Source organism: Oncorhynchus keta, chromosome 28, assembly GCF_023373465.1.
Source record: "Oncorhynchus keta strain PuntledgeMale-10-30-2019 chromosome 28, Oket_V2, whole genome shotgun sequence".
NCBI classification, from domain to species: domain Eukaryota; kingdom Metazoa; phylum Chordata; class Actinopteri; order Salmoniformes; family Salmonidae; genus Oncorhynchus; species Oncorhynchus keta.
Window position 1 is genome coordinate 46,828,153 of NC_068448.1, and position 130,021 is coordinate 46,958,173.

Genomic DNA, 130,021 nt, shown 5'->3' on the forward strand with positions numbered 1-130,021 from the left:
CATCCGGATTGGTGGAGTGTGCTAGGGCAGTGAATAAAACAAACTTAGGGAGGAAGCTTCTAATGTTAACATGCATGAAACCAAGGCTTTTACGGTTGCAGAAGTCAACAAATGAGAGAGCCTGGGGGATGGGAGTGGAGGTAGACACTGCGGGGCCTGGATTAACCTCTACATCACCAGAGGAACAGAGGAGGAGTAGGAGAAGGGTACGGCTAAGGGCTAATAGAACTGGACACCTAGTACGTCCAGAACAGAGAGTAAAAGGAGCAGATTTCTGGGCACGGTAGAATATATTCAAGGCATAATGTACAGACAAAAGTATAGTAGAATGTGAATAGAGTGGGGGTAAACCTGTGCATATAGTGATAATGAAAGAGATATTGTCTCTAGAAATAGCATTTAAACCAGGTGATGTCACTGCATGTGTGGAGGGTGGAACTAAATTGTTAGCCGAGGCGTGTTGAGCAGTGCTAGAGGCTCTACCGTGAAATAAAACAATAGTTACAAACCAGAACAGCAATCGACAAGGCATGGTGACGTTAGGGAAAGGCATGCGTAGCCGGGTGATCATACAAGTCCAGTGCGTGGCTTCAGGCAGCTAGCGGCAAGGGGCTAGCAGGCTAACAGAAAGGCCTTAGAGGGATGATGCGACGGAGGGAAGTCTGTTGTGGCCTTCTTGTGCAGTTACATCAGCGGACGGATCAGCAGGGCTCCGTGTGGTAAACCAGGCCAATTGGTAAAATATGTATAGTGGCCGAAGAAATATGTCCGAAGGGCCTCTTAAGCCAGCAGTCCAATGTGCTTTAGATAGCTAGCAGGCAGATAGTTAGTGGCTGTGCGTTCAGGGGTAGTTCGCTGCTATAATTCAAGATGGATTTTTTTTTAAATATCATAATAAAAATGTCCAAAATAAATAAATAATAGGTTCAGAGCTTGCGGTAGGAATCCGAAGATATCGAGAAGAATAAGTCCGACTAGCTCTGGTTTGAGTCAAGCTGTACAGACTGGAGAGAGTTGTCCGGGATAAAGGTAGCTGATGACCGCTAGCAAAGGATAGCTGAATGCTAGCTAGTGGCTTCGGAATGTATTCGATGGGCCTCGTAAGCCAACAGTCCGTTGTGCTCTAGACAGCTAGCATTCAGGGGACGTTAGCTGCAAAGGTCGGAAGGTGAGAAGTTTCAGAGCTTGTGATAGGAATCCGGGGATATGGAGAGAAAAATAGGTCCGGTATGCTCTGGTTGAGTCGCGTTGTACAAACTGGCGAGAGCTTTCTGAGCTAGAGGTTAGCTGATGACAGAGATGGTTACTCATATCTCAAGATACCGCTTTTGCAAACAGCCAATCACAAAAAAATATGTCTTGAAAATAATATGTTATGTGGTTGCTTAGGCTGTTCTACCATCAAGTAAAGTGAAAAATGCAAATTAGCATCATTTCATTCTTTGATACAGAGATTGTTACTATATCTCAGAAGGTGAATCAGGCTTAACCAGGACACTATTATGAAATGTGACATACATCTTGTACTCTGTGCAGACATGTCCATTCATTCTCTGGCTCTGGCAGGTGAATGAATTAGTACTCACTGACCCCTGAAAAACTGGAGCAAGGACAACACCAGGGGTCAGTCCACTCAGATAGCCAGCCAAGTCCTTTCCTCCCACTCTCTCAGCCTGGTAATGTGGCCTCCTGCCTGACCCATAGAAATATAATACATAGAATAGAATAGTTCTGTGGGTTGAACTCATAGGCTTTCAGTCCAGGAAGGCTAGACAAGGTGGAGGGATGCATGCTTCAAATCCATGCTGTGGTGACTTAGTCACCAGTGTAAAAGGATCAGATGGAGATTCAATACAAAAACAGGCTACGAGCGTAGATTCAGCACCATTGAAGGGGACAGTTTAGCACCACATAGCAATGGACAGCGACCTTCCCACATAATTTGCAACTGAAGCAAAATAGACCACTCCATTGTTTCTTTGAATTTGCACCACACAAGCCAATAGGATTTTGTTTGTGGATTTTGCTCTAAAATCCTCTTGCGATACTAGAGTGCCAAAACACAGCTCTCACATACAGTACCAATCAAACGTCTGCCTGACCTCCCACACCCGCTTGAATTCATTGTATAAAATCTCATTAGATTATAATTTCACCAGAGAATATATGGTTGGTCCCCTCACTCGGGATTTCATTCCCATGTATTTTATAGGACAAAGAAATAGTGAGGAATCAGGTCTGGATAATTAAAAAAGACACAATGACCCACACTCTGTTGTGGTCATATTTTCACAAATCTCATCTATCTCTCACGCATTTTCAGAGACAACCCAGAGAGTTCCCTGTGATGTCAGTCTAAAACTAATAATGAAGTATTGTACACCCTTACCTTGCCTCATCATCTCAGCAAACAAAATGAATCCTTTGCAAACAGCCATTCACAAAAAAAATACACAGCACCACCATAGGGTGGTTCTGCAGTGGTTCTATCTAGCCTAACAATTACTTTTCTTTCAGAGAGAGTGAGGTAATGTGTTCTGCAAAATGTTGAAAAAAAAGATGTTGAAAAAAAAGATGTCCTGCCCTGAGAATACCCACCTAAAGATGAAAGAGCTTCTCTCGCTCTTTAATTCTCTCTCAGAGTGAGGGAGGGGTGTGAAGACAGATAAATTGAAGGTGAGGTGTTAAAGCCCTAGTCTGCTCTAGCTGGCGGGCAACCGGCTGTTTCCCAAATGGCACCCTATTCCCTTTATAGTGCTCTACTTTCGTCTAAGGCCCATAGGGCCTTAGTCACAAGTAGTGCACTATACAGTATATGGAATAGAGTGCCATTTGGAAAGCATCTCAGATGACTGACACCAGATGAGATATCCTCGCAGTCGCCAGTGCCATTGTCGTGGCGACTCTCCTGTCCCCACGGAGACGAGGGGTTTAATTCACAGTGCCCTCCCTAGGGTAGGGGGTTATCAGATCTGATGACCATGAGGCACCTCAACTCAAATCTCTCTGTGCTCACAATGGGAGAGTGTCTTAAATGGAGATATACAGTGAGTGTACCAAACATTCGTTGTTTTTTTAAATTTTGAGTTGCGCCCCCTTTTCCCCTCAGAACAGCCTCAATTAGTCAGGGCATGGACTACAGGGTTTTGCAAGCATTCCACAGGAATGCTGGCCCATGTTGACAATGCTTCCCACAGTTGTGTCAAGTTGACTGGATGTCCTTTGTGTGGTGGGCCATTCTTGAGAACACGGGAAACTGTTGAGTGTGAAAAACCCAGCAGTGTTGCAGTTCTTGACACATTCAAACACCTACTACCATACCCCGTCCAAAGGCACAAATCTTTTTCATGTCCATGTCTCAATTGTCTCAAAGCTTAAAAATCCTTCTTTAACCTGTCTCCTATCCTTAATCTACACTGATTGAAGTGGATTTAACAGGTGACATCAATATCTATAAGGGATCATAGCCTTCACCTGGATTCACCTGGTCAGTCTATATGATGGAAAGAGCAGGTATTCCTAATGTGTTGTACACTCAGTGTATATGCCCTGGCACAGTTTCCATTGACTTAAACCAGTTACTGACTCACTATATAGTGTTTAACGTGATTTTTGAATGAATACCTCATCTCTGTACCCCACACATACAATTATCTGTAAGGGCCCTCAGTCTAGCAGTGAATTTCAAAACACAGATACAACCACAAAGACCAGGAAGGTTTTCCAATGGCTTGCAAAGAAGGACACCTATAGGAAGATGGGTAAAAATAAATAAATAAACAGCTCATTGAATATTGCTTTGAGCATGGTGAAATTATTCATTTAAATTTGGATAGTGTATCAATGCACCCAGTCAATACAAAGATACAGGCGTCTTTCCTAACTCAGTTGCCGGAGAGGAAACAGTTACAGAGTTTAATGGCTGTGATTGGAGGAAACTGAGGATTGATCAACAGTATTGTGGCTACTCCACAATATTAATTGATAGAGTGAAAAAAGGAAGCCTGTACAGAATAAAAACATTACAAAACATGCAGGTACTATATTTTCAAGCATTGTGGTGGCTGCATCATGTTATTGGTATGCTTGTAATTGTTAAGGACTGGGGAGTTTTTCAGGGTTAAAAAGAAACGGAATGGAGCTAAACACAGGCAAAATCCTAGAGGAAAAACCTGGTGCAGTCTGCTATTAATTCATCTTTCAGCAGGACAACAACCTACAACACAAATCAACACTGGAGTCGCTTACCTAGAAGACAGTGAATGGTCCTGAGTGGCCGAGGTACTGTTTTGACTAAATCTGCTTGAAAATCTATGGCAAGACTTGAAAATGGTGGTGTAGCAATGTGACAGAGCGTGAAGAATTATGAAAAGAATCATGGGAAAATATTGTACAATCCAGGTGTGCAAAGGTCTTAGAGACTTACCCAGAAAGACTCACAGCTGTAAATGCTGCCAAAGGTGATTCTATTATGTATTGGCTCATGGGTGTGAATACTTATGTAAATAAGATATTTCTGTATTTCATTTTCAATAAATTAGGCCCTCCGATTTAGCACACTGAACTCTGAGAAGTAGTTGGTGAACCAGGCGGGGCAGTCATTTGAGGATATGATATCGTTTAGGACATTGAGTGTGGCTGAGGTGCACCCATGACCAGATTACAAAGCGGAGAAGGTACGGTGGGATTCAAAATGGTCGGTGATCTGTTTGTTAACTTGGCTTTCGAAGACTTTAGAAAGGCAGGGCAGGATGGATATAGGTCTGTAACAGTTTGGTCTAGAGTGTCTCCCCTTTTGAAGAGGGGGTTGACTGCGGCAGCTTTCCAATCATAAGGGATCTCAGACGACACGAAGGAGAGGTTGAACAGGCTAGTAATAGGTTTTGCAACAATTGTGGCAGCTAATTTTTAGGTATACTTCAGAGATGAGAAATCACAGCATTTATGAATAATTGCTTTGGGGGGGAGAGAAGTATCTCACTCACATCACTCTCTGACACTGGTTTATAAAAGATGACTGAATTTTGCCAAGAGATTGAGAACTCTATTCCTCTGATTTATTTACACCTGATAGGTACTTCCCTTTAGAACAGATTGAGCAAAGACAGGTGTACCCACATCAATTGCATCTGTAACAAATGGTTGCTTTCTTGACTGGGGTTCCTATCAGTCAACTCCAAAACATCCTGGATTGATGTGATGGTAGACATGACCAATGACTAGACTATATTTTGTTGTTGTTGTTGTTGTTGATTGAATAAAGTCACACAGAGCTCTTGTTAAAAAAGCAAAGCTTCCTTCAACACAACTGTATAGCGGAAAGTGTTTTACTCTTTTTGCCATTTCCATATTTCAGTAGAAATATGTGTGTGTGTGTGTGTGTGCGTGCGTGCGTGTGTGCGTGTGTGCGTGCGTGTGTGCATGTGTATGTGTGTGTGCGTGTCCACATGTTTTGGTGTGTGCGTATGTCTGGAAAATACTTGGAGATAAGTGTGTGAATCATACAGTATGCTATTGCTAATGTGTGCGAGGATGTGACATGTGGGGGCAGCTGACAGCTGGGTAATGAGCACATAGTTCAGTCCCAAACCAGGAACAGAGTGAGAGAGGGAAAGCGGGATATTTGTTGGAGATGGATAGAGATATGAATGTGAAAGTGATAATTCAATAATTCAGAGGCAAGGCTCGTCATTGAACCCTTTTCACAGAGAACTTTTTGAAAATAATGCATACACCAACACCTCTCCTTCACCTCAAGCTTCACCATGCAGACCCCTGGCAAGACATCTCACCCACTTCTCACATAGAACAACTAACAAGGCCTACTGTGACTCTGGGAATGACTAGAATCTCAGCAGCCAATCAGAATCCAAGGACATACACATGCAAGGAAGCACACACGGAAACATGCACATATGCACACATGCACACCACACTCATACACGCATACACCCTCCCCACACACACAACACATACACACACACACACACAAACACCCTCCCTACACACACACAACCCCCACACATCACAAACACAAACCGTCAAAAAACAGAGGCTCTTAGTTCCCCAACAAGCTTCAATCCACGCTGCATTGTTGAGTAGTCAGACAGACAGGGCCCAGAGGGAGGTGCTGATGAAAGGGCTGCGGCATGTGGATTCCCCTCCAGAAAGCTGTCACTCAGCTGGCCCCTAGAGAGCCATGGGGTTCCTGGGGTGGGGCGGAGATCTGTGGAGCAGGAGGAGGGGGTTTGAGGGGCTATGCAGAATGTATGGTAGAGAGCAGGGAAAGAACTTTTGTTGATCTCAACCCCCCCCATCTCACTCGCTCTTATCTCAATCTCTAGCTCTGGCTGTGGTTTCTCCTTCTTACTTTCTATCTCTATCTGTGACGGGATTCAGTAATTGGAGGCAGGTTTTCTGGCCACGCCCATATATTGATTAGAGATCGATAAGCGAGTCGGATAAATATAGTTATTTATAGAGCTGGAAGTAGGAATATTGAATATGAAAGAGCAAGAGAGAGGGAGTGGTAGATAGGCAGATAGGAGGGAGACATGGAGGCTGGGAATAAGAGAGAAATACAGTGCATTCGGAAAGTTTTCAGACCCCTTGACTTTTTACACATTTTCTTACGTTACAGACTTATTCTAAAATTGATTTATTTTTATCATCAGCATATCTACACACAATACCCCATAATGACAAAGTGAAAGCAGATTTTTAGACATTTTTGCAAATGTATTCAAAAACAAAACAGTAATACCTTATTTACAGAAGTATTCAGACCATTTGCTATGAGACTCGAAATTGAGCTCAGGTGCATCCTGTTTCCATTGATCATCCTTGAGATGTTTTTACAACTTGATTGGAGTCCACCTGTGCTAAATTTTATTGATCGGACATGATTTGGAAAGGCATACACCTGTCTATATAAGGTCCCACAGTTGACAGTGCATGTCAGAGCAAAAACCAAGCCATGTGGTCGAAGGAATTGTCCATAGAGGTCCGAGACAGGATTGTTCTTGTTCTTGTGTCAAGGCAAAGATCTGGGGAAGGGTACCAAAACATTTCTGCAGCATTGAAGGTCCCCAAGAACACAGTGGCCTCCATCATTCTTAAATGGAAGAAGTTTGGAACCACCAATACTCTTCCTAGAGCTGGCCACCAGGCCAAACTGAGCAATCAGCAATCAGCAATCAACCTCAGGGAGGTGACCAAGAACCCGATGGTCACGCTGACAGAGCTCTAGATTTCCTCTGTGGCGATGGGAGAACCTTCCAGAAAAACAACCATCTCTGAAGCACTCTCCCAATCAGGCCTTTATGGTAGTCTGACCAGACGGAAGCAACTCCTCAGTAAAAGGCACATGACAGCCCACTTGGAGTTTGCCAAAAAGCATATAAAGACTCTCAAACCATGAGAAACAAGATTCTGTGTTTTGATGAAACCAAGATTAAACTCTTTGGCCTGAATGCCAAGCGTCACTTCTGGAGAAAACCTGGAACCATCCCTACTGTGAAGCATGGTGGTGGCAGCATCATGCTGTGGGGGTGTTTTTCAGCGGCAGGGATTGGGAGACTAGTCAGGATTGAGGCAAAGATGAACGGAGCAAAGTACAGAGAAATCCTTGATGACAACCTGCTCCAGAGTGCCCATGACCTCAGACTGGGGCGAAGGTTCACCTTCCAACAGGACAACGGCTCTAAGCACACAGCCAAGACAACACAGGAGTGGCTTTGGGACAAGTCTCTGAATGTCCTTGAGTGGCCCAGCCAGAGCCCCGACTTGAACCCGATCAAACATCTCTAGAGAGACCTGAAAATATCTGTGCAGCTACGCTCCCCATCCAACCTGACAGAGCTTGAGAGGAACTCCAGAGAAGAATGTTAGAAACTCCCCAAATACTGGTGTGCCAAGCTTGTAGCGTCATACCCAAGAAGACTCGAGGCTGTAATTGCTGCCAAATGTGCTTCAACAAAGTACTGAGTAAAGGGTCTGAATGCTTATGTAAATGTAATATTTCTGTTTTTAATTTTTTATATATTAGTAACAATTTATAAAAACTAATTTAGCTTTGTCATTATGGAGTATTGTGTGTAGATTGATGAGGGGGAAAAAAAACAAGTTAATCAATTTTAGAATAAGGCTGTAACATAACAAAATGTGGAAAAAGTCAAGGGGTCTGATCACTTCCCGAAGGCACTGTATGCCCTTAACCACATAAAAGACAGTGCCAGATGTCTTACAGTATGTGTACATTTGAAGCATCTATTTACAATTTATTCTCACCACCAAATATGGTGATGAGCGGAAGTCCAGTGGCAGGAAGTGGGAGAAGATGGAGCTCGATGAAACATTCTGCAAATGTTCTCATCAATGAAACATTCAATATCAACACAGTTTTCTGTTCCCAAAACTATAATCTGTTAAGAACAGAGTGCACTATGTTTTGGAGACTTAACCCTGTCTAAAAGAAGGAGTGCAAAGGCAGAGTGAGTTAATACACACTTTCACTTCACAGAGTGGGCGTTTCCTAACTGAAATATGCAAATACATGCTAGAATGCACCAATAGGACATTGCTAGCTTGCGCTTCGCTGTGCCCCCCTCCTTGCTTGTTCTGCCCTCTATGCTTAATTTGCTCCCATTGGAAACAATGCATCTTGAGTTAGTTATAAAAAATCTCTGATATAACTATTTAACCATTTAACCCTATTACTGTACAGTCTACCAGGTTGAAGAAAAGGTCTGTAAAATTGGGGCATATGTGAATACATTTAAACATTTTTCAAATTGAACAGCTGTTGTATTGTTATAAAAATATTCAAATGTCATAATAAAAGTCTGATCTCCACATTCTTATCATGGACTTTTCAGTAAACAACAAAGATAATATGAAACACTTTGGCTACACATCAGGCTGGCGGCAACTGTCTCTCTGAGCATGAGTGTGGTTTGATGCTATTGTCTCATCTTACAAAGCAGGGTGTGGCTCTAGTTGATTGTATACTCTGGTTGTGTGTGTGTGTGTGTGTGTGTGTGTGTGTGTGTGTGTGTGTGTGTGTGTGTGTGTGTGTGTGTGTGTGTGTGTGTGTGTGTGTGTGTGTGTGTGTGTGTGTGTGTGTGTGTGTGTGTGTGTGTGTGTGTGCGTGCATGCATGTGCTGTTAAGATATGAAACTGAGCTCTGTCTCTATTTCTCTCTCTGAGGACCCATTCATCATTAGTCCCTCCATGCTGCCATCAGAGCTTGTAAAGCAGAGCGCAGCCAGAGCCGAGTCCACCGACTAAAGCGAATTGTGTGAAATATACCCAGTAGGATCGTTGGGTGTCCAGGAAGGCCAACGCGGCCCCGCCCAGCTCCACTGCATCCCCAGCGCATCCTCCCAGGGCCCGTTGCCTGGCAACGTGGGCTGATTGGGTTAGCAGGGTTAAGAGGGGGTCTGACAGAGGGCTGGAGAAATCAGATCACTCCCATTGATCATCCTTTCACTGTGCTCTGCTGAGGCCCGGGGCTGCGGCCGCACAATCAAAGCCCCTGGCTTTGTGTCTATCTGGGAGGGACGAGGGAGGAAGAGACTGGGGGGGGGTTATTACGCATGTAGGGGAGGAGGAGGAAGACGAGCCTCCTCAGTGTCCCATTGACTTCCGATGAAATGTTTATTGAACCATAGTGGGGGAGAAATGGCAGGGGGAGCAGGGTTGGGTTGGTGGGTCGGAGGCAGAGTCTGTTATGTCTGTGAAAGGTCCCTGGCTGTCCCTGGCTGCCCCTGCGGTGGCCACATGAGATGTGGGGGGGGATCAGTTTGAGGTCATTAGCTCTAATCCGGCATGACAGGCATTAAAAGGTTCCGCTTGCGTCCCGCTGGGGGGTTTTGTGGTGGTATTCCAGGTGCCTCCGGGAGGCACAGCCAGGCTGGTGCGCCACCTCACACCTCCACCCCCTCTTGGCAGACCAGAGGGCACAGAGACAGACAGCGACCTAGCCAGGATCCACCTCTGATTAGTATCGCCACCCTTATGGAAAAAACACATGAATTTCACATGTGATTTTATGTGATAACATGAAACTACACGTGAAAACATTTGAAAACATGAGCTCGTGAAATAAATGTGACAAATTTCAAAATGTGATACCATGAAACTACACTTGACAACATTTGAATGTTTTTGACATAAGAAATCGCAAATTCAATTTTAACATATGACTGTTTTTGACATATGAAAATTAAATTCCGAATGTGAGTTATTTTTGTTGTTGTTGCTAATTTCATATCTAAATCTGCAATTCACATGAGGTGAAAACATGTTATTCTCCTCACATGTGAAAAGGTGGTGTTAACATACACTACCTTTCAAAAGTTTGGGGCCACTTGAAATGCCCATTAAAATAACATCAAATTGATCAGAAATACAGTTTAGATACAGTACAAATACAGTTTAAATGACTATTGTAGCTGGAAACAGCTGATTTTTAATGGAATATCTACATAGGCGTACGGAGGCCCATTATCAGCAACCATCACTCCTGTGTTCCAATGGCAGGTTGTGTTAGCTAATCCAAGTTTATCATTTTAAAAGACTAATTGATCATTAGAAAACCCTTTTGCAATTATGTCAGCGCAGCTGAAAACTGTTGTTCTGATTAAGAAGCAATTAAACAGGCCTTCTTTAGACTAGTTGAGTATCTGGAGCATCAGCATTTGCGGGTTCGATTACAGGCTCAAATGGCCAGAAACAAAGACCTTTCTTCTGAAACTCGTCAGTCTATTCTTGTTCTGAGAAATTAAGGCTATTCCATGCGAGAAATTGTCAAGAAACTGAAGATCTCGTACAACGCTGTGTACTACTCCCTTCACAGAACAGCACAAACTGTCTCTGACCAGAATATAAAGAGGAGTGGGAGGCCCTGGTGCACAACTGAGCAAGAGGACAAGTACATTAGAGTGTCTAGTTTGAGAAACAGACGCCTCACAAGTCCTCAACTGGCAGCTTCATTAAATAGTACCCACAAAACACCAGTCTCAACGTGTAATGGTTGTCTTCGGTGGAAGGAGAGGAGGACCAAAGCGCAGCGTGGTAAGTGTTCATATTTTTTATAAAACAACTGAACACTGAATAACAAAACAACAAAGTGAAAGAACAAAACGACAACAAAACAGTCCTGTCTGGTGAAGATACAAAACAGAAAACAATCACCCACAACTAAAATGGGGAAAACAGGCCACCTAAGTATGATTCTCAATCAGAGACTACGAACGACACCTGCCTTTGATTGAGAACCATACCAGGCCAAACACATAAACACAACATAGAAATAAGAACATAGACTACCCACCCCAACTCACGCCCTGACCAAACTAAAAACATAGACATAACAAAGGAACTAAGGTCAGAACGTGACACAACGTCAACAGCGAAGAGGTGACTCTAGGATGCTGACCTTCTAGGCACAGTTGAAAAGGAAAAGACATATCTCAGACTGGCCAATAAAAATAAAAGATTAAGATGGGCAAAAGGAACTCTGCCTAGAAGACCAGCATCCCGGAGAAGCTTCTTCACTGTTGACGTTGAGACTGGTGTTTTGTAGGTTTAATGAAGCTGCCAGTTGAGGACTTGTGAGGCCTCTGTTTCTCAAACTAGACACACTAATGTACTTGTCCTCTTGCTCAGTTGTGCACTGGGGCCTCCCACTCCTCTTCCTATTCTGGTTAGGGCCAGTTTGCTAAAACAACGTTCCATTGGACCACAGGAGTGATGGTTGTTGATTTTTTTATTTTTTTTTATTTCACCTTTATTTAACCAGGTAGGCTAGTTGAGAACAAGTTCTCATTTGCAACTGCGACCTGGCCAAGATAAAGCATAGCAGTGTGAACAGACAACACAGAGTTACACATGGAGTAAACAATTAGCAAGTCAATAGCACAGTAGAAAAAAATGGGCAGTCTATATACAATGTGTGCAAAAGGCATGAGGAGGTAGGCGAATAATACAATTTTGCAGATTAACACTGGAGTGATAAATGATCAGATGGGCATGTACAGGTATATTGGTGTGCAAAAGAGCAGAAAAGTAAATAAATAAAAACAGTATAAAAACAGTATGGGAATGAGGTAGGTGAAAAAGGGTGAGCTATTTACCTATAGACTATGTACAGCTGCAGCGATCGGTTAGCTGCTCGGATAGCTGATGTTTGAAATTGGTGAGGGAGATAAAAGTCTCCAACTTCAGCGATTTTTGCAATTCGTTCCAGTCACAGGCAGCAGAGTACTGGAACGAAAGGCGGCCAAATGAGGTGTTGGCTTTAGGGATGATCAGTGAGATACACCTGCTGGAGCGCGTGCTACGAATGGGTGTTGCCATCGTGACCAGTGAACTGAGATAAGGCGGAGCTTTACCTAGCATGGACTTGTAGATGACCTGGAGCCAGTGGGTCTGGCGACGAATATGTAGTGAGGGCCAGCCGACTAGAGCATACAAGTCGCAGTGGTGGGTGGTATAAGGTGCTTTAGTGACAAAACGGATGGCACTGTGATAGACTGCATCCAGTTTGCTGAGTAGAGTGTTGGAAGCCATTTTGTAGATGACATCGCCAAAGTCGAGGATCGGTAGGATAGTCAGTTTTACTAGGGTAAGCTTGGCAGCGTGAGTGAAGGAGGCTTTGTTGCAGAAAAGAAAGCCGACTCTTGATTTGATTTTGATTGGAGATGTTTGATGTGAGTCTGGAAGGAGAGTTTGCAGTCTAGCCAGACACCTAGGTACTTATAGATGTCCACATATTCAAGGTTGGAACCATCCAGGGTGGTGATGCTAGTCGGGCATGCGGGTGCAGGCAGCGATCGGTTGAAAAGCATGCATTTGGTTTTACTCGCGTTTAAGAGCAGTTGGAGGCCACGGAAGGAGTGCTGTATGGCATTGAAGCTCGTTTGGAGGTTTGATAGCACAGTGTCCAATGACGGGCCGAAAGTATATAGAATGGTGTCGTCTGCGTAGAGGTGGATCAGGGAATCGCCCGCAGCAAGAGCAACATCATTGATATATACAGAGAAAAGAGTCGGCCCGAGAATTGAACCCTGTGGCACCCCCATAGAGACTGCCAGAGGACCGGACAGCATGCCCTCTGATTTGACACACTGAACTCTGTCTGCAAAGTAATTGGTGAACCAGGCAAGGCAGTCATCCGAAAAACCGAGGCTGTTGAGTCTGCCGATAAGAATTTGGTGATTGACAGAGTCGAAAGCCTTGGCGAGGTCGATGAAGACGGCTGCACAGTACTGTCTTTTATCGATGGCGGTTATGATATCATTTAGTACCTTGAGTGTGGCTGAGGTGCACCCGTGACCGGCTCGGAAACCAGATTGCACAGCGGAGAAGGTACGGTGGGATTCGAGATGGTCAGTGACCTGTTTGTTGACTTGGCTTTCGAAGACCTTAGATAGGCAGGGCAGGATGGATATAGGTCTATAGCAGTTTGGGTCCAGGTGTCTCCCCCTTTGAAGAGGGGGATGACTGCGGCAGCTTTCCAATCCTTGGGGATCTCAGACGATATGAAAGAGAGGTTGAACAGGCTGGTAATAGGGGTTGCAACAATGGCGGCAGATAGTTTCAGAAATAGCGGGTCCAGATTGTCAAGCCCAGCTGATTTGTACGTGTCCAGGTTTTGCAGCTCTTTCAGAACATCTGCTATCTGGATTTGGGTAAAGGAGAACCTGGAGAGGCTTGGGTGAGGAACTACGGGGGGGCGGAGCTGTTGGCCGAGGTTGGAGTAGCCAGGCGGAAGGCATGGCCAGCCGTTGAGAAGTGCTTATTGAAGTTTTCGATAATCATGGATTTATCGGTGGAGACCGTGTTTCCTAGCCTCAGTGCAGTGGGCAGCTGGGAGGAGGTGCTCTTGTTCTCCATGGACTTCACAGTGTCCCAGAACTTTTTGGAGTTGGAGCTACAGGATGCAAACTTCTGCCTGAAGAAGCTGGCCTTAGCTTTCCTGACTGACTGCGTGTATTGGTTCCTGACTTCCTGAACAGTTGCATATCACGGGGCTATTCGATGCTATTGCAGTCCGCCACAGGATGTTTTTGTGCTGGTCGAGGGCAGTCAGGTCTGGAGTGAACCAAGGGCTGTATCTGTTCTTGGTTCTGCATTTTTGAACGGAGCATGCTTATCCAAAATGGTGAGGAAGTTACTTTTAAAGAATGACCAGGCATCCTCAACTGACGGGATGAGGTCAATGTCCTTCCAGGATACACGGGCCAGGTCGATTAGAAAGGCCTGCTCACAGAAGTGTTTTAGGGAGCGTTTGACAGTGATGAGGGGTGGTCGTTTGACTGCGGCTCCGTGGCGGATACAGGCGATGAGGCAGTGATCGCTGAGATCATGGTTGAAGACAGCGGAGGTATATTTGGAGGGCCAGTTGGTCAGGATGACGTCTATGAGGGTGCCCTTGTTTACAGAGTTAGGGTTGTACCTGGTGGGTTCCTTGATGATTTGCGTGAGATTGAGGGCATCTAGCTTAGATTGATGGAAGCTAGATGGGGGGCGATCAATTCACAAATGGTGTCCAGGGCACAGCTGGGAGCTGACGGGGGTCGGTAGCAGGCGGCAACAGTGAGAGACTTGTTTCTGGAGAGAGTAATTTTCAAAATTAGTAGTTCAAACTGTTTGGGTATGGACCTGGAAAGTATGACATTACTTTGCAGGCTATCTCTGCAGTAGACTGCGACTCCGCCCCCTTTGGCAGTTCTATCTTGACGGAAGATGTTATAGTTGGGTATGGAAATCTCTGAATTTTGGTGGCCTTCCTGAGCCAGGATTCAGACACTGCAAGGACATCAGGGTTAGCAGAGTGTGCTAAAGCAGTGAGTAAAACAAACTTAGGGAGGAGGCTTCTGATGTTGACATGCATAAAACCAAGACTTTTTCGATCACAGAAGTCAACAAATGAGGGTACCTGGGGACATGCAGGGCCTGGGTTTACCTCCACATCACCCGCGGAACAGAGAAGGAGTAGTATGAGGGTGCGGCTAAAGGCTATCAAAACTGGTCGCCTAGAGCGTTGGGGGCAGAGGATAAGAGGAGCAGGTTTCTGGGCATGGTAGAATATATTCAGGGCATAATGCGCAGACAGGGGTATGGTGGGGTGCGGGTACAGCGGAGGTAAGCCCAGGCACTGGGTGATGATGAGAGAGGTTGTATCTCTGGACATGCTGGTTGTAATGGGTGAGGTCACCGCATGTGTGGGGGGTGGGACAAAGGAGGTAACAGGGGTATGCAGAGTGGATCTAGGGGCTCCATTGTGAACTAAAACAATGATAACTAACCTGAACAACAGTATACAAGGCATATTGACATTTGGGAGAGACATACAGCGAGGCATACAGTAATCACAGGTGTTGAATTGGGAAAGCTAGCTAAAAACAGTAGGCGAGGCTAATAAGCTAGCACAACAAACAGCAGGTAAAATGGCGTTGACTAGGCAACTGGGCCGACAGATAAAACAAACAAGCAGAATGGAGTACCGTGATTAATGGACAGTCCAGCGTGCGTCAGCTATGTAGCCAAGAGATCAGTGTCCAGGGGGCAGCGGTGGATGGGCAGGGAAGCTGGGCTGGCGAGTGTTATCCAGGTTTTTTTTTTGATAATGTTGATAATGGGCCTCTGTACGCCTATGTAGATATTCCATAAAAAAATCTGCCGTTTCCAGCTACAATAGTCATTTACAATATTAACAATGTCTACACTGTATTTCTGATCAATTTTATGTTATTTTAATGGACTTTTCTTTCAAAAACAAGGACATTTCTTAATTGACCCCAAAGTTTTGAAGGTGGCATATGAACTCTAAATGGGGAACAATTGACCTCACATGTGGCTCTTATGTTTTCACATGTGAACCTCTCAGCTCAACATGTGAAAACAGCTATTTTACATGTAAAAATGTCATTTCACATGTGACATTTTTTGTAAAGGAAGTAATGGAATGGCATGAGGGTTTTAAGGTAAGTAGTATGCTGTTCATCCAAAATAGTGTAAAAATAATGAATCAGTGACAACATGATTACATTTAGTGTACTCTGAGCTTTCTGCTGCACCACAAACTCTGCAGCCTTCTCAGAAGTCCCCTACACACTCATTACCTATAATATATCTCTGCACTTAGCAAAAGAGTGCCATCTGCACTGTTATTTACTCAGTCTGACTATTCTTGCATCATTGATTTAATGTACTTATTTAAACAGTTTTGTGGGGTCTTCTATATAGTTGTCTAATGTTAGTGTGGCATATTATTCTGTGTTCATGTTACTCCTGAATCACCATGATAAATATAATATTTGTTCTTGAGTGTATTATACAAAGCTGAGATTTACTGTCAACTCCAAAGTGTATGAATACAGGTGAAATCAGTCATTGACACAGACGTGGTGGCGTAGCAGGAAGATTGGATTGCCGTGAATCAAGAGGTTGAGGTTGAATAATAATTACTGTATAAATAAATATACACAATGTAATCATGTATGTCAAAATGTGTTTAATACGTAAGTTGAAAACACTGTGTGCATCTTGTGACCTTCCGGGGACGTCGTAACAACTCATTTTTGTTTCCCAGGCGTCACCTGTGAAATCGCACGTGAGAATGATGCACATGTGATCATTTGAATACACGTGTGGAAGGTTACGTGGATCAAATGGGAAAATCCACATGTGAAATATCAGCACGTGGAGCTTTTCCAAAGACACGTTTTCACATGCCATCCCCATGTGAGATTTCTCATGTGAAATCAAATATGACACATGCAAAACATGTTGAAATTTTACACGTGAAATCGTGTCTTTTTTCAACAAGGGCACCACAGTGGAACACACTCGGGCACCGTGAAGCCACTCCGCTGAGCACTCAGTCAACCGTATACTGCAGATACATCTCACCAAGAACACACGTGTAGAAACAAAACTAAAAAAGTCACTCAGTGAAACCAAAACAAAGTCAGAGCGACATAGTATGTGCTTTATTACAGCACTCGATTCCTATGATATTTCTTACAAATTGTGTACCTTCCACACAAATGATGTGGTGTCCATTGCAGAGTAACTTGCACCTCTAATATGGGCATGATGGTCTATCTTCTGTTGTCTTTGTTACCATGGGGACTGAGGAGCTGGGTGTTCTTGTAGCTATTGTGGGACTGGACCCATGACAAAGCTCAAACCCACAAGCAGCCTGTTAAGAGCCTGCCGGCCTGGGTTTAATGTGTGTGTGGTGGGTCAAGTGTTTAAAATACAAATGTACAGATAAGTAAATATGTCTGACCCATCTGTAACCTTACACTAAGGCAACATAAGATTATTGATTAGTGTTGTGCACAGTAATACTGACTGCTTTTGGATGGAGAGCCACCTCGGTAGCTATAGACAACTTGTTGGATTGGCTATGTAGTATAACATGTGTTTGCATATACATGTGTGTGTATTGTATGCAACCTTTCGGTCTAGTGTTTTGCATGTTGAGTTTATTTATTTGATTTTCCGCATTTTCTCACTTCATTCCTCACTTCATTTTGCTCCTCAATTTATGCACCTTGGTTGGAGAGTTTGAAAGTTAGGTAGCGGCCTTGTTACTTTACCTTTCCTATCAGGGTAAAGAATGTGTCATTGAGAATTGACGGTCTGGTATATACTGTAGGCTTGTTCTAGACGCCATGGTGGCCCTAGTTCTTCATCTGTGATGTCCTAGTCGAATGTTGGGTGCAGCAGGAGCACAGGCGGTTGGAACTGGTCGGGAGATTCCTCCCACATCTGTCTCTCCACTGGTGCCGTCCCAAGAGGGTCTGGGGTTATCGACACCCGGGCCAAGCGAAGAATCAGGGATTCACCGTATTCACGCCAAAGAGCAATTTAGTGTTCTCGAATTCTTTGAAGGGCAGAGACAGCAGTCTGGGTTTTCACCCTCAGATCCATGATTCCTATGGGTAGTGTAATTCTTAGAATCTTGATGTTCATTCATTGTAGACTAATAAGACTATTTGCGGTATTTATCGAGGTTATTTGTTTAGTAAGACAGTTATGGACAGCAAGGACATTTGAGGTTTATACTGTGCTTTTAGCAGTTCAAAATTGACTGTATTTTTAGAAGACTGTAGTTTTGGACACTTGCTTCCTTTAATATCCATTTGTTGTTGTTTTTGTTTGTTGATTGCTTCAGATGATGATTTAGTGTACCCCTATTTAATTATGTGATACCCTTTAGGTGCCTAGATACCTGAAAAATTGTATTCTCTTGTCCTTTGTCCTCGTCTTCTCTCCAATCTGTCCTCCTTTCTGTGATTTCTCTTTAGGCATTTTGGTGTGATGGGCTAGTGAGAAAGTACACGTATTGGATGGATACACTATAATATGTGGAGCAGGACTAAAATGAGCTAACAATTATTGTGTATTGTTGTATAACAATGGTACTTTACAGTGGTACTGTTCTAGCATCCTTACCTATGAGCTGAGGATGAACTACTTATAATGTTATGGGTTTAAAAGATTAGACGAAATTGTGTTGTTTACAAAAATTTATTCATACAAATCTTACAACACCGTTTTTTTTAAACATTTATAGACTTAACCCTTGTGGATCGCCATTTTTTTCTCATTATAATAGTACTCTCTAATATCAATTTACTACACAATAAATATATATATTCTAAGTTTAATCTTCACGTTTAGTAAGGCTGTTGGCGCTTTCAAAATGATACATATTATGGAAAGAGGGTAATCATGATGCTTGCAACTATCTACCACAAATCTCTAAGTCTAAGTGCTCAAAAAAAATTAAATAATAATAATTGTCAAAAGAAATGATTGTGAGCAAGAGTGCTCGGAGACTACACCTAATGGCACTAAAGATCCAATCAAATGATTGCGCAACACAAAAACAACAACCAAATGGTGAAATGTAAGCTGATGATGTGCAGCATTGTAGGGCTACTAAATAGCCATCTGTGATTCGTGGCGATTTTAAAGTCGAAGCAAGGCACCACAGCCGCAAGCTGCATTCTGCGTCACAAAGCCTGGAGGGGAATGCAGAATTAAAGAAAGATTGATTTCATACACACAGGCACAGATCGAAGAACTTTGCCCTACTGCTAAGTGTCACAAAGCTCAAACCTAACCTACAGTGTCTGTAGAATCTGCCTGGTCCACTACTGGAGTTAGATCTCCTTGCAATTTAGGGAAGTGTGAATATGATGTCTTGGGGCCAGGAAATGGAAGTATACTGTACGGATTCAGAAGCTACATTTTTCATTATCTTATTAACTGTTTTTCATGGTGTCAAAAAATGGGATGGCTAATAACAGAAGTAGCGAACCCAATCATGCCTCTAGTGAGAAGAAGTGTGGCTTGTTCTGTCTATCTGTCACTGATGGGTACAAGTGAGATGATAGGCCAAGTTCTTCTAATGAGGTGTGGAAACCTTTGTCTGGTAAATTCCTTTCACTGCCAAAAAATCCCCGTTTTCTCTCGAATCGATTGGTCATGGACTCTCCTTCTTTCTCTGTGTCCCTCTTTCTCTTTGTTCTCCTCTCTCGCACCCACTATCCTCATTCCTCTCTTCCTCCCACTCCCCCTCTCATACTTGGGTCTATCTAGCACTGAACAGGTTTTCTCTGCTTCTCATCTTGTGATCACTTACATCAAGAAAAAAGAGGCAAGTAAACTGAGAAGCTAGTTTGGAATTGGTGGTGTTCAGAATAGTACAGGCACGGTGAAGTACGTTTAAGGCTTTGTCTAACTGTTGATTAGGTAGAAGTTTGACTGTGCTGTGCTTGGGCTGCCAGGATAGGTAAGGATTATTCAAAACAACAATCATTCAAGCATTGTTTTTGGCATATAATACATTGGAATGTAACAGAATCTTGTCTCAAGTCCCATTGAGAAGAGACTAAAAAGAAAACATGACCGCGACTCTTTCTGAAAGCTTCTCCCCTGCAGTACATTCATCTGAGCTTTCCTATACAGAAGACAGGGGTGAGACGTTCAATCAAACACTTTGTGCAGTAATGTTGGGGAGAGAACAAAAACAAAACAACATCCAGAAAAAAAACACATATGTATTTACGTCAATCAGTGAGCAAAGAAAACCATCCAATTGCAGTAGTTTGCACAGATTTGGTGGCTAGTGCAATTACTTTAATCATGCGATCTAGCTTTACATTGGTTCACATGACAAGATAGGGGAAAGCACAGTAGACCAGGAAGGTGCAACGCGTCTTCAAATTGCCTCTGAAATGTTCCTCATGAAAAATAACAAAAAACACATTGAAATTAAGTGAAGCCACATAAAAAGTATAATGTCAGTGGAAATGGTCTCCGTTTTCTTATTGGACTTTCTTTTTGAGTCCGATAACCATTCTACGTTCATGATGCTTCTTATGTGGCGAGAAGAGACAAATGGAAAACCTTTACCAGCATTCCAGGTTTTCAAGAGCTTTTCAAACACATGTATACCATTACAGAGGAACACGAGATAGATACTTTGCACAAAGTTCAAAAGTGTAAGCTCATTTTCTTTAACACTGAAGAAGAAAAAGAAGAAGAGGAAGGAAAGGAAAAAGCTCAAACGCACTCTGGTCCTCATCTTACGAGGGTCATTCTAACACTTTAGTACTTGAATTACTGCCATATATAAGGATTCTAGAGCCTGTTGGGTCATGTCTGTTTTGGCCTTAAATAAACAATTTATTTATAATACTGTTTAGCAGTAACAATATTATCCTACTGCCTCCCATAGGATATTTATGGGGAATTTTAAAGGATTTACAGTATATCCATACACATTCAATGTGTAAAAAATATCTATGCATCTATATTCACGTTCATACATGTACTGCATGCAGTATAGGTGTGAATATAGGTACAGTTGTACAGCATCTCAAGAGAGATAGGAGCCCAAATGAGAAAAGAAGAAGACTGGGTTGTATTTCGTATCTGGAGGGTAAGGTCACAGGGTAAGGTGAGAAAAAGTGGGAGGGACAATAGACATCCCTCAAGACAAGGCCTCGGGAAAGAGCCTGGAACTCACCGGAAATTCGGGAGAGAACTGTTTCAGCCAGTCTCCCAAAATAGCCTCAAACTCATCCCCATCCGGTAGGGCATCAAAGTCTATGTCTTGTAGAATATGGTGAAAACCTAAGTCTTCAGGGCTGTTGTAAATAAAGACACTGAGCTCTTAATTTCAGTTGCCACAAAGTAACATTCAATACATTGACTGTCTTTTAAACTATTTATTTCCGTCGCATTCATATCTAGATTTAAATCTTTAAAAGACAGGGTAAAGAGCATATTGATCATGTGCACATCATTTAATCTTCTTGTCTACGTAGGTCTAAAAATAAATAAATATAGGCTATATTTAGGTTGAACAAAAGGATTGGTCCACAAAGTAGATCTGCGCGTTCTCAAGTGCTTAAGTACAAAAGAAAAACAATATTATTATCAAAATATTAATTTTAATGGCTTTACTTCATACATAAATACATGTTTAAAGAACACAAGAGCGATCCACCGATTGTTCAGTTTTCTCAAAATGACTTGATCTGGGCTGTACACACATGGTAGTTTGGTTTAGCAACGCTACAAATACGCTAGCCGGCGTCCTTTGCTTCTATATCTCTGTCTATACCTTTTCCCAAGGACTGCCGCCAGGTATTTCTTGACTGCCATTTGCTTTCGGTAGCGGCTGTAGCTGTCTGTGAAGATCCCATCCGAGTGTCGCTTTGACAGAGGCTCTGAGTCGTCTTCCATGGTGCTCCCTCCACTAAGAAAGGGGGAGAGCAGGATAGTTTTCACTGTTAGGAGACGCCTACCCTGCCTCGGAATGTAGCCCAAAGACTGCACTGACAGCTCTTCATTTTTATATTTTCTCATCTCTTCAACTTTTAATCAATCATCCCAAATTGATTTTTATTTCGATATCATCATGGTTAGGCTGGCTGGTCGAGGATGTAGGGTAATTGAAGCCTACATTTATCTTCAACCCTTGGGACTAACCCCCTACCACCATCAAGTATTAATAATGAAAATGAAATGTATTCATCCACGTGGATCCTGGGCGTTGCTACTTAAAGAGACAATATCAGCACTGAGATCCACCGATTTGATCTAAATCATGCCGCACCCGGATTTGCGCTGTCGGAGATTTTATCAAGTCAACCCACTCTGTGCCTGAAGTCGTCAAATTCAAGTCGGAAGAACACACACATAGACACACCGGACAATTTGACGAAACATAGAATGAATAGTGAGTATTCGGAAAATCTGAGTTAGAAGAAAAACGAACACCAAAAATAACTAAGATCACAAAATAAGAGACGAGAACTAAGAAGATGTCCTTACCCTACACGCTTTGCCATCAGAGAATGGAGATATTTTCTTGCTGATAACTGACCCAGCGCTTTCCTGTAGGCTTTATTAAACATTCCGTCTGCATGCCTTTCCGTTCTGGGATGATAAAACGCCAAACAATAAATGATCACACGTAAGTGGTAACATAATGTATTTAGCCTACCAAATCCAACGCGTCATGTGGGCTGCTTTCCAAAATGTGAGCTGAAATAGTGGACAATGCTATTCTGGTGAATTTCATGACTTTGGAAATGGCCGGTTCATATTAAAAGTGTCTCGTTCTGTTTTAGTTCGCTTATAGGCTTCTAACTTGATTCTATAGCCCACAGAGCTTTCCGATTATCTTCGTTTGAATACCAGGCTACCAACCATAGTCTATCTTGCTGCAATGAAAATGTGGGAAGCTTGTTATTTTAAAGTCTCATTTTTCCCCCCTATGTATTTCCATCTAAAGATTAAATAACAAAATGGGATTATTGATGGTACAGTACATTTACTAACATAAAACATATAACATAGATGAACATAAATACGAGCCCGATAATGAAATGTTTAACATGAATGTCAACGACATTAAAAAATAATAGGTTGAGTATAGTGATAATGATAGTCACCTTTTCTCCGGTGGGTAGTATAAAGTGTACACGTCGTCCGCCACAGATGGGGGACTTCTTATAGCAATTTGATCACCGTCAAAAGCCAAGTCCGGTAACGAATTTCCATCCTCGTCATAAACCTCATTTTCAAGTCTGAAATCGGAAATGCATTTGAATATTATATGCTTTTTGATATAGGATTAATCATGTATAATCATGATAAAACCAATTCTGAATATAAACACCGAAATAAATTACTCGCATTTTTTAGATTGTATAGGCTATATTCCATGTTAAGAAATTAGAGTAATTAAAAAATATTTGATAGGCCTACAATAGCCATAATGTATCTGCTTAAATGTGTAATAATTGTAATTGCTATCGACCATTCCTAAGTAAGCTACAACACCTTACATAAAAACATTAGTGGAACCATAGGCTATATTTCCCAAAAGGCAAGCAAACTCATCCACATCGGAAATTAGGGGAAAAAACATGTTTAATTTCAAATCCTTTTAATTGTGAATTAAATAACACCATAACCAGATCTCAAAAACAAAATTAAAATGTATAGTTTTGATTAAAAAAATAAAAGAATGCAGATTGTGTCTGCTTAGTTAAGAGAATACAAAATAAATCGATCTTGTTATTCTATGAATTAGTGGCTCCCACATTTGCCTCACGCCTCAGCAAATTACCCCTCACTGTCATTCCCACGGGACGCGTCTAAACGCTGAGATAGAGTTCTGTATCAGACGCTTGATCTACCAGTAGCTGGTAATATGCTATATTCCACTGCTATGATTCCAGGCGTTCTAAAGCCCCTCATAGCAAAACATTGCAGCATATTCAAACTCAAAATAAAACACATACACCAGTATCTGTCAATGCATAGCATACATTTGTATACCCAAATTGACAAGATGCTCTGGAGGGGAAAACGGTGTATTAATTTAGGTATTATCTATTTCCTTTATTTCTCCACACATTGATTGAACGAAAAAAATGGTATAACAATTAATGGCATTAGGTCTAGACCTATGCGGTTGCAGTAGACTCGATCAAATACATAACTACTGTCCTCAGCAGCAGAAACAATGCGTTTTCCAATGTTCATTTTACATGCAGAGATGTTCAGTTGAATGAGAAGTGTTCAGGTACCTACCTAAGGTTAGGATAGTTTAGCCCGAGAGGTGAGCAGTGGATGCTGTAGTGCATTATGATTCCATAGATGAGTAAGGCTAAAGTCGCTTTACTAGACATTGTCCTGCTGAAAAAGAAATGATTACAAAGTTAGAGGTGCGAAAGTTATCTACCATTTCCAAAGTCAGAGCGAGGAAAAACGAAATGAATGCACGTTATTTTTTTTTAGAATGGATAGGGTTTTCTTATATTTTGGAGAGCAATACGCTTACAAAAATTATCCAAACTCCCCATCTATTCATCACTTAGTGCTTGCGAGTGCAACAGTGCCTCAATTCACCTTAAGTGTGTTGCCCCAAACATTCTAAAGTGCCAAATATGACCTCCAAACATTACATCCAAACCTTCTAAAGCACTATAGCCTGTTGCTGTATTCTCGTTTGTGTGTGTAAAAGTTCAGAAAGCATCACGTACCTATTACCGTGTGGAGAGACAAGCTGGATGTGATCCGGTTGCGACTGCGACTGGGAGAGTGAGATAATCTCTCTCTCTCCCTTTCTCTCTTTTCTTGCTTCGTCTGTAAAGCGTCTCTGCCGCCTCCTGATGCTCCTTTAATGTGTCCAACCCTCCGTGCGCTCACACATAAAACGCGATTATCGGATCTCTGTATGCACACAACCCCAGGAGAAAGAGCCCACACGTTTGTCTTCACAGAGGAAACTTTTTGTTCTGAAGACCTGCTTGCATCGGCTTTTTTAGAATTCCTGAATCCAACAGCATGCCTTTTCACTGGTCACACTAGGGGATACTATCTACGTCATCGCCCCCATCCTCTCGGAATGTAACACTGTAGTACTTTTCCTTCCCCGTCAATGAGATGACCCGAGTCATAAAGTGCATATGCATGTTTAGTTCAACCACGTAATCGTGGGACAATGCATGAACGCAAATATTTGTCAGCGTGACATATATAAGCCGTACGCTAAGTGAGGTCATTGTGCGTGGTTAATTTCAATACCTCAACCAAATGACTACAGTAAAATCGCCCCCGTCAAACTTAAAACCAACTTGACCAATCATTCAATTATGGCCATGTATTGTGAAAAGGATCAAGGTCAAGTGCTTGCTTTGTGCCCCATCGCCCTTAGCGCACGACAGGTAATAGAGCGGGAGTTGTCCAGTACTCAGGTGCTGAAACCCTGGACCTGGCAATGGTTGAATCGGCGTGTTTCAGCAAGACGACGTGAAAGGCATGTGGAGCTTGTTCCACAGAAACATTTGGTTTGAAACAGAAAAATTATAATTCAATTCTGACTACTGAATGTTTTCCTAAAATGTTTAAGGACTTCATAGCCTCCATGCATTCAATGCATTATGTACTCTATATGTACAAAGTATGTGGACACCACTTCAAATGAATGGCTTCGGCTATTTCAGCCACACCCGTTGCTGACAGGTGTATAACATCGAGCACACAGCCATGCAATCTCCACAGACAAACATTGTCAGTAGAATGGCCCATACTGAAGAGCTCATTGACTTTCAAGATGGCACTGTCATAGCATGCCATTTTTCCAACAAGTCGGTTGGTCAAACTTCTGCCCGTGCTAGAGCTGCCCTGGTTAACTCTAAGTGCTATTATTGTGAAGTGGAAGCATCTAGCAGCATCAACGACTAACAGGACCGCCGAGTGCTGAAGCAGGTAGCGAGTAAAAATCGTCTGTCCTCGGGTGCAACACTCACTACCAAGTTCCAAACTGCCTCTGGAAGAAATGTCAGCACAAGAACTGTTCCTCGGGAGCTTCATGATATGGGTTTCCATGGCCGAGCAGCAGCCCACAAGCTTAAGATCACCATGCGCAATATCAAGCGTCGGCTGGAATGGTGTAAAGCCTGCTGCCATTGGTCTCTGGAGCAGTGGAAACATGCTCTTTGTAGTGGTGAATCACGCTTCACCATCTGGCAGTCCGCTGGACAAATCTGGGTTTGGCAGATGCCAGGAAAACGCTACCTGCCCCAATGCATAGTTCCAACTGTAAAGTTTGGTGGAGGAGGAATAATGGTCTGGGGATGTTTTTCATGGTTCGGGCTAGTCCCCTTAGTTCTATTGAAGGGAAATCTTAATGCTACAGCATACAATGACATTCTAGATGATTCTGTGCTTCCAACGTTGTGGCAACTGTTTGAGGAAGGCCCTTTCCTGTTTCAGCATGACAATGCCCCCGTGCACAAAGCGAGGTGCATACAAAAATGGTTTGTCGACATCAGTGTCGAAGAACTTGACTGGCCTACACAGATCCCTGACCTCAACCCCATCAAACATCTTTGGGATGAATTGGGATGAATTGGAATGCCGACTGCGAGCCAGGCCTAATTGCCCAAAATCAGTGCCCGACCTCACTAATGATCTTGTGGCTGAATGGAAGCAAGTCCCTGCAGCAATGTTTCAACATCTAGTGGAAAGCCTTCCCAGAAGAGTGGAGGCTGTTATAGCAGCAAAAGGGGGGGACCAAACTCCATATAAATTCCCATGATTTTGGAATGAGATGTTGGACGAGAAGGTGTCCTCATACATTTTGCTATGTAGTGTACCATTGGTTATTATCTGTTATGCACACGATGGAACGATAGAGTTGCTCAATAAGCCATAGAAGCATATGACATGTCTTTAAAAATGTAGCCTGTACAACTGCCACAAATTATGTCTCAATGATACAAGGTTTACTTTCTTGTAATAGTGATCTTTTCCACAGATACACAAAAAAATGACATTCTATGACAAATGATCATGTTGTATGCAGTTTTTCCGATATTATAGAAAGGGGTTGAATGGAATTTTATAACGGGACATAGGAATCAGTGGAAATGATCATGGAGTAGCAACATACCTTGTTTTATACCCAATCCCAAATTAACCCCTGAAATGACAAATATATAAACTTAAATATATATATAAATTGTCGTTTGTCAACCTGTTAAACTACTCTTCCATTGGCACATGTATTTTCAAGTGTCTTTGACAGTTGACCATCATTCATGAATGACCATTTCCTGTAAGTCTATTTCACGCGCGTGTCTGGATCATGTGTGGAATCTTTGGTGAATTATTCAGATGCCCAGTTCTGACGTCATGTGACGAACATTTCCCCTAACTCATGTACTTTTTTGTCTTTTTCAATGGGAAGATGATACGAAAAATTGCCCAGAAAAACGCTCCTTATATAAAGTGGTCGCTCCATGTGCTGAGCGAGCACTGCATCCAAGTGGTGATATGGAGTAAGTGTATCAGGATGAGAATGGAAGATCATGAACCATCCAATTTTGCAAACAGGATCAAATACTGACGATATATATACATTTTCAGTAAGATCATATTCATGACTATTGCAGACACGTTGCCCTATGAATTCAGTGTGTTAACAATTAAGTATAAGTATTCATAATAATTCCATGTACATAGACTATTTTGAACCACAGGAAGGGAACAGAAATATAGCTAAATATTTTCCCAGAAGGAACTTCACTTGTGGCAAGTCAGATAAGATATATATTACAGCAACATTTACACATGACAGATTCAAATTATATAGGAGTCATGTACAAGAATAACATAAGTCACAAACAAATCTATCACAAGCTAATACTATGGATAATGTTCACGATTACATGGCGACTGTAAACCTACCATAGCCATGACTACTGAGAATACCTTTTTTATCAAAAAGATTAAAAAAATATTGTCCCATTTTGGGCCCGGTGAAATCTAATAACAAGGACACAATCAATAACCAACCCATCATCATTTCCAAAGTGCAGGATGTGATGTCTGTCAGGAAGATTGATAAGGTTATTTATATCCCATAATTTCTGAGTCATGCCATAAAGTGTTTACACAGAGTGCTTCAGCTACTTCCTGTCATAATATGTGGCCACTCTGAAACCAACCCTTTCCCAGTTTGTTGACAAAGGTTTACTGTAAGTCACTCTGGATACGAGATCCTGCTAAATGACCAAAATGTAAATGTGAACATTTGTTTGGAATATCCACCAAATCATTAAGTGAAGCTAATGACCATTAGAGCCATTCCCAGCTGAAAGGGCTAATTGAAGCTGAGGCTGGCTGTTGCAACCACATAAGCTTTTAATGCAATTAAGAACAAGACCTGACCACAATCTAGAAAACTTTGGATAAAACATTTGGATGATGTCAGCTTCAGATGAGTTTGATGACATTTTCTCTCTTTTGTTTACAGCAAACGCAGTGTTGTGTTTTTACAATGGCATACCCCTCACAAAAATATATCCTCTTTCCAGGCTTTATTTGATGTGTACCCGACTCATAGAGTTTCACAGAGTGACTCAGATTTACTCAGGCCTTCTGATAGGATCCGAGTTTATACAGCTCTTCATAACATCCATACCTCATAAAAACTCCTTCTGTCCTTTGTGTGTAGTGCGATATTGGCTACAGAACTCATCATTGGCCCTTCACAATACCCCCCGCTAGATCACCATGTCCACTGTTTGACCGAATGGGTACACAAACATTCTATCTGCTCAATCTCAATCTGTTAATGACTTTACGACACACATCCAGGATTAGGATCAATTAAACCAGGCCATAGGGCATCTCTTATCATATTGAGTGAGCAGCCAGGGGTGACTGAAAAAGCACTTTGGACTCACCTGTAATAAGAATCACTTTCTGTTGACAATAATAATGACGCATTTATATAGGGTTGACAGGCACAACCTTTTATTTGGCAGTGGGCAAATATCTATCTCACTAGGGTTTGTGTGTGTGTGTGTGTGTGTGTGTGTGTGTGTGTGTGTGTGTGTGTGTGTGTGTGTGTGTGTGTGTGTGTGTGTGTGTGTGTGTGTGCAATTTATGCATGTGTTTCTTACAGCAGTGGGCTTGAATTAGATTTTGATTAAGAAATGTTTCAAATAAAGCTTCAAAACATTTTCCACGGATGGACTATAGTGGTTTGATTGGCTTTAATGAAATATATTTAAAAGAAAAATAGGTATCAAAACAGGACACTCACCAATGACAAAACGTTTACATTAAAGTCAAAGCAAAAACATAAACGAGGAATACATTCGAAAGCAACATTTAAATGAATTGTTCATTGCCATATGTTATGACAAACCCAGACTTGTTGCAAGCCCCTCAAATATCTGACATTGTGACATAAAATAATATACTTTACAGAAATGTTACTCCACCACTATTAACAGTAATGGCCCTGTAATGGTGCGTCTCATAAAGCGGAACATCCCACTTACAGTTAATTTCATAATTCATTTTAGTCATTTAGCAGATGGTCTAGAGAGCAGTTAACAGTTAGGCTAATGGTTATTAGGGTCGACAGACCGGAAATACAGACATGACATGCAAAACATTTAAAGAGTTGGTCAACATTTTTTAAAATGTTATTATTATTTAGGATTAGGTTTAGGTTTACTTGACCATATTGGTACATATGCAGAAACATTCATAAAATGAATATGATCAGCCTAACTATATGGACAGCGAATCATCAATAAATTATTACTCATAAACAACAAATTAGCATACCACCAAATTAATAAATATGCATATCAATGTCTTTAGTGAGTGTCTTTAGAGAGTGCCATTTGCCTAGCTCAAGAGGTTCTTGCCAAGAAAGATGTCTGATTGTCTTGTAGTGTGGCTTGTTGCAATAGAGTGTTTCCTTTGAATCCTCAGATCATACTGCCTCTGTGTAGGGGTTAGGAACTCGTGCAGTGGATTGGTGGTCATGCAGGGGCACTTTAAAAGTCTCGACTGTGGCTTCATCTCATCTGCTCTCCAAAGATGGGAGTGAGTTGTAGCAATGATGCAACAGCATCGTCTCTGAATGCCCTCTAAGTCCTCAGAGAGACACTTTGGAAGGCCGGCCCACACTGGCGAGTCATACTCCATGATTTGTCCAACGAAGGTCAGGGATGCCTGCAGTAGGACTTCAGTAGGGAGGCCGGCTCGTCTTGCTACACTTAGTTCCTATGTTTAACCTTTCTTTAGGATATGACTGACGTGCTCTTCCAAATCAGCTGACACCAAGCAGGTGCACGGTCTCCGCACGCTCAAATGGGTGGCCATTTACAGCAACCGCTGGTGGAGAGGCCTTGTCAGTAGCCCTAAAGCTGATAACCATATCCTTGGTTTTCTTTTTCGTTCACATACAGTACAGGCAGTTGGTTTTTACCCACTCAGCCACTACATTGACGGCTGCTTGTGTTTGGCCTGGTAGCTTGCCAGGAAGCAACTCTGTGGGTGTGAAGTCATTAGCATACAGGACAGGTTGGACGCTGCTTGGGAGGAATGGAGTTTAGGGTGTTCATGCATAGCACAAACGATGGGGGGGACCACAGCTGGACGGACTGTCTGTGAGTTAGAAAGGCATGTTCTCGATCTCACTGTCTGCTTGCTGCTGATAGTGAGCGGGACACCCCATGAGGAGTGAGGAGGAGCTGGCCATGGTCTATGGTGTCAAATGCTCTGAAGAAGTCTATAAAGGTTACATGAACATCCTGCTTTGGCACTTAGTTTGAGGCGTTGTGCCACTCCTGTAGGAGCTGAATGAGAGCACTATTGACCTGTTCTTCACAAAGTCATGTTTGTTAAGACTTGACGACACGAGCAGTCTCCTTCTCCAGTATGTCATGTAGCAACCCCTCAAAGATTTTTCCCATGAGGAGAGAGATTTGCCTGTACTCTTGGGGGAAGGTGGGGTTGCTCTTCTTAGGCACAGCACAGATTACATAGCATTTCCATTGAGAGGGGAAGTTCATAAATTCACAATATGGCTCAGTACTGGTGCAAGCTCCTCATGGCAGGTTTTCAGGAACCAGGGAGGAATCTCTTCGGGGTCTGCAGACTTCTGCCCATTCAGACGCTTCAGCAGTGTTAATTTCGTCAACAAAAAGAGTGACTAAAATATTTGTCTAACACCTATTTTTCTTGGCAATTGAAGAGACTATAACTGACTAATAAGACCCAGAAGAAACTAAACTCTCTTACCTCCCCATAACTAACCAGTCACAACCAGCCTCCTAGTTAGCTACCCTTCACCTAGTTAAGAAATACAAACTTCTTTACGAAATTAAAAACAATAGGAGCATTGTTTATTAGTAAAACCCTTTTACATTCATAAAGCATACCGCGGGCTGTTCTAAAACTAGGCTACTTGCAAACGGGACCGTTAACCATTTGTTTAGGCTGTACATTTTTCAGTCATGATCCCTCATTACCTAGCTATAGCTAACAACCTTGGGCATGTACAGCAGGAAGCAACGTTTTGGTACGTTCTGATAGAAATATACTATATAGAACAAACATGCCTCACTGACATGTTGAATAAGCAATAATGTCAGCTCTGTTCATGAAATTTCTACCTGCAACGTTTGAGAACGTTTTGCAACTGAACGTGGCTCTGGTGACATTACCAGTAGCCTACATGCAAACATTTGATGGCACAGAAAGAAAGTAAAAGTGATAGCAAACTATTTATTGACTAAATTCCTCTTGGCACTACACAAAAGCTGGCTTGGTAAATAACTTATTTTGACTTATTGTAGGTCCAGTGACTTGGGCAACTGGACCAGGACTTGAGAACTGGGACATGGACTACAGTCATAGGGACTCGTAACTTGACTTGTGACTTGACCATTGGTGACTCGGATTTGATCACAGGGAACTTGGGACTCAATTCAGACTCAAGGTCTTGTGACTTGATTATGTCACTGGGCGAAACAGTCATTAGTACCTATTCAAAGTCATTAGCAACCGTTCTACTATTGGACATCAATGTGGCTGTGGCGTCTGTTGAACGTTGATAACAATGGCAATGACGCGACCGAGTGACGGAGGTCCAATCCATACTACTTTGCGGTACCAGCTGGTGATTGTGCTACTCCATCTCTCTCTCTCACTCTCTCCGGTGCTTGTGTGTGTTGGTTTTGTATGTTGTGCATCTATGTAGGCTGAATTAGGAATTTACATGGCCAGATAATTCATATATACACTACCAGTCAAAAGTTTAAACACACCTACTCATTCTAGGGTTTTTCTTTATTTTTTACTATTTTCTACATTGTAGAATAATACTGAAGACATCAAAACTATGAAATAACCCATATGGAATTATGTAGTAACCAAAATAAGTGTTAAACAAATCAAAATATATTTTATATTCTTCAAAGTAGTCCCTTTTCCTTGCATTTATGCTAAATATATAGCGATAGGACAGGGCTATGTATGTTTGTGCACATGGAAGTCAGTGATTTATGTTGACTATAGATTAATGATGCAAAACAAGTGTGACTAAAATGACAAACTGTTCTCGTCATTTTGACAATAACTAGACTAAATCATTATTGAAATGACAAAAATGTGACTTCATTATATTGGAATCAAAATTACTAAGACTAGACTAAACCTAAAAAAAAAAAAGAGTGCCAAAATTAACACTTCGCTTCAAAAAAATTTTTATCTGGCCAATGCTGTGACTGGGGGGGACAGAAGTTTGCCAGCGTGTTGTCAATAGCCTCAATGTTACGGTCTGTTGATACAGAGGTAAAGTGAGCATTGAGAAGAACACATTCCCTCTGAGTATCCTTTTTGTTGAGGACTGAAGCGTTTATATTTATTAAGGGGATAATTATATAGGGTTATATTCCTATAATAAGTGTAACAATTATTACAATTAACCTTTGTTACATTGTACTTACAGTGTAGGCCACAGTTGAAGTCGGAAGTTTACATACACTTAGGTTGGAGTCATTAAAACTCATTTTACAACCACTCCACAAATTTCTTGTTAACTAAACTATAGTTTTGGCACGTCGGTTAGGACATCTAGTGCATGACACAAGTTAAACAATTAAAAGGCAATGCTACCAAATACTAATTGAGTGTATGTAAACTTCTGACCCACTGGGACTGTGATGAAAGCAATAAAAGCTTAAATAAATCACTCTCTCTACAATTATTCTGACATATCACATTCTTAAAACAAAGTGGTGACCTAACTGACCTAAGACAGGGAATATTTACTAGGATTAAATGTCAGGAATTGTGAAAAACTGAGTTTAAATGTATTTAAGGTGTATGTAAACTTCCGACTTCAACTGTATGTAGGGTTAGGGTTAGTGCTAAGGTTAGGGTTACCGCTGTAAGTACATTGTAATTCATTGTAGCAATGATTCATTACAATACCAGTTACACTGTAATTACAGGAGTAGGTCACTCTATTTAAAGTGTTGCCAAAGTTTGCTACTTTTGTAGCTCCGTTGTTCACATGGATTTAAAAATAAAATAATGTATTAGGCCTAAATGGCTCAACAGGAGCAGACAGGGAGAATCAATGGGGAGCCCGGTGGATTTTGAGAAGATTGGTCCTTGGCCCTTGTAGCAAAATATGTAACTAACCTCTTCCCCACTCAAACAGTATAAAAAGGCAGATCGAACAAGGGATAATCCGATATTAAGCTACTGCCAGTAGGAGGCGATATAGCACCAGTTTTGGAGAGATAATTGTATTCATCTTTCATAAACAAATCACATGAAACCACACACACCGTACACAGACGCATTTCTGGTTCAAATGACAATGACTTCTCCCTTTCAATGTATATATATATTTTTTATTCAAGGGGGTGGGGAGGGGGGTGATCATCCTGTGATGATCATCCTACCATCTCGACACTGGTCTGTATGGTTGGTATCTCCAGCTACGGCGTCATTCCCTGGAGTCAGGTCGGCCATGTTGTAGTGGGGGTGGATGCGGGCTGGCGTAAGTTTAGAGGTAGGAAGTGTATCTACAGGAACTGGGTTACTTTTGACGACTTCTTTTGTCATCATGTCGCTGGACAGATTTCGCTGGGGTTTTATGCATTGAATTTCTGTCTGTGTCAGCCCCTTTTAATAATTTATTTTCTTCAACATTCGTCTGGCTTTGATTTAAATTCCTTGTTTTTTTTCATTCACCGAGCACAAAAACGATTGAGAAAGGCTGATGATTTGTTGCAGGGAGTCGGGATGGGGGCGACTGTGATTTCCATGTTGGAATACTAGCTGATTTTGCGTCGAACCCAGAAATACATTGGAAATACAAACACAGGCGCATGTGGCACAAGAGCGTGGATTTCTAAAAGGTAAGATTGTTTATCATGATAAAAAAACAAGTTGACGATCCAATTGTCATGGTAGGCCTACCAGCCCTCTATGGTCGATTTTTCAAGGCATTGTCTGCACATCGTTTTTCTGACCCCTACGAATAGCGGTCAATAGCCTATTATTAAAGTTACATGACAATCTTAGTGTGATAAGTTCCAATTCGTTTTTGGAGATACGCTTCATAGGCCTAAGTGTAGTTCACAATAAGGCTATCTCTGGTCTGAGCCTGTAATTTAAGTTGTATTTGTAGGCTATGGCTTGAGTTTCCGTAAAGCCTGCACCCCTTTCTCAAACCCCGACAATCGTTTCTCGATGGCAATCACTGTTTAGTCCAGACGACAAGTGTCCGATATTTCGAGACGATTGCTCCAATACCGAACACATGGAACAGTTAGCTGAAGAAGCAACAATGTAGCATTGTCTGGACTCTTGTCACCGCATGGCCATGTTCAAATGTAACAAATCCTAGTCTTGATTGTCCTGAAGATTGCTGACAGGTAATTAAGTTAAAGCAACTGTACGGAATGTGATTGGTAAATTGAAGATGTGCATCTGCAAGCTACACGTAGTCCATTCCTACACGATTTCCAGTAATGCGAGTGAAGAAATGAATTACCTCAAATTCAATTTCGGCATAGGCCCACACTAGTCATCCCAGAATACAAATACGGAGGTTCAATTGGTAGAAGGGGATAGAGTACTACCTCTTAAAAGAATACCAACTCCACACCACCCTATGTTAAAAATATCTGAGGCATATGCTTGAGCTTGTAAAACGTCCAAATACACCAACAGATGTTTGGAGCGATGTCAGTTCAATGGAGAGAACTACTGACTGACTATCGTTGCAGGGATAAAATACTATGTCTGAAAGGTCCAAGGCCTTTAAGCATTGTTATGTCTACTCTCGTCCTCAGGATTCAGAGCAACCTAGACATTACCAAAGCCCCAAATGTGACCCCGTAGGCTAGAACCTATTCATGAAGACACTGATGCACCCTCTTGGAGGAACCAACATTAGCTTAACGTCCACTAGCATTCACTGTGTGTTGCTCTGTGATATTGGTTGCATTTAATGTTATAGTACAGAAATGACCCGGTATATAGGTTACCTAAGGCACAACATGGTAACCGCACAGTAATAACAAATGCCTTACAAAAGATTTACAACCAAACTGATTGAGAAGCCACTGTGATAGAAGGACGAGAACATCAGTCACATACAGTAGGTCATGACTTGAGAGACATGGGTCTGATTCTCTAGAGACTGTCACTGTCAGTGGGAATGAGGACATTTCACACCCACGCCAGTGCCTTACAGCGAGAACGTCAGCAGGATCTGGGACAGAAGTATTGAAGAGTTGTGAATAGCATGTGAATAACACCGAGTGGGCTTGCCTTCTATGAGCTTTTAGTAAACTGTTCCAGCTGGGAGATGGGAGAGCTGGGCCATATGTATATTAGACACCAATGAAAGAAATTTGACTGAAATAGGGACGGACTACCTGAACTTCAATAAGCTACTGTATTTTTCAGTTGCTACGTTTTACTCTATTGAATATGACCCTGAACCCTTGGCGATGCCAGGCCAATGGTAGTGTCTGTCTGTCGTAGCTACATATAACATAGAGATAATTGTTGAGTGTGGAACCAAGGATATTGGGGGAACTTCTCTTTACATCAGGGAGCTAATTGCTGAAGGAAGTAGCGTAGGATGTAGCTTAATCTTACCATACCTACTTCAATACCATGCAGCCAGTAAGTGACGTCAAGCTACAGTTGTGTACATTGGTGTGACTGAACACAAGCTGTGTTCGAATACTCATACTAACCATACTATTTGTGACACAAATTGAGCATGTGGGTATGCTTATTAGACGTAGTATGGATATAGTTAGTATGCCAAAAGTTCCCGGATGTCGTACTACATTCGTCAAAATACGAAGTATACAAGCAATGGGACACTATTTCACGTTTTTGGATTTGAAGAAAATAGTGGAGAAATATGCAGCGACATTCCGACGAGAGTGGATACAAATTTGTTGACAAATGTTAAAAGGTTGAGCAATGTAATAAATAAAGTAAAGTAATGACTTTTCAAATAAATTACTTTACACATTAGGTTGGCTGACAATTTGTTATCTACGCTGTCCTTATGAACAGCATAGCATATCATTACAGCAATATGTACCCAGGTGTGTTAGCTACCTCCTGTAACTTTAGTTGGCTACTAATACATCAAACTTGCCAGTATATTTACTTTATTCTATTTAACTACCCAACGTTTATTGACTTGATTATTCACGTCATTCATAGCTTAGTAAGTGGTTTAGAGGTTCGGCTGTGTTTGTAAATTCGCTCTGGCTATCTAGTCTGATTTCAGAGCACTCTCATCTGGCTGTGGCAGAGAGCAGAAGAACTGATGAATTTACGAATGCTCAACACCCATTAAATATGACCGGTGTAACGGCGTTCTTCATTTGTTGAAAGAGAGTCGGACCGAAATGCAGTGTGGTGGTTACTCATGTCTTTAATGAAACAATCGCGATACATGAAATAACTATACAAATACAAAACAACAAACGGAACGTGAAAACCTAATTACAGCCTATCTGGTGAAACTACACAGAGACAGGAACAATCACCCACGAAATACACAGTGATACCCAGGCTACCTAAATACGGTTCCCCATCAGAGACAACAAGAATCACCTGACTTGTGTGGTCACCTGCTCCTAAAATAGCTCCTACACACTCAAGATTGACTACTGTATTTGCAGACGCAGCCAGGTATTCTGTGATGCTGGCAGCCTTGTACAGCTCCAAAGGTGGAGAGATGTTCTAATTCTAATAGTAGGCTACGTGGTTTTTGAACATCATAACACACACTATACTTGCATCCTTAATAATCATGGCAACATGTATACTACCTCTTCATTTCAAATTCATGTTTGACCTTGTCTTGCATGCCATGTAAGAGACAACATTAAGGCCGAATTCTGTAATTATGCTGATAGAATAAGTCACCAATGTAAAGTGATGTTCCAACTTCCATACTTTAAAAATATTTATTGTTTGATATTGTAAGACTGCAGTTTCCAGTGGCCAGTTTAAGCCTTGGCATTGGAGGAATGCGGAGGAAGACGCAGCATCTGTTGGAGATTTAAAGCATGGTAAAAGCTCTAAGGACCCTCCCTGTCTACAGCCACGGTGACAGCTGCTAACAGCTGTCCGTCCAGAAGGCGGGGCTACTCCCATAACCCTGGTTGCCGTGGAAACTTCCCCCATCACGCTCCTTCTTCATTCATTCAAACATAAGAGATGGTTCTCCTTGCGTTACAGTGGGCACGTTTCCGTTGACCCAGGTTTATTTGATAAAAGCATTGTCGCCATATAAATCACGCAAGGAGAACCATCTCTTATTGACGTGTAATGGAAAAGGCAGATATAGGATACATTTTCTAAAGATCGACAATCTTTGTCCGTTCCACAGTGTTGGATAATCTATTTTTGTCTAACTTTCTTTATTGCGACAAATGATGATGGGAACGCTGTTTTTTGAATAAATTATGATTGCCGAATACTTTTGAAGGTAAGCGGGATACGTGATGTAATCACTTAACCTGTTACTCCTACCCACTACTTTTTCGAACATTCTGTTAAAAATCGCGCAACATTTCAGCGCCCTGCTGCTCATGCCAGGAATATAGTATATGCATATGATTAGTATGTGTGGATAGAAAACACTCAGACGTTTATAAAACTGGTTAAATCACGGCTGTGACTATAACAGAACGTGCGTTTCATCGAAAAGTGCAGGAAAATCTGATCACTGAAAATGGAAAAATATATCCATGCGCAACTTGAACCCATTGATAAAGGTGAACCACATTTAATGGGGCTGAGGTTGCAATACCTACAGCTTCCACACGTTGTCTAGAGTCTTGTCATTTGCCTACTATTTGTTTCTTGGTCAAACAGACGCAAGGCAGCGCATTTCTTCCGGTCTCCGACCGGATATTTTGGTTGAGGTTTACCCGGACATTATTTCCAGACGGACAGCTAAAGAATATACTTCGCCTCGTGATCAATTTGATCGCTTATTAACGTTTACTAATACCTAAAGTTGCATTACAAAAGTATTTCGAAGTGTTTTGTGAAAGTTTATCGTCGACTTTTTTAATTAAAAAAAATGACTTTACGTTATAAGACGCAATTTTTTTTCGTTTATCACACAGTCTTCATAGATCGATATCTAGGCTATATATGGACCGATTTAATCGGAAAAAAGACCCAATAGTGATTATGGGACATCTAGGAGTGCCAACAAAGAAGATGGTCAAAGGTAATGAATGTTTTATATCTTATTTGTGCGGTTTGTGTAGCGACGACTATGCTAATTATTTTGTTTACGTCCCCTGCGGGTCTTTTGGGGTGTTACATGCTATCAGATAATAGCTTCTCATGCTTTTGCCGAAAAGCATTTTAAAAATCTGACTTGTTGCCTGGATTCACAACGAGTGTAGCTTTAATTCAATACCCTGCATGTGTATTTTAATGAACGTTTGAGTTTTAACAAGTACTATTAGCATTTAGCGTAGCGCATTTGCATTTCCAGATGTCTAGATGGGACGCCTGCGTGTCAGGTAGGAAGGAGCAAGAGGTTAACTATAAGCTACACTCCACATTTTATTCTGAATGACCACTGCTAGCAAAATAAAATGTAACAAAAAAACATGTATATTTGCAGGACAAGGATTGTCCTGACTGAAGAGTGTCTGAATAAGTTTCACCATCCAATTATTTCTGATCTACAGGAGTGCAAGTTTCACCATTGCAGGGACTGTGGCGATACGTTGGCACTTGAGAATTATTTGAGTATCGCAAATAATAGTCAATTATTGCATTCTATAGGTGCTTGCTTTCGCAGGCTACCTGAGACATGATCGGAGGGATAGCTTACATACAGTCGGCAATTTATTAATGTGAAATTTGCCTAAATGGGTAATGGAAACACTTCAACCACTACATTTTTATTCAAAACTATGTTTTTTTTGGTGTGACATCCAGCTGTTTTTATCGACACAACAGTTTAATGGAAACACACCCTAAGCAGGCAATTGTGGCATCCCTGGACAAGTTAATAGAAACAAAGCTATTGTGTCAATTAGGGCTGTTACGGTGACCGTGCGGTCACGAGTCATGGTGCTAGTCAAATTTCACGTGACCGCTTAGTCAGGGTAATTAGGCTTCCCCATGTGTTGATGCTGCGGATGGTCATTAGTAGCCTACCAAACTTGCTAACTGCCTGGTACTCAGTACTCGATTGTCCCTCTAATCACACTGACATCCTAGGCCTACTATATTATGAACTTTCCAAATATTATGAACATTGCTTTGCTTTACAGCAGGAGTATAGCTTACCTGGCAGGCATGAAAATTAACCATGGGAAAATTGTCCTCCATTCTCTATTTAAGTGCATAGATGACATGTATTTTTTTCTAATGCCCTTGTTCTGAGGCAGGTGCATGATAATGGTCCATTCTCAATCAAAACTGATACACATATTATTTAGTATATGTAAATACAACATTAAATTAACTTCTCTAGTGTAGGGGGCAGCATTTGACATTTTGGATGAAAAGTATGCCCAAATTAAACTGCCATATACTTAGGCCCAGAAGATAGGAAATGCATATAATTAGTAGATTTGGATAGAAAACACTCTAAAGTTTCCAAAACTGTTAAAATAATGTCTGAGTATAACAGAACTGATTTGGCAGGTGAAAACCTGAGAAAAATCCATTCAGAAAGTAGGATTTCTTTTTTTTGTCGTTTTCTATTCAATGCCATTACAGTATCCATTGACTTAGGACTCAAGTTGCAGTTCCTATGCCTTCCACTAGATGTAAACAGTCTTTAGAATTTGTTCCAGGCTTGTATTCTGAAAAATGAGGGAGTAAGAGCAGTCTGAATGAGTGGACCCTGCCGTGACACACAGCTTTTTCATGCGCACGACAGAGTGCCTTTCTTGTTTAGCTTTTATATTGACAACGTTATTGTCCGGTTGAAATATTATCGATTATTTAGGCTAAAAACAACCTGAGGTTTGAATATAAACATCGTTTGACATGTTTCTATGAACTTTACGGATATCATTTGGATTTTTTTGTTTGCATGTTGTGACTGCGTTTGAGCCTGTGGAATACTGAAGAAAATGTGTGAACAAACCGGAGGTTTTCGGATATAAAGAGAGACTTTATCGAACAAAAGGAACATTTATTGAATAAATGAATGTCTTCTGAGTGCAAACATATGAAGATAATTAAAGGTAAGTGATTAATTTTATCTCTATTTCTGACTTGTGTAACTCTTCTACTTGGCTGGTTACTGTTTGTAATGATTTGTCTGCTGGGCTATGTTCTCAAATAATTGTAAGGTATGCTTCCGCCGTAAAGCATTTTTGAAATCTGATACTGTGGTTGGATTCACAAGAAGTTCATCTTTAAACCTATTTAAAATAGTTGTCTTTTCTGAATTTTTATAATGAGTATTTCTGTATTTGAATTTGGCGCTCTGCAATCTCACTGGATGTTGGTCAGGTACCCTAGAGAGGTTAAGAATAGTCTGATGGGTCACAATATTAGCCTATCACTTGTGAATGATGTATTATTACTTATTAATGATGCCCAGCTTGTGCATTCTAGTAAGAAACAGTGCATACCTTTTTTTGTCGCCATTTTCAAATCATAGTCGCACACCTTGTATCCTAGCCCATAGGCCTACAGTGCCTTCGGAAAGTATTCAGACCCGTTGACTTTTCCAAATTTTGTTATATTACAGCCTTATTCTAAAATCGATTAAATAACAAAAAATATCCTCAGCAATCTACACAAAATACCCCATAATGACAAAGTGAAAACGGGTTTTTAGACATAGAAATACCTTATTTATATACAGTACCAGTCAAAAGTTTGGACACCTACTCATTCAAGGGTTTTTCTTTATTTAAATTTTTTCTACATTGTAGAATAATAGTGAAGTTATCATAACTAGGAAATAACACACATGGAATTATGTAGTAACCAAAAAAGTGTTAAACAAATAAAAATATACTTTACATTTTAGATTATTCAAAGTAGCCACCCTTTGCCTTGATGACAGCTTTGCACACTCTTGGCATTCTCTCAACCAGCTTCACCTGGAATGCTTTTCCAACAGTCTTGAAGGAGTTCCCACATATGCTGAACATTTGTTGGCTGCTTATCCTTCACTCTGCGGTCCAACTCATCCCAAACCATCTCAATTGGGTTGAGGTCGGTTGATTGTGAAGGCCAGGTCATCTGAGGCAGCACTCCATCACACTCATTCTTAGTCAAATAGCCCTTACACAGCCTGGAGGTGTGTTGGGTCATTGTCCTGTTGAAAAACAAATTATAGTGTGACTAAACGCAAACCAGATGGGATGGGGTATCGCTGCATAATGCTGTGGTAGCCATGCTGGTTAAGTGTGCCTTGAATTCTAAATAAATCACCTACACTGTCACCAGCAAAACACCATCACACCTCCTCCATGCTTCAAGGTGGGAAACACACAAGCGGAGATCCATTCACCTACTCTGCGTCTCACAAAGACACAGCGGTTGGAACCAAAAATCTAAGGACAGATTTCCACCGGTCTAATGTCCATTGCTCGTGTTTCTTGGCCCAAGGAAGTCTCTTCTTCTTATTGGTGTCCTTTAGTAGTGGTTTCTTTACAGCAATTCGACCTGAAGGCCTGATTGGGGCAGGAGGGAGCCTAGTGTTTAGAGCGTTGGGCCAGTAACCGAAAGGTTGCTAGATTAAATCCCTGAGCTGACAAGGTAAAAATCTGTTGTTCTGCCCCTGAACAAGGCAGTTAACTGGTAACTCTAACTTATCTACTGCTGCAGAGGTAGCTGTTTGAGGGAATGCCAACAGTGTGTAAAGCTGTCATCAAGGCAAAGGGTGGCTACGTGGACAAATATAACACTTTTTTGGTTACTACATTATTCCATATGCGTTATTTCATAGTTTTGATGTCTTCACAATTATTCTACAATGTAGAAAATATTAAAAATAAAGAAAAAGACTGGAATGAGTAGGTGTGTCCAAACTTTTAACTGGAACTGTAAGTATTCAGACCCTTTGCTATGAGACTCGAAATTGAGTTCAGGTGCATGCTGTTTCCATGGATCCTTGATGTTTCTACAACTTGATTAGATCAACCTGTGGTAAATTCAATTGATTGGACATGATTTTCAAAGGCACACATCTGTCTATATAAGGTCCCACAGTTAACAGTGCATGTCAGAGCAAAAACCAAGCCATGAGGTTGAAGGAATTGCCCGTAGAGGTCCGAGACAGGATTCGGCTCAGATCTGGGGAAGGGTACCAAAATCAAATCAAATCAAATGTATTTATATAGCCCTTCGTACATCAGCTGTTATCTCAAAGTGCTGTACAGAAACCCAACCTAAAACCCCAAACAGCAAGCAATGCAGGTGTAGAAGCATTTCTGCAGCATTGAAGGTCCCCAAGAACACAGTGGCCTCAATCATTCTTAAATGGAAGAAGTTTGTAATCACCAAGACTCTTCCTAGAGCTAGACACCCAGCCAAACTGAGCAGTCAGGAGAGAAGGGCCTTGGTCAGGGAGGTGACCAAGAACCCAGTAGTCACTCTGACAGAGCTCCAGAGTTCCTCTGTGGAGATGGGAGAACCTTCCAGAAAGACAACCATCTCTGCAGCACTCCACCAATTAGGCCTTTATGGTAAAGTGGCCAGATGGAAGCCACTCCTCAGTAAAAGGCACATGACAGCCCACTTGGAGTTTGCCAAGAGACACCTACAGACAAGGTTCTCTGGTCTGATGAAACCAAGATGACACTCTTTGGCCTTAATGCCAAGCGTCACATCTGGAGGAAACCTTGCACTATCCCTACAGTGAAGTATGGTGGTGGCAGCATCATGCTGTGGGGATGTTTTTCAGGGGCAGGTACTGGGAGACTAGTCAGAATTGAGGCAAAGATGAACGGAGATCCTTGATGAAAACCTGCTCCAGAGCGCTCAGGACCTCAGACTGGGGCGAAGGTTCCCCTTCCAACAGCACAACGACCCTAAGCACACAGCCAAGACGACGCAGGAGTAGCTTCGGGACAAGTCTCTGAATGTCCTTGAGTGGCCTAGCCAGAGCCTTGATTTGAACCTGATTGAACATCTCTGGAGAGAACTGAAAATAGCTGTGCAGCAACACTCCCCATCCAACCTGACAGAGCTTGAGAGGATCAGCAGGGAAGAATGGGAGAAACTCACCAAATACAGGTGCGACAAGCTTATAGCGTCATACCCAAGAAGATTTGGCTGTAATTGCTGCCAAAGCAAAGTGCTCCAACAATGTACTGAGGAAAGGGTCTGAAAAAAAAAAAAAGCAAACATTTCTAAACTTGTTTTTGCTTTGTCATTATGGGGTAATAGATTGAGGGGGGAAAATAATGTAATACATTTTAGAATAAGGTTGTAACCTAACAAGATGTGGAAAAAGTCAAGGGGTCTGAATCCAACGTCACAGTATATGTTCGCCAATTAACTTAAAATGAAGCACATTAACCTGCTTTATAACCGGCGTAGAGCCTAACTGGCATACATAGCTGCACGTGAGTTTCATGTTTGGGAAAGATGATTTTCCCACTAATTGATTGCATTTTGGAACATTCACGCTTATAGCCTACTGCCATGTGCTCATTGCTGCGCTTATAATGTGAAAAAAGTGCCTAACATTTTATCAACATTTTTAAGCTCAATGGTCAGCCTCATTTCTTTTAAATTGTTTTTTTTTAATGATGGGTGGTTGTATTAATTTGGGATCTATTGCATCCCACAACTGTAGCAGAGTATGTTTAAAATATTTATTTCTCGCACAGGAGGACAAGTTAAACAATAGAATAGGTACTATGGTGGATAGTAGATTGACATAGGCTAGTGCTTTTGCTGTTCGTTAGGCCTACTCATCATGTTGGCCGAAGAAAAGTAGGCTAAATGTGGACAGTTCTATCTTCAATATGCACCTAGGAATTCGATAAGGGGGACTCGAGCGGTTGCGTCCCCGATGTTTCTGTCTTCATTCACTTGTAGCCTACTTCTTAGCTGAAATTCCTGCTAGAAGAACCCGATCATGTGACGGGCATTGGCGACATCTGAGAGAGCCATGTGAGTGAGAGGTGCTTCGGAGCGCGGCAGCTGGGAGAAGGGAATTATAATTAGCCTATTATATTCAGCCCAAGGGCACAACGGCCACTTTGGCCTCAAAAGGCTTGGATTTTTGGGGGGGGGCATTACAGCCACACAAGTGGGATGCCGCCGGGAAATTCGAGTCCTGATGAGAATATTATCAAGTGCTTGTCAAGTTGTGAGAGGCTGATGAAAAGTGTGCAGATTGCAACTTTTTTTCATATCATCATTAAAGTCCCATCATGTAGCCTTAGAATGTATTAAACATCAACAGCCATATGGCATAGCCATATCAGGGTCTAACATAAGGACAACAAGAGTATGTTCTTCTGAAATAGACTACATTTTCTTCATGTCATGTTTCTTTAGACCTGTCTAAAATAAATAATGGACTTATTGCGAATGTGTAGGCTATATTAAATGGATTTATTAGAATTTTTAAAATGTAGATGTTCCAAAGGTCTGTATCAGTGGCTTGTGGACAGGAGATGCTAAATGTGTTTGTTAATTAACGGTCAATTACCGCGAGACCGGCAGTTTATTTGCATGACAATCACTGGCTGACAAAATGTCGTAACCACCACAGCCCTAGTGTCAATCAATGTTCCCATTTGTCACTGACTGATATTTAGTGTACATTATGTAATTTCACCTGCACCATTCATTATTGACAGGCATCAGCTTTATGTCTAAGTTACCTTGTTCGGTAACAGTAGCCATGACCCAGAACAACAAGGTTGACTGATATCCATCAGCTAACCAGTTTGTCTGTTTGTTTGTGTCCTATTCCTTCTCTCTCTCTCCCTCGCTCTCACTCTCTGTCCTTGGTAGGAAGAGCACATAGAGGTGTCATTGAGATGGCCTCTTGGCTCTACTGAATGTGTGTATTCATCAGTGAGTTTCCTTAGTGCGCACACTAATTTGTGTGTGCACGTGCGCTTGTGTGTAGACTTTGAGCATGCGTTTTTGTGCGTGCGCGTGTTTCAGCCTGCCTGCGGTCCTCTCAGTGAAAGCCACAGCAGGTGGCCTGGAGCAGAAAGGCCTGGCGGAAGGAAGTCTGGGCCAGAGTGATCTGTCCATTTCTCACTGACCATCCCAACACTCCCTCCATTTCAGATCAGTCAGCACAGGGGGATTCATGTCCCTATGTGTTCTAGTCTGGGTGTCAGTCTGTTTCTGCTCTCTTGCCAACTCTCCATGGAACTGTAATGTAAAACAATGTCATCAATGGAGTTAGCAAGACCAAACAGATCTGGGACCAGGTCTGGGACTATCGGTCTAGTCCTCAAACAGCTCTACTTGCTATGCAATCATGCCATTTTCATCACGATGGGGAGAATCCTAACTGAGTTTTCAATTAGTCATGTATTGTTGGGCCGGCAGGGTCGCCTAGTGGTTAGAGCGTTGGACTAGGAACCGGAAGGTTGCAAGTTCAAACCCTCGAGCTGACAAGGTACAAATCTGTCGTTCTACCCCTGAACAGGCAGTTAACCCACTGTTCCTAGGCCGTCATTGAAAATAAGAATTTGTTCTGTATTTTTTTAAGTATAAACATTTAGTAAAAACATTTGTGGAAGTTAGGATTCAACTTATCTAGCGGAAGTCTGATGCAGAACTCCCGGAGAAGGGTGAAGTTGCCCCTAGATGGTGATCTTTGGTCAGTTTCACATTTTCCCCACTCTAGATACAGTATGTACTGACCCTAGATATGTACCTATGGGAAATGTCACCCCAGAGCCAGAACTCCAGGCTGTTTAATGGTGAATGAACATGTCTCCGCTCACCTCCATGTTATCAGCCCAGGACCTTTTCATGAAGCTTGTGTGGAAAGTCCAGTTCTTTCCCACTGTCAGGAAAGAATGGGCCGGAGAGCTGGGGGATATGATATACACAGAACCTTCATTCCACTGCAGTCTACAGTCGTGGCCAAAAGTTTTGAGAATGACACAAATATTAATTTTTACAAGGTCTGCTGCCTCCGTTTGTATGATGGCAATTTGCATATACTCCAGAATGTTATGAAGAGTGCAAGTCCCTCTTTGCCATGCAAATGAACTGAATCCCCCAAAAACATTTCCACTGCATTTCAGCCCTGCCACAAAAGGACCAGCTGACTTCATGTCAGTGATGCTCTCATTAACACAGGTGTGTTGACGAGAGAGTGTTGACGAGGACAAGGCTGGAGATCACTTTGTCATGCTGATTAAGTTTGAATAACAGACTGGAAGCTTCAAAGGGAGGGTGGTGCTTGGAATCATTGTTCTTCCTCTGTCAACCCTGGTTACCTGCAAGGAAACAAATGCCATCATCATTGCTTTGCACAAAAAGGGCTTCACAGGCAAGGATATTGCTGTCAGTAAGATTGCACCTAAATCAATCATTTATCGGATCATCAAGAACTTCAAGGAGAGCGGTTCAATTGTTGTGAAGAAGGCTTCAGGACGCCCAAGAAAGTCCAGCAAGTGCCAGGACCATCTTCTAAAGTTGATTCAGCTGCGGGATCTGGGCACCACCTGTACAGAGCTTGCTCAGGAATGGCAGCAGGTAGGTGTGAGTGCATCAGCATGCACAGTGAGACAAAGACTTTTGGAAGATGGCCTGGTGTCAAGAAGGGCAGCAAAGAAGCCACTTCTTTCCAGGAAAAACATCAGGGATAGACTGATATTCTGCAAAAGGTACAGGGATTGGACTGCTGAGGATTGGGGTAAAGTCAATTTCTCTGATGAATCCCCTTTCCGATTGTTTGGGGCATCCAGAAAAAAGCTTGTCCGGAGAAGACAAGGTGAGCGCTACCATCAGTCCTGTGTCATGTCAACAGCAAAGCATCCTGAGACCATTCATATATGGGGTTGCTTCTCAGCCAAGGGAGTGGGCTCACTCACAATTTTGCCAACACATCCTCCGAGCGCAACTTCTCCCAATCATCCACGAACAGTTTGGTGACAAATAATGCCTTTTCCAGCATGGTGGGCTGGAAAAGGCAAAAGTGATAACGAAGTGGCTCGGGAAACAAAACATCAATATTTTGGGTCAATGGCCAGGAAACTCCCCAGACCTTAATCCCATTGAGAACTTGTGGTCAATCTTCAAGAGGCGGGTGGACAAGCAAAAACCCACAAATTCTGACAAACTCCAAGCATTGATTATGCAAGAATGGGCTGCTATCAGTCAGAATGTGGCCCAGAAGTTAATTGACAGCATGCCAGGGTGGATTGCAGAGGTCTTGAAAAAGAAGGGTCAACGCTGCAAATATTGACTCTCATGTAATTGTCAATAAAAGCCTTTGAGACGTATGAAATGCTTGTAAATATACTTCAGTATTCCATAGTAGAATCTGACAAAAATATCTAAAGACACTGAAGCAGCAAACTTTGTTGAAATTAATATTTGTGTCATTCACGGATCCACCTGTACCCGAATACCAGAGACCCAACCCGGGACGCGAGCGGGTCTGGATCCAGAATTCTGAATAATGTCATGGGTCTGGGTCGCATCTGATATGATTGTCACGGGTCTTGGATATATGTCATTTTTACCGACTTGTCCGGATGGACCCATACAGATCTGAATGCGACTGCTGCAGAAGAGAGAGACATGTTATAGTTTCTGCTGCTGTACTTTGCTGTTCACGAGAGTGCTTGTTGTTGGCCAATCATAAGTCATCAAAGCGGCAATAGGCTACAGTCATACAGGCTACAGTCAAGTTAGGTGATATCTCATCAGTGGAGGAAGATGGAGTTAAAAAGATGGAATTACAAGTTAAAGAAGAAGGATAGGCTACAACTGGTAGGCTGTTCTGTTACTTTATATTCTGAATGCAGTTGTTGTTTGTAACTGTGTAGGACGAGAAAGCCCATTTTAATACATATCAGGTCCCGATGGGAAAGCCCCAGGTTGACTTTGGAACGGGTTCAACATACTATAATTATGTTCTGCCGTGTTCAGCAGAATTGCCGAAGATGTTATCTTATTCTGTTGTAATGCGTTGTTTTGTTGTTGTTGATAGCTCTACAGAATATTCTGTGATCTGAGATTTAGAGTAAACGCATCAAATCCCTTTTGATGACGAAAGCTGATTCTCCAGTTTTAATGTGGATTTAGTGCGACTCTTTTTAAATCCTCTACCATTAAAACTTTTGTGGAGGGACTCAAATCTATTGGTATCCATCCAAATATAAGTGGACTGACAAACAGTGCAGACTGCCAACCGATTTAAATCTGTACAGCTTTAAATAATAGCTCCTAGCTATCATAGCTCCTCTCCAGCCTTGACCCTCCAATCTGGGCTGACCTTTGGGAACACGCAGAAGGGACCACTTTAGCCCTTTTAATCTTATCGGTGTTATTATTTCATAGTTTTTCTACCAAACATACTTTCAATAAAGTTTTGTTATGAGCATTTGCATTTTCCTCTGTTAAATATATTATCTGTCCGGGTACAACACCGTTCTAAAGGTTATTTAACTCTGTGCCACTGTGGCAGCCAAACCTGCCTGCGCAAGAAGCACGGTGCACTCAGGACAGCGGGCTGTTCACTGGAGAACTGTAGCACCAATCACTGGTATGGAATACATACAGTGCCTTGCGAAAGTATTCGGCCCCCTTGAACTTTGCGACCTTTTGCCACATTTCAGGCTTCAAACATAAAGATATAAAACTGTATTTTTTTGTGAAGAATCAACAACAAGTGGGACACAATCATGAAGTGGAACGACATTTATTGGATATTTCAAACTTTTTTAACAGTTCAAAAACTGAAAAATTGGGCGTGCAAAATTATTCAGCCCCTTTACTTTCAGTGCAGCAAACTCTCTCCAGAAGTTCAGTGAGGATCTCTGAATGATCCAATGTTGACCTAAATGACTAATGATGATAAATACAATCCACCTGTGTGTAATCAAGTCTCCGTATAAATGCACCTGCACTGTGATAGTCTCAGAGGTCCGTTAAAAGCGCAGAGAGCATCATGAAGAACAAGGAACACACCAGGCAGGTCCGAGATACTGTTGTGAAGAAGTTTAAAGCCGGATTTGGATACAAAAAGATTTCCCAAGCTTTAAACATCCCAAGGAGCACTGTGCAAGCGATAATATTGAAATTGAAGGAGTATCAGACCACTGCAAATCTACCAAGACCTGGCCGTCCATCTAAACTTTCAGCTCATACAAGGAGAAGACTGATCAGAGTTGCAGCCAAGAGGCCCATGATCACTCTGGATGAACTGCAGAGATCTACAGCTGAGGTGGGAGACTCTGTCCATAGGACAACAATCAGTCGTATATTGCACAAATCTGGCCTTTATGGAAGAGTGGCAAGAAGAAAGCCATTTCTTAAAGATATCCATAAAAAGTGTTGTTTAAAGTTTGCCACAAGCCACCTGGGAGACACACCAAACATGTGGAAGAAGGTGCTCTGGTCAGATGAAACCAAAATTGAACTTTTTGGCAACAATGCAAAACGTTATGTTTGGCGTAAAAGCAACACAGCTCATCACCCTGAACACACCATCCCCACTGTCAAACATGGTGGTGGCAGCATCATGGTTTGGGCCTGCTTTTCTTCAGCAGGGACAGGGAAGATGGTTAAAATTGATGGGAAGATGGATGGAGCCAAATACAGGACCATTCTGGAAGAAAACCTGATGGAGTCTGCAAAAGACCTGAGACTGGGACGGAGATTTGTCTTCCAACAAGACAATGATCCAAAACATAAAGCAAAATCTACAATGGAATGGTTCAAAAACAAACATATCCAGGTGTTAGAATGGCCAAGTCAAAGTCCAGACCTGAATCCAATCGAGAATCTGTGGAAAGAACTGAAAACTGCTGTTCACAAATGCTCTCCATCCAACCTCACTGAGCTCGATCTGTTTTGCAAGGAGGAATGGGAAAACATTTCAGTCTCTCGATGTGCAAAACTGATGGAGACATACCCCAAGCGACTTACAGCTGTAATCGCAGCAAAAGGTGGCACTACAAAGTATTAACTTAAGGGGGCTGAATAATTTCGCACGCCCAATTTTTCAGTTTTTGATTTGTTAAAAAAGTTTGAAATATCCAATAAACGTCGTCCCACTTCATGATTGTGTCCCACTTGTTGTTGATTCTTCACAAAAAAATACAGTTTTATATCTTTATGTTTGAAGCCTGAAATGTGGCAAAAGGTCGCAAAGTTCAAGGGGGCCCAATACTTTCGCAAGGCACTGTATAAGTGTCACACCCTGACCATAGTTTGCTTTGTATGTGTCTATGTTAGTTGCTTGTGTCAGCACAGTTCTTAGGATAGCTTCACGGTCGTTATTTGTTTATTTGTTTTTGTATAGTTTACTTCGTGTTCGTTGTCATATATTAAATGATGCATTCACACCACGCTGCGCTTTGGTCCGCTTCATACGACAATCGTGACAGAATCACCCACCAACCAAGGACCAAGCGGCGTGGTGACAGGCAGCAGGAGCAGCGCAAGGAGGAATGGACATGGGAGGACGAGTTGGACGGTAAAGGACCCTGGGCACAGCCAGGAGATTATCGCCGCCGCAAGGAAGAGCTGGAGGCAGCGAAGGCGGAGAGGCGCTGGTATGAGGAGGCAGCACGGCGGCGCGGATGGAAGCCCGAGAGTCAGCCCCAAAAATGTATTAAGGGGGAGGCACACAGGGAGTGTGGCGAAGCCAGGTAGGAGACCTGCGCCAACTTCCTGTGCTTACCGGAGGGCGAGAGAGACCGGGCAGGCACCGTGTTATGCTGTGGAGCGCACGGTGTCCCCAGTGCGGGTGCATAGCCCAGTGCGGTACATACCAGCTCCTCGCATCGGCCGGGCTAGAGTGGGCATCGAGCCAGGTGCCATGAAGCCGGCTCTACGCATCTGGTCTCCAGTACACACTCCTTGGGCCGGCGTACCCGGTTCGCCAGCACAGCCCAGTGCGGGTTATTCCACCTCGCTGCACTGGCAGGGCGACCGGGAGCATTCAACCAGGTAAGGTTGGGCAGGCTCGGTGCTCAAGAGCTCCAGTATGCCTGCACGGTCCGGTCTATCCAGTACCACCTCCACGCACCAGCCCTCCGGTGGCAGCTCCCCGCACCAGGCTGTCTCTCCGTCTCATCCTTACAGGTGCTCCCGCCTCTCCAGCGCTGCCAGAGCCTCCCTCCTGTCCGGCGCTGCCGGAGCCTCCCTCCTGTCCGGCGCTGCCGGAGCCTCCCTCCTGTCCGACGCTGCCGGAGCCTCCCTCCTGTCCGGCGCTGCCGGAGCCTCCCGCCTCCGGGCGCTCCAGAGGCGCCAGAGCCTCCGCCCCTCAGTCCGGAGCTGCCCCTCGGTCCGGAGCTGCCCCTCAGTTCGGAGCTGCCCCTCAGTCCTGAGCTGCCCCTCAGTCCTGAGCTACCCCTCAGCCCTTAGCTACCCCTCAGTCCAGTGGGGTCCTTTATTAGGGTTGCCAGTCCTAGGTCGGCGGCGAGGGTCGCCGCTCAAAGGACGCTACTAAAGTGGACTAAGACTATGGTGAAGTGGGGGCCACGTCCAGTGCCAGAGCCGCCACCCCGGACAGATGCCCACCCAGACCCTCCCCAACAGGTTCAGGTTTTGCGGCCGGAGTCCGCACCTTGGGGGAGGGTGGGGGGTACTGTCACACCCTGACCATAGTTTGCTTTGTATGTGTCTATGATTAGTTGCTTGTGTCAGCACAGTTCTTAGGATAGCTTCACGGTTGTTATTTGTTTATTTGGTTTTGTACAGTTTACTTCGTGTTTGTTGTCATTTATTAAATGATGCATTTACACCACGCTGTGCTTTGGTCCGCTTCATACGACGATCATGACAATAAGGAACTTCGTCATTCCTTCTCCTCAGATCTCACCAAGTCAAGTCTCACCCCTGCACCAGTCAAGTTTCACCCCTCCTCTTCAACACTCACCCCTCCTCGAGAATCAACCGGTGGTGTCGCGCAGTTCTGCGAGGCCCCTACACATTTTGCCATGGGGCAGAGGGATAAATGTGCAGTTTTATAGCTAATCTCATTCTTTTCTACACATTCTTTTCCATGAGGCCGAGAGAAAATGTTGCTATTTTAAAGCTAATTTACTTGAATTCTAAGCATTTTGCCATAGCTTATGACGTGTTCATATGCTATCTGGGTGGCTTGCGCCAATATTTTGTTTTAGCCCGGGGCGAAACACTGGTGATGAAACACTAGTGAGCACACCAGGGGTGAGGAAGTCAGGGGGTCAAGGAGCCTCAGGTGGCGGTGGAACACCAGGTCCCTCTCTGTGGAACGTATGAGGGGCGTACCTTTCAGCTAAAGCAATTCCAGGGTGAAGTTTCCCCCAGGTATAGATCTTCCCCTCCCCCAATCGTTAGTGAGGACAATGAAAAACGGACCCAAGATCACCGTCTTGGGGCAACTTCACCCTACACCAGCCAATGCATTCCAAACGTACTAGAGTGTAATCTGAGCCACAAGAACTCTATGCAAATCAGGTCTACACTTTTGACGCCAAAATGTGTTTGTGTTTTCCTCAGCTTGCTACATAGTGATATTGGCTGTCTTCTTAAGCAAGCTATTCCTGAATCTTTCGGAACACAATGCTTTTGATTTAGACAGAGGGAAGGATGAGGCAACTTCAACCTAGTTTTGGAAGGACACGTTTCTATTCTATTTCTACATCAGCTAATGCACTGTGAGCTTTTCCCTGATAAGACAACACATCTATGGTCTGCATTTATTCTGTCTCTCCTTCAGATCAGAACGAGGAAATGTTTGAGGGTTGTAATAAGATAACTTTTCCTTTTTCAACTCTACCTCGCCCAGTTACAGTAATATTTTGTGGTGGACTACTTGCTACACGGAATGACACCACTGGAAATCCTTTCATGTATGTGTGCTGTTATTCTGTTATAGGTTATATGCTCAGGGCAACAGGATGCTGTCAGTAATTAGAACATGTTACTAAATTTAGCTCCAAATCAACAAACATATTGGCAGTTTTGTTTAGTATTTTTGGCTCTGTAATGCATGAATAATGAGAGCCTCTATGCATTTTTAGATCCTTGGAATTGATGGTTACATGGGAAATCATTTGATTACATGACTAATGCCCCTTAGGTTACATTGTGGACTCGCTCTTTGTTCATAGGGATCTGGGGATGGCTAATATGGGTACCATTTCTCAGCGTGCGGATTCCTTCAACCTTGATTAGAACTGTCTCGTTCTCAAACAATGTTATAACCTTTTAAAGAATAGTTATACTACAATTTTAAATCCGTAACAATATACATGTTGCATCTCCACTATTTATGTAATCTCAGTCAAACCCAGTCTAATCTCAGTCAAACTCAGTCTAATCTCAGTCAAACCTGCGTGCTGGAGTTGGGGGGCTTTAAAGAAATTGAGGGAGAAAGAGAGTGGACACCGTGGTCTGGTCAGACTTAAAGGAACCTTTTTCCTGGAGGTCTAGGCCGAGATCGTTCAACTCTAGACCAATAACCTTAAAGGCTTGGGTGGTATACCATATACAGTTGAAGTTGGAAGTTTACACACACTTAGGTTGGAGTCATTAACTAGTTTTTCCAACCACTCCACAAATGTCTTGTTAACAAACTATAGTTTTGTCAAATTGGTTAGGACATCTACTTTGTGACACAATACATTTTTTCCAACAGTTGTTTACAGATTATTTCACTTATAAGTCACTGTATCACAATTCCAGTTGGTCAGAAGTTTCAATACACTAAGTTGACTGTGCCTTTTAAACAACTTTGAAAATTCCAGAAAATGATGTCATGGTTTTAGAAGCTTCTGATAGGCTAATATACATCATTGGGAAAATCAAAAGAAATCAGCCAAGACCTCAGAAAAAAAATTGTAGACCTCCACAAGGTTCATCTTTGGGAGCAATTTCCAAACGCCTGAAGGTACCACGTTCATCTGTTCAAACAATAGTACACAAGTATAAACACCATGGGACCATGCAGCTGTCATACTGCTCGGGAAGGAGACTCGTTCTGTCTCCTAGAGATGAACATAGTTTGGTGCGAAAAGTGGGTCAAAATTCACCCAACTTATTGTGGGAAGCTTGTGGAAGGCTACCAGACACGTTTGACCCAAGTTAAGCAATTTAAAAGCAATGCTACCAAATACTAATTGAGTGTATGTAAACTTCTGACCCACTGGGAATGTGATGAAGGAAATAAGAGCAGAAACAAATCATTCTCTCTAATATTATTATGACATTTCACATTCTTCAAATAAAGTGGTGATCTTAACTGACCCAAGACAGGGAATTGTTACTAGGATTAAATGTCAGGAATTGTGAAAAGCTGAGTTTAAATGCGTTTGGCTAAGGTGTATGTAAACTTCCGACTTCAACTGTATATTGTATACCCGGGTATTATGAAATAGCTACGGGATGATTTTGTCAATACTGTTGAAACCATTTCTTAGAATTTTTAAAAATACATTGCAATATTTGTAGCTATTTTTTAAAAGTAAATACCTGCTGTCAACTTGTGCAATATGTTAGAAGATTAAGCAGATCTCATTCTTCTTTCACCTGTCACATTATGAAGCTTATGTAGTTCCCCAGAACAGTTGATCCAGTCATGTGTTTGTTTTGTAAATAGAACAATGGGAGAAAGCAGGGGCAGGTGATTCCAGCTGTTTTATTTTCAAAGTATGTGTGTTTTTTTCCCCCGTCAATAAACTGATCAGGGACTTGCAACTATAGTTTTCCTTCACATAAATTACATTAGTGCAACACATTCGGCAAAAACTAGCGACGATGCATGGCCGTCATATTTATAATGTTAAAGGCCTATCATAGGAAGAATGTAGCCAGGTACATTTCCTAATGTTTTGCTTAAAGTTAATCTCGCATTTTACCAGAGAAAAATAGGCTGGCTACACCGAGAAAAGTAGCTAAACATCAGTCAGAGCTCTGTCTTCTGATAGAATGCCTGTTAGTGAATACTCATCCAAGTTTAGAAGTGCAACTGAAGCACAAAATTATTTCATTGCCGAGCAGAAATTACAATAAGAAGCTTTTTCGATCCGTGTTTACAAACATAGCAAGATATTTCTTATGAGTTTTATATTTTTGTCCTGCATGAAAAATGCGTAATTCTGTGTTAACATGAGCCCTAAGTTTAACTTGCCATCTAAGTAAGAATTATTAAACTGATGGGGCATCATATTGTGCTAGCGTTTGAGAAGTCAAAGCCTTTTTGTTGAGTTATTTGTACAGCTGCCACTGCTATCTTGATTTCCTTGCGTTGTTTCTCCTCTCTGTTCTTTGTGGTCTCCTCCTCCCCCCTCTTCTCCGAGCAGAGCAGGCAGGCCCGTTGCCCTAGTGACTCCAGACTCCACACAGACACAGTGTGTAGACATGCTGCTGGAGAGCCAGTACGGCATTCGTCAAAACTTTGTTCATTCGCACAATGTCTCTCGTTCACATTCGCTTGTAAATGTCAGTAGCTCCTACACATATATGTATAACTTTATGCGCTGGATTGCCTGTCTGCAATTTGTTTATTTTAGTTTGCGTTCGTTATAATATAGGGCCCTGTAAAATCCGCTTAACTTTTTTCAGAGTTACGTTTAATTGTTTTGCCAAATTATTTTTTTTCATTTTTCTGAATTCTGTGTTTTACAATTTATGCTAATTTTAGCATCAGAAAGAGTGTCTAATAATGTGAATGAATAAAAAGTGAACCATTTAATAAGATAGAACAGTACAGTTGTACTGATGCAACACATTGCACTCATTTTTTTTATCAAGGCAAGTGCTTCAATGCAGAGTTCTAATAAGTGTTTCATTATAAATTGAAAAAAGTAAGGCAAGAATCTAGGCAACAATGCAGCAAACTTCTCCTCTGTTTCCAGCTGGCCGAGGATGTTTGCGACGGCCTGGGATGATGACTTTTCTGCCAACAAAAAATCTCTGCACAGATGAACATGCTCTGCGTGGTACTTCACTGCCCCAAACCAGCTATTCCATCTGGAGCTCACTGCTTCAGGAGGAGCCTTGGTCTGCACAAACCCCTTCATAATGAGGAAGCTCACCCATCTTCTCTTTCTGGCAGGGTTCTTGAAGAAGACAGATCTCATCCATGTCACAAGTGATGCAACTTCAGAGAAGTATTTTTAGTGCTGCCAGGTCTCACTCGCCAGATTAAATGACATGGCAGAGACAGGTTACATGGACACTTGGGCATCACTCCTTTCAGAACCTCCTTGTATGCCTTCAGTCAGTAGGAGGCATTATCTGTGACCACTGCCCAGGCGTCATTCAGGTTCAGATCGTTGCTGTGGAGGGAGGCTAGTATAGCTTGGGAAAACTTTGAGTAGATGCATCTGTGAATGCATCATGAAATTGACATCCACCAGAAAGTACTGGTTTTCAACACCTTATGTTTTAACCTAAAATAATATTGTGACAAAGCAAGTGTTATTAAAATGTCAAGTGTAAACACAATATAGATACAGCGATAGTTAGCTAGATGGAGAGGCAGTGTTCAATTCACATTGAAAAATGTAAATGTAGGCTATTGCAACGGTATATTAATAGGCTGTTAAGTTAACTCACCAATGACGATGTTTAGAACGCTGAAATCCCTTGCATTTGTTGTGTCGTCAACAACCACCGGAAACTCGTTCCCACGGATCTTCTGTAGAACGGCAGTCACGTGTTGGTCGAACACACCCTGGGCAGATGCGTTTGACGGAGGCTGCTCTCATTTCCGGGCACCGCTGCTCCCTGTTTGCAATGCTTCACTAGAAACGGCCGTAGCTTTCTTAGCTTTCCTAAGGGGATGTCGGACTCTGCGCAACACAGCCACAAAGTCCTGAATAAATCCTCGTCTTGAATCTGCTGATGCGCTTGCACTAGTAATGGTCGTTTGAAGAGGCATGCTCTGGCTAACATGGTGTTTTTCCTTGTTCTTCACATGGGCTTTAGACTTTAAGTGGTCATCATACATATTTTTACGGGTCCAATCAATAGTATGTTGACAGAATTTGTTGCCTAACTGATAATAGTCGTTTGGGTATTGCGCTTCTCTGAATTTAGGGGTTAGGGATGATTTTTTTTTATGATTATTTGTAGTTTTTTGACAACTTGGCCCTCCCAGACGGCCTCTTCGACATGTTTAATTGTTACTACAATAATTAGGCCCACCTTTGATAAAAAAAAATGTATATATTTCAGCCAAATAATGTAATATTCTGCAATATTCCACGTTTTAAAGTTGAATCCATTTTTATAACCAAATTCTGCGATTCCTTCCGCATTTTCCGCATCGCAGAAATCATAGGGCACTAATAATATTTAGCTAGTGGCCTCCATGGAAATTCGCAATTACTTGGTAATAGGCGCCCAATTACTTTGCAATAGACTCCCAATGGGCTTTTCTTTGTGTTTTTGACTGAGATAATCATTATCATCAGCATAGTCTCTACACTGTGATCAATGCAGCGTAGATGACATTGCAGCGCATTCCTATCTCATCTCGCCGTGTTTTATTTCTTCCCCCTGGTAAATCTCTGAGGAGATTGTGCTTGGTGTTGAAGACGACAAAGCATGATGTGGGCTAAACCCATCATGTCATCATTATGTGTGTGGGTTGCTTTAACTGTGGCCTGTACTGATAGCGGGTTAGCTGTGAGCTGATGAAGGCTGTCAGCCAAAGCCTGCCCAGCCACTACGGATCACGCCATCACAGCCAAGAGTGTCGTTAAGCTCCACCGGGACAGCAACCATCAGATCACTGGTAGCCTAAGGACGTTATCCTTCTTGAGGACTTAATGTTATTGGATCACAGGAAGGATCGACACAGACAGGTGGCACAAGGAGAATAATTAACTGTGGTAAATGAAGCGAGTGCTATAGTGGAAGTAGTCGGAGAACAATAAAAAGCCATGGAAGTACTTGGGTCTACCATTTAAGCCCTCGTGCCCTCATCTGTTCTTCAGATAGTTCCCTCCCCCACCCTCTTTTAGCCTACGTCCACCACACCAGGTCTGTACATATATGGAAGCGGGTTGTTATGTTTCTCTCATCATCCTCACAGCCAGCGCAAAGCCTCCCTCCTCATAATCCTTCATTCAGTTGGCCAGGGGATTCTCTCTCTCTCTCTCTCTCTCTCTCTCTCTCTCTCTCTCTCTCTCTCTCAACAGATTCTTCCCTGCGCTGACATGACAGTCCCCCATGTGAGAGGGTTTGGCACAAAATCCCAGCCCACTCTCTGTGTATCTTTGGCACACGCGCATGCACACATAAATACGGTCTTAAAAAAAATATATATCTCTACATTCAGAGCAAATCTCTACCGCTCTCTTTGCCAGGCAATGTTATTCTGCTCTGATTATCTGCATTTGTGTATCGGAGGGGGGCTATGGGGATTAGCGTATGGGCGAAAGCATGACATGAGATGAAGAACAATCCCTTGTAAACACTGCACTAGGCATCTTCAAGGCTATGTGAACTTGCTGCTGTGCCCATTTACTTAGTATGGGAGGAGAGTTTCACTTGGGCCATGGGTTAGGGAAGGGGCTTTTTAAAACGGCTCAGGCGTGAACGCTTGGAGCGTAAGATCACGTTCCCCTCCTCCGCTGTCTGTTGATACAAATGCGCCAGAGGAACAGGTGTGTATGTGTGTCTACGCAGTCGGGTGCAGGCTGAATGCGCACGGCCTTTCCAGCTTTACGTGTGTGTGTATGTGACACACACATACACACACACGTAAAGCTGGAAAGGCCGTACTAATCCAGTCTGTTTTCTCAGCGAGCTAGAGCTCATTCACTATATGACTGTGTTTGACTGACTGTGACGTAAGGGGGGCGAAGTTGGCGAATGGTTGACTGTGTCTCCGTTAGAAGAATGTTGCACCAGATGGTCTCTTGAGTTTTTTTTATACAGATGTTGTAATGGCATTGATGCTGGCTGGAGCCTTGTGACTGGGATGTAAAGGCCTGGAACTGTGGCGTGGCAAGTTAAGTGACCTGTCTCTGGACCACTTCTTTCTGATGGTAAAGTTCAAACCAACCACAGTCAACCAACCCAACCATTTCTACCCACCAGGAGCCCAGCAGTTAAAAGGGAGGGTGGGTTAGACTCCTTTTTTAAAGGGAGGGCTGGTTCTGTAGTTACGTGGCTGACAGAATTCCTTGGCCTCCGAGCTGAACATCTGTGATTAGATTCATATGGACCAAGGCTTTTAATTATTATTAGTATTCTTTATTTTTACAAATCTGCGTTCACTTAATATAGTTTGATCAGTTACTTTGACTCCGTATCAATTTGTAAACATGAATTTACCATAATTTCTTGGCTAGGTAGTGTTCGCCCGATATACCTGCGCCAATACGCAGATATTTTTCATCCTATAGCTTTATCATCTTCATTTTAAACTGTGAGCCAACATGAGATTAAAAACACATTTTCTCATTGCTCCTTCTTGTCCCTCTACAGCAGACATAGAGTGAGCAATATGTTTGAAACATTGAATCACAATAAAAACGCAGTATCGAATCGCAATACATATATAATACATATCGTATTGGCAACCAAGTATCGTGATAATATAAGTAAAGTGAGGTCCTTGGCAATTCCCAGCCGTACTCTTAAATCAATTTTATAGAGAACTTACCGACACGTAATTCAAACCATAGCATGCAATTTATTCAGTGTACTTGGCAGTTCTGCTACTGACAAACTCTGGACTTCTGCCATTCCCTTTTTATTTACTTTATTTGACCTTTATTTAACCAACCAGTTAAGAACAAATTCTTATTTTCAATGACTGCCTAGGAACAGTGGGTTAACTGCCTGTTCAGGGGCAGAACGACAGATTTGTACCTTGTCAGCTCGGGGGTTTGAACTTGCAACCTTTCGGTTACTAGTCCAACACGCTAACCACTAGGCTACTCTGCCACTCCTTTCTGTCCGTCTCTGTCTTCTAGGCCAGTGTTTCGCAATCGTAGGCGTGCAAAATTCCGGCAACTTTCCCAAAAATCACAGGATTTCTAGAAATCCTAGTTGGAATATTCCTGTAATTAGGAGGGAAACAATATGGAAATTTGGGGAATCTCTAACCAGGATTACTCAAATTTTGCACTGTATGTCCCTGGGATGTTGCTAACTGACAGGTCGCTCAGATAGTCAGTTCACAGTCACACTGATTTAGTCAGCTCCCAAGAGTAAATTTTATTTTTATTTTATTTCACCTTTATTTAACCAGGTAGGCTAGTTGAGAACAAGTTCTCATTTGCAACTGCGACCTGGCCAAGATAAAGCATAGCAGTGTGAACAGACAACACAGAGTTACACATGGAGTAAACAATTAGCAAGTCAATAACACAGTAGAAAAAATGGGCAGTCTATATACAATGTGTGCAAAAGGCATGAGGAGGTAGGCGAATAATACAATTTTGCAGATTAACACTGGAGTGATAAATGATCAGATGGGCATGTACAGGTAGAGATATTGGTGTGCAAAAGAGCAGAAAAGTAAATAAATAAAAACAGTGTAAAAACAGTATGGGAATGAGGTAGGTGAAAAAGGGTGAGCTATTTACCTATAGACTATGTACAGCTGCAGCGATCGGTTAGCTGCTCGGATAGCTGATGTTTGAAGTTGGTGAGGGAGATAAAAAGTCTCCAACTTCAGCGATTTTTGCAATTTGTTCCAGTCACAGGCAGCAGAGTACTGGAACGAAAGGCGGCCAAATGAGGTGTTGGCTTTAGGGATGATCAGTGAGATACACCTGCTGGAGCGCGTGCTACGGATGGGTGTTGCCATCGTGACCAGTGAACTGAGATAAGGCGGAGCTTTACCTAGCATGGACTTGTAAATGACCTGGAGCCAGTGGGTCTGGCGACGAATATGTAGTGAGGGCCAGCCGACTAGAGCATACAAGTCGCAGTGGTGGGTGGTATAAGGTGCTTTAGTGACAAAACGGATGGCACTGTGATAGACTGCATCCAGTTTGCTGAGTAGAGTGTTGGAAGCCATTTTGTAGATGACATCGCCGAAGTCGAGGATCGGTAGGATAGTCAGTTTTACTAGGGTAAGCTTGGCAGCGTGAGTGAAGGAGGCTTTGTTGCGGAATAGAAAGCCGACTCTGGATTTGATTTTTGATTGGAGATGTTTGATGTGAGTCTGGAAGGAGAGTTTGCAGTCTAGCCAGACACCTAGGTACTTATAGATGTCCACATATTCAAGGTTGGAACCATCCAGGGTGGTGATGCTAGTCGGGCATGCGGGTTCGGTTGAAAAGCATGCATTTGGTTTTACTCGCGTTTAAGAGCAGTTGGAGGCCACGGAAGGAGTGCTGTATGGCATTGAAGCTCGTTTGGAGGTTTGATAGCACAGTGTCCAATGACGGGCCGAAAGTATTAGAATGGTGTCGTCTGCGTAGAGGTGGATCAGGGAATCGCCCGCAGCAAGAGCAACATCATTGATATATACAGAGAAAAGAGTCGGCCCGAGAATTGAACCCTGTGGCACCCCCATAGAGACTGCCAGAGGACCGGACAGCATGCCCTCTGATTTGACACACTGAACTCTGTCTGCAAAGTAATTGGTGAACCAGGCAAGGCAGTCATCCGAAAAACCGAGGCTGTTGAGTCTGCCGATAAGAATTTGGTGATTGACAGAGTCGAAAGCCTTGGCGAGGTCGATGAAGACGGCTGCACAGTACTGTCTTTTATCGATGGCGGTTATGATATCATTTAGTACCTTGAGTGTGGCTGAGGTGCACCCGTGACCGGCTCGGAAACCAGATTGCACAGCGGAGAAGGTACGGTGGGATTCGAGATGGTCAGTGACCTGTTTGTTGACTTGGCTTTCGAAGACCTTAGATAGGCAGGGCAGGATGGATATAGGTCTATAGCAGTTTGGGTCCAGGGTGTCTCCTCCTATGAAGAGGGGGGATGACTGCGGCAGCTTTCAATCCTTGGGGATCTCAGATGATATGAAAGAGAGGTTGAACAGGCTGGTAATAGGGGTTGCGACAATGGCGGCAGATAGTTTCAGAAATAGCGGGTCCAGATTGTCAAGCCCAGCTGATTTGTACGGGTCCAGGTTTTGCAGCTCTTTCAGAACATCTGCTATCTGGATTTGGGTAAAGGAGAACCTGGAGAGGCTTGGGTGAGGAACTACGGGGGGCGGAGCTGTTGGCCGAGGTTGGAGTAGCCAGGCGGAAGGCATGGCCAGCCGTTGAGAAGTGCTTATTGAAGTTTTCGATAATCATGGATTTATCGGTGGAGACCGTGTTTCCTAGCCTCAGTGCAGTGGGCAGCTGGGAGGAGGTGCTCTTGTTCTCCATGGACTTCACAGTGTCCCAGAACTTTTTTGGAGTTGGAGCTACAGGATGCAAACTTTTGCCTGAAGAAGCTGGCCTTAGCTTTCCTGACTGACTGCGTGTATTGGTTCCTGACTTCCCTGAACAGTTGCATATCAAATAAAAGTCCTCCTTCAAAGTAAGGAATTAATCATAGCTTGTTTGCCAGAAAACTCCCGATTTTGAAAGACAGCTACCCACCTCAGGGTAGAGAAAACGATAGCGAATCCTGGTTGTAACCCTCCTGACTAGAGCAGCTGTTTCCGAGATCAGTCAAAACATCTGGAGCCTGCTATAGGAGCGTGTCTGATGGCAACCGTATTTACTAGGCCTTCTCTTCACAAAGGAATGCCTTGACATAACACTGGCCAATTCTGTTGGACGGAAGAATGACAACAATGCAGATGGGGAAGACGCCAGTGTAGATGTGTTGTAGATTTCTGGACATATGGTTTCACGTAAGAGTTACTGGTGGTTAAGGCGACGTGCCGATTCGCCAACCGTCTCTTGAATGATGTACTTGCACACGCTATTGCATGGATGTAGCAATGGTGGAAACTCCCTCCTGCCAATGCTTACACCATTCCTATGCTTTTAAATCCATGCCAGGGAGTGTGCAAGTGCACACTTCAGAAGAAGGATGGAGAATTGGGGCAATACCTAATGTACATGGAGTTTTTAATGGCTGGTGGCCATGTTTTGCAACACTTATTGTGATGTTTGACCCACAAAAGAAGTAGCAAATGTTTATTCTGGGGGGAAAACATGCTTTTAAATCCTTTTCTCAGAATTCTCACCATTTTGCCTCATCAGCACTGCATTTCAGATGCCTTCAATTTGGAAGTCATATGTAATAAACATCTCCTTAAATACAACACAACAGCCCTAAACCCCTTTATAAAATCTCTTTGCATGTATTTTTGCATTGGATACACTATACTAGTGCTGTCTCACAGTCATATGTGGTGATTATCATGTGTTTAATTATGACCATGTAACATGCGTTAGGAAGAGTGATGCTCTACAACCAAATCATTTTAAGATCAGATTTAGGATTTTTGTCCCCAGATTAATAGAGCATCATGGGCTTGTGGCTTAAGCCATAAAATGACAAACAAATGGTTTATGACAAAACAGTTAACAGACGTAGAGTCGTCTAGGTTGCAGGATGACTACAGAGGTAGTCATCTCATTGTTAAAGGCATCCTCCTAATCAGTCCATATGTTGTAATCCTTAATCATTTTTTAACGTTGTTTCGACTGATGAAGTGCCACTCCTGCACACGCAGCCTATCACGTCTATGCCGAGGGTGACACAGTGAATACTGTCCTGAAACTATGCTCTAAGTGTGTGTGTGTGTGTGTTTCCCTCCAGACGTGACCATGGGCTGCATCAAGAGTAAAGAAGACAAGGGTCCCACCATGAAGTACCGGCCGGACAATGCTTCTGCCTCGGACGTCATCGCCCCTCACGTGGGCCCCTACGGGCCCGACCCCACCCAGCTGCAGCAGAACCAGCCACCTTCATCTGGACCCGCCACAGGCTTCAACCCCCACGCTATCACCCCCTTCGGAGGAGCCTCCATCATGACCCCCTTCGGAGGGGCATCCACCTCCTTCTCCGGTGCTCTCCCCGGTGCATTCCCCGGTGCCGTATCAGGTGAAACTCGCCTACTATCCACATAATCCTAGATGTAGATCTTCAAGCATAGCCTACCTCGAATTTTCGTGCGAATTACCCCATTGACATTTTAGACTTGCCCTACTATTTACAGAATCCGAACTTGAGATCTTAAGGCGGGTAGCACCCCCCCCCCCGAGTGTCGGTGCAATCACGTGTTGACATCAATGAATGATTTGTGCGATGCGTTTGTGTGCATGTATCTTTCGAGTGTGGGTTTAATTTCGCACCCGTATGCCTTTCTATCATAACAACAATGCTATATAAGCACTCTAAGGTGTGCCATATGAGACTGCTACTGTTCCTTCACAAGGGCCCGTATACTTATTTTCCAACAGAATAGTTGGTGACCTGACAACTCAATATCCGGAGTCGCTCGAATAAACCACCTGCCATTGTGTTCCAGCCAATTCAAATCCAACGGTCTATCGTCATCTCCCACTAGATGTCCTTCAGTCACGTTGTACACAGGTGCCATTGGCAACAACAACAACAAAAAATTGAAAGAGACATCTTTTTATAGGTCTACGGTCCCAGTGAGCAGGGAGACGAGATTGAGCCCTCCTGTATAGGTGGGATTAGGTTTGTAATCCCCCCCTCCCTGTTGTGTTATCTGGTCTCGGGGTGGTGGCGGGGCTCCATGGCACGTTATGGAGTTCCTCTACCAGTTAATGGGATTAGTGTTGGCAGCTTTGTGTTGTTCAGCGTTGGTTTAGATGAACATGTGCTCCCTGTGAGGTGTGTCATAGGCTGTGTCCGAAATGGCACCCTTATGGGCCCTGGTCAAAAGTAGTGCACTAACAATATATAGGGAGCAGGGTGCCGTTTGGGACGTAGTCGTAGATGGTTATCCACACAATCTGCCTACCTATCTAATCTCTGTCCAGTAAGAAGAATGGCTTACATTGTGTTCTGCATTGACATTACAGCTGTGAGATTACATGACCTGTGCTATGCTATTATTCATGCTTTGTAATTGTTAGATTGGCACCGAGCTGACGTAAGCATTTCCCCTACGACGCTAAACAAACAACAACCTTGCCGGATGATGAAATCCACTCCCGTCAGAGCAAACAATTTAGTATCCACCCCCCTGACAAAATGAATGCCTGACATGAATGACAGTCTTTCCCTTTACCCTTCCCAATATATCCATTGCAGACCCGGGATTAAATACTAGAGTGCCAGATGTGCAGTTTTCAACAATTATATTGATTCCATTGCACCAGGAAAGCTCAATTATGCCCAGCTTAAGTATTTTCAAATCATTTCCAATAGTATTTCAACCCAGGTCGGATCCAGGGCCAATGGCGTGTCTATGTTGCTTTCCTGACACGTGGCAGTTTTGTTCATATTTTTATACGCTGGACATTTCCATAGAGTAGAATTAACGTCAGGGAGAAAATCGTCAGGGAGCGCGCAGGCTGGAGACCAGGCTTGCTCCCCTCCACTCACAACAGTGTCACACTACACATACCAGTCACGTACCACCGCTATGGAAACAGAACGCGCCGCTACAGATCTACGTTCTCTGACTGACCTCCCCATGGTCCCGTTTATCTTTGCAGCAGAGTTTGTTTCTGTCAATGTCACTGGATGTTGACAGTACCAATCTTGGCACAAAGGTCGCCAGGTATTTATAGAAAGTCTTTGTGTCTTTAGTAGGCTGTTAGTAGCTGTCAGAATGCCGTCATATTCTGACTTTTTCACCACCTGTACTGGTTCGCCACCAAAATGAGTCAACAGATGTATATACTGTCCCATGAATTTCACTTGTGCTTTTTGATCGTTTTACTGAATGTTTTCTGTCTGTGTGTGTGTGTGTGTGTGTTCAGGTGGGGTTACGTTCTTCGTGGCCTTGTACGACTATGAAGCCAGAACTTCGGACGACCTGACGTTCAAAAAAGGGGACCGCTTCCAGATCATCAATAACACGTGAGTTCTTGTGGGCCCTGGCCAAAAGTAGGCCACTATATAGGGAATAGGATGCCATTTGGGATGCAGGCTCCCTCTTTGCACCCGTGCTATACAACTTTCGTCCTACATGTTAAATAAAGGTTAAATAAAAATCTAATTAAAAAAATTAAAGAGTTTAGAGTTTAGTTTTCACCCTCTGATCCTGTTTTTTTTACACCCAGATCGCTGGAGTCTTTCATTTATTTAACGAACCCCCTTTAACACAGATGTGTCTTAGGTCATAAATACCTCTCTGCTCTAGAATGTAGCCTTGGTTGACTTTGTTCAATTCAAATATAATGCAGTGCTGCGTGCCATAATATAGCTATAGAACACATGCATAAAAGACAGCATGTACAAGACATAACCAGACTTCCGTTACTAGGAACCGTGTGTGCTGGAGTGTGCAGACATAGTAGTGACACTAGATCTGGATGATTCTCTCTTTCGCTCTGTGTTTTTCCCCCTACAGAGAAGGGGACTGGTGGGAGGCGCGCTCCATCAACACAGGGAAGAAAGGATACATTCCCAGTAACTATGTGGCTCCAGCTGACTCCATCCAGGCTGAAGAGTAAGGCCCTTGTTTATCCTCTCACCTAACCTAACCTGATTAGGACCTCCACTGACACAACAGCGCTATCCTAACCACAGCATCATGATCATGCATCACATGCCTCTCACTGGAAGCCCATTCACATTTATTTTTATTTTTTATTTTATTTAACCAGGCTAGACAGTTATTTGCAATAACAACCCACTGTACCCCAGGAGGCTAACTGCCTTGTTTAGGGGCAGAATGACAGATTTTTACCTTGTCAGCTCGGCGATTCGATCCAGCAACCTTTCGGTTACTGACCCAATGCTCTAACCACTAGGCTACCTGCCGCCCCCAAACTAGAATAGCTCATAGCTTCTTCTGCTCTCCTGAGGCCATATGTATCAAGCGTCTCAGAATAGGAGTGCTGATCAGGTTCCTCCTGTCCATGTAATCTTATTCATAGCGATGTAGATCGCGATGTAGATCACAGATGTAGGATCTTAATTAGATCAAGACAACTTTCCTGCAATTTTGAGGTTTAAAAAGACTTCTGAAGTTTCCACTTTGACATTTCAGACTTAATTTTCATAATGTATCAACCCCTACCAAAAAATGTCCATTAATTCGCATGACTTGTTGCTGCAGGATTATTTTCCTGCTGTAGAAAACGGTCTCAAATTTAAAACGGGCTCTAAATCAGCACTCCTACGCCTGAGACACTTGATCCATGTGTCCCCAGGGGGTTTCATCTACCATCTCGTGTTGGATATAAGCCTAGAGGTTTATGATCGTTTAGCAAGGAAATAGAATGTAATCCTGTTTGTTCGATGACCCCTGACGGACTCAAATAATTCTGTATTTCCTCTCATTGTGTATTTCAAGTTTGACTTTTCCAAACACGGAGATGATCCTTACGAGTATTGAGTCAAATAAAGTTAATAATAACATAAGCCGGTATTCATGTTAATGTGTGTCCTCATAAGAATAGTGTGCTAGTTCTGGAGCGCAGTAAATACCTGGAATGGCTGGGGTTTCTCAAGGACAGATTTGGGAAAGGCTCATTTTTACAAAGGCTCAACTCATTCTAAGTCTGTGTTCTTCCTCAGGTGGTACTTTGGTAAAATGGGCCGTAAAGATGCCGAGCGGCTGCTGTTGAATCCAGGCAACAACCGAGGCACCTTCCTGGTGCGAGAAAGTGAAACCACTAAAGGTGATGATGATTAACGTGGAAAACGTGCATGGACTGCATCTCAAGTAACACGCTATTCCCCATGTAGTGCACTACTTTAAAGTAAAGTGCCTCAGAATATGGGTGTGCTGATCTAGGATCAGATTCTCCCCGCCCAGAATAATCTGATTCATTGTGATCTAAAAGGTGAAACTGATCTTAAATCAGCACTTGAGCTCATATGGTGCCCTAAGTAGTGCACTATATGGAGAATAGGGAGTCATGTAAGACATAGCCAGTGACACTCTCATTTACATGAATAGATAAAGCCTAGATCTTAATACTGTTGGTTGGATGGACGAAGAATCTGGTCATTGTCTCCTCCAGGTGCCTACTCCCTGTCCATACGAGACTGGGACGATGCCAAAGGCGACAATGTGAAACACTACAAGATCCGCAAACTTGACAACGGGGGTTACTACATCACCACACGCGCCCAGTTTGACACACTGCAGAAACTGGTCAAACACTACACAGGTAGGTCTTGTAGCTCTTTTTCATAGGATCTCTCTCTCTCTCTCTCTCTCTCTCTCTCTCTCTCTCTCTCTCTCTCTAAGCCACTCACTCACCTCTCTTCTCTAACACTTTCTTACAGACCTGCAACCCTCCAAATGTTACCTTGCTAAGCGTGAGACACTCCTATTCATTTCAATGAAACCTGGGTGGAAGCAGCACGGCTCCGCGTGAGGCTTGCACTGCTCATCGTAAAATTACACTGGTTCTATTTTGAAGAGTATGATGTGCAGCTCACACACAAGAACACTTAATAAAGTGGCTTGCGTTCTGTTCACGCCGGCAAAAGGTCACGCGTCCAGTGTGTTACCTAAAAAACAACTGTTTTCCCAACAACCGAGTGAAGCTCCCCAGTAACTTTCTCATTCACAGCTTCCCTCCCTTCTCCAAAAGCAGAGCAATTCCTGATCTAAAATTCACTCTCTTTTACCACAGTCTCTCTCTGTCCCTTTCTGTGCTTCGGTAATACCTGGCTTACCTGTAATTGTCCCGGTGATTTCTCCAGCTAGAGGAATGGTATTCAGATTGAATATTTAATGGATACCTTCCTCAAGTGCTTCTCTTGCCGCTAAAGGAGAGAGGTTAAAGCGCTCTGGGAGAGCCCACTTTACGGCTTGGTTTCAAAATGCACCAGAGAAGAGTAGATTATGTCCCGAATGGAACACTGTTCCCTACATAGTGCATTACTTTTGACCTTAGCCCTATGGGACCAGGGCGAAACGTAATGCACTACAGTGGGGCAAAAAGTATTTAGTCAGCCACCAATTGTGCAAGTTCTCCCACTTAAAAAGATGAGAGAAGCCTGTAATTTTCATCATAGGTACACTTGAACTATGACAGACAAAATGAGGAAAAGAAATCCAGAATATCACATTGTAGGATTTTTTATGAATTTATTTGCAAATGATGGTGGAAAATAAGTATTTGGTCAAATAACAAAAGTGTACCTCAATACTTTGTTATATACCCTTTGTTGGCAATGACAGAGGTCAAAGTTTTCTGTAAGTCTTCACAAGGTTTTCACACACTGTTGCTGGTATTTTGGCCCATTCCTCCATGCAGATCTCCTATTGAGCATTGATGTTTTGGGGCTGTTGCTGGGCAACACAGACTTTCAACTCCCTCCAAAGATTTTCTATGGGGTTGAGCTCTGGAGACTGGCTAGGCCTCTCCAGGACCTTGAAATGCTTCTTACGAAGCCACTCCTTCCTTGCCCGGGCGGTGTGTTTGGGATCATTGTCATGCTGAAAGACCCAGACACGTTTCATATTCAATGCCCTTGCTGATGGAAGGAGGTTTTCACTCAAAATCTCACGATACATGGCCCCATTCATTCTTTCCTTTACATGGATCAGTTGTCCTGGTCCCTTTGCAGAAAAACAGCCCCAAAGCATGATGTTTCCACCCCCATGCTTCACAGTAGGTATGGTGTTCGTTGGATGCAACTCAGCATTCTTTGTCCTCCAAACACGACGAGTTGAGTTTTTACCAAAAAGTTATATTTTGGTTTCATCTGACCATATGACATTCTCCCAATCTTCCTCTGGATCATCCAAATGCTCTCTAGCAAACTTCAGACGGGCCTGGACATGTACTGGCTTAAGCAGGGGGACACGTCTGGCACTGCAGGATTTGAGTCCCTGGCGGCGTAGTGTGTTACTGATGGTAGGCTTTGTTACTTTGGTCCCAGCTCTCTGCAGGTCATTCACTAGGTCCCCCCATGTGGTTCTGGGATTTTTGCTCACCGTTCTTGTGATCATTGTGACCCCACGGGGTGAGATCTTGCGTGGAGCCCCAGATCGAGGGAGATTATCAGTGGTCTTGTATGTCTTCCATTTCCTAATAATTGCTCCCACAGTTGATTTCTTCAAACCAAGCTGCTTACCTATTGCAGATTCAGTCTTCCCAGCCTGGTGCAGGTCTACAATTTTGTTTCTGGTGTCCTTTGACAGCTCTTTGGTCTTGGCCATGGTGGACTGTTTTGAGGTTGTGGACAGGTGTGGTTGTGGACAGGTGTATTTTATACTGATAACAAGTTCAAACAGGTGCCATTAATACAGGTAACGAGTGGAGGACAGAGGAGCCTCTTAAAGAAGAAGTTACAGGTCTGTGAGAGCCAGAAATCTTGCTTGTTTGTAGGTGACCAAATACTTATTTTCCACCATTATTTGCAAATAAATTCATTAAAAATCCTACAATGTGATTTTCTGGATTTCTTTTCCTCATTTTGTCTGTCATAGTTCAAGTGTACCTATGATGACAATTACAGGCCTCTCATCTTTTTAAGTGGGAGAACTTGCACAATTGGTGTCTGACTAAATACTTTTTTTGCCCCACTGTATATAGGGAATAGTGTGGGACATAATCTACTTTTCTCTGGTGCATTTTGAAAACAGCAGGTCCAAGCCGTGTTAAACCATCCTCTTCTCATTCATATTTTAGCAGTGTAATTATAAGCTGAATTTAGCCGTATCGCATGGCGTACGGAAACACTTGAAGTAATGTGTGAAATGTCCCCTTTTTAAGCTACGTTCGGTTTTCCTTGTATATTAGTAACTCCTGTGACTCATACAAATATTGACCATGGTATTTATGTGTATGGGTGTGTGCGTGCGTGCATCTGTGTGTGTGTATATGTGTGTGTGTCTGTCTCCCCTCTCAGAGCATGCAGACGGGCTGTGCCACCGGCTGACCACAGTGTGCCCCACGGTGAAGCCCCAGACTCAGGGACTGGCCAAGGATGCCTGGGAGATCCCCCGGGAGTCCCTCCGCCTGGAGCTCAAACTGGGCCAGGGCTGCTTCGGAGAGGTCTGGATGGGTAAGACTACCCACACACATACAGACAGACAGAGACACACACACATACTTGACACATAAAATCACCCAGCAGTGCTATTTGTAGAGTTAGCTCAGAGTAATTGTTTCGATTTTTCAACCATTCCCGAACCTGCAACCAAAAATAAGCTACACATGGGCAGTAGCAAAACAAGTGACCAAATGATTGTCTCTTCGCATGCAAAATCTGCAGAGCTGTGAGGGTTGTATCCCCCATATATATGACATTCTATTGGTTGTAAGAATTCTGTTTAATAATTTAAATTGGAAAAACTACGTTTTGAACCCGGCGTCGTTTTGTGTATCAATTCATAAACCATGTGAATGGAATTGGTTTATCAAAAATCTCCTCCCAACTACTTTTCAACCAGTATGGCGCATCTGTCAATTGTTTGGTCCTAAAATGAACCTGAGATACTTTTTTTATCTCTCACAATTTTCTATAGCCAACTTTGGTCTTTAATGCAAGGCTAACAGACAAGTTCCTTACCTTCTCACATATCCACTTGTGTCATACATTTTTGCAGTAATGCTGCAATCAGTTGGTTGTAATTTTGGGAAGAGCAGACATTTCCATGTATTTTTATTAATTGCATGTGTGACATAACTCCACCAGTCCTATTTATGATATAATTCACAAAGATCATATTTATTTATTTTCATAAATAATGTTTTTTCATCAATTAGTATATTTGAGTTAAACCATAGTATTTGTTCTGTATTTTATAGTGGATTAAACTGAAATTGCAACCAACCAACTGTTCCTAGGCTGTCATTGTAAATAACCATTTGTTCTTAACTGACTTGCCTAGTTAAATAAAGGTTAAAATGTATATAAATATTTATTTCAATAAAGGGGAAAGGGGCATTCTTAAACATTCTTAGAGAACCAGTTCAGATTTAAGTATAGTTTTTGTGTGATTGAAGCCTTTAGTGAGAGTTCCGATGCTTTAATATTTAATAATTTCTGCCCTCGGAATTAATATTCATGATATAAAAAGGCCTGTTTAATTTTGTCTCGCTTCTATTCCAAATAAAGTGAATATTTTTTGCTCATATAATTTAAAAAACTTTTTTAGGTGTAGGCAGGGCCATAAGTAAATAGGTAAACTGGGATATGACTGAATAATTAATCAGGGTGCACATCATTATTCAGTATTAATCCAGAGAGGTTAGAAAAATGATCTAGCTCCTGTCAGGCTGTGCAGGGATCCAAATCAGTGTACAATGACACCTTTGTTTTTAAGCCCTGGATTTCTAGCCCCTCAATATTGTTGTCGGATCTGACTTTAATAGCTAACATTTCGATGGCCATAATAAATAGATATGCCGATAGTGGACAACCTTGTTTTACTCCTCTTGACAATTTATTACTTTCTGAGAAGTGGCCATTATTTACTATTTTACATCTGGGGTTACTGTACATAACTTTAACCCATGTTATAAGAGATTCTCCTAAATTAGCGTAGTCCAGGCATTTATATATACATTTCGGGCGTACTTTATCAAAGGCCTTTTCAAAGTTAGCTATGAATACCAGGCCTGGTTTCCCTGATTTTTGTTGTTATAGTGTTCTTTTGTTTCCAGTACTTATCTGATATTATCTCCAATGTATTGTCCATATAAAAACCTGTTGTAAATGACTATTGTATCTGGAAATGGCAGATTTGTTTATTTTTATGGAATAAGCGTACAGAGGCCCATTATCAGCAACTATCAGTTCTGTGTTCCAATGGCACGTTGTGTTAGCTAATCCAAGTTTATCATTTTAAAAGGTTAATTGATCATTAGAAATCCCTTTTGTGATTATGTTAGCACAGCTGAAAACTGTTGTTCTGATTTAAACAAGCAATAAAACTGTCCTTTTTTAGACTAGTTGAGTATCTGGAACAACATTCGATTACAGGCTCAAAATGACCAGAAACAATGAACTTTCTTCTGAAACTCATCAGTCTATTTTTGTTCTGAGAAACGAAGGCTATTGCATGCAAGAAATTGTCAAGAAACTTCAGATCTTGTTCAACGCTGTGTACTACTCCTTTCATAGAACAGCACAAACGGGCTCTAACCAGAATAGAAGGAGAAGTGGGAGGCCCCGGTGCACAACTGAGCAAGAGGACAAGTACATTAGAGTGTCTAGTTTTAGAAACAGACGCCTCACAAGTCCTCAACTGGCAGCTTTATTAAATAGTCCCACAAAACACCAGTCTCAACGTCAACAGATAAGAGGCGTCTCCGGGATGCTGGCCTTCTAGGCAGAGTTGCAAAGAAAAAGTCATATCTCAGACTGGCCAATAAAAATAGAAGAATAAGATGTTCAAAATAACACAGACACTGGACAAAGGAAGATTGAAAAAAAGTGTTATGAACAGACAACTCTAAGTTTGAGGAGTTTGGATCACAAAGAAGAACATTTGTGAGAGACCGAAAAAATGAAAAGACGCTGGAGGAGTGCTTGACACAATCTGTTGTAAAGACGACTAGCTTTATTGAGCCTCTGCCATGTATATCTCACTCGTCTGGATATTTAAGCCTCCATATATCCACTAGTTCCAATATACTGATAATATTAGTAATTTCCTTAAGTGTGAGGGTGATAGTTTGCAGTGTGATTTCCTTTATGTTCCATTGAGTTACACTATATATACAAAAGAATGTGGACACCCCTTCAAATTAGTGGATTCGGCTATTTCAGCCACACCCATTGCTGACAAATTTATAAAAACGAGCACACAGCTGTGCAATCTCAATAGACAAACATTGGTAGTAGAATGGCCTTACAGAAAAGCTCAGGGACTTTAACATTGTGCCGTCATAGGATTACACCTTTCCAACAAGTCAGTTCTTCAAAATGCTGCCCTGCTAGAGCTGCTCCGGTCAACTGTAAATACTGTTATTTTGTGGTGAAAACTTCAAGGTGCAATAAGGCTCAGCCGCGAAGCGGTAGGCCACACAAGTTCACAGAACGGACCAGAGAGTGCTGAAGCATGTCGTGCATAAACATTGTCTGTCCTCAGTTGTGAAACTCCCTACTGAGTTCCAAACTGTCTCTGGAAGCAATGAGCAATGTCAGCACAATAACTGTTTGTCGGAAGCTTCATAAAATGGGTTTCCATGGCCTAGCAGGCGGCTGCTCAAGGCTAAGATCACCATGCACAATGCCAAGCGTTGGCCGGAGTGGTGTAAAGCTCACTGCCATTTGACTCTGGAGCAGTGGAAACATGTTCTCTGGAGTGATGAATCACGCTTCATCATCTGGCAGTCCGACAGACAAATCTGTGTTTGGCGGTTGCCAGGAAAACGCTACCTGCCGAATGCACAGTGCTAACTGTGAAGTTTATAGTGGAGGAGGAATAATGATCTGGGGCTGTTTTTCATGGTTCAGGCTAGGCCCCTTAGTGAAGGGAAATCTTTGTCAAGATAGGTGTGGAGGAACTTGACTGTCATGCACAGAGCCCTGACCTCAACCCCATCGAACACTGTTGGGATGAATTGGAAAGCCGACTGTGCGCAAGGTCTAATCGCTCAACATCAGTTGAGGTCAGTTGAGGTCAAGTCTCTGCAGCAATGTTCCAAAATGTAGTATATTTCGCCCCCATGTACACATGGATCTTAGGGTATTTAAGAGATAGGGGCCCATCCTTTAAAAAGAGCACAAGGTGACACCTACAGTACAGATCCAGATTCTCAGCCAACGTAATTTCGAACACATTCGCCTTGTTTGTACCCCTTCCCAACTCGAGAGAATACTTTGTGTGAATGCATATACAGTTTGGCTGTTTAAGAAGGCATGCTAAATTGAGCATGAATGGGAAGATTTAATTAACCAATATCTAGTCCAAGCTGATGGAGCTCGCATATCCCCTTTCCCCCCAACACCCACACAAGTGTCCCCATTTGTGACCTATCTTCCGAGTGCAACTCCCTCCCCATGGGTTACTGCCCTCCCCATGGGTTACTGCAGCCAGTGTTTCCAGCACAGCCATTACCTGGGTGGGGGTAATCCACCGGAATTCCCACCGGCTAGGTGCGAGGTCATCAAGGTTCTCATTAGCAGCTTTGAGAAAATCCCATCTGGGTCTTTGGCTTTTGGACCTACCCTGCCAGGCAGGGTCAGACTCTTGTGGGGGCGGTGCTGCTTTAGTGGATCTCAGACCGCATCCACCTTTCTGTCATGACTGCATAGGCTACTTGCAGCAGGCCTATAAAACGGATAAGGACTAATCCTTAGTGGGTGGGTCACTCAGGTGGGTGTCTAGGATATAGGGTTGGCACTGTTCGATCATGATAGGACAAAAAACAAGTTGGTTAGGACAAAAAACAAGTTGGTTAGGACATCTACTTTGCATGACACAAGTAATTTTTTCCAACAATTGTTTACAGACAGATTATTTGACTTATAATTCACTGTATCACGATTGGAAAATTCCAGAAAATGATGTCATGGCTTTAGAAGCTTCTGATAGGCTAATTGGCATATTTTGAGTCAATTGGAGGTGTACCTGTGGATTTATTTCAAGGCCTACCTTCAAACTCAGTGTCTCTTTGCTTGACATCATGGGAACATTTTTAAAAATCAGCCAAGGCCTCAGAAAAAAATTGTAGACCTCCACAAGTCTGGTTCATCCTTGGGAGCAATTTCCAAATGCCTGAAGGTACCACGTTCATCTATACAAACAATAGTACGCAAGTATAAACACCATAAGACCATTCAGCTGTCATACCGCTCAGGAAGGAGATGTGTTCTGTCTCCTAAAGATGAACATACATTGGTGCGAAAAGTGCAAATCCATCCCAGAACAACAGCAAATGACCTTGTGAAGATGCTAGAGGAAACAGGTACAAAAGTATATATCCATAGTAAAACGAGTCCTATATCGACATAATCTGAAGGGCCTCTCAGCAAGGAGGAAGCCTTTGCTCCAAAACCGCCATAAAAAAAGCCAGACTACGGTTTGCAACTGCACATGGGGACAAAGATCGTACTTTTTGGAGAAATGTCCTCTGATCTGATGAACAAAAATAGAACTGTTTGGCCATAATGACCATCGTTATGTTTGGAGGAAAAAGGGGGAGGCTTGCAAGCCAAAGAACACCATCCCAACCATTAAACACAGGGGTGGCAGCATCATGTTGTGGGGGTGCTTTGCTGCAGGAAGGGACTGGTGCACTTCACTAAATAGATGGCATCATGAGGACAGAAAATTATGTAGATATATTGAAGCAACATCTCAACACATCAGTCAGGAAGTTAAAGCTTGGTAGCAAATGGATCTTCCAAATGGACAGTGACCCCAAGCATACTTCCAAAGTTGTGGCAAAATGGCTTAAGGACCTCAAATTCAAGGTATTGGAGTGGCCGTCACAAAGCTCTGACCTCAATCCTATAGAATATTTGTGGGCAGAACTGAAAAGGCGTGTGCGAGCAAGGAGGTCTACAAACCTGATTCAGTTACACGAGCTCTGTCAGGAGGAATGGGCCAAAATTCACCCAACTTATTGTGGGAAGCTTGTGGAAGGCTACCTGAAACGTTTGACCCAAGTTAAACAATTTAAAGGCAATGCTACCAAATACAGGGCTCCGGGCAGCCGAGCGGAAATGGAGGAAAACTCGCCTCCCTGCGGACCTGGCATCCTTTCACTCCCTCCTCTCTACATTTTCCTCCTCTGTCTCTGCTGCTAAAGCCACTTTCTACCATTCTAAGTTCCAAGCATCTGCCTCTAACCCTAGGAAGCTCTTTGCCACCTTCTCCTCCCTCCTGAATCCTCCCCCCTCCCTCCTCCCTCTCTGCAGATGACTTCGTCAACCATTTTGAAAAGAAGGTCGATGACATCCGATCCTCGTTTGCTAAGTCAAAACACCGCTGGTTCTGCTCACACTGCCCTACCCTATGCTCTGACCTCTTTCTCCCTCTCTCTCCAGATGAAATCTCGCGTCTTGTGACGGCCGGCCGCCCAACAACCTGCCCGCTTGACCCTATCCCCTCCTCTCTTCTCCAGACCATTTCCGGAGACCTTCTCCCTTACCTCACCTCGCTCATCAACTCATCCCTGACCGCTGGCTACGTCCCTCCCGTCTTCAAGAGAGCGAGAGTTGCACCCCTTCTGAAAAAACCTACACTCGATCCCTCCGATGTCAACAACTACAGACCAGTATCCCTTCTCTCTTTTCTCTCCAAAACTCTTGAGCGTGCCGTCCTTGGCCAGCTCTACCGCTATCTCTCTCAGAATGACCTTCTTGATCCAAATCAGTCAGGTTTCAAGACTAGTCATTCAACTGAGACTGCTCTTCTCTGTATCACGGAGGCGCTCCGCACTGCTAAAGCTAACTCTCTCTCCTCTGCTCTCATCCTTCTAGACCTATCGGCTGCCTTCGATACTGTGAACCATCAGATCCTCCTCTCCACCCTCTCCGAGTTGGGCAACGCTTGATTGCGTCCTACCTGACAGGTCGCTCCTACCAGGTGGCGTGGCGAGAATCTGTCTCCTCACCACGCGCTCTCACCACTGGTGTCCCCCAGGGCTCTGTTCTAGGCCCTCTCTTATTCTCGCTATACACCAAGTCACTTGGCTCTGTCATAACCTCACATGGTCTCTCCTATCATTGCTATGCAGACGACACACAATTAATCTTCTCCTTTCCCCCTTCTGATGAAATCTCTGCATGTCTGGCAGACATATCAGTGTGGATGACGGATCACCACCTCAAGCTGAACCTCAGCAAGACGGAGCTCCTCTTCCTCCCGGGGAAGGACTGCCCGTTCCATGATCTCGCCATCACGGTTGACAACTCCATTGTGTCCTCCTCCCAGAGCGCTAAGAACCTTGGCGTGATCCTGGACAACACCCTGACGTTCTCAACTAACATCAAGGCGGTGTCCCGTTCCTGTAGGTTCATGCTCTACAACATCCGCAGAGTACGACCCTGCCTCACACAGGAAGCGGCGCAGGTCCTAATCCAGGCACTTGTCATCTCCCGTCTTGATTACTGCAACTCGCTGTTGGCTGGGCTCCCTGCCTGTGCCATTAAACCCCTACAACTCATCCAGAACGCCGCAGCCCGTCTGGTGTTCAACCTTCCCAAGTTCTCTCACGTCACCCCGCTCCTCCGCTCTCTCCACTGGCTTCCAGTTGAAGCTCGCATCCGCTACAAGACCATGGTGCTCGCCACGGAGCTGTGAGGGGAACGGCACCTCAGTACCTCCAGGCTCTGATCAGGCCCTACACCCAAACAAGGGCACTGCGTTCATCCACCTCTGGCCTGCTCGCCTCCCTACCACTGAGGAAGTACAGTTCCCGCTCAGCCCAGTCAAAACTGTTCGCTGCTCTGGCCCCCAATGGTGGAACAAACTCCTCACGACGCCAGGACAGCGGAGTCAATCACCACCTTCCGGAGACACCTGAAACCCCACCTCTTCAAGGAATACCTAGGATAGGGTAAGTAAGGGTAGGTAATCCTTCTCCCCCCCAACAAGATTTAGATGCAAGTGGCTGTTCCACTGGTTGTCATAAGGTGTATGCACCAATTTGTAAGTCGCTCTGGATAAGAGCGTCTGCTAAATGACTTAAATGTAAATGTAAATGTACTAATTGAGTGTACATAAACTTCTGACCCACTGGGAATGTGATGAATGAAATAAAAGCTGAAATAAATCATTCTCTCTTCTGACATTCTGACATTTCACATTCTTAAAATAAAGTGGTGATCCTAACTGACCTAAGACAGGGAATGTTTACTAGGGGTAAATGTCAGGAATTGTGAAAAACTGAGTTTAAATGTATTTGGCTAAGGTGTATGTAAACTTCCCACTTCAACTTTATGTTTGTATATCCCACATCTGCGTAAAAGTGAAGACTCGCTCTGTCACAGTGGAATCCGCTTCTTCGGGGACTCAAGTCCTTTCAGCTTCAGCTCATAACTTCATGTGTGCTTTCCTCTATGTACCCAAATACACCCCGTTTGTCACATTGTACCTATGACATACTGTGTAACTCTATAAACAGTAGCCATACTATAATATGTCAGAGGTTTGCATCCCAAATGGCGCCCTACTCCATATGTAGTGCACTTATTTTGACCAGGCTGTGTAGGGAATAGGCTGCCATTTGGTACACATACATAATGTGTACTGTGCTGGAAACAACCATTTGTTTACTCCTGTTTACACTATTGTCTTTCTGGTACAATATGACTCAAACATGCCTTTTGTCATTCTATTCAGGCACGTGGAACGGCACCACCAAGGTGGCGATTAAGACCCTGAAGCCAGGCACCATGTCCCCCGAGGCCTTCCTCCAGGAGGCCCAGATCATGAAGAAGCTGAGGCACGACAAGCTGGTGCCCCTCTACGCCGTGGTGTCTGAGGAACCCATCTATATCGTCACTGAGTACATGGCCAAAGGTACACATCATCATACGCACGTATAGCAGACGCGTTTAAATCACACACACACACATATTATTGTACACACACGCATGTGACATGGAAATCCATCGACGTAGTTACAAAGTACATGACTAAACGCACCCATGATTATGACACACGCAATCATAAAGGCACGTACTCATGCATCGCATAACCCATCTGCATAGGGGCAGTAGTCAGAGGGCTTGTTCGACATTGCAGGCGACTGGCGACTGACTGATCTACAAATGACCTTGCATCATAAATAACTACTCCTTATTATTTGTGGATCAGGCAGTCAGTCACATTTTACCCAAAATGCTTCACTTCGGCAACAATGTGGAACAAGCCAACAGACATGGCTAGGTAGCAGGTACACATGTTCATGACACACACAGATGCAGTGACGTGTGTGTGTGTGACTGGCAGCATGGTGTTGAGATGTAGATCTACGGCTGATCAGATGTGTAATTAAAAAAGGTATAGCTAGAACCTCTCTCCAGAAGGGTCCTTACACACTCACACACACGCCTGGGGCAGGTGATTGGCTGACTGGCTCAGCTGGCGCTTGTTATACATGTGTGATGGAGTTGGAGAACCTGACATGGAATTTAATACAAATAAGAGAAAGCATGAGATTTGGACGTTAGTTGTTGAATGTCTCCGAAAGATCTTAGGGCGCAGAACTTGTGAGAAAGTTTGGAATTAGAAGTTTTAGATATTACGCCACAATGCACACGTCACCCTATTAGAAGTATCCCGGACAATTTCCTTAAATATTTAATTTTTTAAGTGTTATGGCCGTTTTAATTAACGTACCCTACCGGTTGAAAGTCCTTGGAAATCCCATGTGGGTTTTGGAGGCCCGGAGCAGAGATTTTTAATTGAAAACCGCAGCAGTTTTGTGGCGAGCTTTCATCTTTCTTGACTGCAATGCGTCTCACTGTTTCTTTTTAATTAGTGATTGAACACTAATGACTTATCCCTAAGTGGACTCAGTGATGTGTGTGTGTGTGTGTGTGTGTGTGTGTGTGTGTGTGTGTGTGTGTGTGTGTGTGTGTGTGTGTGTGTGTGTGTGTGTGTGTGTGTGTGTGTGTGTGTGTGTGTGTGTGTGTGTGTGTGTGTGTGTGTGTGTGTGTGTGTGTGTGTGTGTGTGTTCTAAATTATATTGCATTGGTGTGTGTGTGTAGACTAGCCTAACTCACAAGGGAGTGTGTGTTTATCCCATTGATGTCCCCTGTGACTCTAATCTTGGTTTCCTCTCACACTGAGGAAATGTTTGTGTCCCAAATGACACCTTATTCCCAATATAGTGTACTAGTTTATATAGTGTACCAGTCACCAGGGCCTCATAGGGCTGTGGTCAAAGCTAGTGCACTATATAGGGAATAGGGTGTCACACGCTGCTAGCTTCATCAATACCAAGGGAATATTTAAGATGTCGTATTTAAGAAGCCTTAAGTCACTATTTCTGTGGTGTTTTGTTGCCGCACCGTTGGCAACATTTACAGCACTCTCTCTCTGGTACAGTAACTGTCATGTGTTGCTGATTTTGTAATTGTAGGAAGTTTGCTGGATTTCCTGAAGGAGGGAGATGGTAAATTCCTCAAGCTTCCCTTGCTGGTGGATATGGCCGCACAGGTAAGTCAAAAGTCAGCCTCTCAGTAAACCACCATGTATGATTACAAGTTTCTCGCCCATCAGTTTCTCCACCTAAGGATACGTTTGGCCTCTTTTTGACTACCAGTAGTACATGAAAAAACGATTTATTCCTTTCTCCATCACAAGATTCCTCCCTCTTGTGTGTATCGATGGGTCCCAGATGGCAACCTATTCCCTATTTAGTGCAATACTTTTACCCAGGGCCCATAGGGCTCTGGTCAAAAGTAGTGCACCATATAGGGATTAGGGTGTCATTTAGGACTTACCCTAAGAAAGCCTGCTCAGCTCTGAGTGGGTCACATCAAATATTAACGTGGGCATCAGTGAGGAAATGGAGTGTTTAAACTATTTTTCTTGTTTTCCTCAGATCGCTGACGGTATGGCTTTCATCGAGAGGATGAACTACATTCACAGGGACCTCCGTGCCGCTAACATCCTGGTCGCGGACAACTTGGTGTGCAAGATCGCCGACTTCGGTCTGGCCAGGCTGATTGAGGACAACGAGTACACAGCTAGGCAAGGTTAGTAGAGCACAGAGTAGGCTTGAGTGGGATACCGTATACCGGGGTATTTGGAAATAGCCACGGGGTGGTTCTTTAATACCATCAATACTAATAATTTTAAGTTTTTCAATACATTGTAATATTTGTAGCTATGTTTAAAGTAAATACCTGTAGTCAACTTGTGCAAAGCGTTCTCATTTCACCTGTCACATTATTTTACATGATGAAGCTTACCTAGTTCCCCAGAACAGTTTATCCAGTCACGTGTTTGTTTGTAAATAGCACAACGGGAGAAAGAGGGAGCAGGTAAGTCCAACTGTGTATTGACAGGGGTCGTGTTTTATATTGAAAGTCTTTTATTTATTTTTTGGGCTTCAATAGAGTGGTCAGGGACGGCGCAACTATAGTTTTCCTTCACAGAAAATACATAAGTGCAACACAGAAAATAGCTTCATTTTCGTCAGATTGACAACACAGGTGCAGCGCTATTTGGCTGGCAGCCACACAACTAAATGAGCTAACAATGAAAAAGCAAATACGATGTACGGCCATATTTAGGCCTGTCGTAGAAAGACTGTAGCCAGCTACATTTCCTAATGTTTTGCTTCAAGTTAATCTTGAAAAGCACCAGAGTTAAGTAGCTGCACATCAGCCTGCTCATCGAATGCCCGTTAGTGAATTCTCATCCGAGTTTAGAAGTGCCACTTGCGCACAACATTTGTCTGGTGCCGAGCAAGAAATTACAATAAGAAGCATTTTAGATCCGTGTTTACAAAACACAGCAAGATATTTCTTATGCGTTTCATTTTTTTTTTACATGTGTGAAAACCGCATAATTCTGTGTTAACGTGATCCCTAAGTTTAACTTGCTATCTAAGTAAGTGGCTGAATTATTAAAGTGATGGGGCATCATGTTGTGCTAGCGTTTGAGAAGTCAAAGCCTTCTGAATGAGTTATTTGTACAGCTGCCCCTGCTATTTTGATTTCCTCGCATTTTTTTCGCCACTCTGTTCTTTGTGGTCTCCTCCTCCCACCTCTTCTCCAAGCAGAGCAGTCAGGCCCATTGCCCTAGTGACTCCACACAGACATAGCTTGTAGACATGCTGCTGGAGAGCCAGTACGGCATGCATTAAAACTTTGTTCATTTGCACAATGTCTCTCGTCCCTGGGATTAAACACCTCCCCCTGCAACTGGTTTCTGGACTTCCTGACGGACCACCCCCAGGTGGTGAGGGTAGGCAACAACATGTCTGCCACACTGATCCTCAACGCTGGGGCCCCTCAGGGTTGTGTACTTAGTCCCCTCCTGTACTCCCTGTTCACCCACAACTGCATGGCCAAACATGACTCCAACACATTAAGTTTGCTGCCGACACAACAGTGGTAGGCCTGGTCACCGACAACGATGAGACAGCCTATAGGGAGGAGGTCAGAGAACTGTCAGTGTGGTGCCATGACAACAACCTCTCCCTCAATGTGAGCAAGACAAAGGAGCTGATCGTGGACTACAGGAAAAGGCGGGCCAAACAGGCCCCCATGAACATCAACGGAACTGTTGTGGAGCGGGTCAAGAGTTTCAAGTTCCTTGGTGTCCACATCACCAACAAACTTTCATGGTCCAAACACACCAAGACAGTCGTGAAGAGGGCACAACAAAACCTTTTCCCTCTCAGGAGACTGAAAGGTTTGGCATGGGCCAGATCCTCAAAATGTTCTATAGCTGCACCATCGAAAGCATCACCGCCTGGTATGGCACCTGCTCGGCACCTGACCGTAAGCTACTACAGAGGGTAGTGCATACGGCCCAGTACATCATTGGGGCCAAGCTTCCTGCAATCCGGGACCTATATAGTAGGCAGTCTCAGAGGAAAGCCCATAAAATTGTCAGACTCTAGTCACCCAAGTCATAGACTGTTTTCTCTGCTACCGCACGGCAAGAGGTACCCGGAGCACGAAGTCTAGGACTAAAAGGTCTCCTCAACAGCTTCTACCCCCAAGCCATAAGATTGCTCAACAATTAATCAAATGGTCACCGGACTTGTACGTTGACCCCCCCCAAGGTCTACAACTTGTTGTATTCGGCCCATGTGACAAATAAAGTTTAGGTAGCTCCTACCCACAGTGCCTCCCCCAGAAAGTATTCAGACTCCTTGACATTTGTCACAATTTGTTGGCATTCTAGCCTTATTTTAAAACATGTATTAAATCATCTGCCTATACACAATACCCCATAATGACAAAGCAAAAACAGGTTTTTAAAAATATTTGCTAATTTATTACAAATAAAAAAACGATATCACATGCTGCCACCACCATGCTTCACCATAGGGATGGTGCCAGGTTTCCTTCAGACGTGGCGCTTGGCATTCAGGCCAAAGAGTTTAATCTTGGTTTCATCTGGTCTGGGAGTCTTTAGGTGCCTTTTGGCAAACTCCAAGTGGGCAAATTTTGTTAGCATTCTGGTAATAGATGCCCAATGGTCTTTTTTTAATCAAATATATATATGTATTATAATATGAGAAGAACAACATTCCCACCTCTTTCATTGTCAATAATAAACATTTCTTGATGAAGAATGCTGAAAATGCTGTGATTGAAGAAAGATTGTTCAGAGATTAAATTACATTTAAATAATTATAATTTCTACACATTTTCTACCTGGTTTAAGTCGTTTTAAGTATTTTTCCATTAATAAAATATATATACAGTGTATATACAGTGGGACAAAAAAGTATTTAGTCAGCCACCAATTGTGCAAGTTCTCCCACTTAAAAAGATGAGAGAGGCCTGTAATTTTCATCATCGGTACACTTCAACTATGACAGAGAAAATGAGAAAAATAATCCATAAATTCACATTGTAGGATTTTAATGAATTTATTTGCAAATTATGGTGGAAAATAAGTATTTGGTAACCTACAAACAAGCAAGATTTCTTGCTCTCACAGACCTGTAACTTCTTCTTTAAGAGGCTCCTCTGTCCTCCACTCGTTACCTGTATTAATGGCACCTGTTTGAACTTGTTATCAGTATAAAAGACACCTTTCCACAACCTCAAACAGTCACACTCCAAACTTCATTATGGCCAAGACCAAAGAGCTGTCAAAGTACACCAGAAACAAAATTGTAGACCTGCACCAGGCTGGGAAGACTGAATCTGCAATAGGTAAGCAGCTTGGTTTGAAGAAATCAACTGTGGGAGCAATTATTAGGAAATGGAAGACATACAAGACCACTGATAATCTCCCTCGATCTGGGGCTCCACGCAAGATCACACCCCGTGGGGTCAAAATGATCACAAGAACAGTGAGCAAAAAGCCCAGAACCACACGGGGGGACCTAGTGAATGACCTGCAGAGAGCTGGGACCAAAGTAACAAAGCCTACCATCAGTAACACACTACGCCACCAGGGACTCAAATCCTGCAGTGCCAGACGTGTCCCCCTGCTTAAGCCAGTACATGTCCAGGCCCGTCTGAAGTGTGCTAGAGAGCATTTAGATGATCCAGAAGAAGATTGGGAGAATGTCATATGGTCAGATGAAACCAAAATATAACTTTTTGGTAAAAACTCAACTCGTCGTGTTTGGAGGACAAAGAATGCTGAGTTGCATCCAAAGAACACCATACCTACTGTGAAGCATGGGGGTGGAAACATCATGCTTTGGGGCTATTTTTCAGCAAATGGACCAGGACGACTGATCCGTGTAAAGGAAAGAATGAATGTATCGTGAGATTTTCAGTGAAAACCTCCTTCCATCAGCAAGGGCATTGAAGATGAAATGCGGCTGGGTCTTTCAGCATGACAATGATCCCAAACACACCGCCCGGGCAATGAAGGAGTGGCTTTGAAAGAAGCATTTCAAGGTCCTGCAGTGGCCTAGCCAGTCTCCAGATCTCAACCCCATAGAAAATCTTTGGAGGGAATTGAAAGTCCATGTTGCCCAGCAACAGCCCCAAAACATCACTGCTCTAGAGGAGATCTGCGTGTAGGAATGGGCCAAAATACCAGAAACAGTGTGTAAAAACCTTGTGAAGACTTACAGAAAACGTTTGACCTCTGTCATTGCCAACAAAGGGTATATAACAAAGTATTGAGAAACTTTTGTTATTGACCAAATACTTATTTTCCACCATCATTGCAAATAAATTCATAAAAAATCCTATAATGTGATTTTCTGGATTTCTTTTTCTCGTTTTGTCTGTCATAGTTGAAGTGTACCTATGATGAAAATTACAGGCCTCTCATCTTTTTAAGTGGGAGAACTTGCACAACTGGTGGCTGACTAAATACATTTTTTGCCCCACTGTATATACTGAACAAAATTATAAATGCACCATGTAACAATTTCATTGCGTTATAGTTCATATAATAAAATCAGTCAATTTAAATGAATTTGAAATATATTTAGGCCCTAATGTAAGGATTTATGCCCTCCCAGGCCCACCCATCCCTGGGAAGTCATAGGCCAACCCACTGGTTTGGCCTAGCTCCCCAATCAGAATGTATTTTTCCTCACAAAGGGGCTTTATTACAGACAGAAATACTCCTCAGTTTCATCAGCTGCCGGTGTGATTGGCTCGTTAAATGTCATTATTGTAGAGCTCATAAAATGCATTGAATATATGGCGCATCAGGATTGGATGTTCATGCTGATCAAAGCTCTAATCAAATTCAGACATATTTATATCCTTTATAATGCTTTAGATTGACACTTCAGGTTTTAGTGGGAAATACCGGGTTTCCCGGGAGAAAAGTGATTTATTCTCGGAATTGAACATTTGTAAAATACCGGGAAAATACTCAGCCCTATTTCCTACCATGGTAAATTAGGCTAATGGCGAAAAGCAGATGGTCATATCCAATCGGATTAGTTGAGGTGAGTAAACTCAAGCTTCCTGCTGCTTAACCATTTAAGCCCAATGGTTTCAGCAGAGAACTAACACTCCTTTTCCCACTCAACAACACTCTAAAACCTCAAACCTTTTGGAATGGGACTTTTGATTTTTCGCCCCGCAGTGATATATTAATGATGTAGGATTCTTTTTCGATCAATTACCTTGCAATCAGATCACACTTCAACCGTAAAAAAATTCAGCTATGATTCATTTTGTTACGGGAGGTCAATAGTGTAATTGTTATGGCAGACTTGAGTGTGAACTGTAATATCGGTCACCTCTCAGTGGTTATGGTACAGAGCTGTAAAGGTCTCTGATGACCCCTAGTGGAAGTTAATGTTCTGTCTCTCTTCTTTCTCTCTCTGTATTTCCCCCTCTTCTCTCTCTGTCTTTGTCCCTTCCCGCTCTTCTTTTATCCCTTCCCCTCCTGGTTTTTAGGGGCCAAGTTCCCCATCAAGTGGACGGCTCCTGAGGCTGCTCTGTACGGCCGCTTCACCATCAAGTCAGATGGCTGGTCGTTCGGCATCTTACTCACCGAACTGGTGACCAAGGGCAGGGTGCCCTACCCAGGTGAGAACACAGACAAACTGAAAAACCATGTTTGCGTCCCACATGGGACCCATTTCCCTATACAGTGCATTTCCTTTGACTAGAGCACATAGGGAATGGGCACTATGTAGGAATTAGAGTGCCATTTTGGGATGCAGTCCCATAACAACAATGTCAGTCTGTGAGGCTGTCCATCTGGTTAAGATACTTCAATTGTATGATGCCTGAAGCTGGGAAGCAGATTTCTTGTGTGACCAGGAGGAGTAGTCATAAATTAGATGCCAGCGCAATGTAAACAAGGAAGTGACTAATTTGGTTAAAGGTGATCCGTCACAAGTCTTATAGCCTAGACTAGTTAATACTGTCATAGGAAGTGGGCCAGGGGTGACACTGTCTGATTGCTGTTTTTGTCTCTGTGGGGTAAACACACACACACACAAGCTGGCTGAGATTAGAGGAGACCATCTGGTGGGATCTGATCCGGAGATTGAACACCACTCTTGTTTAGAACCATCTGTCCCAGACTGATCGAGCTCTGGGGAAAGAGAGGGAGGCTGGCGGGTGCTCTGAAACACTGACACACACAGACACTAACCTTCAGGCCAGGCTTTGGAACCGAAATTATTTTCCAATCGTTTCGTTCTGGACAGTACCATTATTATAATTTTTTTCCCGACCAGCAAAATGAAATTCTGAACCGGTTTGAACCCCTAACCCTTTCTTTTACTTTTTAAACCTCTTGAAATGAACATTTTTATTACATTTAGCTCGATATTAAATGACTTCACCAATCAGTGCAGGTAGAGCAGGTTGCTATGGAGTGTGCAAACTATTTACATGCATTGTACAGACCATTGTAGGGCGCGAGATGCGACTGAACATTTGCAGGTGGGGAGAGACGGCGGAGGAAGAGGCTTGACTTGAAGCGCTGGGCATCTTGTTGTTATGACATTCGTTATCTGAATTAGGCCCACAGAATTATACCTACGGAGGAGCGGCTTCTACAGTATGAAGGAACTTTGAGTGTCTTTGAACATCAGAGAGTTGCCTTAACGTTGGACCAGAGCTAGCTAGCTAGCTATCTAAGAAGCGTGTGTGTGCAGAGCGGCACCAGAATTTAAATGAAAACAAGTCTTCCCTTTTTGTAGTTAATAAATAACTACAGTGCCTTCGGAAAGTATTCAGACCCCTCAACCTTTTCCACATTTCGTTACGTTACAGCCTTAATCTAAAAAAAAAAAGTTTTTTAAATACCCCATAATGACAAAGCGAAATTAGGTTTTTAGATTCTGTTTGCAAATTTATACAAAAATAAAATTGCAATACCTTATTTGCATAAGTATTCAAGGACATAAAAATTGAGCTCAGGTACATCCTGTTTCCATTGATCATCCTTGAGATTTTTCTACAACTTGATTTAGAGTCCACCTGTGGTAAATTCAATTGATTGGACATGATTTGGAAAGGCACACACCTGTCTATATAAGGTCCCACAGTTGACAGTGCATGTCAGAGCAAATACCAAGCCGAAGGAATTGTAAGTAAAAGTCAGAGACAGGGGTGTGTTGAGGCGCAGATCTGGGGAAGGGTACCAAAAAACCTCTGCAGCGTTGAAGTTCCCCAAGAGCACAGTGGCCTCCATCATTCTTAAATGGAAGATTGGAACCACCAAGACTCTTCCTAGAGCTGGCCACCTGGTCAAATTGAGCAATCGGGGGAGAAGGGCCTTGGTAAGGGAAATAACCAAATACCCAATGGTCCCTCTGACAGAGCTCTGTGGAGATGGGAGAACTTTCCAGAAGGACAACCATCTCTGCAGCACTCCACCAAACAGGCCTTTATGGTAGAGTGGCCAGAAGGGAACCCACTCCTCAGTAAAACGCACATGAAAGCCCGCTTGGAATTTGCCAAAAGTCACCAAAAGACTTTCAGACCATAAGAAACAAGATTCTCTGGTGTGATGAAACCAAGATGACACTCTTTGGCCTGAATGCCAAGCGTTACGTCTGGAGGACACCTGGCACCATCCCTATGGTGAAGCATGATGGTGGCAGCATCATGCAGTGGGGATGTTTTTCAGAGGGAGGGATTGGGAGACTAGTCAGGATCCAGGCATAGATGAAGGAAGCAAGGTATAGAGAGATCCTTGGTGAAAACCTACTCCAGGACCTCAGAATGGGATGACGGTTCACCTTCCAACAGGACAACGACCCTAAGCACACAGCCAAGACAACGCAGAAGTGTTGACAAGTCTCTATGTCCTTGAGTGACCCAGCCAGAGCCCGGACTTGAACTCGAACAAACATCTCTGGATAGACCTGAAAATAGCTGTGTAAAAAAAAAAATAGCTCCCCATCCAACCTGACAGAGCTTGAGAGGATCTGCAGAGAAGAACGGGAGAAACTCTGCAAATACAGCTGTGCCAAGCTTGTAGCGTCATACACAAGAAGACTCAAGGCTGTAATCCCCGCAAAGGTTCATCAACAAAGTGCGGAGTAAAGGGTCTGAATTATGTAAGTGTGATATTTCCATTTTATCCCAAAAATGAGGGGGGCATTTTAATCTAATTTAGAATAGCTTGTTACAAAATGTGGAAAAAGTCAAGGGGTCTGAAAAACCTTCCGAAGGTGCTGTATAGCATCCTTAACTAGCATTAAAAAAGTGTATCCATTATTTTCTAGTTAACTATCTCTCTCCCTAACTTCCTAATTTCTGAATCCCGCTTGTAACATCAAAAGGCTACAGTGGACTATGCCTCGGAAGGGGAGGGGCAGGCAGCCTACACGCACTGGCAAAGGTTTTCCAGCTGGCACGCAGACAGCGGAATACGTTTCTAAGTGACAGAGGGCTTTTCATAGGTGCTTTGTTGTATTTTTTTTTTGTGGGACTGGAAAGAAATGCCCGTAACATAATATAACGTTATTAACCGGTTCACATGCTTTTAAAATAATGCTTCTGTTCCAGAAAAGTATAGATCACTTTCATTACAGATTCTGTTCCTTGAAAAATGTCATTGTTTTAGGATCTGTTCCCTGAACCGATTCCAACCCCTGATTCAGGCCTCCTTTTTATTTATGCTTTTTGGGGGGGAGGGAGGAGGGGGGTGTAATATAGTCTTTTGGAGCGATGTCTCAGTGGAATTAGATCGCCCCCCGCTCTGTTATTTATCTCTTTCTTTCTCTTTCTCCACCCAGGCATGGTGAACAGGGAGGTCCTGGAGCAGGTGGAGCGGGGGTACCGTATGCCCTGCCCCCAGGGTTGTCCCGACTCCCTCCACGAGATGATGAAGCTGTGCTGGAAGAAGGACCCCGACGAGAGGCCCACCTTCGAGTACATCCAGTCCTTCCTGGAGGACTACTTCACAGCCACGGAGCCACAGTACCAGCCCGGAGATAACCTATAGTCAGGCCTGGCCGCAGCGCAGCCCTGGACCCCTTCACCGTGCAAAGTATCCCTCCACCCAGGAGGAACAGACTTTGATACTGACGCATGGAGATTAAATGCTATGAATAATGTGCTTCAGAAAAGGCAACTGGAAGCTTGGTTATTGAGTTGCACAAACCACTGCTATCCTTGATGATAAAAATAAATATGCTATTTTTTTTTTTTTACACTAATTTTTACTGATCATTTTGTCTTTTTTATTTCAGGTACTACAGGTCTTAGTTTGAATGACTTTACTCCTTTGTTCCTTTGTTTTTTTTTATTCCTCAATTTCCCACATGGTTATAATGATCATGTTCTTTTTCGAAGTGACCAATCATTCTGTTGTGTTGTTTCTAAAATCTTTGTTGAACTGTGAAAATGCCACATGAGAGAGATGGGTAGGTGCCCTTGGAATAAGAGCTCTTCAAAATGGTGGATGAGAGAGAAGGATGTACTGTAAGCGAAGAAAATATTGTCAAGTACTGTGGGAATATTGCAGTTAGGATAATTCAGTTCTGTGTTCAGTACATTTCATCAGTTCAACTGGAAAATGCTTTTTTCTCCTGTGTTTTTCTGAACGATTGACTTGAGTGACGCGGATCAGGGACAGTTGCGTGGGTCCGTCTAGTCTGCTCATTTTCTATTTTATTTGTTGATTTTATTCTATGTAACTGTAAGAATAATTCATATCATGGACATGGTTCTAGGTTCATGTGAAGCCTTCCCTTCGAGTCCTTCAGTTGGACATTTTTACAACACTAAGGCCATCATGTTATGTGTCCCTGACAGACCATTGCTATGCCAAGTTAAATCGCCTCTTTAAAGATCACTACAGAGTATTTTCTGCATATGTAGTTGTAAGATGAAGTTGCACCTAAACACTGATCTTGGTTCAATTTAGCATTTCCCCTACTAATTGTTATGGAAAGGGAAGCTGATCTTAGATCTGTACCTAGGGGAAACTTCACCCCAGAGCAATATATCACTGTGAGATGGGAGAATATTCAGCTCTCCTTGCAAAGCCCACAGCCCTGTAGCTCACTAAGCTACAAGCCAATGTGTCTCGTCTCTGCACATATCATAGCACTACACAAAAACAATCTAAATATTCGCCCTCTTAGTTCCAGATCTGAATTTGTTGATACAATCACCTGATTTGGCCATTACATGCCAGAAATTGGTTCTACACACCTATGTTAAAGAGGACTTGGCCTTCTCTTTCACATACATGGAGAAGTCCTTCAACAAACGTTATCTTTTGGATTGTATACTTGACTCATCCTCGCGTGTTTCATTTTCAGATCTAAAAATTGTTTTAAAAAAAGTAACAATTTTGCCTTTATGGGAATATATTGCCAAAGCACCTGAACTGTTTTATGTTGTCTACATGTGATTTTATTTTGTGAATGGATTTAATTCAGTCTACAGTTTCAGCCTAGATACAAAGAGAATGAGTTTTTATTTCCATTTTCGTTTTTATAAAGTAGCCATAACCAGTGAGCAGTTATTTTAAGACTGCAACAGGAGGAAGGAAGCTCAAAGGTCTTTTTAATGTGTCATGTCACATCAACAGTTGTCATTTTACTCCTTTGTTTTTCTTTCAACTCATCAATTCAGTGACGCATTTGGTCATGCATACTTGCATAGATGGGCAGAACACACATGTTCAGCTGAGGTTTTAAAGAAGGGCTTTGTACAAAGTTGTGAAATCCTAATTTTATAAATAAATTTAAAAAAGGACAGCAAAGACTAGAATGCAAGTCATAAAGTTGGTGGAAAGATAAATAAATATGATTTAGATACTAATCTGTGGAATTTGTCATTAAAAATTACAAAAATTAAACATTTCAGATTTTAATGTGTGCTATTTGTTGAACTCGTTAGATTCATCAGTTTCATACAGACAACAGACAGTTGATATTGCGTTTTTTTTAAGACAGCTAAGACTAGAATGCAAGTTATGAAGTTGGTGGAGAAATAGTTATGGATGCTTATCTGTGGAATTTGTACAGTTATAAAATTAAACATGTCGGATTTGAATGTGTGCTATTCTTGTTGAATTCGTTAGATGCAATAGTTTTATACAGACAAACGGGGAGTTGATGACACTTGTCGAGGCACGAGCTGTCACAATGTTTATATTATTGGCATGAATTCATTTTTTGACAGTTGCATTGACGGAGATCTATGAAACTGCCCCGGATTTACCGAGGCTATGGCCCGTCACGTGACCAGACGTATCGGTTAAGGGAGGCCAGCCCTGCTCAAAAGTGAACGGTAATCTGCTCTGCACTCACTCATTACTCCACGCGCGTCACTTTTGCCTGTCGGACAGAACGGAGCACCCGGCTCAAGCCCAAGAGGCAGCCGGTACCCAGGAAGATTGTAATCAACGCCAAACTGGTTCACCTATGATTTGCATAAAGTCATGTGAGAATCACACTTTTCCTACGCGGAAAGGCATTTCAACCAATCGCAGTGGGCGGGACTCATGTTGAGCAAGCGATAGTACACTAACGGGCTACTTCCCTGTCTAAAAGAAATTGAGCAAAATGACAAAAATTATAAAGTTGACTGTCCGCGATGTCAGATTTCCAACATCTTTGGAGCAACATGGTTCAGACGCAATGGTAGGTGCATCAATGCAATGAATGCGTTCTTGCAGAAGTTGCAGACAATTTATTTCTGCAGCACTTTCATTTTCCCCAACCTATGGTAGGCCTAAGGATCATATAGGAAAATACACATTTTGCTTCTTTCAGCACACCGACCCGGACTACTCTGTCGCCTATGTTGTCATCGAAACTGATCAAGGAATGCAAGGATATGGCTTGACTTTTACTGTGGGGAGAGGCACAGAAATTGGTAAGATTCTTGATCCAACGTTCACCATTTCAATGTGTTATTGAGTGTTATAGTTGGTGGGCTTTGTTTAGTAGTCTAAATACATGTTATCCACAGCTACATCTTGTGGTAGTATGTGTAAACACAACACAGTCTGGCTTTTTATGCATAGGTGCAACCAGAACATAGGTACTCCCAGATCTCTAAATGATTATGCGTTACATGCTAGTTGTCCCCATGTGAACCTATCTGCCAGTCTGAGGATAATACTGTGTACTTTTTTTCAATTTTTTTTTTCATTTGTCCCTTTTTTAAACTGTGCAGTTGTGTGCGCTGTGGAAGCCCTGTCAGCCCTAGTTGTGGGGAAATCTCTAGAGGAGATTGTGAGTGACTTCCGTGGATTTTACCGGCTCCTCACCAGCGATGGACAGATGCGATGGGTGAGTGTACACAGCCACTCCAACACAAACATACCCCTAATCAATCCACACTGAGTAACTAACACTTCACTGAAAGATGTGTGTAAGCAGCTCTTTTACCCCGGTCTTGTACCAGATTGGACCAGAGAAAGGAGTCATTCAGTTGGCCACTGCGGCGGTCCTGAATGCGGTATGGGACCTCTGGGCACGGTCCGAGGGCAAGGTGAGACATTGGAGTCCTGTCCCCTATATAGTGCGCTAGTTTTGACCATGGCCCACATTGCCTCAGCAATCGTTGCGGTCTGAACCTTGTAACTGATTTTATTTAATTGTTCAAATGAATTGAAAGCAGCAACCCCTCAATGTACTCTGAACATATCATAGGACCAAGAAAATGTATTCAAAATATATTTTTTTGTGTTTATTTTGGAGATGAGGGTTTTCATCAGACAGCGACACTATGGATGTTAGTGGTCCAGGCATGCCAAGCAATATAGCAAGACACTTCTTCATATGTCGAGATACTGCTAAAATCACTGTCCTTTTGTCAACAGCCACTGTGGAAGCTGCTTGTTGAAATGGTAAGTTGCTGATATGGAGAGCTTTTTAGCTTTACTCTTGAATAAAGCATCAAACTTAAAGTTTTTTTGTTTTGTTGTTTTTTTGACAATCATATCTGTATTTTGGATGTAAATGGCATGTTCTAGAAATGTCAAGACAGAAACTTACCTAAACCAGCGATTGACATCCTTGTTCTGTAGTATGTGGGCTCGAACAAAAGCTCCAAATGTGTCTTCATAGAAACGGAAAAGCTGTCCGTATAGTGATGCAGGTCTTTAGATGTGTACAAATGAAATTGTCGTGCCGAACTTTATCCGCCACGTCATATTCAGTTTTGTGCGACATTGAAATATGACCTTGCGGATAAAGTTTGGAATGACACAATCTAATGTGTACATCTTGGAATGTGCTGTAATCAGACACGTTTTTAGGATGAAGTAGTGTATGTACGTGTGCCTGTACACACTTGTGTTCTTGCCTCAGGACCCCCGAAAGCTCATCTCATGCATTGACTTCAGATATATCACTGATGCCCTTACTGAAGAGGAGGCCATTGGTACGTCTTGCTCAACACTGTCCATAATATGTTCCTCTATTGGCCATCGGCACTCTGGTTTAACAGGTTCACAAGGTAGTCTACAAACACCATTACCTATTATCTTTGATCTGCGTGTTCTCTCTCGTTCTCTCTCGTTCGCTCTCTCAGATATACTTGTGAAAGCTCAGACGGGGAAGCAGCAGAGAGGTAAGCACACAAAGGGCCTGAGCGACGTTAACAGCTTTGATAAGTGGAGTTTAGTGGCTGTAATTGCTCCTCCATGAAGTGATTACAATCCCATAATATACTCAGTACTGCAATTATAAAAATGTACCTTCCTCTGTTGGAATATGAATTTTATTAATGAAGTGTATTGATGTGAGTGTATGACCTCTCAGTGGACCAGATGCTGAAGGAGGGTTATCCTGCCTATACCACCTCCTGTGCCTGGCTAGGATACTCCGACCAGCTGCTGAAACAGGTCTACTCTCATACATATGCTGTGCATTGGTCCGAGTACCAAATGGCACCTTATTCCCTATGCACTACGTTTTACCAGGCCCCATAGGGAAACCGTATATACAGTGTGGTCCTAAATTATTGACACCCTTAATAAAGATGCGCAATAATTACTGTATTAAATTATTAAAATACTGGGCTATAATTAATGCAAATAAAGTGGATTGTTTTCTATACTAATACCATTTCTAAGTTTAACAAGTGATACTTTTTTGTTCTCAAAAAGATAGGTGTCAGAATTGACACCCCTGATGACACGTATGAATAAAGGAGTCAAAAGTGTAATATTTGGTCCCATAGTCCTAGCATGCAATGACTACATGAAGCATATGCAGTTCGTTTAGTTTTTTTTCCCAATTATTTTGTGCCCAATAGAAATTAATGGTAAATGTGTTTGTCACTTATTTTAAATAAGAATAGAATGTTTATAAACACTTCTACATTAATGTGGATGCTACTATGATTACGTAAAATGATAAGTGAAAAAGTTAGAGGGTCAAAGATCATACCACCAAAGACATGCTAACCTCCCCTGGTAGTAGTAATTGTGAGAGGTTAGCATATCTTGGGGGTATGGGTGTCAATCACTTCGGACCCCACTATATGTCAGTCTGTGTATTTCTATCTTCCTGTAGCTGTGCACCGATGCACTAAATGATGGATGGACCAAGTTCAAAGTGAAGGTGGGGGCTGACCTAAAGGATGACATTCGCCGGTGCAGTCTCATACGGCAGATGATTGGACCCCACAACACACTGGTAAATCTGTAATGCCGTTGGATTCAGTAAACCTCATGCACAGGATTGGCTCAATTAATTCTGCAGCCAATTGTCTTCTCTGTTTCAGATGATTGATGCCAACCAAAGGTGGGATGTAGGCGAGGCCATAACCTGGGTGACCAGGCTGGCTGAGTACAAACCCCTGTGGATCGAAGAGCCCACCTCCCCTGACGATATCCTGGGACATGCTGCCATCTCCAAGGTGATGAGGGAAGGATCTGAGGCCTGGGTTCTTAATTGCTTTGTGATCCCTCACGTCCTATTTCCCTGCCTCCTTTTCAACTGTATTAGAGAAGGTCCCTCCCCTTGGACCTTTTCTCCAATGTGTTTTGAGGAGTCAAGGAGATGGGATGTGAGAAATTGCGTAAGCACAAATTGAGAAACAGTCATGGATTTAACTGTCTGTTCTGCCATTGCAGGCCTTGGCGCCGCTTGGCATTGGAGTGGCCACAGGAGAACAGGTTAGGACTCTCTGTGTGTCAATGTTACTGACTCATCGTGTTCAGTGTTTTACACTCGCGCTGTCAGTATTTATTCAGTTTAACTGATATGTAATGAATGTTGTTCTTGTGGCCCCTCCAGTGCCATAATAGAGTGATGTTCAAGCAGTTCCTCCAGGCGTCAGCGTTGCAGTTTGTCCAGATTGACAGCTGTAGACTGGGAAGTGTCAACGAGAACCTAGCCGTGCTGCTCATGGCCCACAAGTTCAAGGGTAAGACATCAGCGGTCATATTCATAAAGCATCTCAGAATAGGAGTGCTACATCTAGGATCAGTTTTGCCTTGTAGGTAAGATTGTATGGACGGGGGGGCTTGATCCAAGATCAGCAGATGCTTGAGTATGAGCCCAGCTGTGTGTCTCTGTGCCCGTGCTGTGTGTTTATCTTTTAATCGATTTCCCCAGTGCCTGTGTGTCCTCATGCTGGAGGTGTTGGACTGTGTGAGCTGGTTCAGCACCTGATTCTCTTTGACTACATCTCTGTGTCTGCCAGTCTTGACAACCGGTGCGTGAACATGGACATCCCAGCCCATCATTCTAAACCACAAGCTACAATGACATAATATAACAATGACCCCATAATTATTTCATTTGGTTATAACTAATTATTTGAGCTGTGGTCAGGTGCTGAAATAAAATCTGTTCTCTTTCTCAGGATGTGTGAATTTGTGGACCACCTCCATCAGCACTTCAGAAGTCCCGTTGTGATTCAGAACGCCCACTACATGCCCCCCAAGGTATGTTTTTTATCAAAATGATCTGGTGTTGTGATCATTAATTTAAATGCTGTGGCTCTTTAAGTCTTGCCCATGGTTTCTGTTGGCTATTGTTCCATCAGGATCCAGGCTACTCCTGTGAGATGTTGGAGTCGTCAGTGCAGACACACCAGTACCCTCAGGGGCAAGTGTGGAAGAAGCTCCAGTGACGAGTACGGTGTCGTGGAGGAAGCCGGGCAGTTAAAGTAGATTTTTCAACCAATGATTTTCTTAAGTAACCATTGAAAAATTCCTATATTTGGTTAACAATGCACAAGATGAAATGATTTTACTTTTGTATGTTTCTAAAAGGGATGTTTGTGTCAATAACTAAATGTATATATTCTTTATTTACCAAATTCCTTTGATACAAACAATATAAAATACACAATTGTATGATAAAGGCAACAGGTAGACACTGTACTGTACCAGAATATTTCATTCAAAAAGTAAACCTCCACCCAGATATTACACTGAACAAAAATATAAACATGACATTTAAAGTGTTGGTTTCATGAGCTGAAATAAAAGATCCCAGAAAAGTTCCATATGTCCAAAAAAGCTTATTTTTATTTGTATTGTACAAATTTGTTTACATCCCTTTTATGGCGTATTTCTCCATTGCCAGGATAATCTATCCACCTGATAGGTGTGACATATCAAGAAGCTGATTAAACAGCATGATCATTACACAGGTGCAGCTTGTGCTGTGGACAAATTGCCAATAAAATGTGCAGTTGTCACAATGCCACAGATGTCAAGTTGAGGGAGCGTGCAATTGGCATGCTGACTGCAGGAATGTCCACTAGAGCTGTTGCCAGAGAATTGAATGTACATTTCTCTACCATAAGCTACTTCTGTCATTTTAGAGAATGACTGTGACGGAAGTCGCAGCAGTTTCAACTGTACCAGGCGGATGGCTTGTATGGTGTTGTGTGGGTAAGCAGTTTGCTGATGTCAACGTTGTGAACAGTGACCCGTGGTAGTGAGGGTATGGGCAGGCGTAAGCTACAATGAATGAATAATTGCATTTTAATCGATGGCAATTTTAATGCACAGAAATTCAGTGACGAGATCCCGAGGCTCATTGTCGGTCCATTAATCCGCCGCAATTACCTCATGTTTCCGCATAATGCATAGCCACATGTAGCAAGGATCTGTACACAATTCCTGGAAGCTGTAATGTCCCAGTTCTTCCATGGCCTGCATACTCGGACATGTCTCCCATTGAGCATGTTTGGGATGGTCTGGATCGACATGTACAACAGTGTTCCAGTTCCCGCCAATATCCAGCAACTTCGCACAGCCATTGAAGCGTGGGACAACATTCCACAGGCCACAATTAACAGCCTGACCAACTCTTGTGTCGCTACACAAGGCAAATGAATGGTGGTCACACCAGATACTGACTGGTTTTCTGACCCATGCCCCTATTTATTTATTTTTTTCCAAGGTATCTCTAACCAACCGATGCATATGTGTATTCAGAATCATGTGAAATCCATAGATTAGGGCCTAATGAATTTATTTCAATTGACATTTCCTTACATGAGCTATACTTCAGTGAAATCTTTGAAATTGTTGCATGGTGTTTTATTTTAGTTAATTGAAGGCCATTTAAACTGCCATCTACATTTTGATGCGTTGGAGATTGTAGTCAACGATCTTAGTCTTCTGCACGGAAGTCATCTAATTTTTTTTTCCACTGTCCGAATGAGCTTCGGGCTTGGGGAAGGGCCGAATCTCTCTGGAGCTGTAAGGGAAGAGTCATCACGTTTGGGCCGCGGCCAGATATTTTGTGTCAGAAAATGAAGGATTTGAGCCAATGGTTTTGCAATGGGAGTCATCCGTTGACGGATAATGGACAACCGTCCGTCAAACGCGCAATATGTAGGCCTTAGTGCGTTTTGCAACCAGTCCAAAGATAGTTGAACTTTTGATGGACAAATACAGAAGGATGAATGTGTATTTGTTTTCATGCTTCTGTGTGGCCATAGCTTGACCCACTTGTCACTGCAGTGTGTATATCTCGCATGTTGTATCTGTCATGAACCTACTTTCACCAGGAGGGAGAAAGGCAGGAATGAAATACCTTGTTTTACTACCCTGCTTTTATTATAGACCGGTTATTACACTTAAAAGATCATCCTGTGTCCAAGGGAGGGTGTTAGCGAATAGGGGATTTAAGCTGGTGTGTGCCCCACCTCAAGTCCTGTGATGTGTGTTCGATCATGTAGGTGAGGATGGCGTAGCTGGCGATGTTGAAGGGCACTCCCAGGCCCATGTCCCCCGAGCACTGGTACAGCTGACACGGCAGCTTCCCGTCAATTGAATACAACTGACACAGGGCAGGGGGGCAGCGCCATATGGTCTGGGAACAACACAGGCACAGGTGTGTGAGCAATACAAACCAACATTGACTGTTAAGTGTATACATAGTGAAGTCAGTGAAGACTGTCAGATGCCTTTGAGGTTTCACGCACACATGATGATTCTTCTGGATTGATCTTGATTGTGTCAACTTTCTGTAGTTAGTCCACACTTTGTCCTGTGTAATCTATAAGGGAAGTATTATCCATGAAAATTAAGCACTAGTTAAAAAAATTGAATTGAAACACTCATATCATAATCCTACAATACCATGTTAGTGTGGTGTACCTGCGTGCATATTTCTGTATTCCGCACCATAGTGCCTCCACTGGAAACTATACACAGGTCCCAGGTCTCCCTCATCCCGGTCTCTGAACCCCATCTTGTCCAAGAAGTGTCAGGACCTGTTTGCATCTCAAATCTTCACCCCTTTCTCTGAGCTCCTTGGCATTTGTTGAGTCCTGCAGCATACACACACAGAGAACCAAGACCTGTCAACTTCTCTGTCCCCTGTATGGTATGGAGCACCACCTACTGGATGTAGTATGCAAGTGCGTAGGCAGACATACAATTCAAGGCATTTTAGCTAACACACAAGTGTAGATTATTTCAGAGGATATGGTTTCATTCTTACTTTGATAAACCAAATTAGTTTTTCAAGAATTCCTTTCCAGAAAAACTATTTTCGGCGTCAACAAAGGAAACTGATCTGGAATGATAAACTAATTTGCAAGATGGCGCCGACAGATGGTCGCCTCGCTTTGAGTCCTTAGGAAACTATGCAATATTTTGTTATGTTATGTATCATTTCTTTGATTGTTAGGCCAGAAAATCTCAAGTGTTATTACATCCAGCCGGGAAGAACTATTGGCTATAAGAGCATCGTCAACTTACCAACATTACGACCAGGAATACGACTTTTCCGAAGCAGATCCTTTGTTTGGACCACCAGCCAGGACATTGGATCTAATCCCAGAGGCCGATCCAAAACAACGTCGCTGCAGAAGAGGTAGACGGAGCAGCCTCCTGGTCAGACTTCGAAAGTGTGTACACTGCTTCCGAGTATATTGCTCGCCAATATCCAGTCTCTAGATAACAAGGTACAGTATATGAAATTAGGGCAAGGGTTGCCTTCCAGAAAGACATCAGAGATTGTAACATTCTCTGTTCCACGGAAACATGGCTCTATCAGGATATGTTGTCGGAGTCGGTACAGCCACCGGGTTTCTTCATGCGTCGTGCAGACAGAAATAAACCTCTCTCGGAAGAAGAAGAGCAGGGGTGTATGTTTCATGATTAATGACTCTTGACTCATGGTGTAAAAACATCATACAGGAACTCAAGTCCTCTTGTTCATCTGACCTAGAATTCCTTACAATCAAATGCCGACCATATTAACAGAATTCTCGTCGGTTATTGTCACAGCCGTGCATATACCCCCTCAAGCAGACACCACGACGGCCCTCAAGGAGCTTCACTGGACTCTATGTAAACTGGAAACCATATATCCTGAGGCTGCATTTATTATAGCTGGGGATTTTAACAAAGCAAATTTGAGAACAAGGCTTCTTATATTATATTGCTACTCTACCTTCTGCGATGCATACAAGGCCCTCCCCCGCCCTCCCTTCGGCAAATCCAACCACGACTCCATTTTGCTCCTGCCGTCCTATAGGCAGAAACTCAAACGGGATGTACGCTTAAAGATTGTTTTGATCACGCCGACAGGGAAATTTTCCGCGCAGCCTCAGAGAATGACATTGATCTATACGCTGACTCGGTGAGTGAGTTTATAAAGAAGTGCATTAGAGATGTTGTACCCACTGTGACTATTAAAACCTACCCTAACCAGAAACCGTGGATAGATAGTGGAATTTGTGCAAAACTGAAAGCGCGAACCACCGCATTTAACCATGGAAAGGTGACTGGGAATATGGCTGAAAATAAACAGTGTAGTTATTCCCTCCGCAAGGCAATCAAAAAAGCAAAATGTTGATATAGGGACAAAGTGTAGTTGCAATTCAACGGCTCAGACACAAGACCTATGTTGCAGGGTCTACAGGCAATTACAGACTACAGAAAGAAATCCAGCCAAGTCATGGACACCAACGTCTTGCTTCCAGACAAACTAAACACCTTTGCCCGCTTTGAGGTTAATACAATACTGTGGGCCTCCTTCTTCTTGACCGACGTAAGACATTTAAACATGTTAACCCTCGCAAGGCTACTTACCCAGACAGCATCCTTAGCCGCGTCCTCAGAGCATGCATAGACCAGCTGGCTCGTGTGTTTTGGACATATTCAATCGCTCCCTATCCCAGCCTGCTGTCCCCACATGCTTCAAGATGGCCACCATTGTTCCTGTAGCCAAGAAGGCAAAGATAACTGAACTAAATGGCTGACTACCGCCCCGTAGCACTCACGTCATCATGAAGTGCTTTGAGAGACTAGTCAATGATCATATCATCTCCACCTTACCTTCCACCCTAGACCCACTTCAGTTTGCATACCACCCCAACAGGTCTACAGACGATGCCTACAGCTCAGCCTTCAACATCATAGTACCCTCCAAGCTCGTCATTAAGCTTGAGGCCCTGAGTCTCAACCCCACCCTGTGCAATTGGGTCCTGGGCTTTGACGAGCCGCCCCCAAGGGAGTGGAGGTAGGAAACAACATCTCCATTTCGCTGATCCTCAACACTGGAGCCCCATAAAGGTGCGTGCTCAGCCCCCTCCTGTACTCACTGTTCACTTATGACTGCGTGGCCAGGCACGCCTCCAACTCAATCATCAAATTTGCAGACGACACAACAGTAGTGGGCTTGATTACCAACAACGACGAGACAGCCTGCAGGGAGGAGGTGAGGGCACTCGAGGTGTAGTGTCAGGAAAACAACCTCTCACTCAACAAAACAAAGGAGGTGATCGTGGACCTCAGGAAACAGCAGAGGGAGCACCACCCTATCCACATCGACAGGAGAGCGGTAGAGAAAGAAGAAAGTTTTAAGTTCCTCGGGGTACACATCACAGACAAACTGAAATTGTCCACCCACACAGACAGTGTGGTGAAGAAGGCAGCATATCGTCAACCTCAGGAGGCTGAAGAAATTTGGCTTGTCAATTAAAACTCTCACAAACTCACAACACATCACCAGGGGGAAACTACCAGCCCTCCAGGACACCTACAGCACCCAATGTCACAGGAAGGCCAAACAGATCAAGGACAACAACCACCCGAGCCACTGCCTGTTCACCCCGCTACCATCCGAAGGCGAGGTCAGTACAGGTACAGTACAAAGCTGGGACCGAGAGACAGCTACTATTTCAAGGCCATCAGACTGTTAAATAGCCATCACAAACACAGAGCAGCTGCTGCCTACATACAGACTCGAATCATTAGCCACTTTAATAAATGGATCACTAGTCGCTTTAAATAAGGCCACTTTAATAATGTTTACACATCTTACATTACTCATCTCATATGTATATACTGTATTTTATATCTATTGCATCTTGCCTATGCCGCTCTGTCATCGCTCAGCCATATATTTATGTACATATTCTTATTCCATCCCTTTAGATTTGTGTGTATTAGGTAGTTGTTGTGGAATTCTTAGGTTACGTGTTAGATATTGCTGCACGGTCGGAACTAGAAGCACAAGCACTTTGCTACACTCGCATTAACATCTGCTAACCATGTATGTAACCAATACGATTTGATTTGAAATAGTTAGCTTGTCATTTGAACAGTCATGCCAAGGTCCAGGAAGGAGGTAGTGCTTTGTTGTTGCATGCAATTCCCGCCATGTCAAAATATTACATTGGTTTCAGTAGTGCGTTTCAAACTGGATGCTATGGATGCAAGAACACACCATCCATTATATCAAAGGGCTCTATTCCATCTGTACAGCTGAAGCATTACAGAAGCATTACAGATTCTGAGATAGAAATTTAAAGGTCATTTTTGATTTACCTGACATATGCAGCGTTTACCGTGAATGCAGTCTCCGGCTAAAGCAGGAACATTGCCTTTAAATTTCAATCATGTTGTAATGCTCAACTTCCACGATGCGGAATGAATAGGAGCCACAATCATAGCTTGTATAGGCTATATAGTGTTTGTTTACAAACATTGCACTAACTCTCTTGCACTGTCTCTATGCACACACACTGGACTTTACCCACACACTCACACATTCTTACACTTACCCCCCACCCACCCACACACACATTACATACTCACACATATAACATGCACACACATGCATACTAACGCCACACACACACACACCACAACACCTGTTGTCTATGAAGCATGTGACAAATACAGTTTGATATGGGTTCTGATGGGGTTTGACAGTTGTACTAAGCTCATGAGGCATTTATAACACAGTATATTCTTCAAGAATCAATGGGTAAATATAATTTACTTATAAATCCAAAAATGGATGTAGAATAATTCAAATACAAAATTCAACAAAGTCAACAGGTGGATAAAATAAAATAGCCCCCCCTACCCCCCCAACCACCACACACACAATACACTATTATACAGAATGGAAAAAGTAGAAATTATACCAGTTGACCATTATTGTGAGAAACTACAATCACACACACATTATTTCACTTGACACACTAACAAAGATGAACAGATTCAGCTCTCATCTGATTTCATCTTCAAGATATAATCACCATCATTATCAAAGTTAATTCACACACACAAAGACACACAGAAACACACACCTCACTGAGATAACATTGTCAGAGACACCTCTGATTGGCAGATCTTTATATCAGGGTTGGTGGCATTACTACTGGGTCCAACCATACAGTATGGGTACATCCTCTCTTTAAATGTAATGTCTTTGTAAGTGTAGATGTGAGTCATATATTTGGAGTCGTAGAAAGATACCTCCCCACTGTCATAGTCCAGCTGCACTTTGATCCTCTGGGGTCTCATCTGCAGAGGGAGGATCCCACCTACTCCTGCTATGTACTTGCTGTTCCTCAACCAAATAGCCCAGATTCCACATTCTGGTGACACGGTCAGATTTTTCTTCCTCTCGATGGACTCTTCGGCCACACCCATATCCCAGAGAGGATGGTCCCCCACCTCCACCTCCCAGCTGTGCTTTCCTGAGCTGAACCCTACAGAGCCCAGTACAATTTGATAATTCTCAAACCGTTCTAGGTTCATAGGTTGCTGCTTCCATTTGTGACTCACACTGGTCAGATCGTCAGACAGAGAAAGCCAAGGGGCGGCAGTGTTGGGGTCCAGAATCACGGGAGCTGTAAGACAAAAGACAGACATTCTGTTGGTTAGAGAATATAATTTAAACGATCAATAATTTTTGACCTGGGTTGTTCTAGTGGTCTAAGCCTCAGGAATACATATATAGCAGCAGCATGGGTTCGAATTCGGCCTAGGCTATTTCAGAACACTCCCTTATATCTTAACCTTTCTATCCTATCCAATATAAATATGTGCAGTGTGGAACCGCCCAACTCCTTCAAAATAAACTACCAGTAATGTATTATGAAAGTACTTACCATATTAATTGATTTATTATATTGTGCAGTACTCACTGTGTTTGACGATTCCCTGCATCTTCTCCCAGACTCTGAACTGCAGGTTGCCCAGGTGTTTGGCTACATTTATCAGTGCTCCTGAGAGCAGCTTTGGATTGGGCAGTGTGCACTGGGTCCTAGGAAAAAGTTCAGGAGTCAGTGATGCTTTGGGGTTGGGTTCAGAACCAGAGAGAAGAGAGAGGAGGCATATCACTTACTTTTCTATCATGGCCTTGTAGTTCTGCAGATGAATACAAGAACAGCATACTTATCAATGTTATCAACGATGTAATTCATATATTTTTCTGTGTGGAATGTATTTAGAATCTATGTTTAAAAAAAAAACATATTACATTATGTGTCTGAAAGAGAGAAGTTCTTACCTGCACCAATGAGATGTCTTCAGTTCGCAGCTCCTCTATATCTCTGATTGTGTCTGAAAGTGATAATGTACCCCTGGTCATCTCTTCAATCTTCTTCATCATCTGAATCTTCTGCTGCTCTTCCTCCCCCACTGCAGCTATCCTGGCCTTCTCTTCCTGTCGTAGAAACTGGTAAAGCTTCTCAAACTCCTCCTCAATCTGCCTCTCTGTGTTCCGGGCCTGGCTCTGAAAACAGTGAGAGGAATAGCTCTCACAAGTGAAGTCCATTATTGCTGCAACCTTGTTTGACTTGTACTCACCTTAATGTGTTTTGTTGTTTGAGCACAGATTTGTTGAATTTTCTTAAAGTCCTTCAGCTTCTCCTCAAGAGGCTTTAGGCCAGTCTGGAATGAGACTTCATCCTGGAATAGGACATAACCTCATTGAAAGAAACTCATTTTACTGGAGAGAGAGCAGTCTAACTGTATTACTCAGCTGTAACCTTAAACTCTACTGGGTCATTCCATGAAAATAGTGCCTGTTGCATCCCTTTGATAATTTAAGTAGAAATTGTGGACCAATATTGAATTTTATAAGCCTGTTACAGATGTAGGATCTTCATTTGAGCCATTTTGTTTTAGCAGGAAAATAGGAAATGTCAATCATAATTAAATAGACATTTTTGTAGGGGTTGATACATTTTCCATTAGGGCAAATCAAGTCTGAAATTTCACAGTTGAAATGACAATCTTCAGAAGCCTTTTTAAAACTCAAATACACTACAAGTTTGCATTTTCTTTAGTGCAGGAAAATTCTCAGCAACAAAATATTTATCAAATGAATATCCTATATGACATCTGTATATGAATTGAAGTGCCCTTTAATATAGACCACATGGATTATTCAATAAATCAGATTTTTTTTTAGAAGAATAAAGACTTGCTGAAGTGCCAAAAGGCAGCATTTTGACATGTCCCTCCTTGCACCCTTGACTTCAAGGAAGATTTTTACCCCCTCAACCTCACACTTTGCACCATCATTGTAAAGCCCTAGTTATTTTGTTGCTTTGACAAAGTCATTTCTGAAGATTTTTTTATTTTTATTTGATGTGATTAGTGTAGTGCATTTACGTATGTCCCTCATTTTAAGGTCAACCCTGTTATGTGAACTGAACTCTCGTTTTAATATGATGAAACTATTCATTTTTTTTTATTCAAAAGAAACAGACTTCTAATATTAAAATCGTAGTGTAAAACCTGGTGAGCTGGTTCTATGCTTTTTGGCCATTTTTTGGTGTTTTGTGGAGTTAAACTGAGTGGGTCGAACATAACACGTCAACCCTGTTACTCATAGACAGGCTAGAAATATTTTAACAATATCTAGAATTTGTTTAAGCTTGCATTCAATTGCCACTCCCCGTTGCACACAACAAGCTTCCATTCCCCATTTCACAACGGGATTTATGGCTGATTTTAAGATGAAATCATCAACCCTGTATCACGATCGTTGGAAGCACACTCGGACCAACGTGCAGCACGATCTGGGTTCCACTTCTTTTTCATTTAAAGTGAACCACACACAAAAAAACAATAAAGAATAAACAAAACGTGACGACAATGGTGTGCTAACATACTACACATACACAATATCCCACAAAACACAGGTGGAAAAAAGCTCCCTAAATATGATCCCCAATTAGAGACAACGATTACCAGCTGCCTCTAATTGGGAACCATACAAAATCCCCAACATAGAAAAACAACTAGAACCCCACATATAAATAATAAACTAGACTAACCCCCTGAGCTACTCTACCATAGAAAATAAGGGCTCTCTATGGTCAGGACATGACACCCTGTTACGGTCAACCCTATACTTTATTTGGCACTTAATAGGCACTTACTATATTCTTTTTTTATTTAACCTCTTGAAATGTGACCAAGTTACACTTTTCAAAATCCACTGAATTTCTGGAACAACCTTACTAGCTTCTTTACTGAGGTAAAATGTACTAAGTTGCTCTGGATATGAGTGTCTGCTAAACGTAAATGTAAACCAGGGAATCAGTGACCCAGTGAAAGACACAATCTGTAAGATTTTCTGCAGTTCAATCAATAAATTAATTATATATCAATTGATGTAACTGCATCATCAAGAATATATTTTTCATGAATGTATCTAATTACATAGGTTATTGTTAGATGATGGCTAATTAACTTGGCTCTTGGTGTCACCCTGCGAGAGTTTGTTACATTAAGAATATACCTTGCTGCAGTAGAGGTATTTTGAAAATAGTTCAAGTTTCAGAACTATAGCTATCCTATGAACTCATTAATCAAATTGTGTGTTCCTGCAGCTGCACAGAAGAGCTTGAATATTTAACTATGAACACTGCAGAGCTCCTTGGATCCTGATGCCAACATAAAGGACTCACCAGACTCGTATGAGCTCTCTTTTCAGTCTTCTGTAAGAAGGACTCACACAAGTTCTTCAAAGCCAGGTTAGGTAATTCCATCGAAGATATGCTCCTGCAAAGTGGACAGCCCCGAGATGTGGTCTTTTTCCAGGTCTTCTCCAGACACTCTTTACAGAAGCTGTGGCTACAGGACAGGATGAGAGGACGCTCGAAGATTTCACCACACACAGGACAAGAGAGATCCTCCTCTGGGAGAGACGATCTGGAAGCCATTCTCTCAGATGGTGCCACTGACGGAGATATCTTTATACGCTCCTCCCAAGCTGAAATGAAATGTTTTAGTTTCACCTTTGAAATGAGCACTAAGATTGGACCCAGAATTACAAAATGTGGAAATAATCGATACAATGTGGTCAGGAATATTGATTGATTTCATATATCACTAGCTACCTTCAGTTAACTGGTCAGCAAGATTATTGTTTTTCATTCTACGTAGGATATCCAGTGTGACATCCACAGCCATATTCTCTCCATAGGTCCGCACCAGCATATCCACCGTTTCCTCCTTCTTTGCATTCTGCAGTTGACTTGATGGGATGGAGGGACAGCTTTCAAACTTGTTCTGAATCATGTACCACTGAAATCTTTTCAGGTCATTTTCACCCAGCTCTTCCAGAATGTCCATCAGCAGCTTAGGGACAGGAATAGATGTTGTCATCGTAGAACACCAGATACAGCAACAGCACTACTGGCAGTACACTTTAGCCGTTAATTCTAACTTTGTACATAAGAATCCCGGTGTTGCGTTCGGGAGAGTGAAGGTCACAAACAGCCCTTTGGTAATTGAGTTTGGTGAAACACCTCCAGAAAGGTGAAGTTACAGGAAAGCAGAACTTCTGTAAGACAGAAAAAAACATTAGTTAGCTTGTATGTGGCTGTACTTTTACCAATGACAGAATGATTACAGTGCAGTTATAGTACACGCTGTCCTCCGTAAAGATATCAAGTCAGACGTTTACCTACATTACTGTTTCAGCTTCTGGAAAGTCACCGTTTTGAGTCAGAATAGGTCTGTTTCATATTCGCTCTTTGTAAGTGTTCAGTATTTCTAACAGTTTAAATCCCAATGTAAATTAGAATCCTGGAGTTAAGGCATGTGTGAAGTATGGAGCGCTGAAGAGTTAAAATGCTGAACTGTACTACTCTTCAACAGTCGGGGTAGGGTTTACAGGAAATCAGGAGTCTGGTTATGCGCAGTAATGGTGTACTGTAGATAAGAATGAAAGACACATCACTGACTGTAATATGTCATATACAGGCCATGTATTGTACAGACACGCTCTCATGCACCCCTGCCTGGTGTCTCCCTGTGGCTGTATCAGATTACAACAAGTCTAGACATTACCGTGAAACACTTACTTACAAGCCCTTATTAACCAACAGTGCAGTTCAAGAAGAGTTAAGAAAATATTTACCAAATAACTAAAGTAAAAAAATTATAATAAAGTAACACTATAGCTATATACAGGGGGTACCAAGTCAGTGTGCGGGGGTACAGCTTAGTTGAGGTAATTTGTACATGTAGGTAGGGGAGAAGTGAGCATGCATAGATAGATAATGGTAATGGTCCTAGACTAGTTGTTCCAGTACCGTTTGCCGTGCAGTAACAGAGAAAACAGTCTATGACTCGGGTGACTTGAGTCTATGACATTTTTATGGGCTTTCCTCTGACATCGCCTATTTTATAGGTCCTGGATGGCAGGAAGCTTGGCCAAAGTGATGTACCGAGCCATACGCACTACCCTCTGTAGCGCCTTACAGTCAGATGCCGAGCAGTTGCCATACCCTGTGGGTGATGCAACCGGTCAGGATGCTCTCGATGGTCCAGCTGTAGAACCTTTTGAGGATATGGGGACCCATGCCAAATATTTTAAGTCTCCTGAGGGGGAAGAGGTTTTGTCATGCCCTCTTCACGACTGTCTTGGTGTGGTTGGTAGTTCATTGGTGATGATGATAGTTCATTGGTGATGTGAACAATAATGAACTTGAAACTCTCATCCCGCTCCACTACAGCCCCGTCGATGTTAATGGGGGCTTGTTCGGCCCACCTTTTCCTGTAGTCCACGATCAGCTCCTTTGTCTTGCTCACATTGAGGGCATCACACTGCCAGTTCTCTGACCTCCTCCCTATAGGCTCATTGTTGTCAGCAAACTTAATGATGGCAAACTTAATCATGGTGTTAGAGTCGTATTTGGCCACGCAGTCTTGGGTGAACAGGGAGTACAGGAGGGGACTAAGTACACACCCCTGAGGGGCCCCAGTGTTGAGGATCAGCGTGGCAGATGTGTTGTTGCCTACCGTTACCACCTGGGGGTGGCCCATCAGTAAGTCCAGGATCCAGTTGCAGAGGGAGGTGTTTAGTCCCAGGGTCCTTAGCTTAGTGATGAGATTCACGGGCACTATGGTGTTGAACACTGAGCTGTAGTCAATGAACAGCATTCTCACATAGGTGTTCCATTTGTCCAGGTGGGAAAGTCAGTGTGGAGTGTGATTGAGATAGCGTCGTTTGTGAAGCTGTTGGGGCGGTATGCGAATTGGAGTGGGTCTAAGGTATCCGGGAGGATGCTGTTGATGTGAGCCATGATCAGCCATTCAAAACACTTCATGGCTACCGACATGAGTTCTACAGGGCGGTAATAATTTAGGCAGGTTACCTTCGCTTCCTTGGGCACAGGGACTATGGTGGTCTGCATGAAACATGTTGGTATTACAGACTTGGTCAGGGAAAGGTTGAAAATGTCAGTGAAGACACTTGCCAGTTGGGCCAGGCATGCTTTGAGTAGACATCCTGGCAATCCATCTAGCCCTGCGGCTTTGTGAATGTTGATCTGTTTAAAGGTCTTGCTCACAACGGCTACTGAGAGCGTTATCACACAGTCATCCAGAACAGCTTGTACTCTTGTGCATGCCTCAGTGTTGCTTGCTTCGAAGCGAGCATAAAAGGCATTTAGCTCATCTGGTAGGCTCGTGCCACTCGGCACCTCACGTCTGGGTTTCCCTTTGTAGTCCATTATAGTTTTCAAGCCCTGCCACATCCGACGAGCATCAGAGCCGGTGTAGTAGGATTCAATCTTAATCCTGTATTGACGCTTTGCTCGTTTGATTGTTCGTCTGAGGGCATAGCGGGATTTTTTATAAGCGTCTGGATTAGTGTCTCGCTCTTTGAAAGCGGCAGCTCTAGCCTTTAGCTCGATGTGGATGTTACCTGTAATCCTGGTTGGGATATGTACGTACGGTCACTGTGGGAACGATGTCATCGATGCCCTAATTGATGAAGCCGATGACTGAGGTGGTATACTCCTCAATGCCATTGGATGAATCCCGGAAGATATTCCAGTCTGTGCTAGTCCAGTCTTGTAGCGTAGCATCTGTGTCACTTCCGTATTGAGCGAGTCACTGGTACTTCCTGCTTTAGTTTTTGCTTGTAAGCTAGAATCAGGAGGATAGAATTATTGTCAGATTTGCCAAAAGGAGGGTGGGGGAGAGCCTTGTATGCATCTTTGTGTGTGTAGTAAAGGTGGTCTAGTGTTTTTTTTCTTCTGGTTGCACATGTGACATGCTGGTAAAAATTTGGTAAAACTGCATTAATGTCTCAAGCCAATAGGTGCGCCGCTTCTGGATGAGCATTTTCTTCTTTGCTTATGACCTTATAAAGTTGGTTGAGTGCGGTCTTAGTGCCAGCATTGGTCTGTGGTGGTGAATAGATGGCTACGAACAATGTAGATGAAAACTCTCTTGGTAGATAGTGTGGCCCACAGCTTATCATAAGGTACTCTACCTCAGGCAAGCAATACCTCGAGACTTCTTTAATATTAGACATCGCGCATCAGCTGTTATTGACAAATAGACACATGCCCCACCCCTCGTCTTACCAGACGTAGCTTCTCTGTTCTGCCGGTGCATCCCGCCAGCTCTATATTATCCGTGTCATCGTTCAGCCATGACTCAGTGAAACATAAGATATTACAGTTTTTTATGTCCCGTTGGTAGGATAATCTTAATCGTAGGTCATCAATTTTCTTTTTCATTGATTGCACGTTAGCCAGTTACTCGCTCGCCTACGTGTACTCAGAAGGAATCTCGACCTGCGCCCCCGTTTCCTCCGTCTTTTCTTCACGCAAATGACGGGATTTGGGCCTGTTCCCGGGAAAGCAGTACATCCTACTCGTTAAAGGAAAAAGCTTCTTCCAGTTCGAGGTGAGTAATTGCTGTTCGGATGTCCAGAAGTTATTTTTAATATTATGTACAAAATAAGTTCAAAAAATAAGTTACAAACAACGTAGAAAAACGAATAAAATAGCACAGTTGGTTAGGAGCATGTAAAATGTCAGCCATCCTCTTCGGCACCATATTATTATCATGTGCGTGCAGTCTGTACGGCCAGCCTAAAATCAGAACTATATGTAGGATATTTTACTTACATTTGTGTACCACTAGTTAGTATAATGTGTTACATTACGTTATGTCACGTTACAAATAGTTTCGGAAACCCTGACCTAGGAGCAGGAGCAGTACACTCCTAGAAAAAAGGGTTCTTCGGCTCTCCCGATAGTAGAATCCTTTTTGGTTCCAGGTAAAACCTTATTGGATTCCATGTAGAACAGTAGTGGTTGGTGACATATGAGGGAGGATGATTCTTTTTTTTATGAGCATGGCCTTATTTCTATTACAGCATATTGTCATTCATATTCCATTCACCCAGCTCAATGTAACATCGATAGGTTTAGGAGACTTCATGATACTCAAACTTTCCCTATACCCATCACAAGGTTGCTAAAACCAAGCCTATGAATTAAAGTTTACAATGTAGGTGCACAGGTCAAAATAAATATTTTAGTAATCAAGGTGACAGACAGTGACACATTCAATAACGCCTTGCACACTCTTGCCTGCATCTTGATGATTTAGGTTATAATCATTAGTCCAACAGTTGCAAATGAGAGTTTCTATTGGACAAACTCAAGTATGTTTTATCCCCGTTTCATTACGTTTGCTTACGTTTAAGAAATATTTTCAACAGAATCGGCAGAATGAATACACCCCTGATCACACGCAAACACAGTTCACTTTCAAAGCAGCCACATAAAAACAGCAAGAAAAAACCTTTCCAAGCCAAACTTTCCTATCATAACTGCTAACCGCTACACGGTTGGGGCTATATAGTGGTTAGAGCGTTGGACTAGTAACCGGAAGGTTGCGAGTTCAAACCCCCGAGCTGACAAGGTACAAATCTGTCGTTCTGCCCCTGAACAGGCAGTTAACCCACTGTTCCCAGGCCGTCATTGAAAATAAGAATGTGTTCTTAACTGACTTGCCTGGTTAAATAAAGGTAAAATAAAATAAAAAAATTAAACACTCAGCGTCCATCATTGTCACCATATTAGCTAAAGTCAACATAGCTACTATAACTAACGCGTTAGTAAACCCGCTGCAATCATGCAGTATAGCAGTTACACTGGCGGTTTTACATGGTGGTAAAAGCTTACATTGACTTGGAAGAGTTCCAGTGTTGGACAGCCATAGCCAGCTAGATAACATAGAATCCCTCTCTGTTTGAGTAGACTAAACTAGCCAGCTGCATTCACTAGCTAAGTGAAAGTGAAACAAAATAAATATAGCTCTCTCGCTTGCTTCTCATTCATTTTTAAAGAAATAAATTTGTTCAAAACTGTTCAACCATTGTCTTTCTCTCTCTTTGAGTCAACTACACACCACGTTTTATGCACTGCAGTGCTAGCTAGCTGTAGCTTCTGCTTTCAATACTAGATTAATTCTCTGATCCTTTGATTGGTTGGACAATATGTCAGTTAATGTTGGAGAACGTCCTCTGAACGTTGTCATAATTACTGTGTAAGTCTATGGAAGGGGGTGAGAACCATGAGCCTCCTAGGTTTTGTATTGAAGTCATTGTAACCAGAGGAGGATGGAAACTAGCTTTCCTCTGGCTACACCATGGTGCTATATTTAAGTATTTAAACATTTTTGAAATTCACTGAGGATGGTCCTCCGCTTCCTCCTCTGATGCGCCTCCACTGATGTAGAACCCTCTGTGCAATTGTATTACAGATGTCTTACTTAAGATACTAGTTGAAGAGGTAAGGTTTGATATGGGCAAACTTGGGAATGTTGAACTGGGCTGTGGCATTCTGGATACATTCCAGGGGTTTGATGGCACAAGCAGGGAGCCGAGCCAACAGAGAGTTGCACTAGTCCAGACGGAAGATGAAAAGTGCCTGGATTAGAACCTGCGCTGCTTCTTGTGTGAGGAAATGTTGTAGAGCAATGAACCTGCAGGAGCAAGTCACTAATTTGTAGTGTTGCACAGTACACTAAAACTTCTGTACTTTTTTAGTACTAGAACATGAACAACGGTTTGGTACTAGAATTTGTTTTACTTTAGGTACTTCTGTCAAATGTGTCTCACGTCTCACGTCCTATACTGATTGAGAGGATCAAGTCTGTCTATCATTGGAGCCGATGCTCCCTATAGCGCGAGTGCACCTTGCTTCTTGCCTGCTCCACTTACTCATTTCTAGAGCACTGGAAGTCGTGGCTGAACCATGTTAGCTCCCCATTCATTCTGCACAAAACTTAACACACTTGAATAACGCAACACGGTATGCAGAAATGTTGAAATTGTTCATTAATGTTCGCAAAACAATGTCCATACAGGGTAGAACACTTTACAATGCCAGAAGATACCGGTAGCTTCCAGCTTTGTAGGCTAACTTTCCTTGCTAACTTACAGCTGATGCTAACATAAATTCACTACCCTAGTACTTGTTTTGTGATTATATGCCAACCATAACACAAAATATGCTGATTTCAAAGCTTATTGTCACCAAAAACTTTATGAATTCACTTAGGGAGGAATTCCGACCCAAGTTAAGCGTGTGTAAATGTAACATCATTCCCTTCCTATGCACTTTTCTCTCTAAAAGTATTCTGACCTTGAACTTCAGCCATATTCACCTGCTATTTGTTTAGGGTGGAGATCGAACAATTGAAGGTGTGGCAGAGGTGTGTCCACAGACACGTCGTGTTCTGATTTTGACTCAAATAATTCCACCACCTTTACATGGGAGGAAACCATGAACAAGGTCAAGCGAACCTACAGGTTCCAAGTGGAAAAAGCATGTACTTTATTTTTGATAAGCTATTGATAAGATCTAGGTATATTAGTAGTCTGATGCTATAGGGGGATTTTAATGTCTTAATTATAGGCTACCACGACCTTCTGTTTCCTATTTCTATCATGTTAAATATTGGCCACTATCAGTATCGACCGTCAGTCGTCAGAGGATCATTAGTAACAGTTGATAACATATATAAACATTTTTTTTATTTAAATATGCTAAATAAATCGTTATGGAGCAGAGCGCAGACCAAGGTATAACAGTTTGAAATCAACCAATTATGCAATGCTTGGCCGTGTCATCACACAGTTCCATGGTTAGTGCAGGCAATAGACTAGGGCCCATAAACTCTACTCTGGACCTCGAAGCCAGTTCCACTGCATTTTTTTCATTGCTCCCCTCTAATCAGGGACTGACTTAGACCTCGGACACCAGGTGTGTGCAATTAATTATCAGGTAGAACAGAAAACCAGAAGGCTCCAGACCTCGTGACGTAAGAGTTGAGTAACCCTGGACTAGGGTATAGCCTACTATTGTACCCTAATTCCCTTTAATAATTATATGTACACTAATCTTCCAACGTTACCATGGGTTGAAGAACTGATCGTGGCAATTTTCTGAATTAATCAAACCACCATTTTCTTGCATAAAGGCTCTCCAAACCAGTTATTTTTATGATTATGATACTTTGCTAAGCCTAAATAAGAGTTTTTTTTTTAATCTACCAATTGGTATTGAAACAGAGATGAATATGCATATATTTATTGTAGATGACTTTCTGTCATTGATCCTTAATATTCTAAACCAGTTCTTTTGATATATTTCATAGTCTATAGCCGCAGCACCCCTTGAAAAATCTGAATAAATAAAAAAATGAAAAAAATGTTTCCCCACAAAAGTAGTGCACTGGGCCTTTACTAGTCGTATTAGAGGACATATATAGCCGTCTATAGTGCGGGCAACAACTAAAAGTTCTGCGCAGCACCCCCACCACCAAATATATTTTGCGGTGAGTCTTTCGAGTCTGAGTGAGCCTGTCGACAAAGTTCTATTTCCTACAACGTATTTAAAGTGATGGCTTAAGAAGAAAAAAAACACATATTGAATGAAAACTCCATGAGAAAGTGTGTTGGCCAGCAAGTGGGAGGGTTTTTAGCGGTTGAATTACACTTATTCAAAGCCTGCAAGGTAGCCACACCTGCATAAGTGCGTTATGCAACTGAATAAGGTAATGCCCCTTACACATCATCTTCAAGGAGTCTTGCCCCACTACTGAATGGAGAAGTGTAGCGTTTGCAAAGCAATATAGAGGAGAACACTCTCGTCAGAGATCACATTTATACATAGAAAAATATGACATTTTCATTCAAGACAGGATGAATACTGTACATTGTTTAAGGTGATAATAAGACATGTTTTGTTCAGTTACTTTTTCCTCAACTTATTTTTCTAACTTCATAGTAAGTCAAGCTAGTTTGCACTGCATAGTGACTACAGTGGTTCCTTATTTAAAAGTTGCATCATACAGCTTGCGTGATGCTGCGGTATAGTACTGCATGTTACAATGCATGACTTCATTGTATTTTACTGTCAGCCATTGTTGCAGTTAATGCTCGTTCAAACCACCAGGGGGCATCTTTGAGGGTGTCTTCATGAAGCTTGTTGGCACTTACTTTCCCAAATAATCCTACAGAAGTCTATGCAGGCCAGATGTTTTGATTGCTATACCCTATCTGAAAGAGCAAAGCAAGTTAATTCATTTTGTTGACATGTAAACAAACATAGCCTCAGCTACTATAGCACAGAGAAATACATCTTAAAACATGCTATTCTGTTCTTTTGAAATACATTGTTTTAGTATCATGTTTTCTTATGACCTTCCTAAACAAAATATTAATGGATTTCTATGTCATTGTGTATATTAAATTGATTTATTAGACTGGCAGCTATTGGTAGGATACTCGTAAAAGCTAGGCTACTTTGAAGATACCATTGTAGCTAGCGACCTCCACCTAATAATTATAATCAAAAACAATCATTACCATAACAATAAACTTAAAAGGGGAGGCAACAATCATAAAATATAATTGGCTTAACAGCCAATGTGTATTATTTAACATTACTATTCAAGTAGTACTTATAGGAATGGGTATTTGTTTACAAGTTGCTAGTATTCCCATAAAGTCATTGCCGAAAACTACAGATATTCATCTTCTGTGGTTTGGTAACTTCCTGTTCTTCAACTGACTCTGGCTGGACTGAAGAAAATGTCAAAGTATGCGGCGTCCATCTCGCAACAGAGCCCACGATTTCGTCTCCCTCGCCAAACATTTTATTTTTATGCATTATGAAGGCTACAAATTCAAATGTGTTCCAAAAATCTATACATCCTTCTTAAATAGTAACACGAAACATCATAAACCATCAGATAAACACAAAAACAGAAACACATACAGTACATTGTTTTTACATTCAAAGAAATTTGGAACGCTTAAGCATATCAATTATTTCATTACCTTCTTATTTTTACAGAGCATAGTATTCAATGTGGAAAATGTATTGTTATTTTTTTTTTTTACTTAAAAATTATTGAATAGGATGTTTTTTTCTTAAATGTCATTTTATGGGATGTAATATTTTGGAAGAACTTTAATCAAATTCATCACATACATTTCATTAGAGGAGAATCTTGGACTTTAAAAAAAGAACATCAGAAGCTTCCAGATGGATGTTCCTACCAAATATTTTATCCAAGTCCAGGTGAAGATCCACCACACAGAACATAGTCATAGGACTTGTGAGACGTCTCTTTCTCAAACTAGACACTCTAATGTACCTGTCCTCTTGCTCAGTTGTGCACCAGGGCCTCCCACTCCTCTTTCTATTCTGGTTAGAGACAGTTTGTGCTGTTCTGTGAAGGGAGTAGTACACAGCATCTGTGAAGGGAGTAGTACACAGCATTGTACGAACGAGATCTTCAGTTTCTTGGCAATTTCTCGCATGGAACAGCCTTCATTTCTCAGAACAAGAATAGACTGAGATTTCTTTGTTTCTGGCCATTTTGAGCCTGTAATCGAACCCACAAATGCTAATGCTCCAGATACTCAATTAGTCTAAAGAAGGCCCGTTTTATTGCTTCTTTAATCAGAACAACAGTTGTCAGCTGTGCTAACATAATTGCAAAAGGGTTTTCTAATGATCAATTAGCCTTTTAAAATGATAAACTTGGATTAGCTAACAAAACGTGCCATTGGAACACAGGAGTGACGGTTGCTGATAATGGGCACCTATATAGATATTATTTTAAAAATCTACCGTTTCCAGCTATAATAGTCATTCACAACATTAACAATGCCTACACTGTATTCCTAATCAATTTGATATTATTTTAATGGACAAAAAATGAGATTTTCTTTAAAAAACAATGACATTTCTAAGTGACCCCAAACTTTTGAACGGTAGTGTACTGTATATGTTAATAAAAGTACAGCATTTTAAAAAACTTTATTGATTCCAATATAGAGATTAATAACAGAGGGGAATCTGATAAAGCAGAGATTCCAGCAGGGTGTGAGTTGAAGTAGTCAAATCTGGAGCTGACAAGGGCTGGAATGTAAATGACGTGATCATCTCGGTTATCTAACATCTGAGAATGGGCAGGCATTCCCTCGGATGAAGAGCATCTCTGTCTTGCTGATTCTGTGCTGTCACCCAGGTGGAAATGTCACCTGCATATCTGATGTAGGAAAATAGTTGAGTGTCCTGTCAATATCCAGGCTGCATCACATCCGGCCGTGATTGGGAGACCCATAGGGTGGCATACAATTGGTCCAGTGTCATCCGGGTTTGGCCGGGGTAGGCTGTGTTAAATAAAGGTTAAATAAAATACAAGTTTATGTATATGTACATGTGTTTGAATGTGATTATACAGTTGAAGTCGGAAGTTTACATACACTTAGTTTGGAGTCATTAAAACCCGTTTTTCAACCACTCCACCAATTTCTTGTTAACAAACTATAGTTTTGGCAAGTCGGTGAGGACATCTACTCTGTCCATGACACAAGTAATTTTTCCAACAATTGCTTACAGAAAGATTATTTAACTTATAATTTCACTGTATCACAATTCCAGTGGGTCAGAAGTGTACATACACTAAATGACTGCGCCTTTTAATAGCTTGGAAAATTCCAGAAAAAAAAAAATGGTAGACCTCCACTAGTCTGATTCATACTTGGGAGCAATTTCCAAATGCCTGAAGGTACCACGTTCATCTGTACAAACAATAGTACGCAAGTATAAACACCATGGGACCACGCAGCCGTCAAACCGCTCAGGAAGGAGACGCTATCTGTCTCCTAGAGATGAACGTACTTAGGTGCGAAAAGTGCAAATCAATCCCAAAACAACAGCAAAGGACCCTGTGAAGATGCTGGAGGAAACAGGTACAAAAGTATCTATATCCAAAGTAAAATGAGTCCTAACCTGAAAGGCCGCTCAGCAAGGAAGAAGCCACTGCTCTAAAACCACCGTAAAAAGCCAGACTACGGTTTGCAACTGCACAAAGATCGTACTTTGTGGAGAAATGTCCTCTGGTCTGATGAAACAAAAATAGAACTGTTTGGCCATAATGACCATCATTATGTTTGGAGGAAAAAGGGGGAAGGCTTGCAAGCAGAAGAACATTATCCCAACCGTGAAGCACGGGGGGTGGCAGCATCATGTTGTGGGGGTGCTTTGCTGAGGAGGGATTGGTGCACTTCACAAAATAGATGGCATCATGAGGGAGAAAAATGATGTGGATATATTGAAGCAACATCTCAAGATATCAGTCAAGAAGTTAAAGCTTGTTCGCAAATGGGTCTTCCAAATTGACAATGACCCCAAGCATACTTCCAAAGTAGTGGCAAAATGGCTTAAGGACAACAAAGTCAAGGTATTGGAGTGGCCATCACAAAGCCCTGACCTCAATCCTATAGAAGATTTGTGGGCAGAACTGAAAAGCATGTGCGAGCAAGGAGGCCTACAAACCTGACTCAGTTACAACAGCTCTGTCCGGAGGAATGGGGCCAAAATTCACCCACCTTATTGTGGGAAGCTTGTGGAAGGCTACCCCGAAACGTTTGACCCACGTTAAACCATTTAAAGGCAATGCTACCAAATATTAATTGAGTGTATGTAAACTTCTGACCCACTGGGAATGTGATGAAAGAAATAAAAGCTGAAATTATTCATTGTCTCTACTATTTTTCTGACATTTCACATTCTTAAAATAAAGTGGTGATCCTAACTGACCTAAGACAGGGAATTTTTACTAGGATTAAATGTCAGGAATTGTGAGAAACTGAGCTGTATGTATTTGGCTAATGTGTATGTAAACTTCCGACTTCAACTGTATAGCTTGGTATATATATATATATTTTTTTTTTCTATTTTTTTTTTCTATTATTACTATGTGTTTTGTGGTTGAGGGTTGGGGGGAGGTTGATGGAGATGGAGATGGAGGTGCTGGGGGTGTCCTATTGAGGGCAAAGGGACTTATTGGGGAAGTGATTCTTCATGGAGGCACATTCAATCATAGTTTTGTTTTATTATATTGTTATACATTTTTTTAAATAATTTGTTTTCTATTATTATAACAGTTTACTGTGATTATGGATATGCACTCATTTTGACTTATATATTTGAACTTTCTTTTTTGCTCAGAGTACAATTTTTTGGATGTATTATTTTATTATTACTACTGTACCTACATTCTTAAAAACTAAAACAGAAGAAGTGTAGAAATAATGTAGAAAAAGCCATAAGAGGGAAAAGCACGACGGGATGGAGGATTGAGGGATGGGTAGAGAGAACAGTTGAGGGCTCTGAAAACTATTAATAGTGAAATAACCACCTCTTTTTGTGACTAGAGTCTAATAGATATCCTGTGGCACACATCAGAGGGCATGATTGGTCACCAAAAATGATTAGGAAGTGTGCCAGGCCATGCAGTCCCAAGATAGAAGGGGGGTATTTTCGGCAGGCAAGAAAATAGCCTTGCCGAACCCCCCCCTCTCTAACTTCCTTCATTTTGTGGCTAGAGTCAAATACTTTCCGTGGCACACATCAGAGTCAAATACTTTCCATAGAACAAACTTCACATCAGGATGGGCAACTGAACTTAATAATGAATGTATGTGTGTTATATTAAACATAGAGGAGGGAGTAAAATGTAGGCAAGCAATAAACATTTCAGAACAACTACTAGTCGAATAAGACATGGGAGAGATGACGATTTTTGGCAAAGAGATTTATTTATAGAATAATACACTTGAAACAAATAGCCAAACCCGAAAACTGCAGACATTACCTAGTGCCTCCCCGCGATCAAACCGACATAAAGATAAAATTAAAGGCAGCCTAACGTGATCAGAAATCTCAACTAGCCAGCAAGTTGCAGCAATGATGAATTGAGTGTGGCAGGGGGAGGGGGGAGCAGGGGGATTTTTTCGAGACGTCACCGGGACAAGACAGATGTTTTTATTTGCTTTTATTTACTGCAGTGTCTATCAATTGTCCAAGCGCACAGCCTCTTTCCCACTCTATATTGCTATAGCATTTTCACAAATGTCTTAGTATACGCAGTTCCCAAACATTCTATGAATTTATTAAAAAGTGAAAATGACCATATAAGTGGTCGCTTGTCAGATTTTTTAAAAGTGTTATATCCTTCCAGAGCGTGTATATGAACAGATTTGAATAAGATTTCATGTTGCTAAAATGCTGTCCATTCCACGTTAAATGCAAAAATGTTTTACAAACAAAAGTTATTTTCAAAGAGATGGCTAACTCACCAGATGATGATCATTTCAAACTTAGCTTCAAACTTAGCTTCTTGTTGAAAGTTATTCTTGAAAAGGGACAAGCAACAACATCCTCTTTGGTAACACTTGCTACAGCCGCTGCAAACTAGCCAGAAACAAAAGCTAACTAGCTAGCTATACCATGGAAAAACTACTGTCCGCTATTGAGTGACCTGTTGGCCTTCAAGAAACAATATGTTTTTATACGTTTTTGTAAAAACGGTCCCACTCATTAAGTCAAAATGTGATTGGTCGATTCCACTGTCACCCCAAATGTTACCCTAATACAGTTGCCTTTATCAAGCTTTTGATGGCCTAAGCGAATGGCTGACTCAGTTTGCTAGATGTTTCTCCCCAGAGACCAGCAAAGAAAAATCCTGATTAGATATTTTTTCGCTTCAATGTTAACCTTTTCCTTTCCAACAAAATCTGAAGAAATCAAATCAGAACAACATTGAAAATAATAATATCATTATCATAATTTTTATATTATTATAATATTTTTTTAAATCCTTAGCCCTATTTTCCCTCAGCATGCATTTTTTGGGGGGGGGACAAAATTAGAATCATGGACATGAATGGGACTCACATTTTTCTGGTCTCGGTCTTGACCCCTTGTCCCCCCCGGTCTGAGACTCGATTAAAATTCATGAATATTTTACTACATGAAAAAAGAAACGTGCTCTCTTGACTGGCCCTTAGGTATGTCACAATGGGCCACAACTATCGCAGCTCTGCGACTGTGGACTCTGAATTCGTCTTTAGAGTGATGCCATCTTATGAAACCTTCCTGGAAGTCATTGATTTGTTTAGAACGCTCGATCTTGTCTGATCTTCACAGATCAGAGGATGAGAATAGACACCACAGGTGATGTATTAGTATTTATCTCTTCTGCCACAAGGGGGTGCCATATCTAAATTATTCAGACGAGTTATGAAAATAGGCCTATGTTTTGTAAAAGACATTGCGATTCATGAGGACAATAAATAGCTAGACAGAATAGATCGACCATGATTTTTATCATTCACATTTTAGGCATGGGTTATGACAGAAAATAATTTATGTCCACAAAATAAATAATCCACTAAAATGCAACGGAAGTTACTGAATAGTGGATGGCAAACTACATAGTAACTCAATGCTAAATTAACGTACTTTTCTCCCACTGACAATATTCATATTCTGTATTTCTGTCAGAGCTAAATATCATCCCTAGCAAAAAAGACAGTAAGAGCAAAACACATGACAAAAGACACCACACAGCCTTTCTCTTAGCGCAATATCAGTCATCAGTTGTTCCCAATACAAAAAATAGGTACAGTTGAAGTCGGAAGTTTACATACACCTTAGCCAAACACATTTAAACTCAGTTTTTCACAATTCCTGACATTTAAACCAAGAAAAATTATCTGTTTTAGGTGAGTTAGGATCACCACGTTATTTTAAGAATATGAAATTTCAGAATAATAGTAGAGAGAATGATTTATTTAAACTTTTATTTATTTCATCACATTCCCAGTGGGGCAGAAGTTTACATAACCTCAATTAGTATTTGGTAGCATTGCCTTTAAATTGTTTGACATGGGTCAAACGTTCCACAAGCTTCCCACAATAAGTTGGGTGAATTTTGGCCCATTCCTCCAGATAGAGCTGGTGTCCACTGAGTTTGAAGGTAGGCCTTGAAATACATCCACAGGTACACCTCCAAATCGACTTAAATGATGTCAGAAGCTTCTAAAGCCATGACATAATTTTATGGAATTTTCCGAGCAATTTAAAGGCACAGTGAACTTAGTGTATGTAAACTTCTGACCCACTGGAATTGTGATACAGTGAGTTATAAGTGAAATAATCTGTACACAATTGTTGGAAAAATTACTTGTGTCATGCACAAAGGAGATGTCCTAACTGACTTGCCAAAACTATAGTTTGTTTAACAAAAAATGTCTGGAGTGGTTGAAAACCTAGTTTTAATGACTCCAACTTAAGTAACTTCCGACTTCATAGAAGCCTACATACATGCCTAATTACTTTTTTTAAACGTATTACATACCACAAACCAATCAGAGAGCAACATGGGAATAGGATGAATGACAAAAACTCCTTCAGAGATGAGAGAATATCATCCTCCAAAACAGAAGCAGCAGACTCGGTAGTGGCCTGCTCTTGAGAGTAAGGTGTGCGCATTACCCAAGGATTGTTATATTTATATGACCATTAAGCCTGCCATCATCAGCACCTTACCTGTACCGCTGACTAGTGACTACAGTTTTAGTTGCATACACAAAAACAACAATAACAGTCTGTTGATTTTTTCCATAGGGCTCCAGAGAGTAATTTCTCCATAGGCTAAGTGTCCTAGTGAAACTATCTCCATGAATCCCCCTTATTCACACTGCAGAGAGATGGCGAGAGAGACCCATAGCACCCATAGGACAGACAATGGCACCGGAGTCTGAGTATTGACTCTACTCTTAATCTAAAATGTCTTCCAGCACCAACACCGGACAAACACTCACTCACATCTCTGGGCCTCAGGGTGGCTCCATGCCAGAAACACCCAAACTCTAACCCAAACACCATGGCATGAATATAACTACTATTCCCTGAAGGAGGGAACAAGGTATAACATACTATTGGGAGTCAACAACCAATCATATTCACCTGAAGAAAACTGAAATCATGCCGAATGGATGACGAGCCCGCCCTCGGAAGCCCCGCCTTCCTGGTTATAGTACAGGGACAGACAGGGAAGCTAAAGGCTCAAACCTACAAGGAACACCGTGGATAACCCAGATATATGCGAAACCTGCGTGCTGCCTAACACCCACTCCCGGACCCATCATAAGAACACATTGACAGCAGTTACATCCAAGCGATAAAACCTTACCAAGGTATGTGGGGAACCCCAACTTGCTGCAGCACAGATATCACCAATTGTCATTTCCCTGAACAATGCCCAAGAAGCCACCACACCACTAGTGGAGTGAGCACGCACACCGCTAGGCAACCCTTGTCTTTTTGCTGTCATATGCCAGGGAGATCCACAATCCAATGAGAAATACCCTGTTTAGAAAGCGCCCTATCCTACGCTGGATTAGCGAAACAGACAAAAAGCTGATCACAAATGCGGATAACCTTGTTCATATTCATATACACTGAGTGTACAAAACATTAAGAACGCCCCGCACCCCTTCAAGGCGCTTAAATATTTTGTCTTACCCATTCAACCTCTGAATGGCACACATACACAATCCATGTCTCAATTGTCTGAAGGCTTAAAAATCCTTATTTTTTTCAATTTATTTAACCTTTATTTAACTAAGCATGTCAGTCAAAACCTTTCTTGCTCAACAACATTCCGCTGAAAAGGCAGTGTGCGAAATTCAAAAATATGTTTTAGAAATATGTAACTTTCACACATTAACAAGTCTAATACAGCAAATGAAAGATAAACAACTTGTTAATCTACCCATCGTGTCCGATTTAAAAAATGCTTTACAGCTAAAGCACAACATTATGTTAGATCACAGCCAAGTCGAAAATGCAGAAATATAGATAAAATTAATCACTAATCTGTGATGATCTTCATCAGATAACACTCATGGGACATCATGTTACACAATACATGTATGTTTTGTTCGATAATTTGCATATTTATATCCAAAAATCTCAGTTTACATTGGCACCTTACGTGCAGTAATGTTTTGATTCCAAAACATCTGGTGATTTTGCAGAAATACTCAAAATAAACATTGATAAAAGATACTGGTGTTATTCACAGAATTAAAGATAGACTTCTCCTTAATGGAACCGCTGTGTCAGATTTCAAAAAAGCATAATCTGAGAACGGTGCTCAGAACCCAAAACAGCCAGAGGAATATCCGCCATTTTGGAATCAACAAAGTTAGAAACAACTCCATAAATATTCACTTACCTTTGATGATCTTCATTAGAAGGCACTCCCAGGAGTCCCAGTTCGACAATAAATGGCTGATTTGTTCCATAAAGTTCCATCATTTATGTCCAAATAGCCACTTGTTGTTAACGTGTTCAGCCCAGTAATCCATCTTCATGAGGCGCAGGCACTTCATCCAGACAAAAACTCAAAAAGTTCCGTCATAGTCCTTTAGAAACATGTCAAACGATGTATGGAATCAATCGTTAGGATGTTTTTAACATAAAACATCAATAATGTTCCAACCAGAGAATTCCTTTGTCTTCAGAGAAGCACTGGAACAAGAGGTAACCCCGGAGCGCGCGTCATGAGACCAAGGCTCTCTGCCAGACCACTGACTCAAAGAGGTCTCATGAGCCCCTCCTTTATAGTAGAATCCTCAAACCAGTTTCTAAAGACAGTTGACATCCAGTGGAAGCCCTAGGAAGTGCAACCTCATCCATATCTCAATGTGTATTCGGTAGGCCAAGTTTTCACCTGCCATATGTGTTCAGTTATACTCAGACAACAGTTTTAGAAACTTCAGTGTTTTCTGTCCAATAATAATAATAATAATAATATGCATATATTAGCATCGGGACAGAGTAGGAGGCAGTTCACTCTGGGCACACTATTCATCCAAAGTGAAAATGCTGCCCCCTATCCCAAAAAGGTTTTAAGAACAAATTCTTATTTACAATGACGGCCTACCCTGGCCGAACCTTAACCCAGACGACACTGGGCCAATTGTGCGCCGCCCTATGGGACTCCCAATCACGACCGGTTGTGATACAGTCTGGAATCCAACCAGTGTCTGTAGTGATGCCTCTAGCACTGAGATGCAGTGCCTTAGACCGCTGCGCCACTCGGGAGCTCTTTAACCTTTCTCCTCCCCTTTGATAAGTGAGATCAATAAGGGATCATAGCTTTCATCTGGATTCACCTGATCAGTCTATGGCATGGAAAGATGTTTTGTAGAATCAGTGTATGTGCGTAAACACAGGCCATGCAACCTCAGTTGTTCACTGGAAGCAAACGGAGGAGGTGAGAAAGGGAACAGCCATAAACAGAACCGTGGGAGAAAAAGTTGCATTAGAATGTAAGATCACTTTGAAGTCGCCAGGCATTAACTCCAAACAGGAAGGGTGTACTGATAGCATGTGGATATCCCCAACAGTTTTGGCCGACGACAAGGCCATGAGTAGGGCAATTTTGTAAGAACGGACCTTCAGGTCCACAGACTCCATTGGTTCAAACGGAGGCTCACACAGAGTGTTCAGGACCAAAGCCGGGTCCCAGGTCGGTGCAATAGGCTTAGACACTGGTCTGAGCTGACGTACGCCTTTCAGGAACCGCACCACAAAAGGATGATACCTCGGGGTAGCGCCGTCAATCCCTACATAACACGTCGAGATAGCTGCCATATACATCTTCAATGTGGAAAAAGAAAGGCCCTGCTCAAAAATCTGTCCTCCAAAGAGCTTTGAAAAGGGGAAACTCCTTTAGTCTGACACCAACCCTCAAACGCGTGCCACCTATACGTAGACAACTCTTTCATAGAGGGCGCACGTGCTAATTAAATTTGAGCGTAAATCCCTCGCCGTCAAATTCAACCTTTCAGGGGCCAAACCCACAGATCCCATGTCTGCGGTTGTGGGTGCCAAACCCTCCCATGCACCTGGGAGAATAGATCTTGATGACACGGAACCCTCCACGGTTCCCCGCCCAACAGGTGGAACCAGGGTTGTCTGGGCAAACGGGTAGCCACCAGAATCAACAACAGACCTTTCTGACGGACCTTCTCCACAGTGGCCTCCACGGACCGTCTCCAAAGGTCATTGATACACCAAAGCATCCGTTCCCAACGAAGAACCCAGATCCCTCATTGAGAAGAACAGACGACAATGCACGTTTTTCTTGCGATGCATAAAGATCTACGTTGGAATTGCCAAACTGGTAACCATATCTGGGCACCCAGAGGGGTGCATTCTCCACTTCGTAGAGATAGAGTATAGAAAGTACAATAGAAAGTAGAGCTGCATCCACGTTGCTCCTACAGCAAATCGATATGATACATCTGAAGCATTGTGACCACATTCAACGACCGGGATGCCACATCCTCAACCTTGTACACTTAGTCTGGCTGATCCACCAAGAACCGGCACTATTTTATTATAAAGTATTGTGTTAAGATTAGCCCCTTTGTTAGCCTCTGGAGCTAAGTAACTCGCCAGCTTTCCATCCATCAGTGATGCGCAAATGAGCTCCGCCTCCATACATACCCTTTACATTCATGAACCCGCCATGACCTGGTAGCACCAGCTTGGGTGAACGAGGAGAATCCCAGGTTGCCTTTAGCTCATCGGCAAAATCTTTCAACAGGGGTAAGCGACGCTTCACCGCTGCAGGGACAAGAGGTAAATACCTTCCCCCAAACCTGGAGGAACTCCACTGCAGGTGAGAAGATGACCAATCCACCCCCAGGTGATCTGCTGCCCTACGACACAACTCCATCAAAGGCGCATTAACCAGCAATGGTTCACTCTCTCCCCGAATCCAAAGCAGGGGATTTAGGCTACCATGGGCTGTCATCCGATTCACACGGAAAACCCTCCAGAGCAAACCAGGGATAGTGCTGTATATCATTCCTGGAATCCGGAATCTGAACACTGCCAGAGAAACCGGAATGAGCCTCACATCAACTCCAACCACCGCTGCTCTCTCCCGGCCTCAGACAACCCCTTTTCCCGAGGTCGCTTCACCGGAAGACCCTTCGCCAACAACAATCTTTCTCACAAAGTCAACTTGACACCCAATGGAAGTCGAACCCAGCCAGAGACAATGGTCACATGAACTGGTCCAAGCCAAAGCTTTCTCAGCGTGTTTCAACTGCAAGCAAACAGGACAGCACTTGTGAGTATCTTTCATTTTCATTGTGAAGCTTACATGCCCTAGGGCACCATCAGGTTCAAACTCTGCTGGTTAGCCTTTTTGAATTTACTCTTACTACTGGCTCAAGTAAGGAAGCACTGGCTACACAAGCAGAGCAGAAAGTAGTTAGCTTTTAGCAAACACAAAAAACGATACCAGGACCCAAACTTACAACTGATACCAGGACCCAAATTTACAACATGGATGCTGAGCCACCAAAAGCTTGGCATCCATTGGCCCGTTGGACGTAATTTCAGTTTTCTACAGGTGTATATGATTGACTGTTGACTCCCCATAGTATGTTAAATGAAGTGACCTACTGAAAGGGAACCTCCTTTCACTCAGGCGCCTCAATAGCCACCATGCATGCAGCTCTGTGCGTGTGTGTTTCTGTGTGAG

General features: G+C 42.5%; 4 protein-coding genes and 1 pseudogene across 9 annotated transcripts; 2 read left to right on the forward strand and 3 right to left on the reverse strand.

The window, feature by feature from the left end:
• Nucleotides 1-18,530: 18,530 nt before the first annotated feature.
• On the reverse strand, nucleotides 18,531-25,002 carry LOC118361501 (glucagon family neuropeptides-like). 5 transcript variants are annotated; one of them, XM_035741488.2, is made up of 7 exons: nucleotides 24,594-24,993; nucleotides 24,142-24,246; nucleotides 22,995-23,129; nucleotides 22,372-22,476; nucleotides 21,659-21,793; nucleotides 21,059-21,179; nucleotides 18,531-19,046 (listed from the first exon to the last, which is right to left on the reverse strand). In XM_035741488.2, exons 2-7 carry the CDS (start codon nucleotides 24,237-24,239, stop codon nucleotides 19,038-19,040), a joined length of 603 nt encoding a protein of 200 aa, XP_035597381.1. In that variant the 5' UTR covers nucleotides 24,240-24,246; nucleotides 24,594-24,993; the 3' UTR covers nucleotides 18,531-19,037. The 5 variants fall into 5 exon arrangements, with proteins under 5 accessions (XP_035597381.1, XP_035597380.1, XP_035597379.1 ...); XM_035741487.2 differs by having other exon boundaries at nucleotides 18,531-21,179; nucleotides 24,142-24,243; nucleotides 24,594-25,002; XM_035741486.2 differs by having other exon boundaries at nucleotides 18,531-21,179; nucleotides 24,594-24,994.
• An 8,896-nt stretch (nucleotides 25,003-33,898) lies between these two features.
• On the forward strand, nucleotides 33,899-92,944 carry LOC118361502 (tyrosine-protein kinase Yes-like). The gene is made up of 12 exons (XM_035741492.2): nucleotides 33,899-34,298; nucleotides 64,270-64,554; nucleotides 66,411-66,510; nucleotides 67,004-67,102; nucleotides 68,176-68,279; nucleotides 68,625-68,774; nucleotides 71,473-71,628; nucleotides 79,868-80,047; nucleotides 81,615-81,691; nucleotides 82,080-82,233; nucleotides 87,550-87,681; nucleotides 90,855-92,944. Exons 2-12 carry the CDS (start codon nucleotides 64,278-64,280, stop codon nucleotides 91,061-91,063), a joined length of 1,638 nt encoding a protein of 545 aa, XP_035597385.1. The 5' UTR covers nucleotides 33,899-34,298; nucleotides 64,270-64,277; the 3' UTR covers nucleotides 91,064-92,944.
• Nucleotides 92,945-93,356: 412 nt separating this feature from the next.
• On the forward strand, nucleotides 93,357-98,545 carry enosf1 (enolase superfamily member 1). The gene is made up of 15 exons (XM_035741493.2): nucleotides 93,357-93,716; nucleotides 93,849-93,951; nucleotides 94,255-94,370; nucleotides 94,486-94,572; nucleotides 94,904-94,930; nucleotides 95,394-95,466; nucleotides 95,617-95,655; nucleotides 95,847-95,929; nucleotides 96,603-96,725; nucleotides 96,814-96,948; nucleotides 97,166-97,207; nucleotides 97,329-97,458; nucleotides 97,650-97,749; nucleotides 97,900-97,981; nucleotides 98,083-98,545. Exons 1-15 carry the CDS (start codon nucleotides 93,639-93,641, stop codon nucleotides 98,167-98,169), a joined length of 1,305 nt encoding a protein of 434 aa, XP_035597386.1. The 5' UTR covers nucleotides 93,357-93,638; the 3' UTR covers nucleotides 98,170-98,545.
• Nucleotides 98,546-99,754: 1,209 nt separating this feature from the next.
• On the reverse strand, nucleotides 99,755-101,330 carry LOC118361139 (thymidylate synthase-like; annotated as a pseudogene).
• A 2,466-nt stretch (nucleotides 101,331-103,796) lies between these two features.
• On the reverse strand, nucleotides 103,797-109,955 carry LOC118361504 (zinc-binding protein A33-like). 2 transcript variants are annotated; one of them, XM_035741495.2, is made up of 8 exons: nucleotides 109,738-109,955; nucleotides 109,165-109,610; nucleotides 108,733-109,037; nucleotides 106,619-106,720; nucleotides 106,320-106,544; nucleotides 106,155-106,177; nucleotides 105,955-106,073; nucleotides 103,797-105,657 (listed from the first exon to the last, which is right to left on the reverse strand). In XM_035741495.2, the coding sequence occupies exons 2-8, from the start codon at nucleotides 109,430-109,432 to the stop codon at nucleotides 105,113-105,115; spliced, it is 1,587 nt and encodes a 528-aa protein (XP_035597388.1). In that variant the 5' UTR covers nucleotides 109,433-109,610; nucleotides 109,738-109,955; the 3' UTR covers nucleotides 103,797-105,112. The 2 variants fall into 2 exon arrangements, with proteins under 2 accessions (XP_035597388.1, XP_035597389.1); XM_035741496.2 differs by having other exon boundaries at nucleotides 109,734-109,955.
• Between the last annotated feature and the right edge of the window lie 20,066 nt (nucleotides 109,956-130,021).

What these genes read in the sequence shown, in the direction of transcription:
- LOC118361502 (XM_035741492.2), top strand. Translation starts at nt 64,278, where the DNA reads ATGGGCTGCATCAAGAGTAAAGAAGACAAGGGTCCCACCATGAAGTAC. An exon ending in TTCCAGATCATCAATAACAC is followed by an intron (nt 66,511 to 67,003) that starts GTGAGTTCTTGT and finishes TTCCCCCTACAG; the next exon opens with AGAAGGGGACTGGTGGGAGG. An exon ending in TGGTGGATATGGCCGCACAG is followed by an intron (nt 81,692 to 82,079) that starts GTAAGTCAAAAG and finishes TGTTTTCCTCAG; the next exon opens with ATCGCTGACGGTATGGCTTT.
- LOC118361501 (XM_035741487.2), bottom strand. Translation starts at nt 24,239, where the DNA reads ATGTCTAGTAAAGCGACTTTAGCCTTACTCATCTATGGAATCATAATG. An exon ending in TACTACCCACCGGAGAAAAG is followed by an intron (nt 22,477 to 22,994) that starts GTGACTATCATT and finishes TTATCATCCCAG; the next exon opens with AACGGAAAGGCATGCAGACG. An exon ending in CTGATGGCAAAGCGTGTAGG is followed by an intron (nt 21,794 to 22,371) that starts GTAAGGACATCT and finishes CCCCTTTCTTAG; the next exon opens with TGGAGGGAGCACCATGGAAG.
- LOC118361504 (XM_035741495.2), bottom strand. Translation starts at nt 109,432, where the DNA reads ATGACAACATCTATTCCTGTCCCTAAGCTGCTGATGGACATTCTGGAA. An exon ending in AGAGAGCTCATACGAGTCTG is followed by an intron (nt 106,721 to 108,732) that starts GTGAGTCCTTTA and finishes GTCCTATTCCAG; the next exon opens with GATGAAGTCTCATTCCAGAC. An exon ending in GCAGGGAATCGTCAAACACA is followed by an intron (nt 105,658 to 105,954) that starts GTGAGTACTGCA and finishes TTTGTCTTACAG; the next exon opens with CTCCCGTGATTCTGGACCCC.
- enosf1 (XM_035741493.2), top strand. Translation starts at nt 93,639, where the DNA reads ATGACAAAAATTATAAAGTTGACTGTCCGCGATGTCAGATTTCCAACA. An exon ending in CCGACCAGCTGCTGAAACAG is followed by an intron (nt 95,930 to 96,602) that starts GTCTACTCTCAT and finishes ATCTTCCTGTAG; the next exon opens with CTGTGCACCGATGCACTAAA. An exon ending in TCTGCCAGTCTTGACAACCG is followed by an intron (nt 97,750 to 97,899) that starts GTGCGTGAACAT and finishes TCTCTTTCTCAG; the next exon opens with GATGTGTGAATTTGTGGACC.